Source organism: Oncorhynchus mykiss, chromosome 25 (assembly GCF_057628025.1).
Source record: "Oncorhynchus mykiss isolate SJ-2025 chromosome 25, ASM5762802v1, whole genome shotgun sequence".
Lineage (NCBI taxonomy): Eukaryota > Metazoa > Chordata > Actinopteri > Salmoniformes > Salmonidae > Oncorhynchus > Oncorhynchus mykiss.
Window position 1 is genome coordinate 42,373,460 of NC_143046.1, and position 144,179 is coordinate 42,517,638.

Below are 144,179 nucleotides of genomic sequence, written 5' to 3' on the forward strand. Positions count from 1 at the left end.
CCATTCCACTGCCGAGGATAGCTTTCCTCCTGGCTCAATATACAGTGCTGCTACCGACTACCTGTCGAGGATCAATTTTTTATTTTACCTTTATTTAACCAGGTAGGCTATTTGAGAACAAGTTCACATTTAGAACTGTGACCTGGCCAAGATAAAGCAAAGCAGTGCGACACAGACAACCACACAGAGGTACACATGGAATAGAGAAAGTTTATATACATTGTGTGCAAATGGCATGAGGTAAGGCAATAAATAGGCCATAGTAGCGAAATGATTACACTATGGCAAATTAAACACTTGGGTGATAGATGTGCAGAAGATGAGTGTGCGAGTAGCGGTACTGGGGTGCAAAGGAGAAAAATAAATAACAATATGGCGATGAGGTGGTTGGAAGGGCTATTTACAGATTGGCTATGTACAGGTGCACTGATCTGTGAGCTGCTTAAAGCTAGTGAGGGAGAAATGAGTCTCCAGCTTCAGTGATTTTTGCAGTTCGTTCAAATCATTGGCAGCAGAGAACTGGAAGGAAAGACGTCCGAAGGAGGAATTGGCTTTGGGGGGTGGCCAGTGAAAAATACCTGCTGGAGCGTGTGCTGCGTGTGGGTGCTCCTATGGTGCCCAGTGAGCTGAGATAAGGCGGGGCTTTACCTAGCAATGACTTATAGATGACCTGGAGCCAGTGGGTTTGGTGACGGATATGAAGCGAGGGCCAGCCAACGAGAACATACAGGTCGCAGTGGTGGGTAGTATATGGAGCTTTGGTGACAAAATGAATGGCACTGTGATAGACTGCATCCAATTTGTTGAGTAGAGTGTTGGAGACTATTTTGTAAATGACATCGCTGAAGTCAAGGATCGGTAGGATAGTCAGTTTTACTAGGGTATGTTTGGCAGCATGAGCGAAGGATGCTTTGTTGCGAAATAGGAAGCCGATTCTAGATTTAATTTTGGATTGGAGATGATTATTCTGAGTCTGGAAGGAGAGTTTACATTCTAACCAGACACCTAGGTATTTGTAGTAGTCCACATATTCTAAGTCAGAACTGTCCAGAGTAGTGATGTTTGACGGGTAGGTAGGTGTGGGCAGCGATCGGTTGAAGAGCATGCATTTAGTTTTGCTTGCATTTAAGAGCAGTTGGATGCCACAGAAGGAGAGTTGTAATGGCATTGAAGCTCGTCTGGAGGTTGGGGGCAGCATATGGAACTTTGGATGAAAAGTATGCCCAAACTAAACTGCCTTCTACTCAGGCCCAGAAGATAGGATATGCATATAATTGGTAGATGTGGATAGAAAACTCTAAAGTTGCCAAAACTGGTAAAATATTGTCTGTGAGTATAACAGAACTGATTTGGCAGGCACAAACCTGAGAAAAATCCATTTAGGAAGTAGGATTTTTTTGTTGTAGTTTTCTATTCAATGCCATTACATTATCCATTGACTTAAGACTCAAATTGTTCCTGTGCCTTCCACTAGATGTCAACAGTCTTTAGAAATTGTTTCAGCCTTGAATTCTGAAAAATGAGGGAGTAAGAGCAGTCTGAATGAGTGGACCCTGCCGTGTCACAAAGCTTTTTCATGTGCACGACCGAGCTTTTTGTCACAAAGCCTTTCTTGTTTACCTTTTCTATTGACGACGTTATTGTCCGGTTGAAAACAACCTGAGGATTGAATTTAAACATCGTTTGACATGTTTCTATGAACTTTACAGATACAATTTTAATTTTTTTGTCTTTCTGTTGTGACTGCGTTTGAGCCTGTGGATTACTGAAGAAAACGTGAGAACAAAACGGAGGCTTTTGGATATAAAAAGAGACTTTATTGAACAAAAGGAACATTTATTGAATAAATGAATGTCTTCTGAGTGCAACCATATGAAGACCATCAAAGGTAAGTGATTAATTCAATCTTTATTTCTGACTTGTGTAACTCTTCTACTTGGCTGGTTACTGTTTGTAATGATTTGTCTGCTGGGCTATGTTCTCAAATAATCGTATGGTATGCTTTCGCCTTAAAGCATTTTGGAAATCTAACACCGTGGTTGGATTCACAAGAAGTTGATCTTTAAACCTATGTAAAATAGTTGTATCTTTTCTGAATTTTTATAATGAGTATTTCTGTATTTGAATTTGGCATTCTGCAATCTCACTGGATGTTGGCCAGGTGGGACGCTAGCGTCCCACATACCCTAGGGAGGTTAACACAGTGTCCAAAGAAGGGCCAGAAGTATAGAGAATGGTGTCGTCTGTATCAGAGAGTCACCAGTAACATCATTGATGTATACAGAGAAAAGAGTCGGCCCAAGGATTGAACCCTGCGGCACCCCCATAGAGACTGCCAGAGGTCCGGACAACAGGCCCTACGATTTGACACACTGACCTCTGTCAGAGTAGTAGTTGGTGAACCAGGCGAGGCAGTCATTTGAGAAGCCAAGTCTGCCGATAAGAATGTGGTTATTGATAGAGTCGAAAGCCTTGGCCAGGTCGATGAATACAGTCTCTTATCGATGGCGGTTATGATGTCATTTAGGACCTTGAGCATGGCTGAGGTGCACCCATGACCAGCTCTGAAACAGGATTGCACAGCGGAGAAGGTACGGTGGGAATCGAAATGGTTAGAGATATGTTTGTTAACTTGGAAGTGTAGAATAGATAGGTCTGTAACAGTTTGGGTCTAGAGTGTCTCCCCTTAGAAGAGGGGGATGACCGTGGCAGCTTTCCAATCTTTGGGGATCTCAGACAATACGAAAGAGTTTGAACAAACTAGTAATCGGGGTTGCAACAATTTCGGTGGATAATTTTAGGAAAAAAGGGTCCAGATTGTCTAGCCCTGCTGATTTGTAGGGTTCCAGATTTTGCAGCTATTTCAGAACATCAGCTTTCTTGCTTTAGGTGAAGGAGAAATGGGGAGGCTTGGGCAGGTTGCAGTGAGGGGTGCAGGGCTGTTGACCGGGGTAGGGGTAGCCAGGTGGAAAGCATGGGCAGCCGTAGAAAAATGCTTATTGAAATTATCGCAGATTTATCGGTGGTGACAGTGGTTCCTAGCCTCAGTGCGGTGGGCAGCTGGGAGGAGGTGCTCTCATTCTCCATGGACTTTACAGTGTCCCAGAACTTTTTGGAGTTAGTGCTACAGAATGCAAATTTCTGATTGAAAAAGCTACTCTTTGCTATCCTAACTGCCTATGTATATTGGTTCCTAACTTTCCTGAAAAGTTGCATATCGCGACGCTATTCGATGCTAATGCAGTACACCACAGGATGTTTTTGTGCTGGTCAGGGGCAGTCAGGTCTGGAGTGAACCAAGGGCTATATCTGTACCTTGTTCTAGATACTTTTGAACGGGGCATGCTTATTTAAGATGGTGAGGAAAGCACATTTAAAGAATAACCAGGCACTATCATTCCAGAATACCCGGGCCAGGTCGATTAGAAAGGCTTGCTCGCTGAAGTGTTTTAGGGAGCGTTTGACAGTGGCGTGGGGTGGTCGCTTGACCACAGACCCATTACGGACGCGATTGCTGAGATCCTGGTTGAAGACAACAGAGGTGTATTTGGAGGGCAGTTTGGTTAGGTTGATATCTATGAGGGTGCCCATGTTTACGGATTTGGCGTTGTACCTGGTGGCTTCATTGATCATTTGTGTGTGATTGAGAGAATCATGCTTAGATTGTAGGACTGTCGGGGTGTTAAGCATGTCCCAGTTTAGGTCACCTAACAGCACGAGCTCTGGAGATAGATGGGGGGCAATCAATTTGCATATAGTGTCCAGGGCACAGCTGGTGGCAGAAGGTAGTCTATAGCAAGCGGCAAGAGACTTGTTTCTGAAGAGGTGGATTTTAAAAAGTAGAAGCTCAAATTGTTTGGGCACAGACCTGGATAGTAAGACAGAACTCTGCAGGCTATCCCTGCAGTAGATTGCATAGATTGTGAATAAAACACGTCGGCAGTCCAGTCGTGATGGGTCGGCGGGGGTCCAGGTATTGTAGCCCAGGTATTGTAGCTCAATGAGTGGCTGATGGGCCTCTACGGCTACCCGGGAGATGGGCCTAGCAATGGCTAACTGACTACTAACTAGTAGACAAAGAGTTTATTTCCAAGATGCTATATCCACCAATTTTTCACATTTGTATTATTTTCACTAAAAATCAATCCTAGTGGGTACGTTCATGTGTGTGTAATATATAACTGTTCTCAGATGTTTTTATTAATAGAGTTTAGACGTGTATTTAAATGTTAGTTTTTTTGCAAAACACTATATATCCATCGTCTAAATTCAGGAGAGAACACTAACTAGTTGCCTTGAATGCAGCTCCCTAGCAACTCAACAAGTACAAGCTGTTACTAATTGCCAATCATCCTCCACACCTGTTTGCAACACTTCAACTAGTTGTCTTGAATGCAGCTCCACAACAAGCATCAGCTGCAAGTTGTTGCTTGTAAGCCTCCACGCCTGTCCTCACTCTCCTGAGCACCACTGCCGCCCTACTTTAACCTGTCCAAATTAACATTCCTCCTCTTTGTTCTGCAATGCATGTTGCGTTGCATGGCACAGTGTGCTACGAGTCTTATCAAGGTTTGTAGCCCATCTTTTGTCATGTAGGTTCTTCCAAGCTTCTCCTGTGGGGATTGTCATCACCACAGAAGCCTAACAATCACAGCCTGACAATGATGTCTACTTGAGATTCCAAGCCAAACTCTACAAAATCAACCCCCTGGGCCCTTTATCTGCAGCCATCATTCGGTCTATCCTCATTCTCACATCCATTCCATTTCCTCAATAAATATTCTAAACCCATTTCAATGTCTAGTCCTTAAACATGGGAATGGTATATTTGATTGTGATATGTGGTTGTCTCAACTAGCTATCTCAATGCACTAACTGTAAGTTGCTCTGGATAAGAGCATCTTCTAAATGTTAAATGTAATGTTTACATACAGATCTCATATTACTATATTGATTCATTAACTCTTTTTTATGTCATAAATGTAGTTACATTTGACTGTAAAACCTAGCAGTACTACTTATTTCTCTGAGGCAGATATACAGTACCAGTTTGGACACACCTAATCATTCCAGGGTTTTTATTTTTACGATTGTCTTCACTATTATTCTACATGTAGAAATAAAAACTATGAAATAACACATATGGAATCATGTAGTAACTGTAAAACAAATCAAAATATATTATATGAGATTCTTCAAAGTGACCACCCTTTGCCTTGACAGCTTTGCACACTCTTGGCATTCTCTCAACCAGATTCATGAGGTACTCACCTGGAATGCATTTCAATTAACAGGTGTGTCTTGTTAGTTAATTTGTGGAATTTCTTTCCTTAACGCGTTTGAGCCAGTCAGTTGTGTTGTGACAAGGTAGGGGTGGCATACAGAAGATGGTCTTTTACCAAATAGGGCTAAGTCCATATTATGGTAAGAACAGCTCAAATAAGTAAAGAGAAATGACAGTCCATCATTACTTTAAGACATGAAGGTGAGTCAATGCGGAAAATTTCAAGAACATTTAAAGTTTCTTCGAGTACAGTCGCAAAAACCATCAAGCGCTCTGGGCCTCCCGGATGGCGCAGTGGTCTAAGACACTGCATCGCAGTGCTAGCTGTGCCAGCAGAGATTCTGGGTTCGTGCACAGGCTCTGTCGCAGCCGGCACCGACTGGGAGGCCCATGGGGCGGCACACAATTGGCCCAGCGTCATCCGTGTTAGGGAGGTTTTGGCCGGCAGGGATATCCTTGTCTCATCACGAACTAGCGACTCCTGTGGTTGGCCGGGTGCAGTGTACGCTGACCAGGTCGCCAGGTGTACGGTGTTTCCTCCGACACATTGGTGCGGCTCTCTTCCGGGTTGGAGGTGCATTGTGTCAAGAAGCAGTGCGGCTTGGTTGGGTTATGTTTCGGAGGACGCATCGCTCTCAACCTTCGCTTCTCCCGAGTCCGTATGGGATTTGCAGCGATGAGACAAGACTGTAACTACTACCAATTGGGGAGAAAAAAAAACTAAAAAACATCAAGAGCTATGATGAAACTGGCTCTCATGAGGACCGCCACAGGAAAACCCAGAGTTACCTTTGCTGCAGAGGATACGTCCAGTTACTGTACCAGCCCAAATAAATGCTTCATAGAGTTCAAGTAACAGAATCACCTCAACATCAACTGTTCAGAGGAGACTGCGTGAATCAGGTCTTCATGGTCGAATTGTTGCAAAGAAAACACTGCTAAAGGGCACCAATAATAAGAAGAGACTTGCATGGGCCAAGAAACAATCTGTCCTTTGGTTCCAACCACCATGCCTTCGTGAGATGCAGAGTAGGTGAACGGATGATCTCTGCATGTGTGGCTCCCACTGTGAAGCATGGAGGAGGAGATGTGATGGTGTGGGGGTGTTTTGCTGGTGACACTGTCTGTGATTTATTTAGAATTCAAGGCACACTTAACCATTATGGCAACAACAGCATTCTGCAGCGATACATCATCCCATCTGGTTTGCGCTTAGTGGGACTATCGTTTCTTTTTCAATAGGACAATGACCCAGCACACCTCCAGACTGTGTGATGGAAGGAGAATGATACATCAGATAACCTGACCTCAACCCAATTGCGATGGTTTGGGATGAGTTGGACTGCAGAGTGGAGGAAAAGCAGCAATCAAGTGCTCAGCATGTGGGAACTCCTTCAAGACTGTTTGAAAAGCATTCCAGGTGAAGCTGGTTGAGAGAATGCCAAGAGTGTGCAAAGCTGTCATCAAGGCAAAGGGTGGCTACTTTGAAAAATCTCAAATATAACACTTTTTTGGTTACTAAATGATTCCATATGTATTTTTTCATTGTTTTGAAATCTTCACTATTATTCTAAAATGTACAAAACAGTATAAATAAAGAAAAGCCCTTGAATGAGTTGGTGTGTCCAAACCTTTGACTGGTACTATATATAGCGTTAATATATATTAGTCTCTCTGAAATGAAACCATCAAGTGATGTCATTGAACAACCCCATGCCATGATTAGATAGTGAAAATACACACCAATCTCTGACAATAAAAGCTAATTTACCAACATTTCAAAAAAATTATACATAGCGTTTTGGAATTAAAATGAATGCTTATGTTCCTATCTCCAACAGTGCTGTTACGTGCCTCCTAAGAAGAGGTAGGTACAGGAGTCAGGAGCAGGAGAGCAAGGAAGTCCCAGTAGCACAATGTTTATTTGAAAGTCCTAACACAACAACAACAGGTGGGGAAACACACCCAACGAAGTCGTCACACACAGGGAAATAACGTAACACACGGAGGAGAAACCTCTACTCCTAATTACAGTCCAAACGGTACAACCACCTTGAGAAAAAAACCCTGTGGCGCAAACACGCACCCCTAACAGATCAAACAACAGCAAAATAATCCCGCACAAAGCATAGCAGGCAGCGAAGGTTAATAAACCCACCGAAATTAACTAATAGGACACAGGTGTAAACAAAACAGACATACACAAACGAAAAAAGAAAAATGGATCGGTGGCAGCTTGTATGCCGGCGACGATGACCGCCGAGCACCGCTCTAACAGGGAGAGGAGCCACCTTCGGTGGAAGTCGTGACAAGTGCAGTAATAACATACAAATCTCCAAAATGTACAGAAAGGAAGTAAGAAATATAGAAATATTAAAACGAGCAACGTCAGAGTCCAGAAAATGGGCATTATGTGAATAGAAAATGTGTGTACAGCGGTAGTTTTATAGTGTACAGGCCTCGACTGAAATACAGTATAGACATGAAGTGGGTAAAACAGTATGTAAACATTAGTAAATTGACCAGTGTTCAATGACTATGTACATAGGGCAACAGTCTCTAAGGTGCAGGGTTGAGTACCGCATGGTAGCCATCTAGAAACAGTGACTGAAGTTCAGGGAAGGGTACTGGGTGGAGTCCGGCTAGTGGTGACTGTTTAACCGTCTGATGGCCTGGAGATAGAAGTTGTTTTTCATTCCCAGCTTTGATGCACATGTACTGTACAACTGTACACTACCTTCTAGATGGTAGTGGGGATAGCAGCCCGTGGCTCGGGTGGCTGAGGTCCTTGATTATCTTCTTGGCCTTCCTGTGACACTGTAGAGCAGGCAGTGTGCCCCCGATGATGCTTTGGGCTGTATGCACCAGCCTCTGGAGAGCCTTGTGGTAGTGGGCGGTGCAGTTGCCCTACCAGGTGGTGATACTCGACAGGATGCTCTCAATGGTGCTTTAGAAGTTTGTGAGGGTCTTAGGGGCCAAGCCAAATTTCTTCAGCCTCCTGGGGTTGAACATGAGCTGTTGAGCCTTCTTCAATACACTGTCTGTGTGGCTGGATCATTTCAGGTTGCCGTCACTCTGCACGTCGAGGAACTTGACGCTTTTTACCCTCTCCACTGTCGCCCCGTCAACGTGGATGGGGCGTACTTCCTCTGCTGTTTCCTGAAGTCCACGATCTACTTCTTCATTTTGTTGACGTTGAGGGAGAGGATATTTTCCTGCCATCACTCTGCCAGAGCCCTCACTACCTCAGTGTAGTGGAGGAATTGTTGACTACCTTCACCACCTGGGGACGGCAGTCCAAGACCCAGTAATGGTGTAAAGTACCTCAGTAAAAGTACTACTGAAGTCGTTTTTTGGGGTATTTATATTTTAAAAAATCTATACTTTTACTTCACTACACATCTCTGCATTACTAAAGTAAATAATGTACTTTTTACTCCGTACATTTTACCTGACAAACAAAAGTACTCCTTAGATTTGAATGCTTAGCAGAACAGGAAAATGGTCCAATTCACACACTTAACCAGAGAACATCCCTGGTCATCCCTACTGACTCTGATCTGGCGGACTCACAAAAAAAGGCTTTGTTTGTAAATTATGTCTGAGTGTGCCCGTCTATCCGTAAAAAATTAAGAAAATTGTTTGATACTTAAGTATATTTAAAATCAAATACGTTTAGTCTTCTACTCAAGTAATATTTTACTGGTTGACTTTCCTATTTACTTGAGTCATTTTCTATCTTTACTTTTACTCAGGTTTGACAATTTGATACTTTTTTAACCTCAGACTCAGGGCCTGAGTTTAGTGATGAGCTTAGAGGCTACTATGGTGTTGAAGGCTGAGCTGTAGTTGATGAACAGCATTCTTACATGTCCAGACGGGATAGGGCCGTGTGTAGTATGATGGCAACTGCCCTATCGGTTAACGAGCCTCTCAAAGCACTCAAAGGGATAGGGAGAGATTTAATATGTCAGTAAACACTCCAGCCAGCTGGTCTGCACATGCTCTGAGGACATGAGTAGGGATGTCGTCTGGGCCGGCAGCCTTGCGAGGGTTAACACGCTTAAATGTCTTACTCACGTCGGCCACGGAGAACGAGAGCGTCGGCGGTACTGTGTTTTCCTCAGATAATGAAGCCAGTAGGAATGGGACCCAGCAATTTCCAGAGGGCCCAAAACCAGGGAGATGGTTATTAGTGAGTTTAGCCATTTAGAAAATGCCTCAAGGATGCCGAGCATCACACCGTGGGTGTACTAAAATGCGACTGGGAGAGAAAACGGGATAAAGAGGTAGAACAATCTAGCAGAGCAGTGTTGACTTTGTGGCATTCTGACCTATTGTTGAACTATTCATGCAAAAATGGGATGTTTGCCTCTTTTTAACATATCAAATACAGTCATTGTATCTGCTTTACCTCATCTGGCCTGGCCATATACATCCCCATGCAAACAGAAATTAGGTCAAGGATGCAATTGCAGTGCAGATAAAACTGTGTGGACCATATGAGTTCAGAGCGAAGCATACGTATATTAGAGCCCCGACACATCTAAAAAAAACAATGATGTAACATACAATCTGGCCACCCCAGACTTTTTCAATATACTGCATGTGCAATTAGGTTACACTAAACAGAATGCCATGCCTTTCATATGCTATTTCCTTAATCCCCCAGCACTTCAAGGGAGGAAAAATGGGTCTCCCAAGGAAAGCAATCTCCCCGTATCCTCCTGTTTTCTACACCTCAGATATCTGCAAAGGAAACTGCCACCTTCTCGGCTTGCTCCCTAAACCACCTTTTAATCGCCAGCTGCATTTCAGGGGGCAAATTTCCATACTAATTTCTTTCTTCTCTCCTCACTTACCTTAATTCCAGCGCCGGGTGCCAGGCTAGCAGACGTGTGTGTCTTTCTATCCAATGGCGGAAGACTAATTGCATTCTGGGATACACGCTCGGAATTCAGAATGTCAGGGAAACGCAGGCGGCATCTCTGCAGGCAGACGACATACAACATAGGGACAATTAATAACCCTCCTTCAGGGAAGACAAAATGGGACTGTCCAGCCCTCCCAAAGACTGCAGTGCTGCTGGGGCTAATGCTGTTACGAGGCCAAGTTAGCAGACCTGTGCCAATCATAGCAGCGCAAACAATCCCCACCAGCGCCACTGAATGCTAAGCCAGATCAGTCTCTGGGGATAAAATAAAATGACATTCTTTTCTGTGTGCGCACACACACACACACACACACACACACACATCTCCCATAACCAATACTCAGTGAACCATCCATTATTGCCACAGTGTGGGAGGTCTACATTGCTTAGAGCACCAATAGGCTCTTAGCAGAGAAGTGAAGATGCGTGGTTGGTTGATAAGGTGCTATAGAAATAAACAGGGGTTCCGATTAAACCTGCCTTACAGTGCCTGTCAGAAGTGTACATTCGAGCCCTGCTGGAGTCCGACGTCAAAGGTGATGAAGTGAAACATTTAAACCTGGCACAATCATAGCGCATTACCACCTAGCCCGGTGGCACATTACGGAAAGCAATAAATACGACGGCCTACTCGCGTCCGCATTTATCAAAAGTGCTAAACATATGTGTGGCCCAAAAGCGGGGGACGTGTTAACCACAGTGCTGTGGACAGTGGAACGGTGAAAGTTCATCATTCATCAGAGGTATTATGAGGCAAGAAAATATCAACAAAGCTTTTCCCTGGTTTCCACTCTCAATCCCCGGTGTCAAAGAGAGAGAGGGGAGGAGGGTTAACCCCTGTCACTATAACCTCTTGTCCTCCCGATAAGCCACACAATAGCCAACTGAGACTAGGGAGGGATTTAGAGTATTACTGTGGATGTAAATCAGCCACAGCAGCTGCTCATGAACTAGATATTTAGATATTAGATTAGATAGAGACAGATTTAGGGAGGAAAATAAACACAGTCAATATGTTTCTCAGACTTAAGTCCCCCGGTGCCGTAAATACATGTCAATTCACAAACACACTTACACATGCTGGCGGATATAGCCACTACACAGTATACTTTGCTCTTGTACTGTAGTTAGGCTCATGTCAATGACCTCTTTATCCTTCATTTCCTGTCTATGGCCTTTAACTTGTGTGGCCTTTAAATTAAGCATTAGCTCATGGATCAGTACAGATACATAGAGAGACTATAATAGTATCTACCTTCCATAGATTTAAAAATAATGCAATATTATGAAATATATCTCTATGCTAACAACATCCGCCTTTCTGCATCTAAGAGGAACACAATTGATAGCAGAGCGCTAATTTGTCTTGACTAGAAAAAAGCTGTAAAGACACCCGAGGGGATGCGGAGATAAGCGCTCCCGTGGTGGGTCGTGGAGATGCTATCAGACAGAGAGGCATGCCCCACCCAGGCCTGATTCTGTTTTAGGTGTTACCATGCTCCATGTTACCCAATTAATCAGGGAGGGTGACACTGAATATACACACAGAGCACAAAGCTAATTGAATTGTGCGTGCACCAGGTGTACAACGCACCCTATATGACTATAGAACCGGGTTGTTGTGCATTCAGGACGTTGTGTTTGTGTGGCTTTCTTTTCAGGTGCCATGTCCCTCACAACAAAGCCTACTGATTTTGCACATAGGGGTAATCTGATCAAAATCTACATCTCTGGGACTGCATTGTGTGTGTGATTGGGCCTATTGTGCTAAATGCTACGGAACCAGTTGGAGGAATGCAAAATATCAGGGTTCAAACACACAGGCAAAGCAATAACATGAGGTCTATTCAGGGCTAGCAGACATCAATAGGGCAAACTCATTCTGAGTTGGGTCCTTATTCATGGCATTATTGACGTGCACTGCAAACAATGAAATCTGAGCCAGACGAAATATCTTATATTGAGTGATATTTCACTTAAAATGTGTTCGTTGTTTTTTTTCTTACCAAGCTAAATTATCTAATGTCAAGGCAGATAAATGTTGGTTATTTTATCCTAATCGTCATCTAACGCATAAATATTCTGATGAATCATGCACAAATAGAACATATTTCTCTTAAACATGTTTAATTTCAGAAGCAAATAGATTTTTCGGTGACTAATTATTAACTGCTTACATATTGACAAACCAGATACAGTATTTAATCATGGAAGCGTTTGATGACCAGGAACCCTACCAACTCTCCTGGACATTTCAAACACACAGACTCAACAATATTTCTTTATCCATTTCCCAACTTTATCCAAATCCCATCTGCACATAATTCCCATCCAGTGCCAAAACAATAGGGGATAGAGGGGATAACATTTGGGTCATTAAACCTGTGAGAGCACGGTTCCAGAAATCCTTGACATATTTGATAAGAGAAACATCCAAATCAAACTGAAATGCAAATGTGCTGGTTGCCGTGCCAATGACAGGCAGAGAAAGCCACATTGTGTGTCAACGCCAGCCATTCACTGGGCATTAGACGTCCTTTCAACATATAGTTTTGATGTAAATTTAGCGGAGATGTCAACTAAGATGAGTTCAAAGTTAAAAATAATAATAATAATGTATTACATGGAAACAATGCTAATGCAACCAGTTTTTGCCCAGTGGGATGGGATGCTAACAAACACCTGGATAATAGGGAATAAGGTGCAAAGAGCAGAAAGGGATTGCATCACATACAGTAGGGCCAAAAAGTATTTAGTCAGCCACCAATTCTGCAAGTTCTCCCACTTAAAAAGATGAGATGCCTGTAATTTTCATCATAGGTGCACTTCAACTATGACAGACAAAATTAGAAAAAAAAATCCAGAAAATCACATTGTAGGATTTTTAATGAATTTATTTGCAAATCATGGTGGAAAATAAGTATTTAGTCAATAACAAAAGTTGATCAATACTTTGTTATATACCCTTTGTTGACAATGACAGAGGTCAAACGTTTTCTGTAAGTCTTCACAAGGTTTTCACACACTGTTGCTGGTATTTTGGCCCATTCCTCCATGCAGATCTCCTCTAGAGCAGTGATGTTTTGGGGCTGTTGCTGGGCAACACAGACTTTCAACTCCCTCCAAAGATTTTCTATGGGGTTGAGATCTGGAGACTGGCTATGCCACTCCAGGACCTTGAAATGCTTCTTACGAAGCCACTCCTTCGTTGCCCGGGCGGTGTGTTTGGGATCATTGTCATGCTACGTTTCATCTTCAATGCCCTTGCTGATGGAAGGAGGTTTTCACTCAAAATCTCACGATACATGGCCCCATTCATTCTTTCTTTTACACGGATCAGTCGTCCTGGTCCCTTTGCAGAAAAACAGCCCCAAAGCATGATGTTTCCACCCCCATGCTTCACAGCAGGTATGGTTTTCTTTGGATGCAACTCAGCATTCTTTGTCCTCCAAACACGACGAGTTGAGTTTTTACCAAAAAGTTATATTTTGGTTTCATCTGACCATATGACATTCTACCAATCTTCTTCTGGATCATCCAAATGCTCTCTAACAAACTTCAGACGGGCCTGGACATGTACTGGCTTAAGCAGGGAGATACGTCTGGCACTGCAGGATTTGAGTCCCTGGCGGCGTAGTGTGTTACTGATGGTAGGCTTTGTTACTTTGGTCCCAGCTCTCTGCCAGTCATTCACTAGGTACCCCCGTGTGTTTCTGGGATTTTTGCTCACCGTTCTTGTGATCATTTTGACCCCACGGGGTGAGATCTTGCGTTTCCTAATAATTGCTCCCACAGTTGATTTCTTCAAATCAAGCTGCTTACCTATTGCAGATTCAGTCTTCCCAGCGTGGTGCTGGTCTACAATTTTGATTCTGGTGTCCTTTGACAGCTCTTTGGTCTTGGCCATAGTGGAGTTTGGAGTGTGACTGTTTGAGGTTGTGGACAGGTGTCTTTTATACTGATAACAAGTTCAAACAGGTGCCATTAATACAGGTAACGAGTGGAGGACAGAGGAGCCTCTTAAAGAAGAAGTTACAGGTCTGTGAGAGCCAGAAATCTTGCTTGTTTGTAGGTGACCAAATACTTGTTTTCCACCATAATTTGCAAATAAATTGATAAAAAATCCTACAATGTGATTTTCTGGATTTTCTTTCTCATTTTGTCTGTCATAGTTGAACTGTACCTATGATGAAAATTACAGGCCTCTCTCATCTTTTTAAGTGGGAGAACTTGCACAATTGGTGGCTGACAAAATCATTTTTTGGCCCACTGTATACTACTACACTAATGTAATAGTCACATGTCATCAAACACAAATGCATCCACTTCATTCCCACCCTGAGTGCTACACAGAGAAGTCAGAGAAGGGTGGTATTACAGTGTGGTGAGGGACACCAAGCGAGGATGATCTCCCTGTGCCTTTCATCATCAACGAGCTTCCATCCAGACCATGGCTTATTATCAACCACATAACACAAAAAAAAAACATCATAAAATTGACAAAGGACAACATCCCAGTTATAGTGACATATTGAGAAGAAGAAAAACTATTTTGTTATCTAACTGGATTCTGTGGCAAAACAACATCACTGTTATGCTGACATACACTGAGTATACCTAACATTAGGAACACCTTCCTAATATTGAATTGCACCACCCCACCCCCATTTTGCCCTCAGAACAGGCTCAATTCTTCGGGGCGTGGACTGTTGAGTGAAAAACCGAGCAGCGTTTCAGTTCTTGACACAAATCGGTGCGCCTGGCACCTACTACCATAACCCGTTCAAAGGCACTTAAAATCTTTTGTCTTGCCCATTCACCCTCTGAATGGCACACATACACAATCTATGTCTTAATTGTCTCAAGTTTGAAAATCGTTTTTTAACCTGTCTCCTCCATTTCACCCACACTGATTGAAGTGGCTTTAATAAGTGACATCAATAAGGGATCATAGCTTTCACCTGGATTCACCTGGTCAGTCCATGTCATGGAAGACAGGTGTTCTTAATGTTTCGTGTATATAGTTTCTGACTGGAATCCACCTAGCAGTGCTTCTAAGACTGTGGAAAACCAACAACATGCTTGGTTATATTAGCATAAGAAAAAAAAAACATTGTTATGCAACTTATACCAGTGCTTTTAGGACTGTGCCCACTGATAAAAAGAGTAGAGGAGATATTAACGGATGTATCATCACAGTCGCCATAGCGTGGAGTGGAAGGCATAACATTATTCATGGACAGGGCCCGTAGACAGAATAAGCCTGTCACTTCCTTTGCCTTCAGCATCTGGCCAGGACAGTGAGGGGGAATACATTTCTCGCTATGCCGTGTGGTTGAAGACTAATAATAAGGTCGTTCTAAAAGCCAAAACAAGCTCGTTCCGAATCAACGCTCCATTGTCGGTCTCCGTCTTCCGCTAGCTACCTGTAAGGCGTGTGTCTGAGTGCAGGCCAAGCTTCAGCGGGCAGACCGGCATGGACAGGTGGGGTGGGCTGTGCAGCGAGGGGTGAGGATAGTGCCAACGCAACGTCAGAGGGACTCAGCTATTCCTTTCGAACCAAGCAGCAGGGACAGAGGAGTCCGACTACAGAAGCGTGTGCCATGCAGACATGCCTTGGTGGAGAGAAAAATATTGAGAGAGACAAAATCAATCATTCTCTCTGTACTTTGAACTGTGGAGGTTCAAGTCTTCTGGGCAAAAAAAAGTATAAATATGCTCCCCTTCACCCTAACTAGCCTAGCTTTTGCTACCATCTGTCCGTCGTCATACTCCTCCACAGTGCCGTACTTCACATAGGGTTAGAAAGAGGTGATAACAGTGCAGAGAGCAACAAACAAATGTCAGCAATGGTGGTACACTATAAAAGTACAAAGAAAAACTTCTGAGCTGCCTCAAACACTTCCAACCCTTTGAGAAGGACCGTAACAGCCTTTGTCATCTCTGATTAGCAACTTTTCTTCTCCCTGACTTCAAAGCATCTAGGTGCAGTCAAGTCTCTGCATTTTCTGACAGCGAGCCATCTCATCTCCCCACTTCAGTCTATCGTCACAGCAGAACCCATCTGACTGTCTCAGTCTCCGCACAACAGCAAGTGTGCCTCGCTCCCATTTCTGTTCCATTAAAAAGAATAGAGCCAAGATAGATTAAAAACCCAATTTCGTATGCATCACTACATATCGCAAGCTCAACAAAACCCTTGTCGTCTGTCTGTCAAAGGTAGAGCACATTTGTAAGTATGATAGAGAGAGTACACATTTCTAAATGTGTTTTTTAGTACAACAGAGAGAGACAAAGACCTATATCTATCTCTATGAAAGCCTGAATGGGACTCAAGGTATCTATTCCAATCTATTATTGGCACAAATTAATTAAATCTAGGTGTGCGTCATGACTCATAGGTAAACAGAACCCAGGACCATCAGATATGGTTCCTTTAACTGCAAACAAGTAACATCCCCCCCCCCCCACCTCCCACATGCACTGTAGGGGTGTGCCAACTGTGCTCCACATGTGGTCCAATATCTGTGGCTGTGGAGAAACATATTTTCATGGCCACTTTGTTCATGAGAGCTGGAGGTTTCTGGGTAATTATACTTTGAAACAATAAAAAGTCATACTTATAATGAAGGGAGACGTAGCCTAGTCAATCGCCATCATCTCCTCTTAGATGATAGAGAAGAATATACAGTAGATTAGTAGATTAGTGTCTGAAATCAAAATATTGCGTTGACCAAATTATACAGATGAAATGACAACGATACTTAGCATAGAAAATGTAAACAGTTATGTTTACAACCACTAAAAAAAAGCACTCAAATAATTTCAAATCAAAAGGACAAACAAATGAATGTAATTTGTCCAGTAATCTCCTCCCCTCTATAACTCATCACCTATGTTATATGCCACCACTTTCATGGAGACAGAGTGGCTAGCCTACTGAAATTATTGATTTGTTTCCCTTCCACTCTCCTATGACATAGCAACTTTGTTTATCAACCTGTGCACAATTTCAAATGGAATATTATACAGTATAAAATCCTCTGGCTGATTTGCAGACCTTTACTATGCCACATGTTTTAAATAAAAGCCTTGAGTAAAAAGCCCCACCATCACCGATGGTTGTTTTAATTCCCTGTCCATTAAAAAGGTATTGTTTCTAGCTTCAGAATCCACCCAGTGTCTTGTAAAAGCACCAGCAACTGGGTGGTTTGGGTGGTTTGAGCCCTGAATGCTGATTGGCTGACACCCATGGTATATCAGACCGTATACCACGGGTATGGCGAAACATTTATTTTTACTGCTCTAATTACGTTGGTAACCAGTTTATAATAGCAATAAGGCACCTTGGGGGGTTTTGGTATATGTCCAATATGCTACGACTAAGGACTATATCCAGGCACTCAGGGTTGCATCATTTCTAAGAACAGCCCTTAGCCATCATGGTCACAAAGAGTGTTTATTGGTCATCTTAATCAAATCTACTTTGAAACAAAAGTATACACCTGTCACAGGCCGGCTCATAGTCTGTGGCAAAAATGAGGGGACACGAACGACAGGCCAATCAAAAAGGTTCTTTATTATAAACCAAAAACTATCAACTTTAAACCAAGAAAAAGGAATGAGGTGTGAAAGTATCATAAAGTGGGGTGTATGTAAAGTGCAGGGATGCGTGAATCTGTGTGTGTGAATATGACTGAGTGAAAACTAACTAAAACTACAAAGGAACAAACAAAACAGGATCATACCTGGAGGAGCAGAGAGAGAGACAAGAGTGGTTAGTGAAGCAGTTTAAATACCCTAAGCCCAGGTGGCTACAATAATTAACGATCCTCCTCTGCCTGCAGGAGGAACCGCCCATGCAATGCCGTGACACACCTCACACAAAAGGTTATGGGCTTGAGAAAAGAAGACACCTGTAACATGTCAGCTATATGTATTGAAGTGTACTAAATTTAGAGTTTGCATCCCAAAATTACACTTTATATGCATCACAGAAGACTGAAATATAAAAAAATACTTTGACATAGAAATACTGGATTTTAGAGGAGAGGAAGAAATCGCTCAGGGATTTCACCATGAGGCCAACGGTGACTATAAAACATTTCAAGAGTTTAATGGCTGTGAGAGCAGAACATAGAGGATGGATCAACAACATTGTAGTTACACCACAATACTAACCCAATTGACAGAGTGAAATAAGGAAGCCTGTTCAGAATAAAACTATTACAAAACATGCATCCTGTTTGCAATAAGGAACAAAAGTAAAACTGCAAAAAATGTGGAAAATTAATTAACTTTATGTCCTGAATAGAAAGCGTTATGTTTTGGGCAAATCCAACACAATTCATCACTGAGTACCACTCTTCATATTTTCAAGCACGGGGGAGGCTGCATCATCGTATGGATATGCTTATCATTGGCAAGGACTAGGGAGTTTTGAGGATAAAAAGAAACGTAAAAGTGCTAAGCACAGACAAAATCCTAGAGAAAAACCTGGTTCAGTCCGCTTTCCTACAGGCGCTGGTAGACACATTCACCTTTCAGCAGGAAAATAACCTAAAACACAAGGCCAAGTATACAGTTGAAGTTTACATACACTTAGGTTTGAGTCATTAAAACTCGTTTTTCATCCACTCCACAAAATTCTTGTTAACAAACTATAGTTTTGGCAAGTCGGTTAGGACATCTACTTTGTGCACGACACAAGTAATTGTTCCAACAATTGTTTACAGAGAGATTATTTCACACTGTATCACAATTCCAGTGGGTCAGAAGTTCACATAGACTAAGTTGACTGTGCCTTTAAACAGCTTGGAAAATTCCAGGAAATTGTAAGGCTAATTGACATGATTTGAGTCAATAAGAGGTGTACCTGTGGATGTATTTCAAGGCCTACCTTCAAAGTCAGTGCCTCCTTGCGTGACATCATGGGAAAATCAAAATAAATCAGCCAAGACCTCAGAAAAAAATTGTGGACCTCCACAAGTCTGGTTCATCCTTGGGAGCAATTTCCAAATGCCTGAAGGTACCACGTTCATCTGTACAAACAATAGTACGAAAGTATAAACACCATGGTACGACGCAGCCGTCATACCGCTCAGGAAGGAGACGCGTTCTGTCTCCTAGAGATGAACGTACTTTTGGCACAGCCAAAAGAGGACTGGCCACTCCTCATAGCCTGCTTCCTCTTTAGGTTTCTTCCTAGGGTCTAGCCTTTCTAGGGAGTTTTTCCTAGCCACCGTGCTTCTACACCTGCATTGCTTGCTGTTTGGGGTTTTAGGCTGGGTTTCTGTACAGCACTTTGTGACATCAGCTGATGTAAGAAGGGCTTTATAAATACATTTGATTGATTTGGTTGACTTTGGTGCAAAAGGTGCAAATCAATCCCAGAATAACAGAAAAGGACTTTGTGAAGATGCTGGAGGAAACAGGTACAAAAGTATCTATATCCACAGTAAAAGGAGTCCTATATCGACATAACCTGAAAGGCCGCTCAGCAAGAAAGAAGCCACTGCTCAAAAACCGCTATAAAAAAGCCAGACTTCGGTTTACAACTGCACATGGGGACAAAGATCGTACTTTTTGGAGAAATGTCCTCTGGTCTGATGAAACAAAAATAGAACTGTTTGGCCATAATGACCATCGTTATGTTTGGAGGAAAAAGGGGGAGGCTTGCAAGCCGAAGAACACCATCCCATGTCACGAATCCCGTTTCCTGAGTCTGTTTTTTGCCTATGTTCTGTCCTGGAGAGTTTTTTCCGGCGTCCTGGAACGCACCCTGTCTGGTTGCCGGGCAATGTAGCCAGTTGGGGTTTCTGATTACCCGCACCTGTATCCCATCAGCTATCTGCACACCTGGTCCTGATCATCATCTCTCCTCTTCATAAGCCCGGACCTGACATCCATTCCCTGCCGGATCGTTAGCCATGAACAGTATGTTGTGCCAGAGTATCAGCCTCAAGTTTGTTAGAATTTGTTTTGTTGTTTGTTACGTATTGCTTGCCTTGAACTTACCGCCGTTTGTTCTGTCTTCAGTTACTCACCCGGATCATTTACCCCATTCCCGCCTGGTCGTCGGAGGATTCCGCTTCCCCATTGGATCCACCTATTTACTCCCATCAACTCACCACCGCTACCCGCTACGCCACCTGGATATATCTACCCATTCACATTCACTTGTAAATAAATACTCACCTTCTTCCTACTCTCCTTGTCCTGGTCTGCTTCTGGGTTCGATTTTGAAGAAACGTGACATCCCAACTGTAAAGCACAGGGGTGGCAGCATCATGTTGTGGGTTTGCTTTGCTGCAGGAGGGACTGGTGCACTTCACAAAATAAATGTCATCATGAGGAGGAAAATTATGTGGATATGTTGAAGCAACATCTCAAAACATCAGTCAGGAAGTTAAAGCTTGGTCCTCAAATGGGTCTTCCAAATGGCCAATTACCGCAAGTATACTTCCAAATTTGTGGCAAAATGGCTTAAGGACAACAAAGTCATGGTATTGGAGTGGCCATCACAAAGCCCTGACCTCAATCCTATAGAAAATTTGTGGGCAGAACTGAAAAAGCATGTGCGAGCAAGGAGGCCTACAAACCTGACTCAGTTACACCAGCTCTGTCAGGAGGAATGGGTCAAAATTCACCAAACTTATTGTGGGAAGCTTGTGGAAGGCTACCCGAAACGTTTAACCCAAGTAAAACAATTTAAAGGTAATGCTACCAAATACTAATCGAGTGTATGTAAACTTCTCATCCACTGGGAATGTGATGAAAGAAATAAAAGCTGAAATAAATCATTTTCTCTAATATTATTCTGACATTTCACATTCTTAAAATCAAGTGGTGATCCTAACTGACCTAAGACAGGCATTTTTTACGAGGATTAAATGTCTGGAATTGTGAAAAACTCAGTTTAAATGTATTTGGCAAAGGTGTATGTAAACTTCCGACATCAGCCGTACACTGCAGTTGCTTACCAAGACCACATGGAATGTTCCTGAGTGGCCTAGTTACAGTTGATTTAAATAGTCTAGAAAATCTATGGCAAGATTTGAAAATGGCTGTCTAGCAATGATCAACAACCAACTTGACAGAGGTTAAATCATTTTTTTCATAATAATGTTCAAATATTGTACAATTCAGGTGTGCAAAGCGCTTACAAACTTACCCAGGAAGACTAACAGCTGTAATCGCTGCAAAAGGTGATGCAAACATGTATTGGCCCAGGGGTGTGAATACTTATGTATATTACAGTAGATATTACCGTATTACATTTTTGAAAATAAATTTGCTAACTTTTCTAAAAATAAGTTTTCACTTTGTCATTGCGAGGTAATGTGTCTAGATGGGTGAGAAACTGTTTATTTAATCCATTTTGAATTCAGGCTGTAACACAACACATTGTTGGAATAAGTCAATGGGTCTGAATACTTTCTGAAGGTACTTTTTTCAGAAAGCTTGTTTTGCTTATCAAGACTAAAAGAGAATAGAGTAGCCCACAGTTGGCGGTTTTGTGTGTAAAATAATTCAAAATCAAAAATAAAATCTATCCATCAAGCACTTTCAATATACACATAATGTTACAGATCTATAGGGATTAGTGTGTTAGTAGAGCCTTTTTTTTCACATGGCATATGACTGTGAAAGGTACTGTGATTCGTACTGTGTTTCACATGCAACCAGTGTTTTGGCAACTTCCACAATGGAATGTACATCCTGTAATTCGAATATAACAGTTATCTCACTCTGGAATCGGATGGCTGTTTGAGGTTTGAAAATAATAAATATGAAAATAAATGTAAAATAGCCACAACTGTTAGGGTGTGTTATATTCCAGAAATATGGTAATAATCGTTTTTTGATGTTTGGCTATTTTTAATTTTCAGAACATCTCAAGTAAGATATGAGGAATACAAAACATGTCTTTTCAAGCATAACTTATGGACAAATATGGCGATGACGACAAAACAATAAACACCTGTAGGCCTAATACAAACAATAAATGAAACAAATTACCTCCAAACTGAATAAAACACTGAAAAGCAAAATAACCGCATATCTCAGAGCAAGTTGGTCTGCGACAATGAGAAAATTATGCAGCAATTTAACAATGGGCAAAATGATTGACATAAATGTAGTTGGGTCAATGTCAATAACTGAGCCAAGCAGCAAAAGGACGCTAGGTGTCACCCTTGTGACTTTGAAACCTGTTAGCACTCGATATGGTCTGCAACCATGTTTACTGGAGGGGAGGAGTGAGCTGAGGAGTGAGAAGGCAGCAAAACACACGAGGGACAAATATGCCTTACAACAGGCATGCTGGGCCTACCCCCCACCCTCGTATCCTCAAAATATAGACATGATGCAAACGAAAATATGTGTGCTTTCTGTGCTGTTAATACAACAATCAACTACATTTCCATGGAATGACGTGGGTAGTTATACTGCTGTTTGCACCCAAAGGCAGATCGAAGTAGCCTAGTCTTATCAGAGATAGACTGATGTGAAACATAAAAAGTGTTCCTTTCAGGAGACCGAATGACTGCAGTATCGTAAACAATAATTGCAAATTATTTTAATTAGAGCATGCCATGTTGCTACATCAAAGCAATCGCATTGTTTTGTTGGCCTAATTATACATTTTAGTGACCATGTCATTTTATTCACATCTAAGGAATGCAGTGTGTGTGTGTGCGCGCTCGCGTGCGTGCGTGTGGCGCCCGCTCTGACAGAGGGGGAGTTTGCAGGCTGCAACTAGAAGCACATTTGTTTCATTGTCCGGCAATACAGACACTATGTTCCACAAATAACATGCAACATGACACTTATCCTCATTATATTGTTAACAAATTGTCCTCGTTTTACATGGCAAACTACACTTACCTGATTCTCAAGAAAGGTTGGTGTTACATTTCGCGCATCTAACGCAGTCTGAAGCCGCCAAAAATGAACCGCTTTACAGCGTTTCATGATCAAATCTATCCACTTTAACAAAATAGGCTACAATAAGCTATATGCTACGTCCATTATGTAAATAAAGCTTATATCATCTTTATGTCATCAGCAATCACGTGTAGATCAAATATTATTTCGATACATAAAGCCATATCATCATTGAAGGATTGGACTCAGATCCCAATAGAAAATGCAGTTGCATTTTGGCAAAGCCTCAATACACACCGGTATTTCAAAAGAAAGCATGTAAACACTCCGATTGCATTGAAATGACAAGAAACACAAAGAGAACCTGAAATATTAAATATAGTAAACATACCAAGAGGTCTACCCGTTATATATATATGTGCGTGTCTGTGTTAGTTAATTAGAACTACGGTACTAGGTTTGGATCCTGTTCAATCTCTTTAAATACATAATAAACATCGAGTGATAAGTAAACAAATGTTGCCTATTTATATCAACCCTACTTAACCCATTCCATCTACAGCTGTACAAGTGTGCAGGTAGTCGGCCGAGTTTTCGTTGCTGTAGTTTGCCCCACCCACCAGCAAATCCAAACCTCCTGTGTAACCTCTGATTGGTTGAGGGGATTGCGGGTCCTGAGACTGAGCGCTCGGCGCTGAGCTGTGCATTGGGGCAGTGTGTACTGTTGATGCGAGCGGAGCCGGGAGCGCGTATTGGAGTCAACTAGCAGCCTACTGACAACGAGTGGTGCTTTTTAGCTCATTCAGGCCGGATATTTTCATGCATTTTGCTCTGCTGCGAGCTTGAAACGATCTGCTTCTTATTGTGACGGTATAACATCCTTTTATCTCTATATAGTTTCACAATGGATTTGATATGGACCATATCTCGCCGCGGAATGTGTTCGGTGTCTCCATGTGTGCGATCCAAGGAAATGAATTAGTAAAATAAGCTACACTACTTTGAGAGAGAGAGTAAAACCTCTAAATGCTTGCCTGGAAATAAAAAGGTAACTGTGGTCTTCACTAATAGCATTATAAGACTAGTGCCGACAACAGCATCCTTGGTCTACGTTCGATAACTGGACTTTGGCTATTCAGGGCTTTTCTCAATACGGATTCATTTTTACGTTTCAATCGGATATCTGGTGTGATATAATTGCCCAGTGAAGAGGAAAAGTCATTACAACTTGAAAAAATCGTCAATATGAATGAATGGAACGCATGCGTAAAATCCAGTTTGTCTAAAATGCGCCTTGTGGTTTTGGTACCGGAATCATGACGCTGGGAAGAATTTAACTGGAAAATGTTTTAGCCAATTATTTTATCTCCATTGAACGTTATCCTTTGATATACCTGTTCATCGGATTGTTCCTCCCTTTTGATTTTTAAATTATTATTTTTTTGCATGGTTTTTCACCCTGCATCGAAATGGTTGGGTTTATCGTGTCAATCGCTATAGTTGTTGCTTGATATGAACTGCTCAGATTTACATGGGTAAATCAGTGTTCTGAGATCAGTCAGAATGTTTTCCAAGCTCTATCCTCCCCAAAATCTCACGCGTTGCAGCAGATTGGAGAATGTGGTTTTTATCAGAAGAGTACAATGAAGTAGACCATATCGATATAATCAAGTAACATTTATGTCATATACGAGCCTTTTCTTTAATCGAAACGTATTCCCTGGATAACTTTTCGATGAGATAACTGGATGATTTTTCCCGTTATCTCTGACATGCAAAGGTGTGCGTGATCATACAAGGTCCCCATTAAATATAAGGAAAATCAACAGGTACAATGTACGCCAGGGAGATGGATTTTCTACAAATTATTTGGATAGTTATTTTATGCTGGACTGGCGCTGATTCTGTTATTAATTTGAAATACTCGATAAACGAAGAGCAGAAAGCTGGGTATATCATTGGAAACGTGACAAAGGACGCACAAACGCAAGGATTTGCCATTGCACCGCGAGCGCCGTACTTGCGGGTCATCTCGAATTCAGAGCCGCGATGGGTGGAACTCAGCCCGGCTGGACTTCTCCTCACACATCAGAAAATAGACCGGGACGTGGCTTGCCGACAGACGGCAAAGTGCACTGTCTCTCTGGAGGTGATGTCAAACTCTATGGAGATATGTGTCATTAAAGTTGAAATTGTGGATTTGAACGATAATGCGCCCAGATTCCCCACAAACCACATTGACATTGAAATCTCAGAGAACGCCTCCCCTGGTACCAGGTTCCCCCTAGAGGGGGCAAGCGATCCGGACTCGGGGATCTTCGGTGTGCAATCATATTCGATCACCCCGAATGAGCTCTTCGGGCTGGAGATTAAGACTAGGGGGGACGGGTCCAAGATTGCCGAGCTCGTAGTTCAAAAATCTTTAGATCGGGAGACTCAGTCTCACTATTCATACGAAATCAGTGCAGAAGACGGTGGAGACCCCCCAAAGATTGGCGCAGTCCAGCTCAATGTTAAAGTAATAGATTCAAATGATAATAATCCCGTTTTTGACCAGCCTGTGTATACAGTGAACGTGATGGAGAATTCTCCTATTAATACACTTGTAATTGACTTGAATGCAACGGACCCTGACGAGGGAACTAATGGTGAGGTTGTGTACTCGTTTAACAGTTACGTCACCGAGAAAACGAGAGACGTATTTAAAATTGACCCTAGAACCGGTATTATCACTGTAAATGGCCCTTTGGATTATGAAGTAACCCATATTTACGAGATTGATGTCCAAGCTAAAGATTTAGGTCCCAATTCTATTCCGGCTCATTGTAAAGTCACTGTCAATGTGATGGATGCGAACGATAACCCACCTGTCATTAGTTTATTGTCGGTGAACACGGAGCTTATTGAAGTTAGTGAGAACGCGCCTCGCGGATACGTTATTGCATTAGTGAGGGTCTCAGACAAGGACGCGGGCGCGAATGGTAAGGTGCAGTGTAGACTACAAGGCAACGTTCCTTTCAGGCTCCAGGAATACGAGAGCTTCTCAACCATCCTTGTTGATGGCAGGCTAGACAGAGAGCAGAGGGACACGTACAATCTAACTATCCAAGCAGAGGACAGTGGTACCCCCCCCTTACGCGCCACTAAATCGTTTGTAGTGAAAGTCACAGATGAAAATGATAACCCTCCCCACTTTCTAAAACCACATTACCAAGAGATGGTCCTAGAAAACAACCTTCCTGGCTCATGTTTGCTGGCTGTGTCAGCTATAGATCCTGATTTGGGCATGAATGGCACAGTTTCATACACCATCGTGCCCAGTGAGATTAAACACATGGACGTAAACACATATGTCAGCATAAATCCTTCAGGGCGTATTTATTCCATGAGATCATTCGACCACGAGTACACTAGGACATTTGACTTCAAAGTTTTGGCCAGGGACCAGGGGAATCCGTCCTTGTCCAGTAACGCAACGGTGCGCATTGTCGTTTTGGATGTGAATGACAATACACCTGTTATGACCACTCCATCCCTGGTAAATGGCACCGCGGAGGTATCCATTCCAAGAAATGCAGGAGTGGGTTACCTGGTTACCCAAGTCAAGGCCGACGACTATGACGAGGGGGAGAATGGAAGGCTGACCTATACCATCTCGGAGGGGGACAGGCTTTTCTTTGAGATAGACCAAGTGAATGGAGAGGTCCGGTCCACCAAGATGTTCGGAGAGCAGGTCAAGTCGACCTACGAGATCACAGTGGTGGCACGCGACCACGGGAAACCGTCGTTGTCGGCCTCGGCATACATTGTAGTTTACCTCTCACCGGACCTGAACGCTCAGGAATCTATTGGACCCGTAAACCTGTCGTTGATCTTCATCATTGCCCTGGGCTCTATTGCTGCTATCCTGTTTGTCACTATGATTTTTGTGGCAGTAAAGTGCAAAAGGGATAACAAGGAGATCCGAACGTACAACTGCAGGTACTGAAAACAACCCCTTCATATCCATCTCATTAGTTTGGTGTTTCAGTCGGTCATGGTTATAGGCCTGTTGTTTTATTTTATTCCTCCATATAGGCCTACATGTACGCATTTTGGTACCCATTCAGTGGTGCGCATAATTGTTGTGCGTGTGTGTGTGTGAGAGAGAGTGAGTGAGTTCAGGCTGGTACTGAGTGCACGTAGCTGTATATCTAGTGCATGTCCAGGGGCCTGAATGTTAGGCGCTACTAAGGAATGCAGGTGCTCCGAATTGGTAAAGCAAAAATGGCTTATGGACTCCTTGACCAAGCGTCCTTGGCTTACTCCTTTTTTTTTTTGCAAATCCTCACCATTACCTAGGACTAATAATCTTGGCTAGATTCTGACAATTATCTGAATTTTACAGCTATTTAATTTATGGCGCATGTTATTCCCAAGGGTTCAAATGGATGTTCTAAAGGAGACAGCATACCCTACCATTCTGTGAGAACGATTACATAATAATGATCATTATCAATAATACTGTTACTAATCACAATGATAAACTCAATAATGATAGCCTAATAATAATAATAATACAATTAATGCTAGAGGGATCTACTACTAAAACTAATGTCATCCACCTTTGAACCCACTATGCCTCTGAAGGAGACATACATTATTATGTAGCACATTATTATCTTGATCATCATAATAAACATATGATTTTCTTCTGTAAAGCATCAGCTTCCACTTTGATTTCCTAGTGATACATTACCACTTAAAATGTCCAAATTGCATTTGTGGATTTAACCTGAAGCTATTATCATATTTCATATTTTACTCTGAACAGCATTTTAGTTGTGCTGCTACATCAGGCCGTTTCAAACGTGTGGCAATTGGCTGACCTTGTATGGTTCTTCCATAAAGTAAGGCAAATGCACATATCTCAGTCAGCTCTAGCGGATAAAGGACTATTGACAAAAATGTTGGGTTGAGATCCATTAAACACACTGTGAAGCAGGGGTTCCCAACTCAGGGGGCATGCCCCCCAAACGTGGCGCCAACGTTTCATGGGATGCTCGGGACCTTCCTTGACCTTCCTTGATCTAAAACTACGCATAAATCTGCAATGCTTTAGGCTAGAAACAAGCTGTAAAATGCCAGACGAAGATGGGACTCTGATGCACATGGGAGTATTGGTTTGTCTCTATGACAATCAGAAGCTGAGCTATGACCTTCTAAAGTCCAGGAGTCAAAGAAATTGGACTTTGCTTGGTAAGTAATTTCATATAATGTGTGACTCTGTCACTATCAATTGATCAAATCACTTTCTGTCAAAGAGAATACATAAAATCAGGTTGAGAGTACATAAAAATTATAAAACACATCTGTTAATAGAATAATATTTGGGGAAATCGGGTCTATACTTTATTTTCCTTATTTGTTATTATTATAATCATTAAATAACCTTCCTAAAATATGTCACGGGTCATGTTAAACTATGTAGAATTGCAGGAAATGAGTTTCAAAACAACATTTTCCTAGGTTCCTCAAATTAAACCAAATTAGTGTTGTATTTAATATAGGCTATCTCAATTAACAATAATTATTGAGGGGACCCCTGGGGAAAAAAGGTTGGGAACCCCTGCTGTGAAGCATAGCCTACAAGAATGGACATTGTGTTGTACTTTATTTTCCTTTATTCACCTAGAAATACTTAAGGTGTGCAGACAACTTTATTTTTCAAAAAAAGTGTGGACTTTCTCAGGCACACATGATCATGGATTATGGTTCATATTGGTCAGTGTTGATTTAAAATCTAAAGCACTCATGGATTTGCATCATGTTTTTCCAATCCTTATTCTTCAGAGATGTAGATTTGATCAGGGGTTCACATAGTAGGAGATCCCTTTTACATTCAATATTCTATGTACGGTATGGATAGCACCCCTAGGGCCTCACTTGTTATGTCACATAGCTTCCTGTTTCAAAGTCACATTGTTGTCAACACAAACAGCACACAGACAGTAATTAATGACATTGGAATAAAAACATCTGTTTGTTTTCTGAAAAAACAATGCTCTTAGAGAGTGAAGCAAAGGACTCTGGACATAAGTAATTTTATTAAGCCAACTTTAAGGGGATTTAGGGCGTTTATATGTCTGTCATTGCCACATTGAAAAACATAGCCTACTACATTTCCCAGCACGCTCTTTCATTTGGATATGACCCACAAGGCTCTATTTCTGTAAGAAAAATACACAACCAACCAATCAAACAAAAAAACGAAGCTAAATAAAATAATATCTGCCCAACACTACCTAACCACCTTAAAAAATCCTGTTTTGTGGCATAAAAATCATTTTCCTGCTGGGTACTTTAATCTATATTGCTGTGCAGTGCTCCTGAGTAGCTAGCTACCACCTCAAACCTATGCAGTACTTATCTGCAATTTATTACTAATTTTCTTTGAGTCGGGGAGGATTTCTTCTGTCCATTTTTCGATTTTGGGCACAGGAGTACTAGAGAGAACAATGGCAGAACAACGCACTCTCTTTTTTGATCCTCACAGTCTCTTCTCTCCCCTACTCAGACGAGAGAGCACACACGTGCGCGAGAGAGAGAAATAACAGTTTTGAGATGCCCCGAAAACGATAGAGTCCAAGGCTGCTGCTATTGACATTTTATTTTCCAGAATGAAGGCAGGGAGGAACAGACCCGGAAAGCATCTTAAGTGAAAAGGAGAACCCATCCAGTAAATACTAAGGATGGGGGAGTCCTACATGTGCATAAGCAACCAGGGCCTCAAGTTTTATTAGATGCACGGTAGAAACAAGAGTAAACAATCTATCCAACCAGGGCTAAAAATAGATTATTGGAGAGTGGGAGTCCATGCAAATGTTTGACATGTTAAAAACTCAGAGGCATAGGCTTGGGTCAGGAGGGATTCAAGGGATTCTGCTTAAAATAAAACTTCCCCTCATAAGAATTTACAAGCCTGGATGGAGAATGGAAATTGTCTTCTTCCAGCCTGAGCATCAGCAGCATCCTTTCAATAAAGAATCTCCGGCTTTCTCATTTAGGCTGATTAGAATCAAAATGCTCTGCTCCAGTCAGGGAACAGCCACAGACACTAGTTTCTAAATGTATTTGATTTTACAGTTTTCCTGCACTCCATATTGCCAGTGGGCCTCGCTTGGTAATGAAAGAAAAAAGGGAATTAACGTTAGGGCTGTGCTTTAAATATGATTGCAAAATTTGGTTGGTGCTCTTCAGTATTGTCTGTTGTCTTGTTGTTGCTGTGTGTGTGTACGTGTGCTTTTGTGGTTTGGCATGTTTGCATTGTGTGTGCTTGTTGTTTGTGAGACATGTCAACTGTGCCGAGCATGCAAACGCAAACAAATGAGGGATGATGGCTCCATTGGTGGCATGGGGAAGGCGGTCAGGCTTGGGGTGACTTGAGCATGGCTCCTCTCTCTCTACCCTGAATGCCCACCAATGAGCTGGCCACCACCATGGGAACTTTTGGTCAGCACCCTGGCATGGCCGGGCGGGGCGCCTCTGACTGAATGGCGTTTGCCTGTGGGCAGATACAACAGAGCACTGCTTTATTGAGTCTGTTCAGTTTCTTCTACTTGCGCAGGGTGGCGGAGTACTCATATGGCAGCCAGAAGAAGTCGAGCAAGAAGAAGAAGCTGAGCAAGAACGACATCCGCCTCGTGCCGCGCGACGTGGAGGAGACGGACAAGATGAACGTGGTGAGTTGCTCATCTCTCACCTCCTCCCTCAACTACTTCGACTACCACCAGCAGAGCCTGCCGCTGGGCTGCAGGCGCTCCGAGAGCACCTTCATCAACGTGGACAACCAGAACTCACGCAATGCTGCACCCAACCACGGCAGTTATCAGCAGCACACCTTCGCCAGCGGGCAGGGCCCCCAGCAGCCTGACCTCATCATCAACGGCATGCCGCTGCCTGAGGTGAGACCACGCTTAGTTCGCTCTGATCTGTCCCTGCGTCTTGTTGCTGCTGTGCCAATCTGTGCCAATGCCCTTGGGAAGAGGGGGGGACAGAGGGTGGATGTACGGGGTTGGGTGTATGGGACAGGGGAGAGTGATGGTTAAGACATGTCCGGTCAACTCTTACATAGTCTCACTAGTCATTGTCATGACTGCGTTGTGCTTCAGCTTCCAGTGGGAGTATAGTCATTTTGGGGTATAAAATAGTAGTTGTAGGGAGTACAGTCGCTGTGGGTTCGCCTGGTGTATGTGAATGAATTGTCACGTTGACCAGGTATGTTCTCTCAACAGAAACGTACCAGATCATACTTCTATAACCTCAGTGTAACAGTACATTTCCTACTCGTTTGAAATAGAATCTGATCCGCCATGTGTGGTCTTGTGTGTTAGTAGCTGCATTTGAGAGAAATAAATCAAATGCATGTCAGAGGTTTACCCAGGTACAGGGATTGACCTGTGGATGAGAGCGAGCCGTGCCAAGCGCGAATTTGGAGGCCTGACAAAATGGATTATTTGGCTTCCACCTACCTGCCTTTTTTTTTTGTGAGCTGAGCTATTGCAAAAGAACAGGAGTTTGAACACCTGCCAGACGCATTGACCCTGCTAATCAGCTCCACCACATGTGGTAGAAGAAAGAATAATCATTGCTTAAATGCTCCATGTGCAAACAGTGCGAACGGCCCAATAGGCTCCAGTGTTAGTCATGCAGTCAAGGCCAAGGTTGCAGCTTTGCACCCCACGCAGCCAGCTATTATAGAGCTATAGTCAACTCACTATGCATAGGGTTGATTGTATTGACGTAGCGATGTATGGCTGATGACAGCAAAGGCCTCGCTCGAGTGGGCTATTTAAACTGACAAGAGTGTACACAGACTAGCTGGTCTTTAGAGTATAGATTTTTGCCTCTATGCCATAGTCTATTGGATTCCTTGGACATCCTCTCTAGCTTGACCTACTTCTATGGCCCTCAGTGGGGTAGGGGGTTCTCACAATCCTGTTCAGTCCCAAATAAAGCAACCCCAGCCATCACATATTTGATGACTCCAATCTTCGTTTGACATTCAGTGAGAAGAAGTGTGGAAAAGCCTAAAATCAAAACCAGAAACATAAGAACAGTTATTGAGCCATTGATTGGCTGATCCACTGAGGATCTGAGCTCCTATCGGATCCCGCGGGGTCGATGAGGCCCCACTTACAGCCACACTGATTTACTGCAGACTGTCTGGGACGGATGGAGCCAGATAGAGGGTGAGTGAGAGGAAGAAGGAGAGAAAGAGATGTCCTGGTAGGGTCGAACAAGTGCATGCCACCATGCCGTGCCCAGGCCTTTATGTACCCGCAGGTAGCATTCAGGTCACAGACCTCTCCATGAGCAAAACACAGGAAAAAACTTCAGTCCGGCAGGCACAAAGAAATGACTGTGTGGTTGTAAAATCCAGGTGGAGTAGCCTGTCTTGAAGGCTTAAAGCATCCAATAAAAAATCACATTTTCTGGGGGATTAGAGAGGCCTTTATTTGTTTATGTTAATGAAAAAGAGAAGAGAGGGAGACAAATAAAGGTCTGAGGTTCTGATATGCAAAGCTTGGAGGTGTCTGATAGGGATGGGTTAGGGGATGGAGGAAAGGAGGGAGGGAGAGTGTCTTAATGCCAGGTGTCTGGGCTCCACCACATTTTTACATTTTTTTTTTCCGTTTGTGATCGGCTTGATAAAGGCAGAAGGTTTGCTTAACATGCAAGCTCTGTCGCAGCTCCGCGTTCCACATGACGTTGACAAACATCCCTTTGACCGCGACCCTGTGCATATTTCCTGTGGACAGACGGAGAGAGGAGATGCTGATTGTTAGTCAATGGGAGAGCGGGAAAGAGGGAAAGAGGAAAAAGGATAGATGAGCTGGGTGAAGAAAGAGAGAGAGAGAGAGGCGGGAGGGAGTATGTTCATGTATCTGTGTGTGTTTGCATTCTCCCCCTCAAGCAGGCTGCAGCTAAAGCCAAATATTTATTCTCCATTCTGACATTTAGAAGACAGTAGCTAAATATTCACACATTGCTGTTAAATTACAAAAAGTGTTGTCAATTGCAATTGCATAGCCATTAATGTAGACCGCAAACAAACAGTGCATCTGTGAAATGACCAATAATAGCTCTGTCACGGTGAGCAAACCCACTTGACTCCACAAGTCCACATTTTCACGAGGTCTAGCTAGGACACAGGGGCACTTTTGTGATTAGTGAGGTTCATGCTTTATCCTCAAAAACGTTTGTCTTCACCCTGGCCTGAGGGCGCTCCTGTAATCATCTGTGAGTCAACCACCGTTTTACAGTTTTACACTAGGGCATCATATTTGTTTATTTCCAACTTATTGTATGAACTCTAAGCCGAGCCACATGGAATAATGGCATTAGGAATTGAATAAGATAAAAAAACGAATAATCGAAAACAGGAGAGTGAAAGACTTCATATGTAATAATGAGGATTTGATTTTATGAGATTCATTAATGTTATCGGATTTGTGTTATTGGTGTTCAGGTATATGGGTCTCATCAGCACCCAGTACATGTATTAGGTCGTTTTGTATTTTTCCACCTTTATTTAACCAGGTAGGCCAGTTGAGAACAAGTTCTCATTTACAACTGCCACCTGGCCAAGATAAAGCAAAGCAGTGCGACAAAAACAACGACACAGAGTTACACATGGGATAAACAAACGTACAGTCAATAACACAATAGTAAAATCTGTATACAGTGTGTGAAAATGAAGTAAGGAGGTAAGGCAATAAATAGGCCAATAGTGTTGAAGTAATTACAATTTAGCAATTTACACTGGAGTGATATATGTGCAGATGAAGATGTGAAAGAAGAAATACTGGTGTGCAGAAGAGCAGAAAAACAAAAACAAATATGGGGATGAGGTAGGTAGTTGATTGGATAAACTATTTACAGATGGGCTGTGTACAGCTGCAGTGATCGGTAAGCTGCTTTGACAGCTGACACTGAAAGTTAGTGAGGGAGATATTAGTCTCCAACTTCAGTGATTTTTGCAATTCGTTCCAGTCATTGACAGCAGAGAACTGGAAGGAAAGGCGGCCAAATTAGGTGTTGGCTTTGGGGATGTGAAATATACCTACTGGAGCACGTGCTAAGTGTGGGTATTGCTAAGTTGACCAGTGAGCTGAGATAAGTCGGAGCTATACCTAGCAAAGACTGATAGAGGACCTGGAGCCAGTGGGTTTGGTGACAAATATATAGCGAGGACCAGCCAACGTGAGAAAACAGGTCGCAGTGGTGGGTAGTATATGGGGCTTTGGTGACAAAACAGATGGCACTGTGATAGACTGCATCCAATTTGTTGAGTAGAGTGTTGGAGGCTAATTTGTAAATGACATCGCCGAAGTCAAGGATTGGTAGGATGGCAGCATGAGTGAAGGAGGCTTTGGATTGGAGATGCTTAATGTGAGTCTGGAAGGAGAGTTTACAGTCTAGCCAGACACCTAGGTATTTATTGCTGTTCACATATTCTAATTCAGAACTGTCCAGAGTGGTGATGCTGGGCAGGCAGCAATCGGTTGAAGAGCATGCATTTAAGAGCAGTTGGAGGTCACAGATGGAGTGTTGTATGACGTTGAAGCTCGTTTGGAGGTTAGTTAACACAGTGTCCAAAGAACGGCATCAGGGATCAAAGAATCACCCTCAGCAAGAGCGACATCATTGATATATACAGAGAAAAGAGTCAGCCAGAGAATTGAACCCTGTGGCATCCCCATAGAGGCTGCCAGAGTTCCGGACAACAGGCCCTCTCCGATTTGACACACTGAACTCTATCTGAGAAGTAGTTAGTGAACCAGGTCATTAGAGAAACTAAGGCTTGTTGACATTGGTTGTATTATCCTACTTCAGAGAGAGAGAGATTTTTAACAGTGCTTTATTTCAAGCTAGGTGTACTAAGAAACTACATGGTAAAATGGTAGTTAAACAGGAATAACCTATGTATTACCAGCTGAGAGATGGTTGACCTGCCTGTGGTTGTGGTTGCAGATTAAAAGACTATAGGTCGCTGGTTTAATTTCTTCTTCTTCCATGGCTTAATTGTAGCAGATCAGTTGGTGGGGGAGACAATTAGACAGTAAATTAGACAGTAAAGGAATGTCCTTTGGCTATAACGTGTTTTTGAATGGGTAATGTGTACTACTGTGGCTTTATTATATCTCCACCTGTGATTCCAGATAATGAATATGTTCAGGGAAAAAAATAACTTATCTCTGGTATTGATTCAGTTTACGCTCATCCTTATGCGGGAAACAGATTGCATATTTTTTATTTTATTGGGTTTCATTATGGTGTTCAATGAAATAGAAAAAAGGGAGGCAGTCTTTGTGCTGTTAAAGTGTGAGACTTTCTGTGGAGAAACTGTAAGCAGATATTTTTTGCCAAGTTTAGTTCATTGCCAATTGAGGTAAAATCACATCCAGATGCTCCCATTCTGTTACCTGAAAGATGGCTACATAACTAGCTATTGTAAGCAAATGGCACATGTCGTACAGTTCAATTTCGGGCTTTCTGCAGTGTGACGAGTTTAGGCACTTGGAGCATTTGGCAAAACCAAAGGCATTTCTGTTACTGTCTTGAATTTGTTCCTCTCACAGTCAACAGCAGATCTCCATGCTGTAAACAAAACCAAGGTTGCTAGCTACAGCAATTTGTTAATCACTAACTGTTTTCTAAGATAGCTTGAAATTGCCTACATGTTGATATTGCTGCAAGAGAGGTGATGGAGAGCGGTACTGGGTTCCATATTCTACATGCCTGAACATCATCCCACCCCCCCATGCAATCACTTCACATCAGGACAATATGCACAGAACACATTCCAACATGCCACATTGAGGATGCAAAGTAGATGTCGTGCTGTCAACACATACTTCACATCTGCTGTGCCTGCCAATCACCCCCCCCCCCCCATCCGTGCCTATACAGTGCACTACTTTTGACCAGAGGCCTATGTGCCCTGGTCAGAAGTTGTGAACTTTAAAGGAATTAGGGTGTCATTTGAGACACAGACAAAGACTGCAGCTCTGCCATAAAAAATATAATTACATTACCGATGAAAACCATAGAGGAATCAAGATAAAAAACTCAATTCCAAGCACATTGTCGTGTCTCTGGATATTCAGGCTTGGATGCTGGATCAAATGCTACTTAGTCAGTGTGCTAATTTCAGTTAGCAGTCTTGATCATAATCTTGAGCTATTGCTAATCAGATTGTGCCTGACCTATTGCCTTTTACTAGAGTGTTGGGTCTGGTTTGACTGGCACAACACAAACTCAGGCCGCTCTACATTTAGTCTTTGATCTTGTGATGTTTCTATTGTAATTGGACGATCCAAGCCCCCTGTTTCCCTCCTTCCATCTCACTTAGTTTTTTCTGAGAAAAATGTCTGTCTTCTCTAATCTGGTTGCCTTCCTCTTTAAGCCACTGACTAATACATGTGACAACACATATGGCGGGATAATATGTTGCGAACTACAGAATTGTACATTTTCTATGACTCACATCGAGGCAACAGACTAGGGCTTTTGTATTTCTCTAAATTTCATCAGGCTAATCCAATTAATCATCCCTAAATCCATACGATAAAGTAAAGGTCAAAGCATGCTGTCTCGTTGAGGGGCTTTATGCTGAGAAGAAATCTCAGTCAGGCTCCAGGAAAAAGCTCTGATGAGGGAGTACCATTTAAACAATTTCAAAAGGGGATTTTCGAAGCTCAGGAAGAAGAAAAGAGAATAATCAGGTGGTGAAAAAGCGAAACAAAGATTTTACAGAGTGGCAACTGACGGATTCTTGGCTGCTTGAACTTGAAATGTTGAAATGCTAGTGTGTTTTATCTGTTGAAGGAGTTGGGGGCGAACCTTTGCGTGCTTTAATGTCTCCTCTTCAGAGGGATACGAGAGAGTGAAGCATCTTATCTGAAGCCCCTGATTGAGTAACTGGCAGATGAGCGCAGGAATTATAGCGAGAAAGGTTTGATTTGTGAGTGAGCCATGGATTTGGGAACGCTCTTGCAAAACCATCAGTCAGTCTGACAGTCAGTTAGTCAGTCAGCGAAACAAACAAATGTTTCAACATTAATGCACAGTCATGTACAGTATGGACACACCTACTCATTCAAGGGTTTTTCTTTATTTTCACTATTTTATACATTGTAGAATAATAGTGAAGACATCAACACTTTGACGTAACCAAAAACGTGTTAAACAACTCAAAATATATTTGAGATTTTAGATTCTTCAAAGTAGCCACCCTTTGCCACGGTGACAGCTTAGCACGCGCTTGGTATTCTCTCAACCAGTTTCTGGAATGCTGGAATGCTGTTCGAATGCTTTTCGAACAGTCTTGAAGGAATTCCCACATATGCTGAGCAGTTGTTGGCTGTTTTTCCTTCACTCTGCGGCACAACTTATCCCAAACCATCTCAATTGGGTTGAGGTCGGGCGATTGTGGATTCCAGGTCATCTGATGCAGCACTCCATCACTCTCCTTTTGGTCAAATAGACCTTACACAGCATGGAGGTGTGTTTTGGGTCATTGTCTTGTTGAAAAACAAATTATAGTCCATTTAAGCACGAACCAGATGGGATGGCGTATCCCTGCAGAATGCTGTGGTAGCCATGCTGGGTAAGTGTGCCTTAAATTTTAAATAAATCACGACAGTGTCACCAGCAAAGCACCATCACACCACCTCCTCCATTCTTCACGTTGGGTAACACACATGCGGAGATCATCCGTTCACCTACTCTGCGTCTCAAAAAGAAATGGCGGTTGGAACCAATAATCTAAAATTTGGACTCATCAGACCAAAATGACAGATTTCCACCGGTCTAATGTTGATCGCTCGTGTTTCTTGGCCCAAGTAAGTCTCTTCTTCTTATTGGTGTCCTTTAGTAGTGGTTTCTTTGCAGAAATTTGACCTTGAAGGCCTGATTCAAGCAGTCTCCTCTGAACAGTTGATGTTGAGATGCAGTTAACTCTAATGAATGTATCCTCTCCAACAGAGGTACCTCTGGGTCTTCTTTTCCTGTGGTGGTCCTCATGAGAGCCAGTTTCATCACGCGCTTGATGGTTTTTGCTACTGCACGCAAATAAACGTTCAAAGTTCTTGAAATGTTCCTGATTGACCTGTCTCCGGATTACATCTTCAAACTAAGAGAAACCATAGCATCCGACAGGAGACACATCCATCCATGATGTATATGGGTAAGATAGTCTAGCTAGTTAAATTTTCAGATATTACACGCTTCTAATTTTGACAGAAAATGGTTTCATTTCAAGTTAAAGTGTACTGTTAGCTAGCTAACATTAGATGGCTGGCTCGCTAGCTAACGTTACATTTATGATCTTATTTTTCGCATCTCAGAGACATTTGCTTGACTATTTATAGCCTAATGTTAGCTAGCTAACATTAAGCAATGTAGAAAATAGTAAAAATAAAAAAAATCTTTTGAATGAGTAGGTGTGTCCAAACATTTGAGTGGTACTGTATATGTGTCAACCAATAGCCACGTCGGGCCATTTAATTTTCGGTGACTGAAATTATGCTCTGATGAACACTGAAATGGGTTGCACTTGAGCCTTTATGGATGAGTAACATTAACCCATGGGATGCTTTAATTCCCAGGGATAGGCCTACCCTGTTCCTACTACATAGCCAAGTTGACCTGTACTGGACTGGCCTGGTTGCGCATCCACCATAATTCCTGGCAACTTGCTGCAAATAACAATGTGAAAAGAAAACATCCATGCCAGCACAGTACGGTTCAGGTCAACATGATTGACAAGCCAATGCCAGTTCAGTGTATATATATATATATATATATATAGCCTTGCCCCTGAAACACTATTCCTTGCTTTGTATGTAGAGGATGTACAATAAATATGTAACATTAGCAGCCAATGGTAGCCTCCTCAAGCCCCAGGCTGCTGCCCTCTTCTCAGGATTGGGGGGTGCAGGCAACAGCTGAGGTGTCAAAACATACAGTACTTGAGTGAGAGGGCCTGTCATATGCATGTCACTGAAGCCCGCCTGTAACCACATGTGATGGCTGAGCAGCCCCTCTGTCGGGTGCATCAAGGCCAGGGAAACTGTGGACACGGAAAAAGGCTGGAATTATGATGAGAGGAGGGAGGAAAGAAGACAGAGAGAGCAACACAGTCTCCAAAGAGGGAGGGAGACAGAGAAAGAGAGAGAACCTCAGCTTTATCTGTAAGTCTATTTATAGGACCCCGAACGATTTTCCATAACCTGTATTAGTCTGACTCCAAAACACTCTTTCTCTTCTTCCCTCTGAAATGTAATTCTATTGTGAAGTACAGATACAGTTATTATACTGAAAGCCCCATCCTTTGTTCAAAATATAACCCAAATGAAACTATAGAGCAGGAGGGAAAGAAAATGGCTCCCTTTTAGTGTTGGTTCAGCATGCACTACGTCTGCTAAAGAAAATATCCATATCAAGCACCTCCATGAAGTTGTGCATTGTACATGAAAATACTGTAGTCATTCACCAAAATGTTTATTTTAGCACATGTACAATTTGCCTGGCAGCAATGGCAGTCCAAACTGTAAACCTTAGATGGTAGACAGTACGAAGAGGTAAGCACTAATGTGCTTTGAGCACCCCCCCCCCCCCCCTTGTAAAACAAAATAATATGCACTAATATAATGATACATCCTACCACACATTCCAAAATGCAATTCACCTATTGAATCACTTTCTCACTTTTCAATGCATCATCCAGCAGTCGTAACCCACAGAACAAAAACAACAACCTCACTTATAAATCCAAAGCAATGTGAAATATATTACACTTCTCAATTAAAGCTGAACTTATACTTACTGTGATCCAACCCGTGATCCATTGCTGACAACAAAGCACATTTTGTGCGCAAACCAAATTAGTTTCACAATGGAATCAGAGCATTACGAGCCGTACGTTAGCAACATAAACCAGCCAAGCTTTTTCATAGATCCCAGAAAGGCAATAAGGAGATAATGACCTTGGGTCTGGACTGAAGGTTGTAGAGGGGTAAATGAGAGGCGAGACCGAAACCACCACAAATAAATGGAGTGAGTGAAATGGACAGAGAGAAAGGGCGAGAGAAGGGTGAGGTTTATCCCCGGGGAAGGGGGGACATCATTATGCACCTTGTTAAGCCCTTCCAGCGATGCCGAGCCTCGGACGTAATTACCCATTTAAAGGACTTTCCTCCAACCACTGTTTTATTTTATTTTTTAAATTAAAGCCTGTGACACAAATATGCCACACTCGGTTTGCGTCCACCCTGGCCTATACCTCCAGCATTTGTACTTTACGTACGTTGTGGATTTATACCTTTGAGCATGTTTAGTCAGGGATCTGTACTACCACTAACTGTCAGTAATGTTAGCCGTTTTAAGGTACATTGATTTAGCAGATCCAACTCTATCATTTTCACTCTATTCTACTGTCTGTTATGGAACAATACATTTCAGCATATGTATTCTGCATCTGTAGGCCTACTGCATTCAATGTTGGTAATATTGGCAGTTTGAGGTACATTGATGTTGAAGGTCATTGAGGTACTATGTCAATAGTGGGCAATCAAAGATATACAGCCCACTATGTCTTGCATGGAACCGGGCAAGGTATTCCAACACAGTTTGCCACGGTTAGAAAAAAAGAAGATGATTTGCACAAATCCATATGCATTAAATATCTTAAATAATATAGACATGTTTATCTTCCTACAAGCATCGTTGTATCTTTTAAAACCTTTTACTGCAGTGGGCTAAATCAGGGTCACACAGAGTGTGTCTTGGTAATCTTAAACAAATCTACTTTGAAACAAAAGTATATACCTCAGACACATGGTTATGGCCTTAGAAGAAAGAAGACACCTGTAACATGTCATAGAGCTGAAATGTATTCAATTTTGAGTTCCCAATATTACACTTTATATACATCACAAGAGACTGAAATATATCAAAACCTTTATATGAAATATTAATAACATTCCACCCATGAGGCCACTGGGTCATTTGCCTGCAGGAAAGGGCTACTCTCATCTTAATCTTAGGTGAGATTTTAAGTGTAGCATCTCCTGTGGATGCCTGTCGGTATGAGAGAAGTCCAATAAACAGAAGGCTTCACATCTCCTCTAATTTTTAAGACAAGCCTTTGGAAACCATCCCTGAGGGTTGCAAGAAACATAACACACTTTTTTCATATCATACACAATTCATATGTGAGTTTTCTTACTGCCTTTGGTGGGAAATGATTCAAAGGAAGGTGGCTGCGGAAGAACACCTAATAAAATACCACTGGTCTCAGGGAAGAAGTGTTTGGTGTCTAACGCTGCAGGAGAGAGGGAGGAAAAAATAACTTCATTAAATTATTTTTGCCTCTCTTAGCCTCTTCTCTCATTAACACAGATTTGGCTGCCAGCTTCCTTTTTTACGCCTGCAGTTCAATTAATGGGATAGGAAAGGTCGGCCTACATTCTTCGACACAAGCTAAACCACTTGTTAATGCCATGGGTTAGGGAGGAAAGGCTATGGACTTTCACATAGTAGCTTACACTCAGTTGAAATCAAGGTATGTGGACACCTGCTCGTTGATCTCATTCCAAAATCATGGGCATTAATATGGAGTCGGTCCCCCATTTGCTGCTATAATAGCCTCCACTCTTTTGGGTAGGCTTTCCACTAGATGTGGGAACATAATTCCAGGGACTTGCTTCCATTCAGCCACAAGAGCATTAGTGAGGTCGGGCACTGATGTAGGGCAATTAGGCCTGGCTCAAAGTCAGTGTTCCAATTCATCCCAAAGGTATTTGATTGGGATGAGGTCAGGGATCCGTGCAGGCCAGTCAAGTTCTTCCACACCGATCTTGACAAACCATTTCTGTATGGACCTCGCTTTGTGCACGGGGCATTGTCATGTTGAAACAGGAAAGGGCCTTCCCCAAACAGTTGCCACAAATTTGGAAGCACAGAATCATCTAGAATGTCATTGTATTCTGTAGTATTAAGATTTCCCTTCACTGGAACCAAGGGGCCTTGCCCGAACCATGAAAAACAGCCCCAGACAATTATTCCTCCTCCACCAAACTTTAATAGTTGGCAATATGCATTAGGGCAAGTAGCGTTCTCCTGCCATCTGCCAAACCCTGATTTGTCCGTCGGACTGCTAGATGACGAAGCGTGATTCATCACTCCAGAAAATGTGTTTCCACTGCTCTATAGTTCAATGGCGGTGAGCTTTACACCACTCCAGCCAACGCTTTACACGCTACGTGCTTCAGCACTCAGCATTCCCCTTCTGTGTGCTTGTGTGGCTTACCACTTCGCAGCTTAACCGTTGTTGCTCCTAGACGTTTCCACGTATCAAAAACAGCACTTAAAGTTGACCCGGGGCAGCTCTAGCAGAGTAGAAATTTGACGAACTGACTTGTTGGTGGCATCCTATGACGGTGCCACGTTGAAAGTCACTGAGCTCATCAGTAAGGCCATTCTACTGCCAGTGTTTGTCTATGGATATTGCATGTATGTGTGCTCGATTAAACAGTGCATTCAGAAAGTATTCAGACCCCTTGACTTTTTCCACATTTTGTTACATTACAGCCTTATTCTATAATGGATTAAATTAAAAAAACATCCTCAGGTATATACACACAATAGCCCAAAATGACAAAGCGAAAACAGGCTTTTAGAAAGGTTTGGAAATGTATTAAACATAAAAAACAGAAATACCTTATTTACATAAGTATTCAGACCCTTTGTATGAGACTCGAAATTGAGCTCATGTCCATCCTGTTTCCATTGATCATCCTTGAGCTATTTCTACAACTTGATTGGAGTCCACCTGTGGTAAATTCAGTTGATTGGACATGATTTAGAGAGGCACCACAGTTGACAGTGCATGTCAGAGCAAAAACCAAGCCATGATGTCGAAGGAACTGTCCGTAGAGATCCTAGACAGGATTGTGTCGAGCCACAGATCTGGGGAAGTGTTCCAAAACATTTCTGCAGCATTGAAGGTCCCCAAGAACACAGTGGCTTCCATCATTCTTAAATGGAAGAAGTTTGGAACCACCAAGACTCATCCTAGAGCTGGCCACCCGGTCAAACTGAGCAATCGGGGGTGAAGGGCCTTGGTCAGGGAGGTGACCAAGAACCCAATGATCACTCTGACAGAGCTACAGAGTTCCTCTGTGGAGATGGGACAATCTTCCAGAAGGAACCCAATCTCTGCAGCACTCCACCAATCAGGTCTTTATGGTCGAAGGGTCAGACGAAGCCACTCCTTAGCCCGCTTGAAGTTTACCAAAAGTCGTCGAAAGACTAAGACCATGAGAAACAAAATTCTCTGGTCTGATGAAACCAATATTGAACTATTTGGCCTGAATTCCAAGCATCCGGTTTGGAGGAAACCTGGCACCATCCCTACGGTAAAGCATGGTGGTGGCAGCATCATGCTGTGAGGATGTTTTTCAGTGGCATAGACTGGGAGACTAGTCAGGATCGAGGCAAAGATGAACGGAGCAAAGTACAGAGAGATCCTTGATGAAAACCTGAGCCAGATCACTCAGGACCTCAGACTGGGGCGAAGGTTCTCTTTCCAACAGGACAACCCTAAGCACACAGCCAAGACAACATAGGAGTGGCTTCGGGACAAGTCTCACAGAATGTCGTTGAGTGGCACAGCCAGAGCCCGGACTTGAACCCGATCGAACATCTCTGGAGAGACCTGAAAATAGCTGTGCAGCAACGCTCCCCATCCAACATGACGGAGCTTGAGAGGATCTGCAGAGAAGAACACCCCAAATACAGGTGTGCCAAGCTTCATACCCAAGAAGGCTTCAACAAAGTACTGAGTAAAGGGTCTGGATACTTATGTACATGTGATATTTTGTTTTTTGCTTTGTCATTCTGGGTTATTGTGTGTAGATTGATGAGGGGAAAAAACAATTGAATCCATTTTAGAACAGGGCTCTAACGTAACAAAATGTGGGGTCTGAATACTTTCAGAATGCACTGTGTATACCTGTCAGTAATGGGTGTGGCTGAAATGGCTGAAACCACTAACTTGAATGGGTTTCCACATGTGTATATATAGTGTATGTATTATAGAACGCATGGGGTAGGAAGAGTGTAGCAATGGAGCTAGCTAAGATATCTTGCTAGCTAAACTGCCCCTCATAATATAGGCGGACAAATATTGAGTGATGGGTGTTTTGTTTGGGATTTGGGGACGTAGCCATCCCTCCAATATGTTTGTCCCTGTTAGTGATAAGACTGACAAGGGACTTACAGGCTCTGAGTCCTCTTTGGGGAAATCTTTGTAAATTCTCTACCAAAGTGTGAGGAACAACAAAACCTAACCGTTCCCATCGTGGAAAAGCGTAGTTAATTTAGACTTTATATAATGACCGCTATTATTCGAGTGCACAAAAAATGTATTTAGTCCAAAATGCAGGAGTAGGAAAGGTATTAATTAAAATGGATGCATAACTACATGTGGCTCTTCTTTCGGGGTCCCACACTCTTAGCTGAATTGCTAGTTACACCACCAGACTTCCCACTGCGCTGGCTGACAAGGTTTCTCACAACCTCAGCTTGAAGTGGTGATACTGTGTGGTGGCTAGAGTGATGGGGGAGGGCCGTGGTGAGAACACAACAATGCTCATTGTGAAGGAGGGTAATTGAAAACACTATTTTTCCAGGCATCCAACTCAGACAACTAGTAGAGAATGACCTAAAACAAAGAGGAAGTAGGGAGGAGGATGCTAGTTAGTTAGCATTTCCCACCATCCGATTAAATGTCAACTTCTGCATGCGTAATTGTTGGATGGTACAGGATAAAAAAAGAGAGAGAGATGAACCAATTTGCTGGTGAAATTGATTTTTTGTCTTGTTATTCTCGGCAGTGCTAGGAAAATAGCACTGTAGTGGATAACGTGATCAATTATCTGCATCGTTATATTATAGTCATGCACTTTAAGCATGACTGGGCCCATGTTAATGTCATTGAATCTGCATATAATAAGAGATAGATGTCATTTGGCTGTCCATTCCCTAAGTCAATTGAAAATAAAGGAATTAGGCTCACATTTACTCCTCACATGTCATCTTACTTTAATGCCTGAATTTGATATCTATTAAAGCTGAAATATGTAGCTTTTTGGGTGACCAGACCAAAATCACATAGAAATGGGAGTTTCTGTCATTCTCATTGAAAGCAAGTCTATGAAGCAGTAGATCTGTTCTATGTGCGCTATTTCCATGCTTCCCATTAGGCAAACTATTCGAATTTTGGCAACCAGGAAATGGCGGAGCAATTTCTGCATAGTGCATCTTTAAAGATCGAGCTGACCAAGAAAATTTAAAGAAATCATATGAAAAACCACATGATAAAACACAGCACATTCCTTGTTGTATTACTTTATTATCTATTTGAATGGTACACCATACTTCCCCTCGTTTCATAGTAAGCCATTTATACCTATTCATAGATTTAGCAATAGCATAGCTAGTAGCTATAGGGGTAGTTTAATGAACACAGAAGCCTGTTGGCATGCTACAGCCACAGCAGTAGCCTCAGAGGCAGACAGCGGTAGGGCTGTGGAAACAGCAGGCCGGCGTAATTGTGCATTGTTCATCCCCAGAACAGGAGTCAGAGCATGTAATGAGCTGTAGCACTCTCTCCCCGCGCCGGGTTAATGGGCTGTGACTGGCCATAGGACTCACAGGCCTTTCAGAGCTAACCCCCACATGCATCTCTTTACCCCACGTCACAATGCCTCTTTATCTTTGTGTCTCTGGGTCTCATCTCTTTCTTTTGTGTGTCTCTTATCTTCCCCTGCCCTACCCTCTCTTTCATTTCCTCCCCTTCCTCCTCCTACCCTCATTCCTCTCTTTACTCCCCTCTTTTCTCCATCCCATGTCGCCAATGCCTCTGTCTTTACTTCTCAGGGCTTTATCTCCCTTTCTCATCTTCCCCTTCCTCTTGCCCCTGCCCCTACCCACATTCCCTTCTTTTCTTTCCCCTTTCGCTCTCCTCCCCTCCTTTTGTCCCCCTGTCTAAAGAGATGGGGGGACCCCTAATGTGTCACAATGCCTCTAGTGCTTTTGTATTCATAATGCCTGGAAGGCCCCAGAGCAGGCAATCCTCTATTCTGCTGGCCATAAAGAGACTTCAGATAATAGATGTAGTACATTGACTGGTAGGGTCTGGGATACTATATTATACTACATTAAAAAAGCAGATGACTACGAAGTTTATGAAGATGAATGCAGATGTTATAGGTATAGGTATCTCCAGTGACTCAACTGTTTTGAATTTTGATTATCCGGTTTTCCCTGAAAACAATTCAGGTGGGATTGTTTCCCTCCGATTTGTTTTGCTTGGATTAGGCGACAGACAAGACAGGACAGGACAGGACAGGACAAGACAAGACAAGACAAGACAAGACAAGACAAGACAAGACAAGACAAGACAAGACAAGACAAGACAAGACAAGACAAGACAAGACAAGACAAGACAGGACAAGACAGGACAAGACAAGACAAGACAAGACAAGACAAGACAAGACAAGACAAGACAAGACAAGACAAGACAAGACAAGACAAGACAAGACAAGACAAGACAAGACAAGACAAGACAAGACAAGACAAGACAAGACAAGACAAGACAAGACAAGACAAGACAAGACAAGACTCCTGGGAGACGGAGGAGTCATTTCTTTGTTTGACTGATAGCAGTCAACTTGGAAAGACAAGAATGTCTGCCTGTAAATATATAGTATATACACATTTCATCTCAGAAAAAAAAATGTCTGTGGAACTTGTTCAGTTTATGTCTCAGTTGTCATGTTTATACAAATATTTACATATGTTAAGTTTGCTGAAAATAAACGCAGTTGACAATGAGAGGACGTTTATTTATTTGCTGAGTTTATAAAATATAATATAAATATATAAATGTATAAAAATATAAAATATAAACTCAGCAAAACAATAAATGTCCTCTGTGTCAATTTTCAGCAAATTTAACATGTGTAAATATTTGAATCGTAGTTTTCAGCTGTGCTAACATAATTGCAAAAGGGTTTTCTAATGATCAATTATCCTTTTAAAATGATAAACTTGGATTAGCTAACACATCGTGCCATTGGGACACAGGAGTGAAGGTTGCTGATAATGGGCCTCTGTACAGCTATGTAGATATTCCATAAAAATATCTGTAGTTTCCAGCTACAATAGTCATTTACAACATCAACAATGTCTACACTGTATTTCTGATCAATTTGGTGTTATTTTAATGGACAAAAAAGGGACCCCAAACCTTTGAACGGTGGTGTATATTAAATTGGGCTATATACCCTTAGCTGAACACTCAAAAGAAACAATTAATAATTATAGTAGCTATGGTTGTGAGTTCATCACTATACCACCATTTCTCAGTCAGAAAACGATGTTCGTGGGTCCAGCTGCCAGTGTTGGTGGAAACACAATAGAAGTAAAGCTTTTAGTTTCCTCTCATGTCCAAAGTTTGAAATCCCGCTGCACAAGTGGCCTAGTTAATGTATGAAAGCACCGGGGCTCTGACACGCTGGGTCATTCTGGGGTGTTCTGAGTGTAGTGCCTACAGCAGGAGCCTTAAGCTCACCTACTCCTATCTGATCGCCAGCTGTTGCCAGACCTGCCTTACGGGAGAAGGAGTGGGGGAAGATGTGGCGCCGCCATGGTGGAGGCAGCGGAAATTGGGACTTGTTTCGCTTGCTGTAATAACAACTGGGATTGAATATTCCTTATGGGAGAAGGGTCACCATGGAGTTGTGTTCAGGTGCTCTGATCACACCCACTAACACTGAAGGATCATTATCCTAAAGCAGCCTGACAGGGACATTAATAGCACACACAAACACACACACACACACACACACACACACACACACACACACACACACACACACACACACACACACACACACACACACACACACACACACACACACACACACACACACACACACACACAGAGCTGTAATGTATTTGAGGAGAAAGGGGGTTCATGTAGTTTTTCTCACAACTGTCTTAATCTGAGCCACATCAGATTCTAATAATTACATTTTGGGCATGTCATGACATGAGTCAAGACATTGTGTTCTCCAGGGTTTTTACAAGTTGCATGAGTAATGATTTTGCACATTGCTCTCACTTTTTTCCCCCAGCAGCGGGAAGAGATAAATTACAAATCATTGCTTTTTGCTGTTTTTCTACTGCACAGCCATGGTTGATGTACAGATGTTGGATCTTAATTTGATCACTCTTTTGTTCCTTAGAATTATCCTGGCCAGCGTCAGACAACAGAACAATATCATTTGAATATTCTTAATATTCTAATAATAGCCCTAACCCTAACCCTTTTTCCGATTTCCTTGTTGTGGTTGGTTGGTGGGACAAAGGCCATCAAGGGAAAGCAGCAACTTGCAAGAGCAATGGCTAGAAAGCTGATTTTTGGTTTAATTTGGAAGGACTAGACCTAATCCAGACTAAGTCTTTTAAAGCTGCAGTTTCCCCTCGGCTGGATTACCGGGTGGTGTCTCTAAACGGATAAGGGGCTGCTTATCACTGCCTCCCTCAACTCTTTGAATGCCTCCCAAATTACACCCTATTTAGTGCACTACTTTTACCAGGGCCCATAGAGCTCTGGTTAAAAGTAGTGCACTATATCGGTAATAGGGTACAAATTTGGGATGTAACATTCTAACAGTGACTTTTCAAATAGGGTGAGAGATAGCGACGTCATAGAATGTTGGCAGTTTTATTTGTTGTGTCTTCTCGAATATGCCACCTGACAAGTAATATGAACGATAATCGGGATATTCACAATTTTTTTTTGTATATATATTTTTTTTACCTGTGAAGTTTTTAAAAAGGTATATGGATTTTAATATAAGCACAATCATGTAAACACACGCGCGTGCACACAGACACGGCCACGCATGCTCACACCCAACTAACGCAGCAAGTCAAATCTGTTCCATTTTGCAGCAGAGTGGCGTGTCCAGCTGTTCTGTTTAAGCTGTATGGTTCATGCTTTTATAATCACATTCAGCGCATGCACTTTCGCAACTCAATTGGACACGATTGCCTGAGCGTTAATGAAAAGGCAAATATGGATGTATTAAGCCCAAATGGGAAGGCATAAATAGTTAAATGTCAGAGGCAAAAAGGGTAAAACAGCATTCAGAAATGAGCACATTTGCAGACAGTTTATCTTGTTATTTCTCTATATTTACACCCGCTGTTTTTTTTTTGTAAACACTTTGCATTTCCTTTCAGGAAATCAATTGATCTAGAAAAAATATATGATCATTTACTTTTTTTCCTTGTAGAAATGACTTTTCAATCAAAGTTTATTGGTCACATGCGCAGTTTAGCAGATGTTATAGCAGGTGCAGTGAAACGCTTATGTTACTGGCTCCTGACAATGCAGTAAAATGTCAGTCAAGTACACAAATTTAAAAATTATCAAGAAATGTTCGAACGAATCCAATTAACAACCCAAATAGGACTGTAACAGTAATCTAAATGCAATCTATACGTATGTACACGGATGTACACTAAGAATGGTACAGTATGTAGCAGTGGATACTGTACTGAGCGAGCTATGTCAAGAACTCAGTGTATGTGTGTAGTCTGTATAAACAGTGTAACTAAAATGCAATATACAGTAGTAGAAGTATTGGAATAAGCTATGTTGAGAATACATGATTTAAATAAACAGTGTGAAACAGGAAGTGTCCTGTGGTTTCACATCTCTCTAACATGGGACAGCAGCATTGGCTGTGTACAGCGTGTGTGCATGAGGTGTGTGTGTGATAGCTTGTGTGTGTGCATCACCTGGTAAACGGATAGTGTTGGCTATTCAACAGTCTGATGGCCCGGTAATAGAATCTGTTTTTTAGTCTCCCTGTCTTAGCTCTGATGCACCTGTACTGTCTCAGTCTGTCAAACGGTAGCCGAGTGAACAGTCTGTGGCTCGGGTAACTGAGGTCCTTGACTATCTTCTTCTTTGTTCATGGCTTTGAGGTTTTTCTTTTAATTGTTCTCCCCTATTTAAAAAAAGAGGGTGCCAGGTGGTGATGTGTTATTTTACGCCGCTAATAAGCACAGCAGTAAGAAAAACCTGTTAAATTTAGCAGCAGAATGGCGTGTCCAGCTGATCTGTTTAAGCTGTACGGTTTACGCCTTTATAATCACATTCAACATATGCACTTAGTTACTCGATTTGACATGACTGCCTGAGTGTTTATGTAAAGGAAAATGTGGATTTAAGCCAAATGGGAATGCGTAAATACTTCAATGTCAGAGGCAAAAAGATCAAAAAAGCATTCTGAAATTAGCACATTTGCAGAAAGTTTATCTTGTTATTTCTCTACTTTTACAGCCTACACTAATAAGCACAGCACATTCAGTGAACTATAGCTGCTGTGAAGTTGCTATCGCACAGATCTGGGTGTTATCTAGGAACAAAGAAGAGTTGTTTTAAGGAAATGGAGCAGGAATAGGAGTGATAGCAGTCTTCTTCCAATTTAAGCCTGTTTGTCTCACTACCTTGCTAATGAAGTGTTGTTTTTTGGTTGGCTGACTGGCTGTCACACAGTTACCAAGGGAATTGGCACCAATCTAGCACTTGCCACCTGATGTGTTATTTTAGATGCTCTGAAAGTGCGAAGCCATCATGCATCTCATTAGGGAGAAAGAGAGGGAGGGAAGGAGGTGCTGGACTGGATCCCTTGTGGGTACAGCCTGAGAGCCTCTGGGTCTTGGGTGAGGATAGAGGGAGGGATAGAAATAGAAGGTGCTCCTGTGTGTGGATACTTGTTTACGGTGTGACACCATTTCTGTCTCTCTTTCTCTCTCGTAAACCACACTGCTAATTAGGTTTGATCGAAGGGGCAATTCTGCGATTCCTCACCGGCTTTGTCATGGTCTAAGTCCAAAATGGCACCCTATTCCTTACATAGCCCTATCGGCACCCATCAAAAGTATTGCACTATAAAGGGAATAGGGTGCTATTTGGGACGGAACTGCCGTCAATGCGGGTGATCTACACCCCGGAATAGGTTAAGTTGGGTAATACAGCAACAGTAATTAGAGTTACAATCATTAACATGGGTAGTTAGAACAACAATAAGGATCATGCTATTAGCTATTAGTAATAGGGCCCGAATTAGCCTGGGTACACGAATTACAATACTAGATGCAAATGAGGGGAAAATGTACTGCCAAATAACGAGAGAGAGAGAGACAGACACAGAGAGGGAATGTGAAAACATTGTTTTGTAATGCTCATTCTAATGACCTTATTACTGAGTCAGATCGTTGTCTTTTTCATCTTTACTACCTCACCACCACGCCATAGATGTTTTAAGAACGGGATGGAATGAAAGAGGCATTTTCAAAGATTTGTGAAATTGCCCATCAACATAGGGTTAGAATAGCGCCTCCCGCAGGTGACAGATCTGTTGTATCTCACAGTGAGCAGGTTAGTGCAGGAAGCAGTATTTTCAAAGCGTCCCACATGAATGAACGGGGACAGTCGGAGCACTCTTTTGGCTGGCGTGCCACTCATGTAAAGAGTCTGAGGCCCAATTATTCTACTTGCGATCAAAAAAATAGAACCAGAATTCTTCTCTTCCCCTTTTTTTCTCTTTCTTTCTTTGACATTTCCCACCGTAATATCTTCCGATAGGAGCAGGGAAGGATGAAAAAGCATCTATTTTCTGAGTGCCGCTTGATAGTCTCGAATGAAGGAACTCCGACAGTGTTTTCTTTTCCTGTCAGAAGGACCCTCCAAATGCATTTGTAGCTCTCCCAAGGTTTTTCTCTCTTTCCTTTAATGTTGTTTAGATCTGCCTTGTAATAAAACAACTTTTCCCAGTGCATGGTACATTAGCTCGCTCTCATGGAGCCTGTCACCTGAGCGAGAAGACATAAAGGAGGCTTTTAGACCATCATGCCTTTGGGTTTTAACAGACTAGATGGCTACACAGCATTGGCATATTTTTCACAGCACACTATTGTAGATGGTCAGGCACTAGGATGTCTACTTATTCACTGGAATAGCCCACATACTCCGCCTACTCTCTGTTGTTACTCTCCGGCTGCTCGGTTTTCACTTTTCATTTTACTAGGCCTGCAGTTCAGCTCCACAGTATCATTTTTTCTCTCTCTTCTGCTTAACATTGTAAGTCATCGTCTGTCGACTTCGCCAGTTGTGGACAAAGGGGAATGTAAAATGATTATATTGTGTGCAGATTCCTACCTCCTTTTCATTTAATTAATTCCCAAGATTACAAATAAAAGCACATTAGATATCTACGGGGTAAACAGAATGTTTCTTCTATCCGCTATAGGATATCAAACTACATCAGCCTGCAGTGAATAAAATTGCCTGTTAATCAGAAGCCATGAATAAGGATAAGATGAATTACATTATCCTGCCATAGCTGCCGCATTGAGACAAAGACTAACTTCACCCAATCTGCATCAGAATGGATAAACATCAACCCCCAAGATATGTTTTCATCTGATAACCACTGAGAATGTTTGTGTGCAGTGTAAGTGCACACAAACGCACACACGCGCAATTACACACACACGCACAATGTCACTCACGCACACCTACACACAGACAGCTCAGCTGATAAGTCAACAACAATTACGACAAGTTGTTTACAATGGCAGAACAAAAGGGTTTGAGCTTTTCATTTCAAGGAAGTCAAGGTGTGTATTAAAGGCAGGCGAGCAATTTCATTATGTCAAAGAGGTAAAGCACAGGCAGCAGACCTATTCAAGCCGCAAACAAGATGCTATCCGGCATGCTAGGGGCATCAGAACATTGTGTCCTGGCGACTCCTGCCTCCCTGCAGTATGGAGCAGACCACGCGGCTCCAGGACTGCAGTATGGAGACATGGGGTTTGGGAGCACCGGAGAGACGGGCCTTCTGTTGTTGTTGTTGTTGTTGTTTTCAGTGGCCCTGGCGTTCCTCTCTCTGTAAAAACCTGTTTGCCCCCAAAGACAGGGCCTAATACAAATTAAATCAAGACAGTGCAGGCTAGGGTAATCCCTTTGTGTATCACCAGTTTGAACCCCCCCCCCCCCCCCCCCCCATTGAATTAGTGGGTCAAACCCGCTGTATCTGGCCTGCTCTCTGCCCTGGCCGCGCTCTCAAGCTGCTCACCGTTCACTCCCTGACTGGAGATGACAGCAGGCCCCTGCTGAACCCCCACCCCACCACTGAGAGTGTGTGTGTGTGCGGATGTGTGTGTGTTGGTGGTTGATTGTGTATGTGTGTTCTTCTATGTGCGTGTATGTTTCTCTCTACGTGCATGCATGTTCCTATGTATATATTTACAATATTTGCACTCCTATAGCCATGTTATTGGGCAACATTGGCAGACTCCTCTATTCTATCACTTACATTCCTTAGCTTCTCAGGGGGAAAAAATGACACTTGCTTATCGAAATAAGGTGGTTGAGCTAAACCAATATCACAGTGTGAATTACAATCACCGTAGAGTTGTGAGAAATAGAATGTTGTTGTTATGACTATGATGACCTGATGGCAGCCTGTCATGTCCCCTGTTGACCAAGCTGCTACTCCTGGCTGTACAGATGTGTGAGTGACGTGCTTGAGGTGGTAACGTGGCTCCCATCAATCCCACCGCTGGCTGACAGCTGCCTAGAAAGACCAATCCGAAAAACTTAGACCAGATGTGCCCCATCGGCAACAGGGGGGCTCAAAGCTAACTAGGGCCTTCCATTACTGGACGGGAGCCGTGATTGGAGCAGCCTTGCTGTGGTTAGCAGCCACCGATACATGCCCATCTGTCTATTAACCTCCCCCCAGTCTATGATTCACCAGTTAGTGAGCCTGCCCTATCATATCCACCCAGTGCTTTGAGCACATATATAGGCTTTCATTTCTGTGAAACGAAAGAGCATCCGTAGTGGTGTAGTACAGCTAGTGTATGCAGTGTGTGTGTGTGTGTGTGTGGTCTTTGGAATGGGAACTGTGTACTGTAGGTGCATACGTGTGTGTGTGTGAAGCTCTTAGCACCTGTATATATGCCTTAGATCAAATCCACCCCCGCCACCTCTCCTGTCACAGTGGCCAGCCCAAGCCCATTGTGTACATGTGGTTTGTTTAAGTGAGTATTCAGGGCTAGAAGGATTAATAAGCACTGATGAAGTTCCACCTGCATCCAAATCAGACGCAACCTCTAGAGAGAGAGAGAGAGAGAGAGAGAGAGAGAGAGAGAGAGAGAGAGAGAGAGAGAGAGAGAGAGAGAGAGAGAGAGAGAGAGAGAGAGAGAGAGAGAGAGAGAGAGAGAGAGAGAGAGAGAGAGAGAGAGAGAGAGAGAGAGAGAGAGAGAGAGAGAGAGAGAGAGAGAGAGAGAGAGAGAGAGAGAGAGAGAGAGAGAGAGAGAGAGAGAGAGAGAGAGAGAGAGAGAGAGAGAGAGAGAGAGAGAGAGAGAGAGAGAGAGAGAGAGTGTGTGTGGACTGTTACTCCCTTAACCAGTGTGTGTGAGACTCATCCTTCAGCAAGTGTCAGATTAACGCATGTCAATAACGAGACCCACTCAATCCATCTCAGAGTGAGTGCATCCTCTCACCGAGCCCCAGTCTGTAATGAGCTGCTGCAAATCTTAAAGGCACTGCATGGTCAATCCGACGTCTGCCATACATCATTTACCGTGATGCAGCCTCCGACAGAGGTCTGAGCAAACATACGTTTTGCGCTTCGCAGAGCAGCAAAGAGCCGTTGTGAAGGAAGTTGTTTGTGTTGATACAGAACCTCCCACCATCACCTACCGCATTGTTAAAAAATGGAGAGACGTACGACAATGCGGTACGGAGCTCAATTTGGCCTCTGTATGCCTCCGGAGGTTCCGCAATTGCGTGAAACCATCCATACGGTGCTTCAAACCACATTTTCGGATCAAGCATAAATTGGCTTCTAATCCAACAAAAATGTCTGGAAAGATGCCTTGTCAGTCTCCCGAGGACAGGAGAGCGAGTGAGAGAGGGGGTTGGAATCTGAAGAGACAACCCAACATGGCAGCCGCCTGCCTGCCTGCTAGATATTTTGGGGGGGGGGGGGGTATAGCCACCGATGAACCATTTCATTACTTCACTTTGTTGTGTCAAGCGATCACAACAGTGTTCACTGTCTTCGATTGATAGCTCTCCCTACGCTGATAGGACCCGGAGACGTCGAATGTTGTGTCATAGGGAAGTATTTAATGCACACAGCTTTTGCTCATTTGCATAGTTAATTGTTTAATTCCAGCATTCTAATCCATTTACAAACTCTCTCACATTTATTTATAAACTTTTCCTTGGCAGAATAATTATTCTCCTCTTCGACTGTGCATTTTCAGCAGTTCTTACTTCCACCACTAGAGGGCAATCTGACGATTTATAGGGGTCTGTACTTCCGAAGTTGTTGGCCGTTTTCATTCTTGCCAGTTAGCCAGCAGTTCTCAGCTGTTTCTTACTAGTGATAAAAAGTAATGATTAACATTTTTTGTTGTTGTCATTACTGAATTATTTCATGTAACAAATCAAACAATAAAACTTATTCATGCTAACTTCATAAACAATTCATTTAGTCCCAGTGTTTATTTGAAGCAGGCGTTTATTTGCTGAAATAATGATGTTATATATATATGCAGGCCTCAACCACTACCCCGAGAGCACTTGATTCAGTGTATCATGCAGCCCTCAGGTTCATTACAAATCAGAAACGTCTAACACATCATTGTGATCTCTACAGCGCTGTTGGCTGGTAGTCATTGACCTTGCATGGGCTTAAACACTATACTCTGATTTATAAGGCCACATTGGGTAAAATGCCATTTTATCTCTGCTCTTTTTTAGTCAGGTCGGTAAATAAATATCAATTACGGTCCCATTCTCATTTGCTTCTAACAGAACCAAAATATAGAACAGGTCGTGGTATAAATAGTTTGTTACTTAGCTCCGTGTTCCTGAAATTCTCTTCTGAACATTTTAAAATGTCATGATCTAGTTACGTTGGTGGAGTTTAAACACTTGATTGATGTATATATCATAGAAGAGTGTAATTGTTTTCAGTCAAGACTTTTTTTACGTACAATGTTTTGTTGTCCTGTATGTGTGTTTATACACTGCTCAAAAAAATAAAGGGAACACTTAAACAACACAATGTAACTCCAAGTCAATCACACTTCTGTGAAATCAAACTGTCCACTTAGGAAGCAACACTGATTGACAATACATTTCACATGCTGTTGTGCAAATGGAATAGACAACAGGTGGAAATTATAGGCAATTTAGCAAGACACCCCCAATATAGGAGTGGTTCTGCAGGTGTTGACCACAGACCACTTCTCAGTTCCTATGCTTCCTGGCTGATGTTTTGGTCACTTTTGAATACTGGCGGTGCTTTCACTCTAGTGGTAGCATGAGACGGAGTCTACAACCCACACAAGTGGCTCAGGTAGTGCAGCTCATCCAGGATGGCACATCAATGCGAGGTGTGGCGAGAAGGTTTGCTGTGTCTGTCAGCGTAGTGTGCAGAGCATGGAGGCACTACCAGGAGACAGGCCAGTACATCAGGAGACGTGGAGGAGGCTGTAGGAGGGCAACAACCCAGCAGCAGGACCGGTACCTCCGCCTTTGTGCAAGGAGGAGCAGGAGGAGCACTGCCAGAGCCCTGCAAAATGACCTCCAGCAGGCCACAAATGTGCATGTGTCTGCTCAAACGGTCAGAAACAGACTCCATGAGGGTGGTATGAGGGCCCGACGTCCACAGGTGGGGGTTGTACTTAAAGCCCAACACCGTGTAGGACGTTTGGCATTTGCCAGAGAACACCAAGATTGGCAAATTCGCCACTGGCGCCCTGTGCTCTTCACAGATGAAAGCAGGTTCACACTGAGCACATGTGACAGACGTGACAGAGTCTGGAGACGCCGTGGAGAACGTTCTGCTGCCTGCAACATCCACCAGCATGACCGGTATGGCGGTGGGTCAGTCATGGTGTGGGGTGGCATTTCTTTGGGGAGCCCTCCATGTGCTCGCCAGAGGTAGCCTGACTGCCATTGGGTACCGAGATGAGATCCTCAGACCCCAGACTCCTAATGCAAGACAATGCTAGACCTCATGTGGCTGGAGTGTGTCAGCAGTTCCTGCAAGAGGAAGGCATTTCCCAGTTCCCGAGACCTGAATCCAATTGAGCACATCTGGGACATCATGTCTCGCTCCATCCACCAATGCCACGTTGCAACACAGACTGTCCAGGAGTTGGCGGATGCTTTAGTCCAGGTCTGGGAGGAGATCCCTCAGGAGACCATCTGCAACCTCATCAGGAGCATGCCCAGCCATTGTAGGGAGGTCATACAGGCACGTGGAGGCCACACACACTACTGAGCCTCATTTTGACTTGTTTTAAGGACATTACTTCAAAGTTGGATCAGCCTGTAGTGTGGTTTTCCACTTTAATTTTGAGTGTGACTCCAGACCTCCATGGGTTGATAAATTTGATTTCCATTGATCATTTTTATGAGGCTTATGAGGCTATTTTTATATTATTTTCACATTATATATGCCATTTGATACTTGGTGTTTCATTGAAGTTTTACGGTAGTATTCTGTATTAGTACAACTGTATCCTACAATAGGTATTTTTCTACTCTACACTCTAATGTAAATATACAGTAAAGGAGCACAGTTTGAATGTCTTCTGACTGTGTTAATCATGAAAGCTCAGCCTACTTCCAGTGCCACTTTTAAGTATGTAGGATTATTAGACCTAAGAATGTGGGAGAGATACTGCAAAGGGGCTCCTATTTGAGACTTGGGATTAGTGACAGGGAAGTAATGTTCACCAAAAGCGGTGGGAATGATAAGAACATTAAATTACAGTCTCCCCTCTCCCCTTTTACATTGTTGAACAGAGAAAATCCACAATTGAGACGAAGCCCTCCGAAATCCTCACTAGGTTAATTAACTTGGAAAGCTAAAATGGTTAGTAACCACACCGGTTTCACGCCTACCACCGGACGAATGGAGAACTGAGGAAATCTGCGTGGATTCGACATTCTGATTAGATGTTCCGACTTCCTTTGAATGATCATTCTGGAATTCCAGGGCCTGTTCAGGGAATTTCGATGCAAATGTCCACCTGTCCCAGTTGACATCCGAGCAGACTTCCCCAGTTTGGGATGAGGGTGTAAAAGGTTGGGTTTTTTTTCTTCTTTTTTTATCCTGACATCCAAATTAAGGAAAATCCCCTGGGACTGCCTCAGGGGAAGTTCCTGCTATTTGAGTTTGATTAGGTTTCGCAGGCTTAAGAGGAAAGTAAGCCTATTTACCCCTTTGAAAAAGCTAGCATGTGATAGCCAAGAGTTTTCCCCTCCCCTTTTTAGTATGTAAAACCCCAAATCTTAATCTTGACACATTCCTTCAGGATTTCGCTCAAAACAGACGGGCAGATAGATAGCTTTAAAAAAAAAAAGGCACACACTGACATACACAAACAGGCACACACAGTTGTGAAATGTAACCACAGTTCCCCATACTCCCTTCTCTCTGTGTCAGTGGTGTGAATCTACTGAGCGGGATGTTACGCTGATAGCCTGCTACTCTCAGTGGATACATTGTCTCGGTCTCATTTGCATTTTACCACAAAGGCAGATACACTGACAAAGCACAATACAGGTGCTATTCCGATCCTTTCCGACTCTGACTGACACTTTAGAAACAGGGGAGCGGTGGGCTTGAACAATGCTCCTCTCTAGTAAGACAACAACAACAAGACCAGGCTAAAACCAACGCTCTCAGCCCCGTCCTCCAGAATGCAGCAACAGACATCTCGACGTGGGCATATTATTTTAAATATTTTAATCACACGGAAAAGGAGGGAAAGCAGCGTTAACGTTTGACGACCTCATGAATTATGAATGCTGTTGCTATTAATGTATGTATAATTAATCACATCTCCACTCACTCGCACACAAATGGAGCCGAAGGAGATGATGCCTATAAGGGATGTTATAGCCTGGGATTGGCTATTGAGGCTATTACATTATTGCTGGTTCAAAACTCAAGGGCATGAGAGCCTCCTCCTCTCGCTCTTTGTAGCTACAGATGCCAAGGCAGGAAAAAAGTACTCAAAAAAGTATCCACACACCGTTGTCTTTTCTTTTCCTCAGTTTATTAAAACAAGCAGATTGTTTCTGAACAGAATGGGCAAATGTTTGTTCCGTTTCACACGGGAAGGCGGAGAGAAAGAGACTGAACGAGAGAAAGACTGGAATCAGGAAGTAGGAGCATTGTGTTGACATATACTGTTTCATTGTGTTTCCTCCCTCGGCGGACGGGTTGTATAGTCGGGTTCAAACAATGCCGACGACACCAACACGTGGTCAAGGGCAGTGGTGTGATCGCGTTTGATTCACTCTGTCTGCTATTAATGTATCTGTGCTTGTGACCCAAATGGCAACCTATACCCTGCATAGTACATTACTTATGGCCAGAGCCCTATGGGCCCAGGTCAAAAATAGTGCACTGTATAGGGAATAGTGCCATTTGGGACACATACTCTGTGTGAACATAGTAGCACTACCACAGTGCCTGCAGACACAAAGAATGGGGAAAATGCATTTCTTAGCTCTGCTTTCAGAACGCCGTTACATACCTTCACTACTCGCAAAAAGTCACTCACTTTCATAATACGTTTGATTCCAAATTGGGGGCTGAATTGACAGGTGATAAAGTGAAATGATGCTGAGAACTTTACACGTGCCCACGGATCGGCCGTAATTAGTTTGCAGGGTGCCGATTGATATTAAATGGTAACAACTCCCTCGTATTCATCGTGGGGAGGGCTCCAGAAATGGAATGTGTAATCTCATCCACTAGTTCAATGGGTGTGGTACCTTGGGCGCTTTTTCACCCCTGTTTACTGGTTGAGCCTCCTGGCTGGGAAAAGGGACATTTATAATCTAGCAGATGTAGAGGATCTATAGGACATTCTATAGGTGTGTGTGTGTGTGTTGGGAAATAGGAGGAGAAGAGAGTGGTGAATGTGGGGATATTGTCTACAGGCTTGTTGAGCATTTCTACCCTCTCCCGTTGGTAAATGCTGCATAAATCTCACTCCTAGCAGGTACTGTGCTGATCTGGTGTGCTGTCATGGGTAGTGCCACACAGCGCGAAGCCGAGCTGGTTAGAGAAGTGGGTTATACAGTGGCAGGTCTGGTGTGGCGGCCGTGTTAGCAGTAGCAGTTGTGGTGGGGGCACCAGCACAGGCATGCAAATCAGAGTTTGTCAGAGCAGTATTTTTTGGAAAGAGAGAAAGATGTGCGTGACAGAGAGAGTGTGAGAGGCTTATGGGTGAGCGTTTCTATTCGCGATCGGAATGTGCAAGAGCGGGGTGTGGGATGATAGGCCACACACACACACACACAATCTCCTCTGCAGCTTCACTGAAGCATTATACAAGGAGGAATACATACGTGTGTAAACAGATGCTTCTTCAGACACTAAGCCTTCCCTCTGCTGTCCCCCCTTCCCTCCCTCTCGCTCACTGAGCCCTAATATCTGACCCCTTCCTGGGGAAGAGTATAGAAACAACATGGCTCATTATGGGTAACATTTCCTTCCCGGGACTCAAGGGACCGTATGAGTAAGCCCCGCTATGAGATGACTCAAGACTGCAGACTGAGAGTGTGAAAGACCAAATCAGGCATGAAAATACAGTCTGTTTTAATCGTGGGACTTTGTGCTTTTTTCTATGTTGATGATATTGTGGACTATTTTCATATTTAGTAGCCTACAGAGGGAATGGTGTAGCCAGAGGCTGTGTGGCTGACTTAATTGATACAGCCTCGGCTGAGTGTTTCTGCAGAACAACTTAACATGATTAGAGGCCTGCATCCACGACGGGCATTGAGTTCCTCTGTCCAGACCTTGTTTTTTCCCCAGTGCTTATTTTTCCAAACACGTTTTTGTCTACCACCACTAACTCACTTCTTCCATTCCAACTACATTTGTGGAAGGTTTTAGTCATTTAAATGAAGTGTTCCGCTCATCTTAAATTATTTAAAATGGCATACTTATAGGAGTTTTATCTTTGGAAACTGAAAACAAGGACACGGGCACGATAATTAATAATTTGAGTTTTTAGCGTGCCGCTTCAATTAGTCAATTACTTTTTTTGCATCCCTCATCTGTAAATGCAAGTTGATTTGTATTGGTTGATATATCAGGCCACGGCGGAGATTTTTTTTTAAAGAAACCAACATTGTGACTTTGTGTCAATATTTTCTTCTACTTTCTTTCTTATATTTTCCCGACAACTCCAGAACTTGCCTGGTGCTTGTGTTTGCTCCCAACCCGTCCTCTCCTACACACAAACAATCACACACTGGGTGCCCCTCTCCACTCCCATATACAATGAATACCTATTGTCACGCTAGGTAGGAAGGTAAATCAAATCTCATGGCAGAGACTAAGCGAGAAGATTGCTTTTCCTCTCTCTGCTGCGGCAGAAAGAGTGTCACCGAGGAGGATCCCACTAGTGCCCCTTTCATGGGAGAAAAAGAGGGAGGAAGAGAGAAGGGGAAAGGGGAGGCCTTAGGGCTGGGGCTAGAGGGTGAGTAGAAAGAGAAGTCTCACCTATCTCCCCCTCCCTTGTCCCCTCCCTTGTACCCTCCCTCGTTCACCACTTTCATTCGACCCATCTTCTTTTTTACTCCCCCAAGCGCTTTAACCCTCCTCTTCTCCAGATGAAACGGAACAATAATTATAGGGATAGAGTGACTCTGGCTGTCAAACTTGGGCCACTCAGATCACAACAACACATTGTCCAACTTGATTAAGTAGCCATTTGCAGTGGCCTAGCGATAGTTAAGTCCATCGGCCTGAAACTCGATCTCAGCGCAAGAAATATCGACATTTCCTCCTCCGCTTTTTAAAGTTGGTCAGATAGATAAAGGCGGACGTGGGCGGAGGGCATTTCTTTACAGGAAGCCGCCCTGCTAATTTATCTGGCCATATTCTCCCTCAGAAAAACCCTCTCCAGAGTGCCTCCTCATGAACGCAGTAGGCAAGTTTGTGCCCTTTTCTGATTTGTGTTTGCGCATTGCCATTGACTATGTGATAATTGAGAAAATGTGCTCGCTTTATTGCTGCTCTGATTTTACTGATGACTAGAGTCCCTTGGTGGAGCACAGGTCCATTGAAGCTACTCTACTGAACGGTTGAATAGTAGTTCAAATCATTATAAAGGGCAGAAAACCAAGAATATAAGGGGGCATTAGGGTGTCTTGAAGGGATTACAATAGGATTACCTGTGGTGAATACGGAGCAGTGCATTTGGAGAAATGCAGTCCTGATGACGTAGCCCAGTGTGTAGACTACTAAACCACTATAGTGCCTAAGCATCATCCCTCCCACCATCGCTACTCCCAGGGGGACTGACGACACTCAATGCTGAGCTTACTATTCCAAACCAATTACAGGGCTTGAGCCAAAGTGAGATTCATCAGGAAATGTATATTAAGTTTTCCCCTTGCTACTCTCGCCATGCACTTTCATTAGCCTCTCACTGAATGCCTGGGCTAGATGGAAATCCTGGCCATAGAAATATAATACATTCATTATATTTCTGTGATCCAGGCATTATAATGAGTGCTCACTGGGACCAAAGTGGAGCACAGGTGAACGCTCCACCAAAAAAACCACACAATACAATATATGTCTATGTACAGTGCATACACATCCAACCACAAAATAACTATCAACAATAATTACAGATGAGTTAAGGGCGGCTAATAAAATGTTAATTAAAATAGCTTTTCACGAATGATCTCCTTGATGACAATGAGTTAAGGTTTAATGAATTAAGATTGAAATTTGTGAGATGATGTAATTAGCCGGTGTGGAGGTGAGACGACAAACAATGGCCTTATTTGGTCAGTGATTGAGGTATTTTGGCGGGCCTAGTCTACTGGACAGAGGGGGTGGAGGAAACACCATATTTCAACCACAATAACAACTGTGACTTATATTGCTGTTGGGGAACGTGATATTTCAACCACAATTACGTCTCTGATTTACATTGGTCTCATTTTAATTTGTCAAAATGTTGACATTTAACCATTGCAGTATAGCTGGTATGTAAGTTGTTGGGGGGAACGTGATATTTCAACAATACTTCTTTAACCTATAGTACAGTACATTGCTAAAGCTGATGACATTATTATATATTTGATCGCATTGTGTTTGTCCTTGAAGCTAGGAGAGAAAATGGCAGGTCTACTAAAGAGTAAAACAAACACAGACATGCATTTCCCTAGCATTAATAAACAGTAAGCACACACCCATGTGCTGAATCCTGGACTTCCTGATGTGCCGCCTCCAGGCGGTGATGGTAGGCATCAACACATCTTCCACACTGTCCATCAACACAGGCCCCACAGGGGTGTGTGCTTAGTCCCCTCCTATACTCCCTGTTTACCCATGACTACCGCACAAGACTCCAATACCATCATCAAGTTTGCTGATGACACAACAGTGGTCAGAGACCTGCCAGTGTCAGAGACCTGGCACTGCTAGGACAACAACATCTCCCTCAACAACAGCAAGACAAAGAAACTAATCGTGGACTACAGGAAACGGAGTGGCGAGCATGCCCCAATCCACATCCATGGGGCTGTAGTGGAGTGGGTCAACAGTTTCAAGTTCTTTGGTGGGGCATGCAGTTCATCTTCGGTTCTTCACCAAGGAATGAATAACATGTTCCACACACACCCACACAGTTGTGAAGAGGGTGAAGAGAGCACCACTTCTCCCTCAAGAGAGGCATGGCCTCTCAGATCCTCAAAAATTGTCAGCTGCACCTTTGAGAATTCTTTATTGGCTGCATCAACGCTTGGTACAGCAACTGCAAGGCACCTGACAACAAGGCGCTACAGAGGGTGATGAGTACAACCCAGTACATCGCTGGGCCCATGCTCCTTGTCATCCAAGACCTCTAAACCATGCTATGAAGGCCGACTTTTTCCCACCAAAGCCATAGACTGTTCTCTCTGCTACTGCACAGCAAGCGGTACCAGTGTACCAATTCTGAAACCAACAGGACCCTAAACAGCTTCTACCCCCAAGCCATAAGAGTGCAAAACAAGACTGCTAAATAGCTAATCAAATGGCTACCCTCTGCTGCTACTGTGTACTACCTATCATGTTGCCTAGTCACTTTAACTCTACCTTTAACTCTGCATAGTTGAAAAAGTACCCGTAAGTAAGCATTTCACTGTTTTAAAATGTTGTTCCAAAGACCATAGCTGGGTGCTATTTGCCAGAGGTAAACACGACTCTGGAAGGCCGCATCAAGTCCGCATCAACCTGGTCTCAAAGCAAAACGTAATAATATTTGACCAAAATCCACACCACTTCATTTAGAAAGATATGTTACATAGGCCTACCGATTTAATACAGTGCCTTGCAAAAGTATTCATCCCCCTTGGCGTTTTTCATGTTTTGTTGCATTATATCCTGTAATTTAAATGGATTTGTCTTTAGATTTCATTAACGGACATGCACAAATAGTCCAAATTCAAGTGAAAAAAGAAAGAAAAGTTGTTAAAAAAAACCAAAAAAATTGGAAAAGTGGAATGTGCATACGTATTCACCCCCTTTGCTATGAAGACCCTAAATAAGATCTGGTGCAACCAATTACCTTCAGAAGTCACATAATTAGTTAAATAAAGTCCACCTGTGTGCATTCTAAGTGTCACATGATCTCAGTATATATACACAGTGCCTTGCGAAAGTATTCGGCCCCCTTGAACTTTGCGACCTTTTGCCACATTTCAGGCTTCAAACATAAAGATATAAAACTGTATTTTTTTGTGAAGAATCAACAACAAGTGGGACACAATCATGAAGTGGAACGACATTTATTGGATATTTCATACTTTTTTAACAAATCAAAAACTGAAAAATTGGGCGTGCAAAATTATTCAGCCTCTTTACTTTCAGTGCAGCAAACTCTCTCCAGAAGTTCAGTGAGGATCTCTGAATGATCCAATGTTGACCTAAATGACTAATGATGACTAATGATGATAAATACAATCCACCTGTGTGTAATCAAGTCTCCGTATAAATGCACCTGCACTGTGATTGTCTCAGAGGCCCGTTAAAAGCGCAGAGAGCATCATGAAGAACAAGGAACACACCAGGCAGGTCCGAGATACTGTTGTGAAGAAGTTTAAAGCCGGATTTGGATACAAAAAGATTTCCCAAGCTTTAAACATCCCAAGGAGCAATGTGCAAGTGATAATATTGAAATGGAAGGAGTATCAGACCACTGCAAATCTACCAAGACCTGGCCGTCCCTCTAAACTTTCAGCTCATACAAGGAGAAGACTGATCAGAGATGCAGCCAAGAGGCCCATGATCACTCTGGATGAACTGCAGAGATCTACAGCTGAGGTGGGAGACTCTGTCCATAGGACAACAATCAGTCGTATATTGCACAAATCTGGCCTTTATGGAAGAGTGGCAAGAAGAAAGCCATTTCTTAAAGATATCCATAAAAAGTGTCGTTTAAAGTTTGCCACAAGCCACCTGGGAGACACACCAAACATGTGGAAGAAGGTGCTCTGGTCAGATGAAACCAAAATGGAACTTTTTGGCAACAATGCAAAACGTTATGTTTGGCGTAAAAGCAACATAGCTGAACACACCATCCCCACTGTCAAACATGGTGGTGGCAGCATCATGGTTTGGGCCTGCTTTTCTTCAGCAGGGACAGGGAAGATTGTTAAATTTGATGTGAAGATGGATGGCGCCAAATACAGGACCATTCTGGAAGAAAACCTGATGGAGTCTGCAAAAGACCTGAGACTGGGACGGAGATTTGTCTTCCAACAAGACAATGATCCAAAACATAAAGCAACATCTACAATGGAATGGTTCAAAAATAAACATATCCAGGTGTTAGAATGGCCAAGTCAAAGTCCAGACCTGAATCCAATCGAGAATCTGTGGAAAGAACTGAAAACTGCTGTTCACAAATGCTCTCCATCCAACCTCACTGAGCTCGAACTGTTTTGCAAGGAGGAATGGGAAAAAAATGCAGTCTCTCGATGTGCAAAACTGATAGAGACATACCCCAAGCGACTTACAGCTGTAATCGCAGCAAAAGGTGACGCTACAAAGTATTAACTTAAGGGGGCTGAATAATTTTGCACGCCCAATTTTTCAGTTTTTGATTTGTTAAAAAAGTTTGAAATATCCAATAAATGTCGTTCCACTTCATGATTGTGTCCCACTTGTTGTTGATTCTTCACAAAAAACTACAGTTTTATATCTTTATGTTTGAAGCCTGAAATGTGGCAAAAGGTCGCAAAGTTCAAGGGGGCCGAATACTTTCGCAAGGCACTGTACACCTGTTCTGAACGGCCCCAGAGTCTGCAACACCACTAAGCAAGGGGTACCACCAATTAAGCGGCACCATGAAGACCAAGGAGCTCTCCAAACAGGTCAGAGACAAGCAAAGAGGGCAGCCCACCAATACTCACGGACCAGGCAAGGAGGGCATTAATCAGAAAGGCAACAAAGAGACCAAAGATGACCCTGAAGCAGCTGCAAAGCCCTACAACAGAGATTGGAGTATCTGTCCATAGGACCACTTTAGACATACACTCCACAGACCCGGGCTTTACAGAAGAGTGGCAAGAAAAAAGCCTTTGCTTAAAGAAAAAAATAAGCAAACATGTCCGGTGTTCGCCAAAAGGCATGTGGGAGACTCCCCAAACATATGGAAGAAGGTACTCTGGTCAGATGACACAAAAATTGAGCTTTTTGGCCATCAAGGACAACGCTAACTGGTCAGAATTGAAGGAATGATGGATGGCGCCTAATACAGGGAAATTCTTGAGGGAAACCTGTTTCAGTCTTCCAGAGATTTGAGACTGGGACGGAGGTTCACCTTCCAGCAGGACAATGACCCTAAGCATACTGATGAAGCAACACTTGAGTGGTTTAAAGGGAAACATTTAAATGTCTTGGAATGGCCTAGTCAAAGCCCAGACCTCAATCCAATTGAGAATCTGTAGTATGACTTAAAAATTGCTGTACACCAGCGGAACCCATCCAACTTGAAGGAGCTGGAGAAGTTTTTCCTTGAAGAATGGGCAAAAATCCCAGTGGCTAGATGTGCCAAGCTTACAGAGACCTACCCCAAGAGACTTGCAGCTGTAATTGCTGCAAAAGGTGGCTCTACAAAGTATTGACTTTGGGAGGGTGAACAGTTATGCGCTGTCAAGTTGTCAATTTTTTCTGTCTTATTTCATTTTTGTTTCCCAATAAAACAGATTTTGAAACTTCAAAGTGGTAGGCATGTTGTATAAATCAACTGATACAACCCCCCCCCCCCCCCCCAAAAAAAAAAACAACTGTATTTTAATTCCAGGTTCTAAGGCAACAAAGTAGGAAAAATGCCAAGGGGGGTGAATACTTTTGCAAGCCACTGTAGGTAGCCCGGTCACCCGCTTATTATGATATGCTATGTTCGACTGCTTTAGGATGATATGTTGCGTTGGACTGCTTTTGTAGGTCAGCAGTATGTTAGGGTTAAGGTAACGGGATGGCTTAGCTAACATGCAAAGTAGTTCAAATGTAAGTGGTTGCAAAGATGCTAATTACCTGAAATGCTAAAGTTGTCTGTGATGAGATTTAAACACACAACCTTTCGCTTGCTAGACATTCGCGACCAACCACCCTGCTTTCGCTTTTGCTCTAAATCAAATCCAAATAAAAGTTTGTTGGTGACATACACATAATTAACAGATGTTATTGTGGGTGTAGCAAAATGCTTGTATTCCTACCTCCAACAGTGCAGTAGTATCTAACAATTCACAGCACTACAGACAAATCTAAAAGTAAAAGATTGGAATTAAGAAATACATAAATATTAGATTGAGCAATGTCGGAGTGGCATTGACTAAAATACAGTAGAATAGAATACAGTGTATAAACATTATTAAAGTGACAACAATTCCATTATTAAAAGTGGCCAGGAATTCCAAGTCTATGTACAATATAGGGCAGCAGCCTCTAAGGTGCAGGATTGCGTAACCGGGTGGAAGCCGGCTAGTATTTTTATTTTTAATGTTGTTACTTCTTACATCGTTACCCCAGGAAATCTTAAGTCTTAATACATACAGCCGGGAGGAACTATTTCTTACATTGTTACCCCAGGAAATCTTAAGTCTTATTACATACAGCCTGGAGGAACTATTGGATATAAGAGCAATGTCAACTTACCAACATTATGACCAGGAATACGACTTTCCCGAAGCGGATCCTCTGTTTGGTCCACCAAACAGGACAACGGATCGGATCCCAACAGGCGACCCAAAGCAACGGCGCCTCAGAAGGAGCAGACGGAGCGGTCTTCTGGTCTGGCTCCATAGATGGGCACATCACCCACCTCTCCCAAGTATACTCCCAAGTATACTACTCGCCAATGTCCAGTCTCTTGACAAGGTAGACGAAATCCAAGCAAGGGTTGCCTTCCAGAGAAACAGAGATTGCAACATTCTCTGTTTCACGGAAACATGGCTCACTCGGGATATGTCATCAGAGTCGGTACAGCCACCTGGTGTCTTCACACATCGCGCCGACAGAAACAAAAATCTCTCTGGTAAGAAGAGGGCGGGGGTGTATGCCTTATGATTAATGAGTCATGGTGTGATCATAACAACATACAGGAACTCAAGTCATGTTGTTCACGTGACCTAGAATTCTTTACAATCAAATGCCAACCGCATTATCTACCAAGATAATTATCTTCGATTATAATCACGGTCGTGTATACCCCCCCCCCCCCAACCCCCCAAAGCAGACACCTCGAAGGCCCTGAAAGAACTTCCTTGGACTCTATATGAACTGGAAACCACATATCTTGAGCCTGCATTTATTGTAGCTGGGGATTAAACAAGGCTCCCTAAAGTTTATCAGCATATCGAATGCGCGACCCAGGCTGGTAGCATTCTGTATCATTGTTACTCTAACTTCCGCGAGGCATACACAGCCGTCACTCGCCCTCCTTTCGGCAAATCTGACCACGGCTCCATTTTGTTGCTCCCAGCCTATAGACAGGAACTAAAACAGGAAAAGTCTGTGCTAAAGTCTGTTCAACATTGATGTATACGCTGATTCGGTGAGCGAGTTTATTAGCAAGTGCATCGGTGATGTTGTACCCACGGCGACAATTAAAACCTTCCCCAATCGGAAACCGTGGATTGATGGCAGCATTCACGCAAAACTGAAATTGAAAAAAAAAATGAAATACTGCCAAGTTGCTTAGGAGCTAGAAGCAGAGCTTCCATATCAGCCGGTGCCATCTTACAAAAAAGTAACTCTGTCTCATGTAAACATACCAAATGTAACATATCATACTAAAGGAGTCAAATGTAATACTGTATATGTCATACTAAACAGGTCAAATAATGTAACTTAACGTATCATACTAATTGAACTACTAAAACAGATGAGTAAAATATAATACATTTTGCTCTGAGACCAGCCTGCCTCCTTGCTCTTGTGTAGTGCCTTTTAAAAGCCACATCAACATACAAGAACACAAGGGCTAGTGTTGCATCTACATTCCCGTCTCCTGCCTCTCCTTCCCCTCTCTCTCACACACTCTTGCCTTTTTAATGAGGGGGTAGGGGGTGTTTCATAAGATGTTTAAGTCAGGATGTCTCAATAAAAAGCATCAATAGCCTCTCTCTCTCTAACTTTTACATTGTGGTTTTGCATTTTGGTTTCTGCCTCGACCTACAGAGGTTGGAAAAAAATAGGGTGGGGATTGGGGAAGGGTTTCACTTTTCAAAAAAGCCAACCCCATCACCAGTTAACAAGCTACATTTTTTTATACAAATGCATTTGGTCACCCTGCCTCACTGCCTCACCGTCGCACACAGCTCCCCGCTCCCCCGAACAGCAGGACCGAGCTGGCAAATATTGTCCCTCATTTGATAATCAGTGAGTTCGTGCCACCGCCTGCATTAACGTCTCTTATCATAGGGGTGACTCTTTTGTCAGAGGAAACACTTCATCACCGGATGTGAGCCACTGACTATCCCTCTATCCTTTATCTGAGATAGCATATCATGAGTCTATGAGAGTGGAATTTAAGAGGAGTGATGTCCTTTTCTCCCTCTTCCCACAGGAAAACACCTGCATCAAAGTATGTTGAAAGGGTCGGATCATGGAGTTTTCATGGGCAGGCTGGGGAAGTCCTTTGAGAGTGCCTTTGATACCCTCTTGACATGTTATCTGGGCGTGAGTGGATGTTGGCCAGGCACAAGGGACTACCTGTTCAATGTCCCCTCTCTCCCCTGTCACTCTCCTGTCTAACTTACTATAACAGTCTTTCTAAAAATGTTGGGGGATTTTATTTTTTATGTTGAATACAGGATGCCTTTGACTGAGTAGATGCTCACCAGACACAAGGGGACGTCTCAATGTACCTTCTCTCCCCTGTCATAACACCCCTCTCCAAGAATGATGCACAATGCCTTTGAACTATGTGGGATAGAGATCCATCGTATGCAGATTCCTCCATGCTTGCTTTTAATCTGCAATTGCTAAAAGTTAAGATTCCCCCTGGTACGCTCTCAATTTCTTCTTCTCCTCTTACACTTTTATTTATTTCGAATTTATAGATTCAGATCTTCTCAAAAAGGTTGAGGAGAAAAGAGATTTGGAGAGGAGAAAAAGGAAAACTTTTCTTCCTTCCCTCCGTCATTTTATCTCTGCATGATGCACTGTCATCCCTAATGATCACATTTTTGTGACTTTGGTCTGATGGAGGGATGGAGAGGACTGAGGGAGGGATGGAGGAGTGTCTCCTCACTGCAGCACTCTCCTTAGTTCTCTCAGCTCCTAGCCGGCCCTCTCTCTCTTTCTCTCTCTCTCCTTGTCTCTGTGTAGGTACTTTGAAAGAGAATGGCTTCCACCTTTGAAAGCTGAGGCTCGCTCACTTTGTGTAAAATAACATTTCTATTGAAAGGCAATTACCGTTGTAACATTATTTGGTTCCCTACGAAATTAAATGCATCTCTTCTGTTTTTTTTCTCTACTTTCCTCCCCCTCTTCCCCCTCCTCCCCCAATCTTCTGTTACAGACGGATAATTATATCGACTCCAGCTATGTGAACAGCCGAGCACATCTTATCAAAAGGTATGTCTTGATTAGGCAATTTGATATTTTCCGCTGTCACCCGTTGTGATCCGTAATTGTCATATGCTATGGGCTGCAAATGCATGAGTGTGCATGTTGTGAAGACCCGTGTTTGTTCTGTGTATTCACTACAAATTCACACAGTCAATAATCTAATTTGGAATTAGACTCTAAAATGATCCCTCACTACTATATTAGGTACATTTTTTCAAGTCTGTGTCTTCAAAGCACATATTTTAACATTATCATGAATAATTCCATCCATTCCCATAAAAACATAAATCAAGACACGTTGAGCAATATGAAAAACTCCTGCTAAAACACGGCTCGTAAAACGACTTATACATCGTGAATAAGATTTAAAGAAATCAAATAGAATTTTGGCCAGGAACGTGATTTCAATATTGCAAGAGGTTCGTAGCACAGTTGGATCTCAGTGTGTTTTTTTTATTTTTACATCAGCTCAATGCTAATACCAAAGTACCAATAATTAAGTTCATTTGAGTTGCCCATTTTGAGAACATTGAGCAGGATATAAAGGTATGGGGTATGGGACTAATGGTGCATTCCTGATTCCACCTGAAGCAGGATATAAGGTGAGCTTGTGGTTCCGGCGGGGTAGTGTAGACAACTCTAATAACGCCCTGCAGCAATTTATTTTTTGTTGTTGTGGCCAGGCCTATAATTTCTCACTTTTTACCTGCAGCTGCGGAACATTCCAACCTCCCTTTGTTTGAGGCCGTCCCCGGCTTTTTGAAAAGGCATTATGGCAATTTTACTCCCCAAAAAATCCCTATGTTTATGTAAACAAAAGCACATTTAAGCGAGGGGCCTCTGCAGCACACTACAAAGCTATCCCCTAGGAGCCTGTGGGCCTGTAGTCTGGGACAGGTGCAATTATACTGATAACATCAGAGAGAGGTAAAGCCAGCATTACCGTCACTGCAGTACCTCTCTCTCTCCCCCTTTCCCAGGCAAACCTCTCAAAGGAAAGCTGGGAACTGCTGTTGCTACTGTTTTTTTCTTTCTTTATGTCTCTTCTCTTTCCTTCTCTTATATTTTTTCTCTTCTCCTCCATTCTCCTCTCTTCTCCTACGTGAGGTTCTTGATGTATACATTCGCCTCCTCCCTCAATAGCAGTCTTGTTTGTATAGCCCAATTTGTTCCAGTGGGGCGGCAATCAAATGAACAGAAATCATGCATACACTATGAAGCTGTTGATTGACTTTAAGCCCCAAACAAGACAGATTCAATCTGTGCACATACGTACATGCTCATAGCATTTTCTATATTCCTTTCCTTCCTGGAATGCTTGATTATCATCTGATTGTTGAACAGTAGAGTGTAATTGCAAGGCGTTTTAAAAGCCCACTCTGTTATTTGAAAAACGCAACGGCAGTCTCCAACTCTTGGTTTGCTATAAAGCTGAGGGACAGGGTTCATGAGGCATTTACGTCTGATATTCTTAATTAATCAATGGGTATATAATTACATACATTTAAATGATAAAAAAACAGGATTTAAATATCCGGACAGGCCCTTTATAGCCACAACGGTTCACACTAGAGATGCCCTTGAAGTCAGTGCATCGCCATCCACACGGTCCCTTTTAGAAACAGACTAAAACAGCCTGCAGCCTCTTTGCTCCACTATCAGCAGAGTTTGAAAATGGCCTCTTAATCCCAAAAATCCCCAACAGAGTTAATCTGTGCCTCCACCACCACAACCCGCCGATTACTACAGAAGTAGCAAGGTTCGTTTCCCTCCAGAAATAAAATGTGGAACGCTGTGAAGTCGTGTCCTTCTAGACAGCTGAGGCCAGAGTTAAGAGTCCTTCTGAAGATTCCCATCATCCCTCTCCTTGTCTCAAGATTCCGAATGCTGTGAGAAATGTGTGAGAGAGGAGGATGTGGAGAGAGACACATGTTAGAGAGTCAAGGATGAGATAGTGAAAGAGAGACAATATGAAGAAAATGTTTCGATTTTTTTAGAAGAGCGCTAAGAAGGAAATAGTGAAAAAGAGACCGACACAGGAGAGAAATGGATTGAGGGAGAGGTGATGAAGGAAAGAGGAGAGAATCTGATAGAAGTTGATGTGACAGTAAATCAACATTCTCTCCTTTCTCATCCCCCTCTCCCTCCCTCTGTAGCACATCAACATTCAAGGACCTGGAGGGCAATAGTCTGAAGGACAGCGGGCACGAAGAGAGCGACCAGACGGACAGTGAGCACGATGTCCAGAGAGGCCACTACATAGACACGGCTGTCAACGACGTGCTCAACATGACCGTACCCCCCAACGTCTGCCAGCTGCCTGACCAAGGTAGGAGAAAAGGTTTGTGGAAAGCTGTGTGTGTTACTCATCATTCATCCCTTAGTGTTAGAATTACCCCATCAGATACTTGGTCAAAGCTTGTGTATGTAAAACGAAGCTTGTTTACACCTCCAACTAGAGCAGCTTCAGCAGTCCATTATACCCACTCCTACATAAGGCCTCAGACCTGTGAGTGTGTGTGTGTCTCTCTGTATCTATAAAATTTGAATTAATTCCGTTCCTCTGTGTGTATTCCTGTGCTTACATCAAGCAGAACACATTTAGCGGTAGCATTGTGCCCACTCTCAGATAAGGCCCCTCAGATCTGTTTTTGTGAATAACAACTTAGTACTTTCCCTTTGATGTCTCGGTGCTAAGGCTGCTAATGTAGAGGGATCTCCCCCTACCAAGGCTTCCCTTTATATGATGCTCTGGTAACATTATTGACTGATTGTAGGCCTAGCCATGTCTGTCTGGAAGTATTTGGTGGCAGCCAACTTCTGATGCGCTTGAAAGGCTGACAAAGGTGGGTTGAAATCTACATATCACGTTGTAACCACTCTCATACATTATTCAGCAGGAACATTTAGCAGAGGAAATAATGTTGATGTTTCTTTGCCGACTTCCAACGTTTAAGAGGACATCCGATTCCCTGGCAGAGGAAGTGGAGGTGGTCATGTTAGTGTTTCCTGGTTCCATGGTTTTAGAGTAGTGGAGAGGGGGAGCTTATGTGAAGTGTCATAGAGAAAGGGAGGGTGAGGGGGAGAGAGAGAAAGAGAGGGTGTGTATTTGAGGAAAAGGTAGTGGGTAGAACTGGCACCGACCTGTGAAGAAATTGAATTGAATTGAGAGAGAAGGAGAATTAAAGATATGCCTGTAGACGGAGATAGAGCGAGTGAGAGAACAAGAATGGGTGAGAATTAGGTGGATAGAAACTGGCACAGACCTGTATGCTACCATTGTATGCACATGGGGGTGTTTATCCAGCTCAAAAGGAAACACACACAGGTGCTCAGACTTGGGAGAGCATAGAGCAGTGGATTCAGTGCATGAACTCAAAATGAACGGCAGCCATTTCACTGACTTGCCTCCTACTCCAGGTAACAATTGCTTTATTTTCTGAAGAGACAGGAAGCTGGTGAATTGCCTTGCTTTGTTCAGTCTTGATGACTAGGTCTCTCATCTTAGCAATTTGAAACAATCAAACAGCTCCATTGGTCAATAGGGAAAACTACATCTGCATATTACCCAGGAGGCTTCACGTCGCAGTGTCTATGTCTGGTTTGAATTCGCCTACTCCTTGGTCATTGGCTTCTGCTATAGAGGAAAATTTAGGACAGGTTTGGTGAAATATGTTGAAATTCTAGTCAAAGTGTGGCGTCTAGTGTTAGGCACTTTCTTAGCCATAACCCTAGCCTTTACCCCTCCCCCCCAAACAAACAAACACACACCTTACGCTAAACCTCTGTGATTTTTTTCCCTCCAATTTTCTCAAAACCCCTCTAGATCCTCTCTAGCTATATGTTCACATTTTCTGAGTCTTCCATTTTAATGCTCCCTGCTCACTCCTCTTAGCCTTGCTCCGAAAAAGGGAATCTAATGAATGAAGGACTAACAGATGAAGAAAAATTAAACAATCACACTTTAACCCAAATTATTTATGAGGGATTTGTTTCCTGGCAACATTTTCCATCGTGGGGAATTAGCAAATTAGAAAGTTAGCTCGGGATCACATGGACTCACGCACGGATGTTGAATTGAGCTAATTAGCCAGCCATTTTACCGCAAGGCATTATGGGTATGGGAAAGAGACATTATGATGTCATGATAGGAGGAGAATAGGTAAGTTCAGTCTCTTCTACTTCCGTTTTCATCTGGGAGCGGATGCTGCTGTAAAGGCATGTGGATTGAAGCGGATCTGGTTCAGTTGCTGGTGTTGAACTTGAACATGTCTTGTGATGTTGTGATGACTGCTTGGTTGGGGGTGGGGTGGGGGGGTTAACAGAGATTGGTAGGGAGTGTTTGCATGCGTGTCTATGTGTGTATCTGTATGTTAGCTGCATGGGGAGGTTAGCTGTGTCCCAATCCAAAGGCCTCAACCTTTAATAGGTAGCACTTTTCTAGTAGGTAACTGCCATTTGTGATGGGATTCGAAAGGGAGCATCACGTGACAATGCATTCGCATTCCACCGAGCACTAGACATTTGTTTACCTTCAGTGAACAACTATCCCAAAATGGAAATACTGTATCTGCCACGAATAGCAAGTAACAGAATCGATCTCCTCAGTACCTATTCATGTATGAAGTTAACACCAACTAGAATAGTTATCCTATGGTATAGGGTCCCCTTTCACATATTGCTTGGTCTGCAGCTCAACTGTGGACATGATAGGTAAGCTTGCATGCAGGATACAGGAATTTTTGAGATAGCTTTTATACTGACGGTTTAAGAATGATTAATAACAAGAATAGTGGTGTTTCACTGTGAAAGGTGATTTGAAGGCCTAGGCTACTTCATCCTAATGTAAGCTAAATGCATTGGATAAAAATACTGGCATATAATAAAGGAAAACAAAATGTCCAATATAATTATATACAGTAAATACAGTAAGCTTATTTAGTCATGACCGCCACAGTTTTTTTTATACACAATTTTTAGTTCCAGTCCTTTACTAACACCTCATTTCAACGAATTGTGGACTACATTGAAGACTTCCCCTCACGTCTGTATTTTAGAATGAGCTTCATAAGTTACAAATGTTCTGACAAATCTGCATGATAAACAACAACATGGGGGGAAATCTGGTTCTATTTAAGATTGTGATTTTGCCCATTTCAAAATGAAAACCCTGGGATATGGTGATTGTCCTGGTGGCTGGGGAAGTTCCCAACAAAGGCTGTCCCATCTTCTGGATGTCAGGGTGACGTCCTTAAAGCTGGAGCGAGTGGAGACAATGGAGGTTGAAATGAACCTCGCTGCTCAAATTTCAGTGCTGGATCAAGTCAATGAAGCTACAACTACCTTTATTAATGTGCAAATCATTTTGTCAACAGTTCAGCATTTTTTTAGGGCTTGTTTAGTTACTTACTGTAAGAGTTGAATAACTTAACCTCTAATTTTAAACCCAATCATGTAACACAATAGGGGAAGGAAAAGTGATAAGAGAAAGTTAGCTAACTTTAACGTAAGGTAAACCAAATGCACAATCAACTTCACTGGCTAGCAAGCCTAGAATGAACTTACTCGTTTGGAGGTAAGACATACTTTTTTTTTTCATCTAATCAAAATTGTAGAAAATGCAGCCAGGGTACTACATGAGGGAGGAGGATGTCTTCCCTGTAATGCACAGTGTTGAGATTGCCTGCAATGATAACAAGCTCAGTCCGATGGTTCTTTGACACACCGCCCCAGACCATGACGAACCCTCCACCTCCAAATCGATCCTGCTCCAGAGTACAGGCCTCGGTGTAACGCTCATTCCTTCGACGATAAACGCAAATCCAACCATCCCCCCTGGTGAGACAAAACCGCGACTCGTCAGTGAAGTGCACTTAATGTCAGTCCTGTCTGGTCTGGAAACGGTGGGTTTGTGCCCATAGACGACGTTGTTGCCGGTGATGTCTGGTGAGGACCTGCCTTACAACAGGCCTACAAGGCCAGCCTCTCTCAGTCTATTGCAGACAGTCTGATGGAGGGATTGTGGGTTCCTGGTGTTACTCAGGCAGTTGTTGTTGCCATCCTGTACCTCTCCCGCAAGTGTGATGTTCAGGTCCTGTGCAGGTGCTGTTACACGTGGTCTGCCACTGCGAGGGCGATCAGCTGTCCATCCCGTCTCCATGTAGTGCTGTCTTAGGCTTCTCACAGTACGGACATTGCAATTCATTGCCCTGGTCACATTTGCAGTCCTCATGCCTTCTTGCTGCATGCCTAAGGCATGTTCATGCAGATGAGCAGGGACCCTGGGCATCTTTCTTTTGGTATTTTTCAGAGAGTCAGTAGAAAGGCCTCTTTAGTGTCCTAAGTTTACATAACTGTGACCTTAATTGCCCACCGTCTGTCTCAACGACTGTTCCATAGGTGCATGTTCATTTATTGTTTATGTGTCATTGAGCAAGCATGGGAAACGGTGTTTAAACACAACAAATTATCTTTGAAAGACAGGGTCCTGAAAAACATTTATTTTTTGCTGAGTTTACTTACATTTCTCAGCTATTCCTTATTCTTCTGGAAAATGTTCTCCTATGCTGGGACTTGTGTCCTCTATTAATTCAGAATTGTTTCGAATTTTCGGTGCGCCGCAAGGTTTTTTGGTACAGCCTGCCCAGCAAAGGATAAATGGGATGCCAGCTTCAAAAATGCCCGAATGAAGGCACCTTAGGCAGCATTTTAAGGTTCGTTAGGATTGGGACATGCTAATTGTGACGTCCTGCAATGAAATGCTGCCTGAAAAGGCCTTGGACTGCTGCCTTGGCAGTGTCAGACAGTAATGAATAATGATTAGTGGGTTCACTGCCTATTTGGTTGGCTGGCCGTAATTATTTCACAACCCTCTTCAAAACATGCATACTGACAGGTCCAACAGTCTAGCAAAGTCATTATTTGAGACAATTAGAAAATATGTACATGAAGAATATTACAAGTGGAGAAAAAGGGATAGACAGAGAGGAGTGGGGGAGACAAAGAAAGAGAGAGAGAGGCTTTTTTGATTATCACTCGCGAGATGGATGCTAACTCCTGGAATGTATGTAAACAAATAAACGCTACTGGTAAACAGAACGACGGGGACCATTTACCGCTACCAGGCAGATGTCCACTGCTTGCTTTGACCATAGCAGCAATAGATAAGTACAAAATATCTATTTGGATTTGCAATTGGATCCTTGTTGCTATTGTTATTGCACTCCCCTTCTCCAGACCTAGTTATAATATGGTCTTTCAACAGGCCAATGTCTCCCTCTGTTGAAAAAGAAGCAGTGAGAAGCACTGAACAAAATGGCTTAATTTTTCTCTAAACTTGAATCCCAAATGGCACTTTATCCCCTATATAGTGGGTATATGGGCCCTGGACAAAATTAGTGCACTATGTAGGAAATAGGGGGCCATATGGAATGCAGGCAATGTCTGTCTTCTCTCCTGTCTTTAAAGGGAGTCTGTGGCAGTAAATCAGCATGAGGGTTCGTCAGTATTGAGGGCTTGTTCATAATTATTAAATGAATTGACCAAAAGACCCTTACACATGCATGAACGTAACGACATAGCCAAATAGAATTGTCCTTTCATTAACATCTCAGCATTCTAATTACACAGTTAACGAGTATGATGGGGCCGGGGCTGAGCTCGACAGAATCGGCACGGCCACATTATACTATACTTCCGATACCCCACAGACAAGGCCCTTGTTGCATCCTCCTACCTTTTTCAAGAGGATATTAGCTATGAATACTCATTTCTGATTGGCATGAAGGGCGTTCTAGAGTGTGCATTATTTACTTATAAAGCACCATGCGTTTCCCCGGTAGAATTCCATGGCAATGTTTCATTCTTACATGTTCCATGTTTGAGCTAAGTCGAATTGAAAACATTATTTTTATTGTTTGATTATATTGTCTTAATAGCAAGCTAGGACTGATGGTTTGGTTAGCTAAACTAGCAAGTTTGTTTGGTTACCAAGGCAACTACTATCGCCATCAAGTAAACTTGCTAGCTACTTTAGTGGATGTTGAATACATTTCTCGCGGCAAATGTGTTAAATTATAGTCGTAGTATGAAAGGGATATTTAATTTGCGGCTCTATGTGTTCTCTGGAAAACAATGCACTCCGTGGAAGGTTAGTTCCACTCCGCTAGCATCAACGAATAATGATTGTCCCTTACTTAGCTAGCTCGCTGAAATCGCTGCTATGTATTTGCCGAAGCTAATCGACTTGCAGGACAGAGACAAGTCAGACAATTGTGGCGGCCCTAAGAAAATATGAAAGGCAGAGAAGATACTTTGCTGAACCAATACTGTGTCTCAAAGAGCACCCTATTCCCTACATAATGCACTGCTTTTGACCAGAGTCTCCACAGGCCCTGGTCAAAAGTCATATAAAAACATTTTGGTGGATGCTTAAATTTGTCCCGTTTCAATGGAAATGTTTTTCTTGCATCGCTCTCGATGACCTCAGGGAGTACCGTTATCAATGGAGGCTCTGGAGCAATTAGGCTTAAGTGCCAAGGGCACATCAACACATTTTTTTCCCCTCCTTGTCGTCTCAGGGATTCAAACTAGTAACATTTTGGTTACTGGCTCAATGCTCTAACCACTAGGCTATTTGCTGGCCAAATTGCGCACTGGGAAATACGGTGCCATTTGGGATGCATCCTATATATTTACAGAAGTAGGAGCAGATCAGGATAGCTCAGTTACAGCTGCAACATATACTAGATGTGAGAGCCCCGATGGTTTGGAGTGAAGTAAAAATGTGGTTTGTTCGGACACATCCGTCTTAATTGAATGTGAGCGGGCACCGACCGGGCACCGACCATGCAGTAGCCCTGTTTGGCGAAGGGAACTGTGTGAACAAAACAAATAGTCTTGTTCGCAAAACACCCCGCCATTTAGATACTGTATGTTCTATAGGGAATAACTTAGATCTGCAGTTTGCCTCTCCTTCTGGTACTACAGCAAAAAAAAAAAAAAAAAACATAACACACAGCAATTGCCCCAAAGGACAGGCTCTGGATACAAAAGTGATTTTATTGTGATGTTTCCTTGTGTTCGGAAGCGAAACGCTAACAGGAAGGAATGGAGGGGGATAGATGGAGTACAGTAAACTCCCCTCATGTGGGTTCCCTAAGCTTTTTACAGTACAAATGTTTACCATTCTCATAGGGGCCATGTAAAGGTGGTGTTTGCACAGTGGGACGTGCCGTTACCTTTGACAAATAGGAAAACACACATCCCTCCCCCCCACCCCTCCTTAAAAGTCTCAGTGTGGGATTCCGCTCATATGAGACATGGAGCTCTCTGCGAGGCTCTGGGTTTCTCTCGCACAATACAAAGTTCTTCCTTTGTTACAGGCTTCCGTTTTGCACTTTTTGATTATGTTACCGACTTGTTTGTCCATTTCCTGCGTTTCTATTTATCCTTCTCAATTTGAAATGTGATACTCGATAATGGATTGTGTCTCTGGAATCCAGCAGTAGCTAAACTATTGGCTGACTTCGTGGAGAGGTATTTTGTCCATAATCAACAGAGTGACACTGAGACGAGACCAAACATTGTAAGAAGGTACTGTTCTTCCTAAGAATACCTTGGTCTGAAATCTACTCTGCCAATGGATTACACTAGGGAAATATATAAAATATCTTAAAAAGCACATTACATTAAATATATAGGCCCCATATCGTCAAATATCTTCAACTATTAATGCTTTCTCTTGTACAGTATCTGGCTATGGATTGACTATGGATGATATCGCCCAGCTATAAAATGGTTGAGGGAAGGGAGAGGAGCTGGAGAAAAATGTATAAAATTACCTCTATAGGCGTGACTGTGAATGTCAAGGGGATTTTGTTGAAAAAATATACAATGTGCTAGCTTTGGCTCTAGAGAACCATTAGTGTCTCACGGGAGAAGTGGGCGAACAGCCGCACAGGGCTCTGGTAACAAACAGAAGCGGCCATTTTTTTTACCCCCACATCCTTTGATTATCCAACCTCTTACTTAATTCCTTGCAGACACGGATGAGCCATGGGTTTTTTAAGGGCTCGAGATTCTCTAGTCAAGTGCAAAAATGATCAATGCACGGAAACTCAACTTTTCCATGTCCTTTTTTGCCTTTTTGTGTATTTTTCTTGGTGGCCATTTTGAGGGTTTAGTTTACCAGGGGTCTTTGGTTCTTGGATTATGACTCTAGGGGAAAAGTGTTGGTCAGAAAACCAATTTTTCCGGTCTTTAGCACCACAGGGACTCTTGTCAGCTACATTTGCAGTCGCAGGGCAATAGTCTCTCTCATTCCACACATATTCCATATCCTTCACCCCTGAGGGGGTTTTCCACTCATTAATCCCATCCACGCCTCGTGGGTGTGTTCCCGAAGCAGAAGCCCAGGAATGAAGCTCAGCCAATGGAGCACAGATCCACCAGGGTCCAACTGCTCTTAATTGATTAATTAATTGATTTCACGAGGCTTCCCCCATCTTAACTTCACTGCTCTCCTAGTCTCTCTCTCTCTCCATATATCTCAACACACAAAACCCTCATCTGCCAAGTCAACTTCCTGCCAGTCAAGCACTTCCATTCCCCTGTTGAATTAAAGAAACAGTAAAGCAGTGTTGCGTGTTTATGCCGCAAAACATGCCCTAAATTCAACACAGGGAACATTTTGAGTTTGCTACTCCTCTGATCTACTAATGAAAATGCTGACAGGTGTCAGAATCAGGACAGCAACAGGAACGGGGTTTGTGCTGACAACCTGAGAGAGGGGAGGGAGGGAGAGGAGTTGAGAGTCTAGTAAGCAGACTTGACGAGGGAAAATAAAAAATCTCTGACAGGTAGGAGTATTTTTTTCTCTCCTCTTTCTCGTCCTCTCTCTCCTTCTCAGAAGGCAAAATACCCCCATGAATGTGTCAGAGGATCCGACGGCTGCTCAACCAAATATTAACATTTGATTGAATTAAACATCAAACTCCAAAAACGTGCAGTTGTTTATGCCCGCCCATAGTCCGTCGTCTGTTATTATATTAACATACATAGACATGAATTGGGAACGTCCATTTTGATTTTCCTAGTCTGTGTATCTTTTTTGAAAAACTGTAGACAAAATGGCTGACAACAAGCCAACTGAATTAATATAAAAACTAGAATTACATAAATGTCAGAGGAAAGAAAGTCAGAAGAACATCCAATATTTGCACATTATTCTTTTGAAAAATTGTTCAAGCTCTGTCAAGTTGGTTGTTGATCATTGTTAGACAGTCTTGCCATAGTTTTTTGCCAAGTCAAAACTGTAGATAGGCCACTCAGGAACATTCAATATTGTCTTGGCAAGCAAGATTTGGTCTGGTGTTTTAGGTCTGGTCTGGTGTTTTAGGTTATTGTCCTGCTGATTGTCCTACATTTATCTCCCAGTGTCTGGTGGAAAGCAGACTGATCCAGGTTTTCCTCTAAAATTTTGCCTGTGCTTAGCTCCATTATGTTTCTTTTTTATCCTGAAAAACTACAGTCCATAACAATTACAAACATATCCATAACCCGATGCAACCACCACTATGCTTGAAAATATGGAGAGTGGTACTCAGTAATGTCTTGTATTGGATTTGTACCAAACATAACACTGTATTCAGGACAAAAAAAATGTAATTGCTTTGCCACATTGTTTGCAGGATGACTTTAGTGCCTCGTAAACAGGATACATGTTTTGGAATATTTTTATTCTGTACAGGTTTCCTTCTTTTCACTCTGTTAATTAGGATAGTATTGTGGAGTAACTACAGTGTTGTTGATCCATCCTCAGTTTTCTCCTATCACAGCCATTCAACTCTGTAACTGTTTTAAAGTCACCATTGGACGCCTGTATCACAGGAAGGATGCCTGCATCTTTGTAGTGACTGGGCGTATTGACACCATCCAAAGTGTAATTAATAACTTCACCATGCTCAAGGGGATATTCAATGTTTGCTTTCTTTATTTTTACCCCTCCCTGGTATTTTTGGTTGAATCTGTGTTTCAAATTCACTGCTCTACTGAGGGACTTTGCAGATAATTGTATGTGTGGGGTACAGAGATGAGGTAGTCACTCAAAAATCATGTTAAAAACAATTATTGCACAGAGTCCATGTACAGTAGCTTATCATGTGACTTGTTAAGCAAGTTTTACTCCTGAATATATTCAGTCTTGCCTTACAGGGGTTGAATACTTATTGACTCAAGACGTTTCAGCTATTCATTTTAAATTAATTTGTCAAATTTTCACAAATACATTTTTCCACTTTGACATTATGGGTATTGTGTGTAGGCCAGTGACACGCATTCTCAATTTAAAATCAATTTACAATTCAGGCTGTAACACAACAAAATGTGAAAAAAGCCAAGGGGTGTGAATACTTTCTGAAGTTACTGTAGCTGTTCTAAAATTGGTCTGAGGCAGGCATTAGATTACGAACATTTTCAAGTGCATTGTTAAAAACAAGGGTTTTGGGAAACAGCTTGGATATTTACAGATGCTGCTACGAAGGTTCGAACGATTAACTTAACCTTAAGATGCTTTTGGGAATCCAGGCCCTGGTGCGTTCGTGTTATTATCAGTATATGCCTCAAGCAGGCCCCTCAGTCAGTCAGTGTGCCATGTAGGTAATTACAGATTCCGTTGGGAAGAATAACGGCTTCCACTCAGGCTTGAGGCCCTCTCCTCTCTTTCTATACCCCTGACATAGCTACTCGCTCTGCACCACGCACACACACAAAATATTTCTCTCCGCCTCCCTTCCACTCCATCCTGTGACTCACAAGACATCGCTCTAATGTTGTATCAACTTCCCCTGAACCTTCGGCTTTACATTACCCTAACGTTCCAGCCCTCCTCAATAAACCTAATGTATTTAATCAGCTCGAGAGGGATGACTGCTTATCTCCCCTGCACTTGTCATGGATAGGAGCATATTGAACGTATGAGGGAGAAATGGTGGAGTCCTTCATTATTTCCTAGGGCTTCGCCAATGAGCCTGATGTATCTCCTCCACTGACAGCTCATTTTCCACACAATCCCTTGCATTCATTGGGAGCGGGGGAGAAAGAGAGAAAATACGGCTCTTGGATACTTCTTCCCATTGCTTATTCATGACCCCGCTGTAGCTACTAGGCATGCTAGGCTAGGTGTGTTAATAATCTCCTCAGAAACCAAGCAGAATCACAATTGTTTGTCAAACACACAGCTAGTAGCCAATGGAGGAGGGCACAGGGGGGATCAGGGCAGTGCTGAACAGAGGGGGAGAGATTAAGAACAGGTCATGTGACAAGTTGATAGGGAGGGAAAAAGAGAAAAGGAGAGTGTGTGTGTGTGTGTGTGAGTGAGAGAGAGAGGGCAATATGTCTGGAGGGAGAGTTTGCCTGTTTCTATGTGCACGCTGGTGTTTGTATGTGTCTGTTTGTGTCTGTGTGTTAGATCAAGCGAATGAGTGTGTGTGTTCAAAGGTTAATGAGAGAGAGAGAGTAGGGTAGAGCGATAAAGCGAGAGAGGAGATAACTGTGCTTGGAGGAAAGAGAAAACAGACTGAAATGTGAGTACCCCATCCCTGGCCTCGTGCTAGCTGTCTGCAGTCTACCGCTTGTGCAGGCTATTGTGGTTCGGAATGATTGTGTTTTTGGACTGTGGAAGCCTGTGACAGCACTAGGTACTCCCCTTTCCCCCTTACTCCTGTCCTAGTACCTCCAGAGTCCTTGCTTTGGCAAAGCGCCATTTCCATTCCAACACAGTCTCCACTGGTAACAAGGCTCAGGGGGTATAGCTAGAGGTCTGCAGGCTAGATCTCTGTAGTCTAAATCAGACACTAAATAATGGCCAGGAAACCATAGACTGGAACCAGGGGCTGAGCCCAGTAGAGATGACCTGACCATCTCTGCTCTGTCTGGGGGTAAATTCCAGACCCCTACTGGATGCTCTGTCCTGGATCACTAATCGAAACACATTGGAAATGGCATGATTATACAATGTACAAAACATTAAGAACACCTTCCTAATATTGCGATGTGCATCTCCCCCCTTTGTCCTCAGAACAGTCTCAATTCGTTGACTCTACAAGGTGGCGAAAGCGTTCCACAGGGATGCTGGCCCATGTTGACTCCAATGTTTCCCACAGTTGTGTCAAATTGGCTGGGTGTCCTTTGGGCGGTGGACCATTCTTGATACATGTGGGAAGCTGTTGAGTGTGAAAGACTGCGGCATTGCAATTCTTGACACTAACCAGTGCTCCTGGCACCTACTGCCATACCCCATTCAAAGGCACTACCATACCCCTTGCACTGAAATATTTTGCCTTGCCTATTCACCCTCATAAAGGCACACATACACAATCCATGTCTCAATTGTCTCAAGGCTTAAAAATCCTTCTTTAACCTGTGTCCTCCCCTTCATCTACATCTTTGCAACTTTGATGGGGTTGGGGGCTACAAAAGAACTGAACTTATCATGAGGGGCCACACAGTGCATCATGGGTCTGCGTACACACATCCATACCCCCCCCCCACACACACACACACACACACACACACACACACACACACACACACACACCTTGCGAGCAAAACATTTCAGCAGCTTCACTCGTGACAGCAAAGATACTTTTGGGGGTTTTAATGTTCAATTCCTGCGAGTCTACACATTTTTTCCATAGGGTGGAGGCAATTGTTTGCAGTTTTTTTTATGCGATAGCTGATCATCAATTGCCCCCACCCCGATCGGTAATTCGATCATGCTTACTACAAGTTTCTATACCTGTCCGCTAGACTAATTTACCAATACATTTTTTTAGCTGACATGGGCTAATTAAGTGACTTCACAACAAAAATGTATAAATTGCACCTAATGTATTCTATTTCTCAACAGTAAATTGAGACCCCGACTGAGTTCCCCCCAGATTGAAATTGGTCCGCGGGCCTACAAAAGGGGGGCGACCGGTTGGTCATCCTTGATCTACACTGATTGTGGATTTAACAAGTGACATCAATAAGGGATCATATCTTTCACTGAGATTCACCTGGTCAGTCTGTCATGTCCTTAATGTTTTGTACACTCAGTGTATATTGGCTTGATTGAAATACCATATAATCCCATTTTAGAATGACACAGAGAATTTTATTTTTGAATTGAGGATGATGATTTGGAACTATAATGGTGGGACCTGTGTGTGTGGCAATAACTGAGCAGACAGGACAGATATCTCTGGGAGAGGCTGTGTGTGTGGCAATAACTGAGCAGACAGGACAAATATCTCTGGGAGAGGCTGTGTGTGTGTATATGTGTGTGCTTGCTTGCTTGCGTATGCGTGTGTATGTGCGTGCGTTGCTGCCAAAGCAAAGCTGGGCCTCGTATTACAGGGATCCCTGGGTATCAGACACGAGCTTGTATGCGCTCGGTCTAGACCGGGCCAAGCCTGGCAGCTAGCCTGCAATGAGCCAGCTCTAATCAACTCTATTTGCTACACTGTAGACTCCCATGTAGGAATACTTTACAGTACTACAGTCAGAACGTCTCAATAGGCTATAGAGGCACAAAGATATGAACAGCCATGCAGTCGCAACACTGATTTAATATGCTACTCTCTCACACAGACATGCATGCACACACTCATGTGTGCATACAGGCAAGCCCATAATATGCTTACGCACGGATACATACACACTTACATGCGCACACCACACATGCACATGCACACACACACGCAATGAATGGGGTTCGATTTTCTGGGCATTCCAGTCCTTGGCAATAGGCGTTTGTTTTATTTCCTGCCTACACCAAAGGGAAAGATTAAGCATATACTGTGCTCTGTTTAAGGGAGAGAAAATGAGCTGTCTACTGACAAGTACATTGTAGCCCTGCAGTTTTCTGTCCAGAATACAAAGAGACATTTATCACTGCAGCAGGGGAGGAGAAGAGAAAAGAGGGAGAGGGAGCGAGAGAGAGGCACATCTCTCCACTGCTGCAATGTGTGCATCTCTGCTTTTAACTGGGTCTCACACTTCCTGACAGATAGGAGAAAGCTTTTCTCCTCCTCTAACTGTGTGAGATATCCCTCAGTCTCACCTTCTCTTGTGCTTCCCGTGTGTATCAAGAATGGTCCAACTTGACTCAACTGTGGGAAGCATTGGCGTCAAAATCATCCAGCATCCCTGTGGAATGCTTTCGACACCTTGTAGAGTCCATGCCCAGACAAATTGAGGCTTTTCTGTTTATCTAATTATTAGGAAGGTGTTCTTATTGTTTTGTACACTTAGTGTATTTAAAATATATGGAATTTGTTGTAGAAGCCACTTCCTTCTCCTTCTATGGTAATTAAGGTGGTTACAAAAGGTTACTACCCTGGGCAGCTGGCATTTCCTTTATCTCTCACTCTGCTTCATGTATATTCAGCAGCAAACTATTTATTCTTTAAACATTCAAACATTTGGAAAGCAGACCCCATTTTTCAATGAAGAAATACTAGCACACCAGCCCAGCCAACCCACCTATAAAACATGCATAATAGCAGGTGGTGTTTTCGCTTATCTCCTTTGTAGGGGCCACAGGTTGAGGAAACTGAAACAAACCTCTTTTCTCCCTCTTAGCCTCATTGATTAGTGTCTGAAGTCCACTTGGTTGTCCCCAATGATGACCTCGGCCGGATAAGCTCACAGTATTTAAATTAAACAGGATGAAAAAATGTAGGTAGAGGGAGTTGGGAGGGACTTTCCCTTGGTACAGAATGACCGCAGCTATAGCAAGCCTGTTGGCCAGCTGGGGTCCAGATTAATAGCTATTGATGAAAGATTAAAGGGACAGACAGAGGGAGGGGATCAGAAAATGGCCTGTGGACACCTGTAACCCCCCTCACCTCCCCAACCTTGCCAGAAGGCCTCTGGCCGCTACTGATAAACTAGTGGCCTGCTGAAACTGATGACTCCACCTCCACCACACACACACACAGCCCAGACCAACATTTGCACATGCCTCCCTCTCTCCAATCAAGATCCATTTGTCCACTCTGAATGCACGCAACCTCCATTCCTCCATGAGAAAACTAAGAAAACAAAAATCCCAAGAATGTTCAAGGTATGCCAATCAAATAGCTATCCCTTGGAAAGGAAGACATTCCATTTAATCAGTTAATTATCCTTGGTGAGCCAATTATGATTTTTCAGCCCTTACTCGTCTTCCACCCTTCCACCCCTTTAAAAAAGGAGGATAAAAAGTAATGGGAGAGGTTGGCTGTTAAGTTTAATGGCAGACAGGAAACCCACAAAATTGCTTTTTTTTATGATGCACCGTCCTGTTCTCATGCATTCCCCATTAAATCTCTGAGCCAGACTGCACATAGACAGCAGAGAGACTGATCGCCATACCCCAGACAACGAACAAGAGCCGCCGTATATAGGGGACTTAAGCCCCTTATTAATATGGCCTGGAGAAGACTGACACATATGACCATAATGGGAATCCTGTGTTTCCTTGGCTGCGTCTCAAATGGCACCCTATTGCCCATATAAGTGCACTACTTTTGACCAATGCCCATAGTGCTCTGGTCAAAAGTAGAGCGCTATGTAGAGAATATGGTGCCATTTGGGACGGACACCTTCTCCTAGTTTGGCTCTCATTAGCATCACAAAGAGATCTTAAACAACTTAATAAGTCTCAGATGACACTGATATCATTCAGCACTCACAGGTGACGTCTAATTTAATATCCCACCACACACGATTATGAGTTTAATGACATGGGTTTCCTTGAGGATATGAATGGGCCTATCCTAACCCAACCCCCATGCAACAAACCTTGTTGTGCGTGTGTGTGGCCCCATCCCTAAATGGGGCATTCTAAGTTGCATAGGGGGTGGCAGCGTGCCAAGCTAAGCGCATGCTTCTTTGCCACATATAGGCCATTTAATCATAATGAGTATGTTTACATGCACACTAATAATTCAATATTAAACTGATTATGGCAGTAGGAAGAGTATGGCATTAGTCATGTAAATAACTTACTCTGTTTAGCTTAATCGGAGTAAAGTCACAATCGAAGTAAGCATACACCGATTAAAACACCTGGATTTCTGATCTTCCAAATTATTAGGACATGTAAACACCTTAATCACAGTTCTAGCTGTGTATTTCATCTAGCACATGTGCTAGCCCCAGCCAAAGGATACCTCTTTTGCTTGAGTAAAGTGTTCATCATAGAAATAGTTTCACAATAAACTTTATATGTCCAAACCCAGAATCAAACTAGTCTTCCCAAAAATAACATGGTCGCTGTGGTAGAAAGTTTATTTTGATTGGCAATTTTCTGCATTTATCAAAGTCCCATCAAGTTGCCTGATTTTAGATCTGCCCATGTAAACAGGATTATTAGGCAAATCTTCTTGCATATCTTCTTGCACATGTAAACCAAACTAGTTTAATAATCGTTTTATTGTGTGCATGTAACCGTACCCAATGTACGATACACAAAGCATCCAGTAAGGAGCCCCCACCCCTCCTCCCCACCATCTACCTTATGCCATAGTCGAGAAAATACATAACTGTTGGTTCCCTCTTCCTTTCTTACTTCACTGGTTTTCTTTTCTTCAACCACTCTGTCTGCTGTGGGTGATACATGCCCACCGCAGTTCTCTGGGATTGCTGTACTGCTGACAATCCCCTCTCCGTCGTAGAGGCAATGGCTAGAGAAACAGAGTGGTGTGGAGATGGGCTCGGACTCAGTGCTATTAAGTGCCATCACAGCCAGCGCCCTCTCAGCTGTGAATAATGGAGACCCTCTGAGAGAAACAGCAGGCCCCCAGACACCAAACAAAAATGGCCTTTTTGTGACTGGAGAAAATCACAACAAGCCCCTGTGCAACATTAGCCTCAATGCGTCACCTGCACTTTACTTTGGCTAGGGGTTGCTCCGGTGACCTGCGCCAGGCCTCTTATCAAGCCTTTCTACTGGACCGCTAGGCTCTCCCCAGGGGGGCCATCCCCTGCTTCACTGTGTTCCTACATGCACAACCAACCTCACCCACATGGTTCTACTTCCATAGATTGTTCAAGCGAGCATGAAGAAAAAGGGACGTGAAAGAAATGGAGGACAATGAAAGAAATAATAACAGGAAGAAAGAGGGAAGGGTGAGAAAGAGAGTGAGATACAGGGAAGAAAGAGGGAACAGAGAGAGAGGGGGAGGGAGAGAATGAATGCTCTGGCGTCTTTTCTGCTGGGAGATAAAACGGAATATAAAACACATAGTCCCAGCAGACACAGAGTGAACATGACTGAATGAGAAGGCACATTACATTAATTATGTAAGGGGGCCTCTGTTCAAGCAGTGCCGAGTCTCACTGGGTAGAGACAGAGATGGCCTGAGTGCCAAATCGCACCCTATTCCCTATTTAGTGCACTACGTTTGACCATGGCTCATAGACCGAGCCATAGAGCTCTGGTCAAAAGTAGTACACTATGTAGGGAATGCCATGGAGTCTAGCGATGTTAGTATATTCAATGTCTCGGCATGCTGGGCCCAGCTGTTTAGAGGAAGACGCATTGATTTGTTGAACTCAGGCTGCCGGATGTCCAGGTGGGTTCGTGGTCAGATGGGAACTGAGCTATTGTGTTGTGTTTCCTGAGTGAATAAAACACCACACTTGGAAATAAAAATACAAAATGTAAGGGAAGTTGGTCTATGGTAGCACTGGGGTGAGAGTGGGGTGGCTTTTTTGAAGAAACCTTATTGTCATATATGGCAGAGCACCCAGCTGTTAAAGCGAGGTAGAGCATCTTTTACCCTTGCTACTCTTCTAATATTCTCAGACTCCAACTCTGATTCTACAAATTCCACAAATAGACTCATTTGAGAACTGTCCCATAAGGGACTCCTTAGCTAAGACTGCTTCCCTGGAGATGGGTAGAAAGCCTCAGCGATGATTATATCCTGCTTACCTCGTCAAAGGGACTTGCGTCTTCCTGCCTCTGCCTACTCCCCCCTCTCCATCCCTCAACCCCAAAAGCCCAGCTCGTCCCTGTCCCCCTATCACAGATGTAATTTACTGTCTGCGTTTGTCCCTCCTCGATCCCTTTCCCAGACTCAAGGGTTTTTGCAGAAGCAAATTAGCTCGCTAGCTCGGTCAAGCTTAAACACAGCAGAAATGCAGCATTTGTTACAATGTATTTAAAGATGCCATTACAAAAAGAGGAAATGAGAGAGCCAATGGCAGGTCAGGGATTGGGACTGTGGAGAAAATGGGGATTGAGTGTTCTGGGGGTGCGTGCCACTGTTGTTGTTGTGGCCCTGCAATGAGACAGGTTAATTTGAGGGTCTGCCAATAGGGTGAGCAGCACCCCTAGAATGGTATCCTTCATCTAATTAGCCGGTCGCCTAGGATGCAGTACAGATCCTACTCTTGTTGATATGTTGGCCTGAGCTGGCTGTGTGTGTGTGTGTGTGTGTGTGTGTGTGTGTGTGTGTGTGTGTGTGTGTGTGTGTGTGTGTGTGTGTGTGTGTGTGTGTGTGTGTGTGTGTGTGTGTGTGTGTGTGTGTGTGTGTGTGTGTGTGTGTGTGTGTGTGTCAGGCTGTCGTCAAATTAGAGTCTTGGGCGTGAGCCGACCCCAACCACCCCTGGAATTATTACGCTGTGATCCAAGTTGCCTACATCCTACATCCCAGTAGCTCACACAAGATCAGTCATGATCACTTTAAAATCTGCCCCTCTGAGCATTCCCTATCTCCCTATGCCATGTTCCCAGTAAAGGCTGAGCCCCTGGAGCCAGTGATGGCATTTTTAGAACCTTTAACCAGGCTTCTGTGACCTCTAGTTGCCATTGATGGTTATATATCCTATATAGAGCCACTGTTGGATAGGGTGCGGAAAGGTGCCTCCCAGCAAAATAGAATTAGTCGCCTGCCAGGGCACTTGGAAAAAACATCCCGCCAGCCCACTTGGGCGTATTTCATAATGACAACCAGCTCATGTTCGTTACCACTATATAAAGCAGTCCATTGGCTCACCACTTCTGCCTTTGTCATCGCTGCCTACTGCAGCGTTTTGGTCAAAGTGATTTATGAAAACAACATAGGAAAATATATTATATATATTTTCTTCTCCCCGTCGCAGTTACACAGCTGTTAAACATATGGTGTTTGTACCAATTTAGAAGCCATTGCATTGTTTGTCAACACCAGTTTGGAGATTCATTCTTTAAAAAAAGAGGAACCTGCGATGGAATGCACACACGCCAGGAGTTGATGGGGCAGTAAAACAGAGACTTGGGAGGAGGAGAAGGAGAACGTTCTCTGGAATTTGGCATGATTTATAGTTTAGCTTTTAAAATAATTAATGAAAGAGGTACTTGTAAAATAAACAGGCTGTAAGGGTAGTGGTTGGTGGTGTTGACCAGAGATATAAGATAACATGTCAGTTTACGTTAGCCGCCAACTAATCACACAGCCGGGGCCTTCACGGAAGAGACTGGCCTGTCAGACACACACCCGGCCGCTCGATGGACTAGATAGCAAATCACTTCCCTGATAAATTTACTGGTACTAATGCTCCGAAATGGAGGCAGCTTAGGGCCCCCCGCTCTCTCAGTTCCCCATCCGTATGACAGTCTTAACACGGCTTCCCAGCGACTCTAATTTCCTCCATAATTAATAATCTGACTGACGGTAAAGAGGATGAGAGGAAGAGAGGAGAAGGAAGTCTGGAGGGGTCGGATAACGACACCAAAAAAAGAGGTAGATTTAATAAAAGTGATGTGCTTTATGTAAGACGAGGGAAGACAAGAGACAAGTTGAGACGAAGGAAGAGGGAGGGAGAACAGTGGATGGGGAGGAGGGATAGACTCGCGGTTGGGAGGAGGAAGGGGGTTGAGTGAACCAGATGCTGTTGGGAGTAGGAGGCAGTGGATGGAGAGAAGGGAAAGGCCTCGGCTGCCGTGGCGGTGCTGGGAGAATGATGGGCTTGCACGGCACGGTAAGGATGCCTCCAATGTTTGTAAAAACAAGACCATCACACTCCATCTTGCACTCCCGCAGGAACCAGGGCTCACGGCTGATTAATGGCACCGGCCGACTGAATTGGCTGGCTGGGATGACAGCAGCGCTTGGACTCTCCCTGGTGGGTAGTAGTGGAGGAGGCTGCCTCACTGGCAGGCCCCGCTCAAGCCCAGTAATAGTGGATGGCAAATAGCATTAGCCCTAGAGCTAGCTAAAGCATGACCAGACTGTAAAGCCCCTGACCCACTGTGTCTGGGTAAGCCATGACCAAGTTAATCAGGGTTGTGTTCATTGGGGCACAGGGTTTAAACATTTTGCAAATGGAAAATGAAAAATTTGCATACATTATTGTTAAAGGTAGTGCCTCCCTGTTTCAGTCCCCTTTCTTTCACTTGGTGCCTAATATACACAACCCAGGTTTTCAGCAGAGTCCAGGGTTGCCTGAGAATTCAACTTAGCTCTAGCACCAAGCAACCACACAGACACTAAATTCCCCATTTCTGAAATGTCTCTCTCAGATTTTTCTGCTGAGGGAGCTTCTGCATCAGCAGTTGAGCATTGAGAGACTGTGGGACAAATTAGATGTAATCTTGGTAATTTAGTCTCTGGCTGGTAGAATGGAAAATTAATATGGAGAGCAATTACAAAACAGCAATTCCACTGTCACAGATAGGGACTGGCACCTCAAGTGCAGCAACGTGTGGACTTTGTTGTGGTGCATGAGGAGTGATGACAGACAGACATGGAGGAGGAGAGGCGGCCTGCCAACAGCCTTGTCCGTAGCCTTTTCCTGCAGTCAATGACCATAAGCCCCCTCTTTGGCCTCATGGGTGGAATGTTATCAATATTTTTTTCACAATTTCATCATTAATATGTCTATGTCTATGTCATATTTCAATCTTCTGTGATGTATATAGTGTAATATTGGGATATAAACGCAAAATGGAATACATTTCAACTCTATATCTGACATGGTACAGGTGACTTCTTCTTTAAGCCCATAACCATGTGTGTGAGGTGTATACTTTGTTTCAAAGTAGATTTGTTTAAGACTACAAAGAATCACACTGTGTTACCTTGATTTAGCCCACTGCAGTAAAAGGTTAAAGGGGTCAGTGGCTGGATAACTGTTCAGATTTCGTACCAGTCAGCTACAGGCAGCACCTCTCGAAGTGAAAGAGACAAAACAGAATATCAGCCATAACAGTTTGGTCTTTCGTTCTCCCAGAGCCAATCACTTTTTCTTCTCACACAAACAAGCTGTAAATTCATTGTTTCAGCCATTGGATACATAGACCAATACCGAAGATGACGGGGGGTGGGGGTGAAACAACAAACAGAGTTACAGTAGACAAGTAAAGCTTTTGGGGCAGTAAATGAAAATAAATAAATGAAAAGTTGAAAATCTCTCCAAATCATGTTTTTCCCAGTGTAGCGTCTGATGAATGATCTCAACATGGTATCGTCTGACAAGTTTCTTTATTTTGGGGCAGCACAGTGTTGTTACGGTATTATTGTGCTATCATAATCATTATCAATAGCACTAATCATTGCTAAATAAAGTGGAATAAAATGGTACATGGTCCTAACCATAGGGTATATGACTATATACAATTATCTTTAAGAATATATCCTCATCCACCTTTTTCTAATACTACTTTTTAAAGAGTCTTACTGCTCTAAATCATTTTTAGGGTTCATAGTTCAGAGAACCCAAACTGACTGAACGATGTCATACAGAGAATCTCACAGCCCCATGGCTGCAATTAAGCCCCCCAATAGAAACCGAGTGTGAGTCGTCTCCAGAATTTGGGCCTGCAGCGAGTCACCCCTGGCTTTCTAGTCAAAGCCGCCTTATTCGTTAAGACATTACTCTGCCTTCTTCCCCCTCATTTTATAGGATTACCTGGAGGTTCGCTTGTGGCACTTTTTAGATGGAAAACAGTGTTTGTTTTCCAAGTGAAAGCACATTTCCCTGCCAAACAAGGCAACAGATTTCTGGCGCGAGTTATGGGGGTAGAGTCTTTTCTACACATGAGCAAAATACTTCCCTTTTTGTGCTCACTGTGAGGAGATTTCATCCTCAACCATCTACTAGTTTAGCCGACTCTCTCACTTTTGCTACATTAGCCACAAACAAATAGCACCTCCAGGTGATCAACTAGGGTGGATCATTAAAGGTCTGCTAGCAACGGTACACTGAGGGATGGCTGTGAGAGGCTCAAAGAGCTACCCGCTGACTTCCTATCTGCCGTGACCTAAGGTTCTGGCACATTCCTGTGAATGAGGAAGGGGGCAGAAAGTGAGGTGGCAGAATAAGCGGAGCTCCAAGTGAATGAATACAGCAGAGAAAGCAGGAGCGAGGGGGAAACAGGTGGGCTCCCTTCTTCATGCTGATGTAAAACCAATGTTGTTCTATGCTTTTGCATTTGAAGTGCCAATATGTATTCTTCGCCTACACTATGTGTTACGTTTATAAGGGCATACATATTTAAAGTGCTCCCCAAAGCCTTTGCTATTCTGTTGACGCCCCAATGCTGAATTAAAGGCACAACATTTCTGAATTGTCAGCAGTACTGAGGGACTTGGATCGTTGTGATTTATTTTTCCCCCTTCTCTCCATTTAACTCGATTTCTATTTCAAATCTGGAATGACTGAAAAACACAGGCGAGCTTCCGACTCCCGACGGAGTGCCCTCAGTAATTAATAGGTATTAAATCCTAGATAGGAAATGATATAGAACGAACGGCTCTGTCTGTACTCTAAGTTTTTTTCATGGAACTGATTGGCAAGCTTATTTTCCTGATGACTTTCAATAGGCATTCACAGCAGGAGGGTGCCTCCTTCTTGCTCTTCCTCTCAGCTTGTGGTGTTTCAGATCCGGCTATAAAGAGCATTTAATTGCTTCATTTGTGAGCATTAGATTTAGCTTCTTTAGATCCCCCCCCCCACCCCAAGAGATTCGGCTTTGTCAGGGGTCGACCGAAGACCCGTCGTACATCTTAATTTTTCTTTATTTTCAATGTTGTTTTGTCGTCTTTGGGGGGGAACCGTTGAGAATGACATCTGCTTGTGTTGTGAACCTCTAAGCGGAGTCAGGATGTGAAAGTTTCGTTAATAGCGCTCAGGCTTTCAGAACCGCTCTCTCTCTCCGGAGGTCCCCTAAAGGAAGTGGGTGAGAAAGGGTATATTCACTGCATGTTGCATGGATGGCTCAGTATAAAGCATAGGCTTTAAATAGGTCTTCTTTGTGTTCTGAGATCTTTCAGTCAAATCTAGCTTCCCTGGAAAAGGAGGAAGATCCTCATAGGAGAGCAAAAGTTCTGAAGGGGAGATTGGGATTGTACAATATGCCAGGTGCTCTACAGCCAGTCTCTGCCACAGAGAGCAGTATGGATAATGGTAAAGCTCAACCACTCGTTTCCATGGTGATAACATTGACTTCAGGTGATTTGTGTGTGTTCACAGGCCCTGGTAATTACTTACTCTAGTTGATCCAGAGCTTTATTTTCTATTCCATTTTAATTTCGCCATGTTCCCCTGTGCAAATCAGAGTGTGTAGGCGGGAGTGTGTATGGACAAGCGTGTGAATAGAGGGAAGGAGAGAGGGTGTGTCTGTGTGTGGTGTCTGTGTGCATATTGCAGACACAGGCAATATGCGTCAGGGTACACAACCCCCCCCCCCCCCCCCCCCCCCCCCCACACACACACACACACACACACTGCAAAGCTCAAGGTAATCCTTCAGCACTTCCATGAAACATTCATGATGGAATTGACGTCGGTCACCCATGGTCATGGCTGCCCGCTTGGCCGCCCGCTTGGCCTCTTGAGCTCCAGTGTCCCTGGCCTTGAGCAAACCCACTTAATCCTCCACTGAGATCAGCCATAGCATGGTTTAAATGGCCCATGAACCTAGCCAGCCAGTTAGCCAGCCATTCAGTCATCTTTCAATCTCATAGGATCACAGTTTAAGAGGGAGACAGTTCCGGCAGCCTTGCCCCTGGAACGCGATCTTTAAATATCGATCTGATCGCCCAAAGCAGAGGTGTTCCTCAGAGTGCAGAAAAGAGGGGAAGGAAACAGTAATTAGTGATTTTAAATAGGTGATATGTAAATGTGTGGCTCGCTGCAATTTCTACCCAGAATCCCTTCTTGTCACCTTGGGCCTCTCGTGTGGGAGGAGGGCCCCTTGCCCTTAGGAGGCGAGGACCAATCGGGAGGCTTAGAAATGTGGTCACTGAACATCTGCGTGTCAGTTTCTTTTACAAGGCTGAGGCCAACAGAGAGAGCTCGGAGGCACAGCAGTGGCATACTGAATGGTTAAGATTAATGACTGTGTATATTTGGGCATTAACATGGTTTCTCTACTGTAGATGTTATTCAGTCTTTTTTCACGAGTGCGATTGTAGTGAGATGCTACATATCCACAAACATCCTTTTCATTCTCATAACAGAACTTGCCCTTCACTTGCGTTCAATATGTCAGTATAAAGCCATCCTTTGCCTGCTTAGTGATGGGTGTGTGATTTGGTGAGAGGCTCACACTCTTTTATAGTATTCGTAAACACGAGGGCATCCTGCATGTGCCCTTGTTAGGTTATTTGTCCAGATGGCCAATAATGAATGTATGGATTCAAAAGGCCTCAGCATCAAGAACTCACTCGACTGGCATATGGATAAAATAAAAAAAAAACATCTTAAAAAAGGGAATGTCAAAATGACAGACAATTTTCACTTAGATAACAAAAAGACAGAAAAAGAGGACGACAGCTCAAAACTAGAGCGCTTGGCTCTTTTATTGTTTTTATAATGATACAAAAATCGTCTTGAAAGCCCTTCCCTTCGACACAAAGGATATGTAGTTATGCAGACTCAGCCAAATATTATTTTCAGCATTTAAACATCATTATATATTTATAACTCGGTGCCAGATGACAGAGACTGGGCTAGATGAACTAGGCAACAATATGGCAACGTGGCTGCTGTCTCTCTTAGTGGGAATATCTGATTGCACTTTTTAAACCCTGGCATTCATCAAGTGTTGCTATAGAAAACCTGATGGTGCATGATCTGGAAATGGACTTTTGATTTAATAATACGTCCTTTAATTGGCGCATTAAAAGTGCCTCAAACGTGCAGATCTCGAGTCGTCTGGAAGCAACGGCAAGGCAGCAGGAGAAGAGTCTTGTGTAGATGGCAGAAACGCCATACATGAAAGAGAAAGCAAATTACCCACGAAAAATATAAACTGAGGCTGCCACAAACTTTTCTTCGTTTTTTTCACATTTCTGACACCTTTCAATAAGATGAAAGTACCAGAAACAAACCATGGTGAAATCCATGAAAGCAAAGCGTGAATGAGTTAAAAGCGCTGGAAAATAGGCCAGTTCAACAGACAAACCTAATGATTTCCCTCTCCCCTCCCCCCCCGCCTTCTTCCCCCTCTCTGCAGACTCAAGCGAAGGCTTCCACTGCCAGGATGAGTGTCGCATCCTGGGCCATTCGGACCGCTGCTGGATGCCCCGTGTGCCCGGCCCAGCCCGTGGCAAGTCTCCTGAGCATGGCCACCCACGTAATAACGTCATTGCCCTGTCCATCGAGGCCACCACCGTGGATGTGCCCCACTACGAGGACTGCGGCACCGGCACCATCAAACGGACTTTTGCCACCTTCGGCAAGGACGGCCCAGAGGACCCAGAGCGGGGCGAGCTAAAGGGCAACAAGCGGACAATGATGGAGTCACAGGCATACAGCCCCAAGGCCAACGGCGGCGCCGTGCGCGAGGCAGGCAACGGGCGCGAGGCAGCCAGCCCCATCACCTCCCCTGTGCACCTGAAAAGCCCGCTGGCCAAGGCGCCATCCGGCTACAACACGCTCAAGTGTCGCGACGCTGAGCGCATCGCCAACCACAGCATGCTGCGACAGCCCGAGGGAAAGGACAGCGAGCCGGCCGTCCGGGAGATCAACACGCTCCTCCACGACAGCGTCCATCTTGAGAAGGAGTCTCCCAGCAGCAAGCGCCTGAAGGACATTGTGCTCTAACAGGCCTCAGGGGAGTCTACACACACACACACACACACACACACACATACATACATACATATATATATATACATATATATACACATACACACACTCCGCCATAGCTGTGTGTACGCAGGAGAAACTCAAGCCGAGGAAAGAAAGAAAGAAAGAAAGAGACACCTTGAGCATAGTATACAGTACCTAACGACCAGGTCTGACAGCCCAGATATGGAACCGTACTGGAATATGCTGAGCTTTGTGTTGTGTTCCTCAATCAAAGTGAAGGCCTTGGATGTGGCTTTGTTGTAGTCGCAGTACTTTTCTTGTTTGCTTTTCCGTTTGTTTGCTGCTCACCCCGTCTGTAGCCAGTGGACAGGCAGGTTACTGTTGACTGTGTGACTCGCCCAATCGTGCCCCTTTGGCCGGATTCGGCCTCTTTCCCCGCCCGAGGCTGGCACCGTTCGGATTTTTGTGGATTGGACACCTACACTGACAGATATAAAAGTACAGTTATGCCTTTTGAACTTTTTTTGTATCACTAACTGAGATTGCCTTCTTTGGTTTGCAGTTTGGCTCGGCTGTCAAATCAACTTGTTGTTTCCTTTGTAGAGTGAGCTCACCACAGTTTAACAGATGGCACCAGACAGACATACATCTTCTTTGAACAATTGCCTCCATGCGCGTCTTGAACAGTGCTCAGTAGTAAAGACGGAGAAAGGAATGGAAGGGAGGGAACAGTATTTATGGCTTATCACTGATGGAGCTAAATGAACTCGCTATCTGCCCAGGCACTCCAAACACTGGGACTCGGGACAGACCGATTCCTTCCGTCACGACCGAGATGTATGGAAGAGGGGGAAAAAAACATTGCTGTAGAAATCTCCTGTGCCCAATCTTGATTGTAGCCAGTGGAGCACAATTAGAAACTTTGTGCTCTGGTCTTGTACTTTTTCTGAGTTTTGACTATGGGGCTAGAATAGAGGGATCGTCACTCACGTCTTGCTATGTGAAACTCTGTATAGGGTATACTAGTATCATTTTTAATAACCTGTTGTTATGTGACAATCCCTTTAATGTTTTGTTTCAAGAGTAAAAAATAATAATAATAAACATTGGTGTTCAACTGAAGCTACAGTAGCGTTTCTTACACAAACACAAAAATAAAAAAACATATGCCAAAATATATTTTATAAATAATTTAAAAATGTATAATGAGAATATTTAATGCTGTGTAGTTATTTTAGTTATTTTATCAGTAAGTTAAACTTGAAATTAACTGGCTTTTGTTGATTCATTTATTTTAGCTTTTTTATTGATCATGATTATTATAATTTTCTTTTCATTAAACTTGGATTATTTTGTTTACTGTGTTACCCCTGGCAACTGTTGACTTGCAGTCTACCTTGTTGTAAAGAGTTTCTTATTGGTCAGTTCTCGTGCCATGAAGTTTCTGTGTGGGCAAATAGAAAATGTAAAAACAAAAAAAGCAATTTCAGCAGCAACAGTAGTGTGCCAGTTGAGCTTAGAATGAGATAGCAAAATAAACCAAAAAGGACACAAACAAAACCTTTAAGATTGCTTAATTTATTTAAGTGAGATGAAGAGGTTTAAGATCTTTTTTTTTCAGCTATTGAGATGATTCCAACTATTTCTGTGTGTCTGTTTTTGGACGAAGTTACCCCTCCGTAAATTCCTCACCTCAGCACTGGTGAGAGCCCTGTTGACACTTCAAGTAAGAGACTAAGGATGAAGGAATGCTCAACTGTTGTGTCATCAGGTACCATCTCATTGGAATTGAGTTTGAAAATATAATTAAGAACAACAAGTCAAATCTTACAATCACAACCAAACAGATTTGGTGGAATTGTATGTTTTGGAGGAAATCAAGGTCTTGCAAATCAGCGATGCAGTTTTCAGATGCTTTGCAGTTAACCCATGTACAACATGGACAATTGTAAATGAAAAAAAGGACACATTTGCATACAACGAAATAGATCTTGTAGCTGAATGTTTTTTGCTGGTCTCACCCATGGCTTCTGGCATCATGAAAATCTGAATAATCACTGAATGTATACAGCAGCTTATTATTAAACTATTAAATGTTCTCCACTTTGTTTCCTTGTTTTTCCTGAATGTATAGTATGAGAAAGAAAGTCGTCTTTGATAACACTCCTCAAAATTACCATCAAATGAAATGTGTGTTGTAAACATGTGTGTGCGCATTGTTGTAAATTAATGAGCATGACAGCATCCCAGCATATTGCAATTATCCATTTTTTTAAATTATCTTTTGTCTTACCATAATTCATTAAAATGTATAAAGTGATCTGAATATCGTCTGGAAGCCTTTCTTGAAAATGGCATGCCAGTGCAGAGAGTGATGACTTATGTCTATCACGATGGAAATTCATAGTTTCTGTTCAGGCTCACTCTAGTCACAATTAAGCATTTCAGGCAGGTGCTGCTCTCGTTATAAGTGCTCTGTGACATTTTTTTGTTTGTTGATATTTTGATTGACTCATTTGAGGAAATAAATGAGGAAGGCCCACCAGTATAGGGCGACGGGCGGTAGATACACCTCAAGCTTGCAAAGCAAACCAGTCTTTTGGGACTGCTCCAGCCAAAGTGCCCATTTCTAATGGCAGAGCCCTTTTCATTTGCAGGAGTGGGTCACCCATGCCATTTTAGAGGCATTTCGCATTCACCAACTCCTCCTTAGATGTCACGAAACAGACTTTGAGGCATGTGAAGCCTTGCGTGGCCATTCCTTTTGCATTAGGTGAGTGAGTAATGCACATTCGTACCCAGCAACATAATATCCTTTTGACAGGATTTTCTCCTTACAAACCTTATTAATTGATTAGTTGCCTTTGATGCACTGAAGAGCCTGAAGCGATGAAATAAGTGAAAAGCTATGTCAGGACCTCACTCATCTACCACTCCTACTCTTTCTCTATCCTTGACATATTCACTCAATGGTGCTTCCACTCTTCACCTCCCCCATAGGTGCAGATGACTCCCTTGAGCGAGTTGTAATGGATTGATGCTCCAAATGAGAAAATGCAGGTTGACAAGGAGACATTCTACAACTAGAGCTTAATGGAAGAGGAGGAGGAGGAGGAGAAAAAAGACAAAGAAGAGAACCCCCAATGCATGGAGATAAAATTGATGCCACACAGCTGCCCTCGCAGATAAGTGTGGAGAGCGGGGTCATTTTTATATTCTCTAATTAATTTGCCATTGCCTGTCTACCCTCTGGTCAAGCCAACATGAAAGTAGTTTAAAACGTAGTCGCTTACAGTCCCATTAATCTATTAGGAGAATCTTGTTTCCTCCAGCTAACTTTTCCTCCCCTACGTCACTAGCAGTAGCCCTGCCCCCATTAATTTAGATGATTCATGCCGTTTTAATACTGTTTAGACCCCTGGGTTCTTCACATTTACAGTCCTACTCCAGTATCCTTTTCAGCTCATTCATCAACCGATTTACTTAACAAAAGACATCTACATTTTTTGTGTCCTCTGACAGCAGGGTGGGAGGCCTTTCTTCTTTGTTCTTTATTGTTCCTCAAGCATGGAGGAGGCTGATGACACCAGAGGTTACCAGGTTTTTATTTGTATTAACTAGGCAAGTCAGTTAAGAACAAATTCTTATTTATAATGACAGTCCGGATTTGGCCGAGGTAGGCTATGCTGGGTGTGATACAGCCTGCAACCGAACCAAGGACTGTAGTGACGCCTATTGCACTGAGATGCAGTGCCTTAGAGCGCTGCGCCATTCGGGACTTGTGTCTAAGGAAACTCAATTTTGCTCAAAACATATTTTTGTACCCGGCTTCACAGCCGTGTGTGTACATGTGTGTGTACATTACTGTGTTCATACATGGGATATTGTTTTTCAAAAGGAAAAGTTCAAAAATAGCTGGAGTGTGTCTTTAACCTGGAGCTAGCCTGGTTTTACTTTTACTGCAGTGGGCTGAATCAGGATCGAACTAAGTGTATCTTGGTAGTCTTAAACAAATCTACACCTCTCACACAAGATTATGGGCTTAAAAAAGAAGACACCTGTACCATGTCAGATATAGAGTTGAAATGTGTTCCATTTTGAGTTTGCATTCCAATACTACACTTTATATACATCACAGAAAACTGAATAATAACGAAACCATTTGACACAGGAACACAGGATTTTGGGTGGTAAAAAAAAGAAAAAACGTGTATTAATAATGAGGAATATTAATAACATTCCACCCATGAGGCCACTAGAGGGCACTTTGGTCATTTGACTGCAGGAAAGGGTTGTAACTACGGTCAAAGGCAGTGCATATTGTCATAATTGCCATTACAAACCAGCTAAAACCACAATACAGTAGCACACATACTGTATACACTAAATGCCTAATAGGGTCTACCCTGGGATCCCATAACAGTACCTTTAACTAGGAGCTAGCAGCTATTGTCTTTAAGGTCAAAGTAGGAACTTCACTGAGTGCACAAAACATTAGGAGCACCTTCCTAATATTGAGTTGCACCCCATTTTGCCCTCAGAACAGACGCAATTCATCTGGGCATGGTGTTGAAAGTGTACCGCAGAGATGCTGGCCCATGTTAACTCCAAGGCGTCCCACAGTTGTGTCAAGTTGGCTGGATGTCTTTTGGGTGGTGGACAATTCTTGATACACACAGGAAACTGCTGAGTGTGAAAAACCCAGCAGCATTGCAGTTCTTAACACACTCAAACCAGTGTGTCTGGCATCAACTACCATACCCCTTGCAGATAAATATTTTGTATTGCCCATTCACCCTCTGAATGGCACACCCACACAATCCATGTCTCAATTGTTTCAAGGTTTAAAAATAATTATTTAGCATGTCTCCTCCCCTTCATCTACACTGATTGAAGTGGATTTTACAGGTGACATCAATAAGGGATCAAATCAAATCACCTTTTATTAGTCTCATACTGTACACATGCTTAGCAGATGTTATTGCGCGTAGCGAAATGCTTGTGCTTCTAGTTCCAACAGCGCAGCAATATCTAACAATTCCACAACAGATACCTAATACACACACATCTAAGTAAAGGACTGGAATGAGAATATAAAAATATATGGATGAGCAATGACAGAACAGTATGTAATGCAACATATTCAAGCATTATTAAGAGGCATTATTAAAGTGACTAGTGCTGCATTTATTAAAGTGGCCAATGATTTCAAGTCTGTATGTAGGCAACAGCATCTCTGTGTTAGTGATGGCTGTTTAACAGTCTGATGGCTTTGAGATTGAAAAACAGATTCTGTCTCTCGTCCCAGCTTTGATGCACCTGTACTGACCTCGCCTTCTGGATGTTAGTAGGGTGAACAGGCAAAGGCTTGGGTGGTTGTTGTCTTTGACAATCTTTTTGTCCTTCCTGTGACATCAGGTGCTGTGGGTATCCTGGGGTGCTGTAGTTTGCCCCCACCACCCTCTGGAGAGCCCTGCGGTTGTGGGCAATGCAGTTGCCATACCAGGCGGTGATACAGCCCGGTATGATACTCTGAATTTTGCATCAGTATAAGTTTGTTAGGGTTTTAGGTGACAAGCCAAATTTCTTTAGCCTCCTGAGGTTGAAAAGGCGCTGATGCGTCTTCTTCACCACACTGTCTGTGTGGGTGGACCATTTCAGATTGTCAGTGATGTGTACGCCGAGAAACGAAAAAAAAAAGAAAAAAAAAAGAAAAAAAACTTTCCACCTTCTCCACTGCTGTCCCGTCGATGTGGTTAGGGGGGTGCTCCCTCTGCTGTTTCCTGAAGTCCACGATCATCTCCTTTGTTTTGTTGACGTTGAGTGAGAGGTTATTTTCCTGACACCCCACTCTGAGAGCCCTCACCTCTCGTCATTGTTGGTAATCAAGCCTACTACTGTTGTATCTTCTGTAAACTTGATGATCGAGTTGGAAGTGTGCATGGCCACGCCACCATGGGTGAACAGGGAGTACAGGAGGGGGCTGAGCACGCACCCTTGTGGGGTCCCAGTGTTGAGGGTCAGCGAAGTGGAGATGTTGTGTCCTACCTTCACAATCTGGGGGGCGTCCCGTCAGGAAGTCCAGGACCCAATTGCACAGGGTGGGGTTGAGACCCAGAGCCTCAAGCTTAATTATGAGATTGGAGGGTATTATGGTGCTGAATGCTGAGCTAGAGTCAAATGAACAGCATTCTTACATACAGTAGGTATTCCTCTTGTCCAGATGGGGTAGGGCAGTGTGCAGTGAGATGGCGAAATGCATCGTCTGTGGACCTATTGGGGGTCATAGCTTTCACCTGTATTCACCTGGTTAGTCTGTCATGGAAAGAGCAGGTTTTCCTAATATTTTGCACACTCAGCGCATATCATTACCATTACAAATAAGCTACAGTATGCAGCACAATACAATAACACACACACACATGCACACACACAGACTCACAGCCTTGTGTGAAAACCGTGCCCTTCTCTATCAAGCGAGTCCCGAGTTTATTAGCTGTATTTGCAAATCGTTAGCCGTATTTGTAATTTAAGCCATCCCCAAATGGCACTTGTCTCATATTTAATTACTTCTGATTCCCATTGGTCAGGGTGAATTGTCCCCCATTACGGCGCAGAGATTTATATCAAAGGTTACCGGGACACACGTCCTATTAATGTCCTATTAATGTTTCAATTATCATTTAGCGAAATTGCGAGAGGGGAAATCATTGAACAATTAAAATGATTTAATTCTGACACAGCCATGCACTGTAGAGGGGGGCACCACCTTCGACAGCCCAGAATTCCTCCAATACAAAACAGTTTGTCGCCTGTCCTTTTGAGTGCGCTAGCCCCCCCCTCCCTTCCCCAATCACGCCCACCGATCTCCATTTCTGCACCGACCTCATTCTTTCAAAAGGAAATGCAGCTGCTTCTCCTGCAGAGGGACAGGCCTTATTGTGGCCCCCTATTCCTATTAACTGGATCCTATGGGACCATGGGACCAGTTCAGGAACCCCACAACACTTTCACAGGGGGATTAATTTGGAAGCTAACAAAATGTCTGCCCAGAGAGTCCAGCACCATCAAATAGCAAAGGCTTGAGTTGCCACTAAAGCAACGTCAGATCTCAGTTCAGACACATGAATTATGGACTGAATTAGGGATCATGAATACAGTATACAGTGCCTTGCGAAAGTATTCGGCCCCCTTGAACTTTGCGACCTTTTGACACATTTCAGGCTTCAAACATAAAGATATAAAACTGTATTTTTTTGTGAAGAATCAACAACAAGTGGGACACAATCATGAAGTGGAACGACATTTATTGGATATTTCAAACTTTTTTAACAAATCAAAAACTGAAAAATTGGGCGTGCAAAATTATTCAGCCCCTTTACTTTCAGTGCATTAAACTCTCTCCAGAAGTTCAGTGAGGATCTCTGAATGATCCAATGTTGACCTAAATGACTAATGATGATAAATACAATCCACCTGTGTGTTATCAAGCCTCCGTATAAATGCACCTGCACTGTGATAGTCTCAGAGGTCCGTTAAAAGCGCAGAGAGCATCATGAAGAACAAGGAACACACCAGGCAGGTCCGAGAAACTGTTGTGAAGAAGTTTAAAGCTGGATTTGGATACAAAAAGATTTCCCAAGCTTTAAACATCCCAAGGAGCACTGTGCAAGCGATAATATTGAAATGGAAGGAGTATCAGACCACTGCAAATCTACCAAGATCTGGCCGTCCCTCTAAACTTTCAGCTCATACAAGGAGAAGACTGATCAGAGATGCAGCCAAGAGGCCCATGATCACTCTGGATGAACTGCAGAGATCTACAGCTGAGGTGGGAGACTCTGTCCATAGGACAACAATCAGTCGTATATTGCACAAATCTGGCCTTTATGGAAGAGTGGCAAGAAGAAAGCCATTTCTTAAAGATATCCATAAAAAGTGTCGTTTAAAGTTTGCCACAAGCCACCTGGGAGACACACCAAACATGTGGAAGAAGGTGCTCTGGTCAGATGAAACCAAAATTGAACTTTTTGGCAACAATGCAAAACGTTATGTTTGGCGTAAAAGCAACACAGCTCACACCATCCCCACTGTCAAACATGGTGGTGGCAGCATCATGGTTTGGGCCTGCTTTTCTTCAGCAGGGACAGGGAAGATGGTTAAAATTGATGGGAAGATGGATGGAGCCAAATACAGGACCATTCTGGAAGAAAACCTGATGGAGTCTGCAAAAGACCTGAGACTTGGACGGAGATTTGTCTTCCAACAAGACAACGATCCAAAACATAAAGCAAAATCTACAATGGAATGGTTCAATAATAAACATATCCAGGTGTTAGAATGGCCAAGTCAAAGTCCAGACCTGAATCCAATCGAGAATCTGTGGAAAGAACTGAAAACTGCTGTTCACAAATGCTCTCCATCCAACCTCACTGAGCTCAAGCTGTTTTACAAGGAGGAATGGGAAAAAATGTCAGTCTCTCGATGTGCAAAACTGATAGAGACATACCCCAAGCGACTTACAGCTGTAATCGCAGCAAAAGGTGGCGCTACAAAGTATTAATTTAAGGGGGCTGAATAATTTTGCACGCCCAATTTTTCAGTTTTTGATTTGTTAAAGTTTGAAATATCCAATAAATGTCGTTCCACTTCATGATTGTGTCCCACTTGTTGTTGATTCTTCACAAAAAAATACAGTTTTATATCTTTATGTTTGAAGCCTGAAATGTGGCAAAAGGTCGCAAAGTTCAAGGGGGCCGAATACTTTCGCAAGGCACTGTATATGCTTTTGTAGAGACAAAAATGGATGTAGACCTCACGTTTGGTCTTAAGCTCTGGACAATGGAGGCATTTAGTCCATTGAAATGCATACACTATTCAAGCTGACTTGAAGGCCCAAGCTGTTGCCAGTCAACAGTGGACTACCAGTGGCACCATAAGTTGTTATGGGGAGGTGTCTGGCCCATAAATATCAAAGGTCTAATGTGCTTTTTTCTCCACTTCTCTACTTATCAATTGCCAAACTCATTCAGTCTAATGGATGCAAATGAGGTGTTGCTCCGGCTTAACTTCAGGCGCTTCCCATCCCACATCTCTTATTTAACTCTCCAGTCACATCTCAGCTGGAGCTCCACCAACCACGACCAGGAGAAAAAGGTACTCAGCCATCACCAAAAGAAGGACAGTAGATGTTGGTCCATATGAAGGACAAAGAAAAACAACACCACGTTCCCGCTCTTTTTTGGCAACCATTCTATTACACAAAAATGATCACAGATCTAAAGCTAATGCGATGAATCACAAACCAGCCCCTTGCCCCAACAAACTCGTTTGGAGGGCCCTCTGTTGTCACGTGTAACTTACAAAACTCAGAGGGTGACTTTGAGAGTGGCGAGGGGATTAAATAAACCCAACAACTTCGGGATACACTCTTGATTTGAATGATGCAATTCATGTTCCATAGTCCAGCAATAAAACAGGGATTAAATTCAAAGTAACATATTCCCCATGTTGTTTTAGAGGATATTAACAATTAAACATTTAAATTGGGAGGTATTTCATTTAATGCATTTGTCACGCCTCAAGATAAGATACAAACAAATGTGCACTGTCACGCCCTGACCTTAGATAGCTTTTTATGTCTCTTTTGGTTTTGGTTTGGTCAGGATGGGCATTCTATGTTTTACATTTCTTTGTTTTGGCCGGGTAGGGTTCTCAATCAGGGACAGCTGTCTATAGTTGTCTCTGATTGGGAACGATACTTAGGTAGCTTTTTCCCACCTGTGTTTTGTGGGTAGTTGTTTTCTGTTTAGCGTTCTGCACCTGACAGGACTGTTTCGTTTCTCACTTTATTTTGTTCTAGTGTTCAGTGTTAATAAAAATCATGAACACATACCATGCTGCGCTTTGGTCCGATCCTTCTTCATCAGACAACCGTTACGTACACATTGCATAAAACGCCTCTCCTGTCATTTGTGTGACCAAAGAAATAGCGGTGCTTGGTGGATACCACTTCGCTGTGAAGCCGGAAGATTAGCTGGCTCGGAGGGTCTAATTATTCCCTACTGTCACGTTCTGACCTTAGTTCCTTTGTGATGTTTTAGTATGGTCAGGGCGTGAGTTGGGTGGGTAGTCTATGTTCTTTTTTCTATGATTTGGTATTTCTGTTTGGCCTGGTATGGTTCTCAAATCGGAGGCAGCTGTCAATTGTTGTCCCTGATTGAGAACCGTACTTAGGCAGCCTGTTTTCATGCTTGAGTTGTGGGTGATTATTTTCTGTTTCGTTTTATTTCGTTCTCTTGTTGGTTTTGTATTTTAGTGTTCTGAGTTCTATTAAAGAATATGAACACTTACCACGTTGCGCATTGGTCCTCACCTTCTTCCACCACCAACGGCCATTACACCTACACCCTCAATGATTTGGAACGCTTGTGATTGTGGTAGAGGAGCAAGTGAACGCACAAATGGTAATGGTACCGGAAGGGATAGCTGCTGTATTACGGGCTCCTAACCAACTGTGCTATTTTGTTTGTTTTTAACTTATTTTGTAGATAACATTGCTGCTGCCGAGCTTCTGGTCATCAGAACAGCGATTATTGACCTCAAACTGGACAAATATTTTTCTTTAACCAGTCCTACGCTAAGGATATACTGCTTTCTCGAGACCAGGCCCAAATCCCTTCATTTACGTGAAGAGAAAAAGGGGGAAGAGGTTGGGGTGCCTTGTGATATTTCAGAGGCAAGTGAGTACCATACATCTTTTGGCCAACGTGCAATTATTATAAAATCAACTGGGAGATCTACGATTAAGACTATCTTACCAATGGGACATTAAAAACTAACATCTTATGTTTCACCTAGTCGTGGCTGAACAACGACACGGTTAATATAGTGTTGGCTGGATTTTCCATTCATCGGCAGGACAGAGCAGCTCCGTCTGGTAAGAAAAGGGGCGGGGGTGTGTGTCTGTCAAAAACAGCTGGTGCGAGATAATATAACTAATATTAAAGAAGTCTCGAAGTATTGGTCGCCTGAGGTGGAGTACCTCATGATAAGCTATACACAACACTATCTACCAAGAGATTTCCCATCTATATTAGTCATAGCCATCTATTTACCACCACAAACCAAAGCTGGCACTAAGACCGCACTCAACAAGCTTTATAAGGCCATAAGCAAACAAGAACACGCTCTTCCAGAAGTGGCGCTCCTAGTGGCCGGGGATGTTAATGCAGGCAAACTTAAATCCGTTTTACCTCATTTCTACCAGCATGTAACATGTGCAACCAGAGGGAGAAAAAACACTCTAGATCACTACTCCACACACAGAGATGCATACAAAGCTCTCCCTCGCCCTCCATTTGGCAAATCTGACCATAATTCTGTCCTCCTGATTCCTGCTACAAGCAAAAACTAAAGCAGGAAGTACAAGTGACTCACTCAATACAGAAGTGGTCAGATGAGGCGGATGCTACTCAACAGGACTGTTTTGCTAGCACAGACTGGAATATGTTCCGGGATTCATCCAAGTGCATTGAGGAGTATACTACCTCAGTCACCGGCTTCATCACCGGCATTGACGATATCGTCCCCACAGCGAGGGTACATACAGTGCCTTGTGAAAGTATTCGGCCCCCTTCAACTTTGTGACCTTTTGCCACATTTCAGGCTTCAAACATAAAGATATAAAACTGTATTTTTTTGTGAAGAATCAACAACAAGTGGGACACAATCATGAAGTGGAACGACATTTATTGGATATTTCAAACTTTAACAAATCAAAAACTGAAAAATTGGGCGTGCAAAATTATTCAGCCCCTTTACTTTCAGTGCAGCAAACTCTCTCCAGAAGTTCAGTGAGGATCTCTGAATGATCCAATGTTGACCTAAATGACTAATGATGATAAATACAATCCACCTGTGTGTAATCAAGTCTCCGTATAAATGCACCTACACTGTGATAGTCTCAGAGGTCCGTTAAAAGCGCAGAGAGCATCATGAAGAACAAGGAACACACCAGGCAGGTCCGAGATAATGTTGTGAAGAAGTTCAAAGCCGGATTTGGATACAAAAAGATTTCCCAAGCTTTAAACTTCCCAAGGAGCACTGTGCAAGCGATAATATTGAAATGGAAGGAGTATCAGACCACTGCAAATCTACCAAGATCTGGCCGTCCCTCTAAACTTTCAGCTCATACAAGGAGAAGACTGATCAGAGATGCAGCCAAGAGGCCCATGATCACTCTGGATGAACTGCAGAGATCTACAGCTGAGGTGGGAGACTCTGTCCATAGGACAACAAAGTCGTATATTGCACAAATCTGGCCTTTATGGAAGAGTGGCAAGAAGAAAGCCATTTCTTAAAGATATCCATAAAATGTGTTGTTTAAAGTTTGCCACAAGCCACCTGGGAGACACACCAAACATGTGGAAGAAGGTGCTCTGGTCAGATGAAACCAAAATTGAACTTTTTGCCAACAATGCAAAACGTTATGTTTGGCGTACAAGCAACACAGCTCATCACCCTGAACACACCATCCCCACTGTCAAACATGGTGGTGGCAGCATCATGGTTTGGGCCTGCTTTTCTTCAGCAGGGACAGGGAAGATGGTTAAAATTGATGGGAAGATGGATGGAGCCAAATACAGGACCATTCTGGAAGAAAACCTGATGGAGTCTGCAGAAGACCTGAGACTGGGACGGAGATTTGTCTTCCAACAAGACAATGATCCAAAACATAAAGCAAAATCTACAATGGAATGGTTCAAAAATAAACATATCCAGGTGTTAGAATGGCCAAGTCAAAGTCCAGACCTGAATCCAACCGAGAATCTGTGGAAAGAACTGAAAACTGCTGTTCACAAATGCTCTCCATCCAACCTCACTGAGCTCGAGCTATTTTGCAAGGAGGAATGGGAAAAAAATTCAGTCTCTCGATGTGCAAAACTGATAGAGACATACCCCAAGCGACTTACAGCTGTAATCGCAGCAAAAGGTGACGCTACAAAGTATTAACTTAAGGGGGCTGAATAATTTTGCACGCCCAATTTTTCAGTTTTTGATTTGTTAAGTTTGAAATATCCAATAAATGTCGTTCCACTTTATGATTGTGTCCCACTTGTTGTTGATTCTTCACAAAAAATACAGTTTTATATCTTTATGTTTGAAGCCTGAAATGTGTCAAAAGGTCGCAAAGTTGAAGGGGGCCGAATACTTTCGCAAGGCACTGTACATATCCTAACCAGAAGCCATAGATTAGAGGCAACATCCACAGCAAGCTACAGGCTATAGCCTCTGCTTTCGCCCCTTAGCACTCACGTCGGTAGCCATGAAGTGCTTTGAAAGGCTGGTCATGGCTCACATCAGCAACATCATCCTGGAAACCCTAGGCCCACTCCAATTCACATATAGCCCCAACAGATGATGCAATCTCAATTGGACAAAAGGAACACCTACGTGTAAATGCTGTTCATTGACTACAGCTCAGCGTTCAACACCATAGTGCCCACAAAGCTCATCACTAAGCCCAGGACCCTATGACTAAAACACCTTCCTCGGCAACTGAATCCTGGACTTCCTGATGGGCCGCCCCCAGGTGGTAAGGGTAGGCAACAACACATCTGCCACGCTGATCCTCAACACTGGGACCCCTCGGGGGTGTGTGCTTAGTCCCCTCCTGTACACCCTGTTCACCCACAACTGCGTGGCTAAACACGACTCCAACACCATCATTAAGTTTGCTGATGAAACAATAGTGGTAGGCCTGATCACCAACAACGACAAGACAGCCTATAGGGAGAAGCTCAGAGACCTGGCAATGTGGTGCCAGGACAAGAACCTCTCTCTCAATGTGAGCAAGACAAAGGAGCTGATTCTGGACTATAGGAAAAGGAAGCCCGAACAGGCACCCATTAACATCAACCGGATTGAAATGGAGCGGGTTGAAAGTTTCAAGTTCTTTGATGTCCACGGCACCAACAAACGGTTATGGTCCATACACACAAAGACACACCTTTTCCCCCTCAGGAGACTGAAAAGACTTGGCATGGGTCCCCAGATACTCAAAAAGATCTACAGCTGCAGCATCAAGAGCATCCTGACCAGTTACATCACCGCCTGGTATGGCAAATGCTCGGCATCTGACCGCATGGCGCTATAGAGGGTAGTGTGTACTGCTCAGTACATCTTTGTGGCCAAGATTCCTGTCATGCAGGACCTATATACTAGGCAGTGTCAGAGGAAGGCCAAAGACATTGTCAAAGACTCCAGTCACCTAAGTCACAGACTGTTCTCTCTTCTGCAGCACGGGAAGCAGTACCAGAGCCCCAAGTCGAGGACCAATAGGCTCCTTAACAGCTTCTACCCCAAGTTATAAGACTGCTGAACAATTAATGAAACGGCCAGCCGGACAATTTACATTGACACTGCTGCTACTTGCTGTTTATTATATATGCATCGTCACTTTACCCTGCCTACGTGTACAAATTACCTTGACTAACCTGTACCCCCCCCCCGTATATACCTTCGTTATTGTTATTTTGTCGTGTTAGTTTTTTATTTTGTAAATATTTTCTTAAATCTACTTCTTGAACTGCATTGTTGGTTAAGGGCTTGTAACTAAGCATTTCATGGTAAGGTCTACAACACCGGTTGTATTCGGCGCATGTGACAAATACATTTTTATTTTATTTGAAATGGAGGGCCGAAGGGGCGTGGGAAGGGACTGATTTGCGAGGACAAACGGGAGGTGTTTTATTTATTCTTCCTGGACTCTCCATGTTTTGCATTAGCACTATTTAGCTTCAACCTAGTGTCAGGACCTAAGGACCTCAGATTGGGGATAGAAAGGTGCAAGGACGAAGAGGTGGGGGGTGTCAGGCAGATAATGGTCTTGGTCTGAAGATCCACACCTTTAAAAAGAAACCATTATCCTCACGGCAGGAGAGTTATCAGATCGACCCAGCGCCGGGGCTCTGCACACCTGCATGCGGCCCACACACAGCCCATCTACATTGGACTCAGACTTGGCTCAGCGTGGGGCCTGGATGAGGCCTGTGGAGCTCAGAAGCACCACACAGGAGTAATGGATAAGGAATCTCCAGTACCGCTGTTACATGGTCACATTTATGGAGGTGACGGGGCCAAAGAATGGCAGATTATCTGACAAGAGACATTCATTTTAAGAGAGTGTTCTGCTCTAGAGGAGGGTTACTATTACTTTCCGACAAACTGCTAAGATTTGAGCCTGTAATTGTGGAAATACAATGTCAAAGAAAGGGATGTGCATTTTGCTTGTAATACAGCAAAGAGGTGGGCTGGTCATTGCTATCAGTGAGATTGTGAAAAACTCATTACCCTTTCCATCTCCCGGCCACCATTACATATCTAATAGACCCAGCCGCTTCCTTTTGTGGTGAGCACAATCAAACTTTGATCGCCCTTCTGAAATGAAGAGGACAAACAATGCCTTGCATTCATGGTGCGTTGCTGCATCCTCAAGAACCAGATACCCTCCACCCCCTGTAATTGGCATTGATGCTAGACAGATGATATCCTAACCATTGGAGATTCCCGGATAACGCTGACCTGGGAACAGGGCTCTTTGAGGATCCTCTGTCTGGACACGAGCCCCCTTGCCCTCAATCTGCTATCTCCAGCAGCAATCAGACACTGACCCCCAGGCATCTCTCGCAGCCCTCAAAGCCCCAAAACGAGGTTCTGGGGCTGGGGAACAGATGCTATTGACCCTCCTCTCTCTGGAGGATAAAAGCGCTAAACGCTGGGACTAGAAATTAAAGAGTGTGGGGTTTCAAAGCCTCCATTACGGTCAACGCTAGCACGGCAATGAATCTCCCCGGGCCTCTCCATGGACGTGCATTATCGGAGGGATGATTTGTTGACCTTAACTCCTTGCCCGCCAATGATTTATTTTACGCTGGCACAGATAAGCTCCCTGACCTCTCAGATCCCGATGAAGTTTTAACCTGTTAAACTCTGAGCGGTTGTTTTGGGTCCCTGTACAGGGCCTGCAAATTTTGGGTAAACAAAAACAAAAGCAGTACATTTCAGCTTTGTTTTGAGCTCTGCAGTAAGTCACATTGTTTCTGATACCTTTATAACAGTACGAAGCACGTGTGTTTGTAGGACGTATAGTTTTGAAACCGAAATGCACTTTGAGGGTAGAAAGGAAAGTTGTACAACTGAATGCCTTCAACTGAAATGTGTCTTCCACATCAGAGAGGTGCGGGGAGGGCTGCCTTAATAGACATCCACGTATTCAGCGCCTGGGGAACAGTGGGTTAAACTGCCTTGCTCAGGGGCAGAACGACAGATTTGTACCGTTTCAGCTCAGGGATTCGATCCAGCAACCTTTCGGTTACTGGCCCAATGCTCTAACGACTAGGCTACTTGCCGGGTAGTATACAATGTCATGTGTCATTTAGAAAATGCCACCATAACGGAGTCACAGTTTAAGTGGTTTAAGAAGAGCGACAATAGAAGGCCAGTTGATGTATGATACAAACAATCAAAAGTAGTTCCTTCAACAAGGACTACTTAATGAGATCTACTTTTTTAATCCGTCTTTGGATCAAACTCAAATGTTTCCCTGTCTTGTGCAAAGCCTTTTAGTGGAATATACTAGGGGATTTAAAATGATCGGATCAATTGTTCCGGTACTACAGTAATTCGGAAAGATGGATCACAGTCCAAAGTGAGACCCAAAATGCGCTGTGGATAGTTAAAATCAGAGGAGCATGTCACTTTAAATGTCAGTTCCCATGGATACTGAAGGTATGCTCTGTAACATGGGGGTAGAATTTTATGGAATATCAGTTCATTCCACTCTTTCTCTATAACAGCAGTGATTTGAGTTGTTTTGACATTGGCCCCATAGCCAGTTAATTGCAACATTTTATTGTGTAAATGCCAATATTAAGCCCATTACTCAAAACTTTAATGACTCAATAATTATGCAATGAACACTTGTGTTATGGATAGCACTGTCTTCCATCCATGCATGTTATGTAGGTGCTCCGTCTTTCTATCAAGCAGTGTTGTGTGCTGTATCATAGTACACAATGCATGCAACAGTGCCAACATAATTGACCCTGATAAAGTAGGGCCCATATATTTGAGTTATTTAGCGTCGCTCTTATCCAGTGAGTGCATACATATCCGTACTGGTCCCTTTAGGAATCGAACACACAGCTGAGCCACTCACCAGTGGTGACCTGGAGACAAAACACCCAAGGTGAGCTCGAACTGAGGGTATTATTCTCATTGTGTGTCGGAGAGCCGAATGTCACCCACACGTTGAACAAAAAAAACTTGGATTGTTGACAGTGGTTTTGGCCAGGTACTTGAGCACTTTACTGAGAGCTGAACACATGACAACGAATGCAGAGTAGCTCTTATGTTGAATAACGGCTGTCATAAATCTGAGGGATGAGGAGGTGGAGACGTAGGCGTGGAGGTGCGTAGGAAAAGTGGTTATACTCTCTGATCAGTTGGCATATAAATTGAACCCGAGGGTGTCAGCGAGAAAGCTGCTACTACCTTCTCGAAAATGGCTGGATAGGGGCCTATGAGAACATACAAAATTCTCACAGCTTTTCTCTACTTAATGTTTTTGCTGTATGTACAGTGACTAGTTCAAGTCTCCACACCCTTTACATGTTGCTGCCTTTAAATTAAATTGGACAAAATTGGATTAGAAAGAATCACATATTAACAATACACACACATTGACAGCTTTCTCCTTCCATGACCTTGTTTACCCCTAAGGCGAGCTCAGTTACTTTCCCCAACCCTAGAGCCACTTATCGATAGGCACAGTGGGAAAGTTCTCTAAATAATTCAACCCCCCCCGTTTTCCTATTTCCATAACAATTCCAAAAAGGAAAATTAGCTCCAAAAGAGATCAAGAGGCGCAGGAAGCTACAAGGACACATATTTTTACACCAGCAAGAGAAAGCGTTAAACCAGTGGGAAGATGACACACAGGCTGCAACAATAACACTCCTCTGTTTAATCCTGCTTTTCTGTGTTGTCCAAAACAATATTTGTTTATTTTATTAGTGAAAATCTGTTCTATTTAGTGTAGGGAAGTTGTCCTTTCGCCTCAGGAACAAACAAAAATCGTCTAATGCCGAGGAACTTGAAAGATGACAGTGATCTATGCTAACTCTCCCTGAAGATAAACAGGTGGCTCTGATTCACAAGAACAAGGTATGAACGGAGGAGTGTGATTTAACAATAAAGGAGGGAGATCTCCAAATATTACATAAGGCTTTACTATAACGTTTCCTTGACACTGTGTGCCATGATTCATGGTGAAATGTGACAACGTAACTTGCAGTTGTCCATCAACTCCCGTGCAGCCATCTTTTACTGTGGTATGGCAACAAGAGATGGCGAGTGAATACAAGGTCTTGTCTCATAACGAGCAAACTTGCAGATCTATTGAACAAATATGATTGACAACACCACTCTAGCGCTAGCATACTTACTCTGACTGGCTACATGTGCATACACTGTGCAGTTGGACCATCAAACACACAGAGCCCCATCAAAAATTACAACAAACCTGGCAATTTCCATCCAGTCACCCTATTCGAGCCAAGTAGAGTGATCCAAACACTAGTCAAATCCCATTCACACACCATTACATTTTCTCCCTGTAATGCAAATAATTAGAGCTTTCCAATCAATTGAAAGGCTGACGAAGGGGCTGCAGATGTGGATGGGGAGTGTAGAGTGCATGCTTCTGCATCTGTCGGACAGACATTAGTGAGCTTACTCACAGAGAGCCATTGTTGTGTAGAGGGGTCAATTTGGAACCACGCGGATAGATTTTACCCTATTTCTGAAGAGTTCAACAAAGTGGATAGTTGACCAAGCATATCTAGCTTCATTTAGGACGACAGGCGTAAATTTGCTCTATTGCTAACTCTGGCAGATTTCTGTGGATGTGAAGTAATATTTCTGGAGGTGCGTATAATATAGTTGTCCTGTTATACACAAATGTGTTTCTTACATATCCCATCTCCCCCTGAGACACCCGCAGGGAGCTGGGTGACAGCCACCGCCCCTGGAGCAATCAGGGTTAAGTGCATTGCTCAAGGGCACAGCTACCAATTTTTCACTTTGTTAATTCTGGTATTCAAACCAGCGACCTTTCATTTACTGGCCCAACACTAACCTCGAGGCTACCTGTCGCCCCAAACAATTTGATTAATGTGCACTGTCCCTGTCAAATTAATTCCATAAATAAATACAACTGGATAGTTCCAACCACGCAATCTGATTGGTCAATGAGCTTTCACAATTGTGTTATATTCCTTAAAAACACCTATAATGCATTTTCCAGTACAAGCACTGTGCAAACATTTGTTTAGTGTGCTTTTACAGTTTGCTTTCTAAGGAAGTGTTCCTCAGTGTGTTCCTCAGAATGACGTCACAAATGTACGAGACTGGTTCAGCGTGAAGGAATGTGTCACTATGAAACATAAATCTGCACATACATGAACACTTTATGTTGTGCAGATCTGCACATCACAATGGCACAGGCTATGCATACATGCATTAATGTACTGTATTAAACATGCGTGTCCACACATGTACTGTATATGAAGAACATGCAAATGCATGTTCATTTTTGCTTCATTCTTCCATATAATGAAAAGTTAATGTGTTTGAGTGTTACGAGTGGTATAGAGAGGCTTTTCTACAGGCTCTTAGATTTGAACAGGTTGACTATCAAGATTTTGAAGGAGTATGTGTTTGTGTACCTGTGTGTTTACGTGTATGACTGAGCGTGTGTGTTTTGTCACCACCTTTATTTCTCTGATGTTAATTAAATCTTCCAACAAACGCAATGGAGAGCTTGCCAGGAACTTTGAGGACAGGTGTCTCGAGCTTCCAGTGCAGCAGGTGGAGGAAATTGGATTTGGTTTCTCCTGAGCCTAACTTTCTGGAGATTGCCGAAGACAGATTTCCCCACAACGGAAAAAAAAACATTAAAAAGCCACCTAAAACAAAACAAACATTAAAAGTGCAAAAAGCTAGGTGTGGTGAATTGTGAATATATCAGAACCATAGAACGGTATCTCTGAGGGTTTGATTTTTGATTCCTTGGTTTCCTTTTTAAACTATAGCACCTAATGTATAGGCCTACTGCAGATGTGGCTGAGCCTAGCAATACAGCTATTGTTGGAAGTACTAGATGGAACTGATATAGAAAAACCCTGGGGATGAGCGCCATTGTTTGATGTGGCCTTGAAAACAATACTGGTGGCCTGGATGATACCAACGACACGGGTGAGGAAGAACCACACAGAGACCCGACAAAGCCTGGATCCACACAGATGGAAAGAACCACAACCCTTCCAACAGCGCTTCCTGTGGCCTCTACCACCACTCCACTGGGGAGCCCACTCTCCAACAGAATGGCAGCTATTGAACCTGTACCTCCATTCCGAAAACAAACTAGCCTTTTTATAGAACATCGGGCTAGCCATTAGGGAGGGGGGATTATTGAGGGAGTTCATGGAGCCGTACTGCAGTTAGCTACTGAGTTACTCAGATTGAGGAGAAAGTAGTGGTAGTGCAGGACAATGGGGAATGGCCAATGGAGGGGCAATAGATTAGGGAAGATGGCTATGTCTCTGCATATGCAGAGGTAAGAGGTTCTATGTAATGTTAAATTGTCTTTCTCTTGCATGATTTCTCAAAAATAGGACAAGTTGTAACAGTTTTGACTTGAGGTTATTATTTATAGGGGTGCCAGGTAGGTTGTGCCTACCAGAGAAAACATTGGTTTCTCCTTTTGGTTTGGGAGGGAATGAGTCCCATCTGGTCCATCAAGTCTACACCAATACAAAAGGACTTATGTAAAAGTCAGGATGGAAATACAATTTTCATAAACCCTTAAAACATTGGAAAGAACTTCAAAAACAACTATATTATTTTGCGTGGGTTGTATTAGCAACATCAATGATTACACACACATCTAATAATATCACAATGAGTTCTGGTTCTTCTAGAAATGTCCTGTACCTCGGGCCTAAAAAGAGTCCAGCCCGGTAAAGGAGTTCAGGGAACTCCCGTGACCTTAGTCACGCAATGTTTGTCCGTTCATTCAAGTGTAGCGTAAACTCAGTATTAATCATACAATCAATATAACAATTATTTTACCACAGAACTTTAAAGCGTATCAACTCTTACTAAGTCAACTACATAAATCATCACAGTTTACCTCACATCAAAACAAATGAAATACCGTATACAAAAACGGTTGTAGTCAGTCAGACAATCCAATCAGCCAACATATCTCCATCGGAGAAAGGCCACGAAGAACGGAGAGGTGTAGTCCACGGACGCAAAGAGTGGATCCGATCCTGGGTAAACTCTATTAGGCTACAAAACACACGTTTAACGGCAACAAAACAAACGGAATAGATAGTCTCCATCACAACGCCACTTTTGCGCAGCTAATGCTGGCTATTTAATTGGGAATTAAAGGGAAAGCGCCCAATTGGAAGGAGCTGCACTGAGACGTTCAGAAAAATTCAGGGCCGTCACAAAGTATTAGGACCAAATTCCATACATTCTACAAAAGGGATGCACTTCCTATTACACAGCAAGCTAAAATGACAAATTATGTTACAAAGCAGAGCAAAGTTGTATTTATGTAACGGAGACGCTGAGAATCGAGAAGCAGGTGAAACGTTGAATAAAACTGCAAACATGAAACAAGACAACATAACAGTAGTGTCTACACTAAACACAGGAACAATACTGACTGAGGAAAGAACCAATGGGAGTGACAGATACAGGGGAGGTAATCAGGAAGGTGATGGAGTCCAGGTGAGTATCATGATGACTTGTAGGTGCAAGTAATGATTGATGCCAGGTGTGCGTAATGATGAATCCCAGGACCGGTGGTTAGTATAAAGGCGACGTCGAATGCCGGAGGGGAGGAGCGAGAGTCGACGTGACAATTTAGGTTCAAAAAGGTTTTCGAGACGCTATTGTAGCAGTGGTTACGTTATGGTCTTGCCTTCCTCGATGGAATGTAAAATCACAATAGGAATGTCTGTTTGAAATCTACATTGAAAACTAACTTTGAAAACTAACTTAAGTGTCTGTGCTTTCTCTGGGGTGAGGCAGACAACAGCTCACAAACCAAATTTCAAAGAAGGGACTAGATCAAGTAGATCAAGTATTCAAAATAACACCTATAACACCACTGAACAAAAATATAAAAGGCAACATGCAACGGTTTTACTGAGTTTCCGTTCGTAAAAGGAAATCAGTCAATTGAAATAAATTCATTGGCCCCAATCTATAGATTTCACATGACAGGGCAAGGGCACAGCCATGGGTGGACCTGGGAGAGTATAGGCCCACCCACTTGCGATCAATGCCCAAACACTGAGGAGCCAGGCCCAGCCACTCAGAATGAGTATTTTCGCACAAAAGGGCTTTATCAAATACAGAAATACTCCTCAGTTTCATCAGCTGTCCGGATGGCTTGTCTCAGATGAACCAGCAGGTGAGCCAGATGTGGGGGTCATGGGCTGGCGTGGTTACACGTGGTCTGCGGTTTTGAGGCAGGTTTGACATACTGCCAAATTCTCTATAACTACATTGGAGGCAGCTTATGGTAGAGTAATGAACATTCAATCCTCTTGCAACAGCTCTGATGGACATTCCTGCAGTCAGCATGCCAATTTCATGCTCCCTCACAAGGTATACTTGTGTAATGATCATGCTGTTTAATCAGATTCTTTATTATGCCACACCTGTCAGGTATATGGATTCTCTTGTCAAATGAGAACATGTTCACTAACAGGGATATATGCACATTTGTGCAAAGAAATTGCAGAAAAGCTTTTTGTACATATGGAACATTTCTAGGATCTTCTATTTCAGCTCATGAAACATGGGACCAACACGTTACATGTTGCGTTTATATTTCTCTTCATTATATCTGAAATTGTCATTGTTAAAATAATGTTAAAACACAATCAAAACTATTGAAAAGTATGGAAATCCACACAAAAACATCTGAAAAAGTGTAAACAAATGCAGAAAGTTACCTTAGTCTGTTGTGAAATTAATATAAGGTCTAGCTGCATTTACATTGAGTTATTCCCCCTGAGTTTAGACTTGAAATAACCATGGGAGCAAGCAAACTTTGCACTTTTTATAATGAGGGTAAATGGTGTTAGCGATGCTTGGTCACATACATTAAATGTTTTTCAAGTCACCTCCAACACAGATAAGTCATGCAAAGTGTAACGTGATTCTTCTGTTGAAGGAGAGGCGGACCAAAACGCAGCATGATTATTTTGATACATCTTTAATAAAGATGAAAATAGAACAATATACAAAAACAAGAAACGTGAAAAACCAAAAACAGCCCTATCTGGTGTAACAAAGACAGGAACAATCACCCACATACCCCAACACCAAACAGGCTACCTAAATATGGTTCCCAATCAGAGACAATGACTAACACCTGCCTCTGATTGAGAACCATATCAGGCCACACACAGAAACAGACAAACTAGACAGACAACATAGAATGCCCACTCAGATCACACAAAGGTACAATTCCAAAGAGCGAGGAGACCGGGAACTTTGGGAATGAGTAAGCAACTAAAATGAAACCTTTTGTGGGCTCTTTCTTGGATAATACCACACATTTTAGAAATCATAGGTCCATTACACAGATTTTAGTGAGAAGAGGTCTTGATAAGTCTACTGGAACCTGCTCACTGACTACATCCACTGTTCCATTTCATAAGACATTGTCCCATGCAAGACAAATATTATGCTAATTTCAATCTGCTTCATTCTTCATACTGCAGAACACTAACTGAATCTTTCTAGTACATGGATCGTGACCAAGACTGCTTCTGTTATTCACAAGCTTTTGTAACCCCCGAAACACGCTTACCTGCCCTGTGTATTCATGTATTCATGTATTTGTACAGCACTCCCCCATGGACTGGGCATCCAGCTGATTGGATTATAAAGAAAATCCAAACACAAAATATATCACAACCCTGGTCCATATTTATAACTTGAAGTGTTACAGAGGTGAAAGCAGGACTATTCATTTTTATACATCATGGCTCTGACCCGTGTCTCTTTGGAATTTCAGATAGAGAAAACCGACCGCCACGGCTTGAGTGATTCCTCCTATTCTCTGCCTGATTTGGTTGCTGTCGAAGGCCAGACCAACTGCCTAAGTCACTATCTATCACCGAGCAACGGGGAGACAGGAGTCCTGCTGAAGTTGCCATAGCAATATGATCTCTTTAATGATGGCAGATCAACCAGTAGAGCGTATCCTTAACGGCGTCCCTGTGGTCACCGTGCTGCTCATCACCCGGGTGACAAATGCAATATATATTTAGATAAGACAGCCCTGGCTTCCGACATAACAAACCTCCCCTCACACCACGATTGTACATTGTCATAGCATTCCATCTTTGACATTCAACTTATTGTAATTGCGTTTTGCTGAAAAGAAACTGAAACTAAGGCTGTCACCATGATAATACCAACAATAATAATAACGGTCATTATTAGAATCAATATTATAGAGACATCAATCCACTGAATTACACACCCCAGTCTTGCCGTAGAGCTCCATACTTTGTTTGGGAAACAAAGAGGAGCTCCGCCAGGCTGATGAGAGCCTTCGTTAAAACTGTAATTGGTATTTGGTGTGATTAATGGATACCTGCAACTCACTATAGGAAAAAAGTTACCTGCAGAGGAATCTTGCGAAGAAACTTTTGCCTCACGAGTCGTGTTCGGGCACGGGGGTGCCATGTCATGTCGCATTGTGTGCCCGCATTGTCTCTTTGGGTTTGGCCAGCTCTTTGGGAACGAGATGGGGAGTCATTTAACTATTTCCATTGTCAAGTAGTCGCTTAAATTTTTTTCCTCTCGTCGCCAGATCATTATTTTCCCATTTCGCATCCATTTAATCTGAGATAATGTATCTCTGCCCGCTTTAATGAAGTGATAATTCCATGATAATTAACATAACCTTGCACCAAAGCAAATTTGCCTAATGACTGTTGTTTTGATAGTCAGTTGGTGGAGGGGAGGATGGGATGCTGCGATGGGAGGAACTGAGGCAAAGCGCCAGACAGAGAGAAGGAAGAAACAGAGAGGAGAAGTGCCTGGGTGGCGAGGGGTGGAGAAAATATGCTTTGTGACCTGGTGGATTGGAGATTGGAGGAGCCCCTGGTATGTTCCATTCAGCAGTTCAAATAATGGGGTCCTGACGGGTCAAACGGATGCCCATTTCCATGCCTGGGAGAGTGCCCATTACTGTGCCCTCGCATTGCCTAACTAAAAATATGACTGGCTGGGAATGATGAGGCCAAGTGAGAGGGGCCACAGACCTAGGAATTGTCCCTGACATTGTATTTGTGCGAGGTATCATCTTTGACATTTCATTTGTTTGATATTTGTGTGACTCACACCTCGCTCCTATTCTGAGACCTCAGTTTAATTTGCCTGAAACCTGCATTTAAACATCCACAATCCCCATCTTGTCAATCAAACCCGATCGGGTCACACACACATGCGCACACACATTTTTGTATTCCCAGCTTTGCTGTACGAAAGCGGTAAATGTATAACCCAGTCTGAATGAACGTTTGCGACATCCATTTTTGCCCCACACAGCAAAGCTCTTCCAGGACTCAGGAGATTAGTAATGCCATTCAGAGCAGGACGCTTTCATCGGTAGCACACAGGTCAGCGGCCATACCTGATCTCGGTTTTCTGATAGCTTTAGTCAGGGTTTATCACCACCACATTCATTGGTTGAAAGTATTCAGCTCTGTGGAGGATGTCAGAGCATTTGTGTCCGTGCCGGGCCCTGCCGTCGGCAAAAAACTCCATCTGACTTGATCTTGAGTAGTTTACTGTGACTTTACTTAAGGTCAAAATACATTTCCTACTATCACGGCACCATTACAAAATATCACACACGTCACATAAGAAACTGTCTACTTGTGGAACAGAGCATGAAAGAGAGGAGTAACTTGATATAACCTCTGGGGTTGTTGACTTATCAGTGCATTATGTCTGTCCGAGTGATTACATAGCGTTTAGAATTAACATAGCCAATCAGACTGCAGTAACAAAGTACTGTATTACTGAATATGCCTGCTATACACAAATCAGAACTTAATAGTAGTACATGGAGATGTATTAGTGTCTGAAGTCCCACCCAGGTGACTACTTCAAATTGGTGAAATCTGTACATTGCGCTGTCCATGCTAAAACAGGTTTTGGGACAAGTTTTATCAGTAGGCAAAGTGTGCTATTAAATGCTTCTAATTTCACTGGCAATCACATTGAGGATGTGGCTTCATAAGTGTTGATAAAGAATAGTGTTGTTTTCTCCAGGAACTGTTTCTAATATCTACCTACAGCTACTGCTAAAATACACATTGGCTGTAGGTTTTACACCTCTCCTTGAAGGCTCTGCCCATCAAACCAGATAAACAGCTCAGAAGACCTGACAGCCAAGTCCATTTTTTTATGTTTTAGTCCATGTTGTATTTTGAGGTATGGTATCAGAGCAATTGGGGCCATAAAGATTTTCGAAATTTTTCTATAATGTTGTTACATATGCACCATGGAGTTGATCAATTACATTGTACTCACATCTTGGCTTGCCCATCTTCACAGTGCAACATCAAATAAAATAGTATTTGTCATGTGCGTTGAATACAACAGGTGTTGTACCAAAAACTGATTACTTACAGGCCCTTAACCAACAATACAGTTCAAGAAATAGAGCTAACAAAATATCTACCAAATAAACTAAAGTAAAAAAATATATTTTCATTCAAAAAGTAACAATACATTTACATTACAATAACGAAGCAATATACAGGGGGTACCGGTACCGAGTCAATGTGCGGGGGTACAGGTAAGTCGAGGTAATTTGTAAAGTGACAATGCTTAGATATTAAACAGCGAGTAGCAGCAGTGTAAAAACAAAAAGGGGGTGGGGGGGTCAATGCAAATAGTCCGGGTGGATTAATTGTTCAGCGGTCCTATGGCAGAAGCGGTTAAGGAGCCTTTTAGTCCTAGACTTGGCACTCTGGTACCGCTTTCCTTGCGGTAGCAGAGAGGGGTAGCAAAAAGGGGGTGGGGGGGTCAATGCAAATAGTCCGGGTGGATTAATTGTTCAGCGGTCCTATGGCAGAAGCGGTTAAGGAGCCTTTTAGTCCTAGACTTGGCACTCTGGTACCGCTTTCCTTGCGGTAGCCAAAGTCTATGACTTTGGTGACTGAAGTCTGACAATTGTTTTGGCCTTCCTCTGACACTGCCGAGTATATAGGTCCTGGATGACAGAGAGCTTGGCCCCAGTGATGTACTGGGCCGTACGCACTGCCCTCTGTAAGCGCCTTACGGTCAGATGACAAGCAGTTGCCATACCAGACGGAGATGCAACCGGTCAAGATGCTCTCGATGGTGCAGCTGTATAACTTTTTGAGGAACTGGGGACCCATGCAAAATCTTTTCAGTCTCCTGAGGGGCAAAATGTGTTATTGTGCCCTGTCACAACTCTCTTGGTGTGTTTGGACCATGATAGTTTGTTGGTGCTGTGGACACCAAAGAACTTGAAACTCTCGACCCGCTCCACTTCAATCCCGTTGATGTTAATGGGCGCCTGTTCGGCCTTCCTTTTCCTATAGTCCACAATCAGCTCCTTTGTCTTGTTCACATTGAGAGAGAGTTTGTTGTCCTGGCACCACACTGCCAGGTCTCTGACCTCCTCCCTATAGGCTGCCTCATCATTGTCAACGATCAGGCCTACCACTGTTGTGTCGTCAGCAAACTTAATGATTGTGTTGGAGTTGTGTTTGGCCACGCAGTCGTGGGTGAACAGGGAGTAAAGGAGGGGACTAAGCACGCACCCCTGCCACATCCAATGAGCATCAGAGCCGGTATAGTAGGATTCAATATTAGAAGTGTATTGACACGTTGCCTGATTGATGGTTCATCTGAGGGCATAACGGGATTTGTTGAAAGTGTCCTGATTAGTGGTCCTGCTCCTTGAAAGCGGCAGTTCTAGCCTGTAGCTCGCTGCAGCTGTTGCCTGTAATCCATGTCTTCTTGTGGGAAATGTACGCACGGTCACTGTGGGGACGACGTCGTCAACTGACTTATTGATAAAGCCCGTGACTGAGGTGTTATACTCCCCAATGCACTTGGATGAATCCCGGTTACATATTCCAGTTTGTGCTAGAAAAACAGTCCTGTAGTGTAGCGTCATCAGATCACTTCTGTATTGAGCGAGTCACTGGTACATCGCGCTTTAGTTTTTGCTTGTAAGCAGGAATCAGGAGAATATAATGATGATAAGATTTTCCAAATGAAGGGCGAGGTAGAGCTTTTGTATGCATCTCTGTGTGTGGAGTAAAGGTGGTCTAGAGTGTTTTTTTCTCTCTGGTTGCACATGTAAAAATGAGGTAAAACGGATTTAAATTTGCCTGCATTAAAGTTCCCGGCCACTGGGTGCACTGCTTCTGGTTGAGCATTTTCTTGTTTGCTTATGGCCTTATACAGCTCTTTGAGTGCGGTCTTAGTGCCAGCATCGGATTGTGGTGGTAAATAGACGGCTATAATTTTGATGATCTCTCTTGGTAGATTGTGTGGTCTACAGTTTATCATGAGGCAAGCAATACCTTGCGACTTTAATATCAGACATTGTGGACCAGCTGTTATTGACACACCCGCCCCTCCTCTTACCAGACGTAGCTGCTCTGTCATGCCAAAACGCAGAGAAGCCAGCCAGATCTATATTAACTGTGTCGTCGTTCACCAAAGTGTCAGTGAAACATAAGGTATTATAGTTTTTATCCCATTGGTATAATCGTCTTAATCGTAAATCTTCCAGTTTGTTTTCAAATGATTGCACTTTGACCAATAATACTGACGGTAGTGATGGTTTACCTACTTGTCGTCTAATTCTTTTCTTTTTTTTCTTACCCATTTTTCTCCCCAATTTCGCGGTATCCAATTGGTAGTTACAGTCTTGTCTCATTGCCGAGACTCCAGTACGGACTCGAGAGAAGTGAAGGTCGAGAGCCGTGTGTCCTCCGAAACACAACCCAACTGTTTCTTGACACAATGCCCACTTAACCCGGAAGCGACCCACACCAATGTCTCGGAGGAAACATAGTACACCTGGCGACCATGTCAGCATGCCAGGCCCGCCACAGGAGTCACTAGTGCGCGATGGGACAAGGACATCCCTGCAGGCCAAACCCTTGCCTAAACCAGATGATGCTGGGCCAATTGTGCGCCGTCCCATGGGTCTCCTGGTCGCGGCTGAGACAGAGCCTGGACAGAGCCTGGACTCGAACCCAGTATCTCTAGTGGCACTGCGATGCAGTGCCTTAGACCACTGCGCCACTCGGGATGTCCCTTGTTGGCAAATTCTTACAAGTTACCACCCTCCTCTACTTTTTCTCTATCTATTCTTCATGCTGATGATGTGGATTTGGGCCTCGTCTCGATGAAGCAGTATATCCTCCAATTCAGACTCATTAAAGGAAAAATCTTTGTCCAGTTTGAGATGAGTAGTCGCTGTTCTGAAGCTCTTTTTGGTCATAATGGTAGCAGCAACATTACGTCCAAAATCAGTTATAAACAATGCGAAAAAAACTAACAAAATAGCACAGTTGGTTAGGAGCCAGTAAAACGACAGCCCCCCCCCCTCCGGAGCAATTATTATATACTGAAACAAAAAAAATGTCCGCAATGTGAAAAGATCAGATAAGCCCAAAGCCCCTGAGGGAGAGGGAGAATATAATTAATAGCATCAGGTTTGAGGAAAACAAAATTGATGTTTTCTTGTGGAGAGAAATTATTTCCCTCATTGCTATAAGTTTGTGGCTGGGCTGTGGACTTGGTGATTGGACCAATTTCCCAAGCAGAGGAACTATATTGTAATTTCCTTTCTTTGTTATTAAAAGAAATACAGATCCTACATGTGCACAACAAATTATTGGTCTCAAATGTAGTTTAAGTTACAATACAACAATGCAGACTTTGTATACCAAAGAAAAAAAGACTGACAGGAAAAACAAAACAAGAACAGAAACACAGCAAGACAGAAAAAAAGAGGAGAGAGTTACAGCAACATGAAAAAAATAGTTTTGCAAAAGGTTTCCTGTCGACCAAAGGGCTGAAAAAAACAACAACGTTACAGCTCATCCCATTTAAGTCAGAGAAACATCTTTCAGCCCCTTCGGTCCAACTGTGGCTGATTGTGCCGAAGACAATAGTGTGAGACATGGTGGTCACTCATTAAAAAACTCCAATTTGCAGGAAGAAAACAATGGACATTGGGCCCAAACATCGTTACAAAGCGCAGGCAGCCGCAGGTCCCTTTCACTCAGGGTTTTGTATTAATTAAAGAGCTTATCCGTTTTTTCCTTTAAAAAGGGACTGAATAATTTAAACATCTGGGGGTCAGATCCCATTAACCAAGGTGACATCATCAGGTCTCTCATATGGTGGCCATTTTATAGAGTTTCGGCCAGCCGCTTGGGGAGTTCAAGGGGGCATTTCAGGAATGGGGAGAGTGTGTAGAGTATAGTTTACCATGGGAAACATAATATTAAAGGGCATGCCCTGGTAATGTACTGTAAGAGCATTTTTTTCAGTACAGTGACTGCCTTTATCCACAAGGCACCAGCAAATACGGTAACTACTTAAAATATAGCTATTTACTTTGTATCACAACTGAATAATTAATAAAAGTAGTAAATTAGTAGTACTCAAATATTCGAGTCCAGGACTCGTGACTTGACTCGGATTCAAATATAAAACACTAGGGACTTGACTTGGATTCGAGGTTTAGTGACTTGACTACATCACTGCTTCCAGGTACCTCCTACTGATTTCAGCACAACCTTTATCAGAGGAAGATGATCAAAGATTGGACCCCTGATGGTTAATTGAAGACTTATTAACTTTGCTCAAAGACGATTGCGAGAAATGCTAATTTGTCCGTGGGGCAAGTATGGGTCCTTCACATGTCCTTCAATGTTTTAAACCAATTATGGGCATTTTCCCTGTCTTTATCATTAAATAGATCCTGTTGAAACCTATTTAATTTGACCTGCGCCTCCCCTGCGTGATTCTTCTCCGTGGATACAGCGAAGCGCTGCTGTGGGAATTCCAGTGTATTCCGACATATTTTATAATTAATGATTAACTGATGTCTAGTGTTGGGTAAAACAAAGTGGAAGTGACACAGTTTTGGTTGGAGCACTTCCTCCATCTCAATCCTAATGAGTTTTTCACGTCGGATTATGTAACATAACCAGATTCTTCTTCTATTGCATGTATAGAGGCAACCGCTACAGCTATATTTTTATGCCATCGTTTTTGTAACTTAAAATGCAGCGTTCTCATCATGACTACATTCTCACCATCTGCATTTATCGCCACAATCTTTAATTCAGCTTGATGGTTACTCACAAATTCTTCAGTATTATCTATATCATAACATTGTACTCAGATATTGATTATTGTTACAATCCTCTTCATCATGACCCAGGAAAAAGAGAAATACCACTTTAAAATGTAAAGGCTTTCATAATTGATTGCTAGACTGACATAATTTCTCATATTGCACGAGTCAGACAAAGATGGAATGACTTTGTTTTCTGCTCATGTAAAGTGTTGTATACTTCATTCTTATTGCTAGAAAAGATAAAGAAAACAAAATGCTACTCTATGAAAACATTCATATATTTCAAAAGTTAATCATTTTTGATAATAATTTTGTCATGTACTAAAATAATCCTGTACAAGATTAATCGAAACTACTTCTTTCCAAGGGACTGAGGATTGGCGATATGGCAAAAAGCTGTTAAGTAAAATTTTGTTCGGAAGAAGTCCAATTTAAATTACAGTATGTAGTATAATGGAGGAAGGATTTGCCTGATTTGCAAGCCTTTGTGGAACACATTTTCATTACTGGGACAACACAACCGGTAAAGTAAAGTTAAAATAACGGTAATGGCTACTGAGAAGACCTTGCTGACTGGGCCTTCATGCAGGGGAAAGTTGCATGGTCTTAATGCAGATCTGATAGCCAATGAGTGTTCAGGATGTGCTCTCTAGCAATTGTTGGAGTGTCCATTAGATAGCATACAGTACACACTCTCTTACAATATGTATAGGCCTGGGTCAAATTATATAAAAATGCTTGAGCTACGCTTGAGTAACCAAGTGGAACCAATGGATCCAATGGAATAGTCCCAAAAGGGAAAACTCAGTGAAGTATACCTCAAACACCTTTTGGCCCATGTCTGGTATGACTATAGGACTATAATCTATTATGCATGCCCAAAGTCTTTTGAGTTACTTTTAATCCCTCTTCAAGCATTCACGGATGCATGTACTTTAACCAAGGTCTGGTTCTGTGCTCCATCTTAACAACCAGAGACTCTCCAGACAGGCGAATTAGGGAGGCAACCCTCTTCAAATCGCTTTGCATGTTGATAGAGGCCAAGTAGACACTGCCGGATTGGAGCATCCATCTATTGGACCCCTGAAAGCATGACAAGAAAGCTCAGTAACAGGCCAGGACTGAGCTGACGACCCCCCCCCCCCCCCTGCCTCTCTGTTTGACTTGTGGTATTAATAATTTTTTGGGGGGTTGCTAAAGAAGCAAGGCTGCAAGGAGGCAAAGCAGCAACAGGCATGGGGCACCCCGGGTGTGCAGCGTTTAGCAGCAATGACTACGCCGTCAAACAGTCCAACACAGGGGAGGAAGCTGGCGGTCTCCATCCCCTGGGCTCCATATTGATGAGACGGCACCACACGGCAGCCAATTACAGCCACTCTCAGACAGATGCCTTCGGTCCACCACAACCTCCCACCGTAGAGTCATTCACCCCCCTCCATCCCTCCATCTATTAGTCTCAATTCCCATCTCTCCTCAACCAGTATCCATTCATAATTTCCTGTTGACAAAATCTATACTATAAACATTAGCTTGTGTGTATGTCTCAAAGTTCAACCATTACAGAATAGGCATAGATAGACCCACTCAGAAGTGTGAATCTAATGCATGTCTGCCGTACACGCAACAAATTGCTATTGCTGCCACCCTCAAGTGCTGCAATTTCAATCTGTTTGTCCACCCCAATCAGGCCTCTGTTTTATTGCCTGGTTTCTTTTTCAAATGCAACACAACGACAACTCATTTATTTTCAGTTGACCCATTGTCAATGGGCAAACAGAACCCCGGCGGGTTGGGGTCAGGGCTTCCACTAAACATGGTGTGATAGATCCCTAAAGAGAGTGTGTCTGATGCATCAGCAAAGGGCCAGCTTATTGCCAAAAAAGGTAGCAAATGAATCCAGTCAGCAGTGTCCAAATGCATTTTTTTTTTTAAATAACACTCGATTGAAAGGGTAGACAAAGACCGTAGAGGGACTTTCAAAATAGCCACTAATTTCCAAATGTGTCACCAATTGTAGTGCCCTTTACTTGAATTTGAAATGATAGCATGTTGGAATTTGCTTCCGACTGCAGTGCCCTTCACTTTGATAAATGACAGCATTGCTTTTTGCTACAAATAGAAAATACAGTTTTTAACAACAGTGGAAAGTAATGGCAGTTTTCCAAGATTAAATTGTCTGATGCCATCCAGTTGTATTGCAGTTATTGTGAATGAAGTTGTGGGGCATCTGCTGTTCTAGCTCGAACACTGTGGAGCTCAGCGACAGGAGACCTTGAGGAAATGGACGTACAAACCGACATACAATTACAGTTTTTATGACTGACTGAGATGTATCAGACAAAGGCTTCAAAATGTTTCACATGGATTCTTGCAGAAGAAGAATCAAATTGAGAGAAATTATAGAGACCAACCACATTCCACATGCTCCTCTTGTGCCCTATGGAACACAACATTGTAAGTCATGTGTCATGCAACGTGGCTGAATGAAAGTCCGAATTTTTACTAAGATGCATGTGAAACCACATGTTGCCTTCAGAGACTATTCCTCAACTGACGTTCTCATCTTCAACCTTACCATCTCTGGTAACACACAGGCAAATGAATAACTGAAAAAACAAAGGAAAAAACTACAGGTAATAAATGTCAATGCACCAAAAATTGAATAGATGGCAGAGCAATACAAATATATTATGATGGAGCATACAAACATACAGATTATAGGAGTCAGATAAGAAACAAGGATAACCCATTCCTTTTAGAACAGTCAAATGTCCTATCCAACCACTACCCGGTTCATCCCTTTGTCTCTTACATCTCTGCACTATTGAAAGCAGACACAATATTCAGAATGCCTTGCTGCTGTATGCGATGGCTCATTAATTGTCCATAACAAAGAAAGAGGCAGAGAGGGCTACCTGCCGGGCATCAAAGCAGCTACTTTATTGGAGGTCCTGAAAACAAGGCCTTTAAAAGGGGAAGCTTGCTCTTAGTGCTGAGGCTGTATTCAACACACTCTGAGTGGGCTGTCTTTGTTCGCCCGCTGTGGCCTGAATGTACAATGAGCCTCTGGAGTAGTGACCTGAGATCCCTGAGTGTCGGCCCTTATTGGTAGTCCGACAGCAAACTACAGACGCACCAGCTCATGTATATATACACACAGACAGACAGGCAGACAGGCACGCACAATCACTAAGGTGTACGCATGATCACATGCTCATGCATAGGGACTGAGTGACAGAATGCTCTCACCAATCCGATTTGGCAAAAAAAATAAAGTTTTTCTCAACATGATCGGCGGCTGGGTGGAAAAAAAATGTTTCTACATTGACATTTTAGTTATTTAGCGAACAATGTTATCCAGAGCAACTTGAAGTAGTGAGTGCATTCATTTTTCGTACTGGTCCCCCATGGGAATCAAACCCACAACCCTGGCATTGCAAGCGCCATTCTCTACAACTGAGCCACACGGGACCCAGTTTTCATGATCTGGCAGCTAAAACCGGTGGGCAGACAAAGAAGTGGCCCAGTTTGAGAGAGAGAGAGCAAACAGGTGCCGATGGGGGTCTGGGGACCTGGGAATCGTTGTGGCTTAGCTGGTATTCAGGGTGCATCAGGGTTGGGTAGTACAATGCATTGGCCGATACAACGGGGGCCGTGACTAGAATTAATTGGCTGTTATTGAGCCTATTGCCAAGGTTACTGCCTAGAATCAAATAGAGGAATGTCACAGGAAGTGTTCCATTCAAAGCACAGTATCCTAGGTCGCTTGTTATACCAAGGAAATGCTAATGACGGTGTTACCTTGCAGAACTTTGAGAAGCACCACACAGAACAGAACTTCCGCTGATCCAGGTATCAAGGAGCTAAAGAAGGAATGACCTGACAGAACTGGTAGTGTGTGAATTGCTTGAATTATAAAATATCTTTCCTACTACATTCCAGCAGATTACCAATTAGTCCTGTCAACAACAAAATAAAATATAATAACTACTGAACCATTATGGAACTACAGCATATTGCTTACACAGGTCACAGTGGGAAAAACATTTCTGATCATTAAATAGATTAAATAGATGCGTAATGAACTAACTAATAAACTCCTTTCATTTTAAGTCACATGCGAGGCTTATCAATATGAATATGAGGTTGGATCCAAGTAATTATGAATATGTCTCAAATGAGTGGTTTTGAAAATGAAATTAAGAGCGAAATGAGATGAACACATGCTGAAAAACAGAATGAAGAGGAAGGGTTGCTGCTGGGGTATCAGTGAGAGAGGTTGTGAATAAGGTGCACGTGTGTGTGTGTGTATGTGAGTGACATTGTGTAGTACCGGTATGTGCAGTCAGCGAACTAAACGCTTTACACAATTTAAAGAGACAGATGATTCTCCAGAGTGTTTGTGATCACCGGGCAGCTCTCGGATGAAAGTGTTTACCGAACCTCCGAGTAATGAAATCCTCTCTAGTGAGAGACCGCTCAGGTGCTGGCTAACCGAGTGCGTCCTACTCAACAAGGATGTTAGTCAATGCTCCCTACCCTCAGTGTGTGAGAGTGGCCTCCCTTGCTCTGCCTCACCCTTCCTCCCTGACTCAATCAAGTCATTGTGCCTTACTGCATTCAGAGATCGGGTTGCAAACCTACCGATAATTTACCAAAGTTCAGACTTCAGTAATTTTGGTAATTAGCAGAAAATCCATGGCAGTCTATTGTAACTTTAGTCATTTATACTTGAATAACTTTAATACACATTATACATGTTTTAAATATATCTCTGTCCATGAGTTTCTAGTAGATAGAACATATGGTTGAAGAGAAAGTAGTCTAATTAATGAAAAAAAGCATCTGATCAACAATACCATGGCATTATATGCAATACTTCCAACTGTTGACTTTTTTCACAACTGCCACCAGTTTGACACCAAAACATTGACAACAAATACATACAAAAAATGTATGGAAAGTATATGTTACGCTGAAACCCTAATATTAAACACCAATGAATGGTATTCACTAGGTCAATGGTTTGTATTTAGGGTAACATTTCACAAAATAATTTTTTTAAATCATATTATTTAATTATTTCATATATTTGTAATGTGATAAGGCCACAGAGGGCCAGAGATAATGTGACAATAATGTGACAATAATGTGACAATCTGAAGTTCCCTAAAGGGCCACTAGACATCTTGTGTTAGATTACATAAAATCATTGAAAGATACCCAACATCTGGTAGTTTACTGATTACCTTTGAAAGTTTACAGTAATATACGCTCCCTTTGCAACCCTATTCAGAGCTCACCGGGTCACTAGACTTTATAGAGCATGGCTACACACCGTAGCAATATTATTCATTGAGTTGGGCTCAATTCAAAATCCTATGGCCCTCTGTTAATAAACAAATGTATAAGCTTATTGATAGATTACCTTGAGCTCTTTAGTGAGCACCCGACCAAAAAATGAGTTGAGCTAGTTTACATCAAAAGAGGAGTGTGTGTGTAACGAGAAAAGAATGCCACGTGCCCCTGAAACTTCGCTTTCATTGATGCGTGTTTATATCTATGCTCGCTATCATATGAAGTGCTTTATTCATTTTGGAGAAAGGTTAGGTAGTTGAACGGCGGTAATTGCAACAACGTAGCTACACATTGAACTACGATAGGGCCTTGGCATGTTTTGATGCAGAGTGCTTGGAAAAATACCTGAAGGGATAATCAATTATTTTCATTTTTCCCAATTTTTTTAAAATTTTTCCCAATTTAAAATGTGTTGATTGTATTCTGAAAATGTCATGACTCTAGAACCAGGAAAATGGATTCAAAATAGCTTTTCTGAGGTTTTCATCAGTCAGCTATGATATGCTAAAATTGCCAGCACAAATTAGCAAGCAATGTTTTTCAGCTGACTGTAGCTCTAGACAGACCAGACATTTCCATCAGTTGGGGTTATGCTGCAATTAAACTGGTGTGCTTTCCAAAAAATTAGAGCCGCCACGTGCAATAGGCCCTAATTGCAGAGTATGTACTGCCACCTGGGAACGGCTGGGTGACGAGCCTTGCCGGGATAGTACTTCGCATTCAGAGCACAGTCCATGTGATCAGAGAGAAATAACATGGAAGGTGCAGCATTGTGATTACCTCGCTTTACGTAGTAGAATGGGTTATCCTGGATCAGTGATGCACATTTACCAGCATGGTTGCATTTAGACAGGCAGCCCAATTCGGATCTTTTTTCCACTGTTGGTCTTTTGACCAATCACATCAGATCTGATTAGATGATTAGCAGGATGTGTGAGCAGAACCGGTCAGCTTAAATCAGTGTTTCCCAAACTCGGTCATCGGGACCTTAAAGGGTACACTACACAGCTGATTCAAAGCTTGATGATTGGATGGTTATTTTAATCAGCTCTGTAGTGCTAGGGGAAAAAACAAAAAGTGCACCCTTTGGGGTCCTGAGGACCAAGTTTGGGAAACCCTGGCCTAAAAAACAAAATCACCAAACTAGGTATGCATGATTATTACTAGCATCTAATTGGTGCAATTTCAGGGGATGTGGCTTTCGGGTTCCCTTTCTGAGCTGGCTTTGCTATATTTGTCAATTTAAATGATAAAGAGTCTAATCCAGTTCATTTGTGGACTCCAGGAAGAGTAGCTGCTGCTTCAACAACAGCTCACGATCCCCAAAAAACACTAATCATAGGAGTCTAACCATCTTAAATCCATGGCCTGGTTGTTCTAGGAGATTAGCAAGGAACTCTATAGTGTCTTTATACCCCCCTTGGCAGTGGGTCTCCAACCTCACCGAGGTCATTCTCCCCGCCATCCTCAAGCCATCTCCCTACGGACGAGGTGTGCTCCACAGTGACAATTTGCCATTAAGTAGGGAGTCTGGGTAGGCAGAGCTGCTTCCCGCAAGGCGAGGGGAGGCTCCTGCCTTGTCCAGGTCGACCTCAGTTTCAAACGGAGCACGTATCAAACTGCCGAGACAGCGATCACCTAGCTGTCGCCCGTGTGCCTCGAAGAGAGCCTTGCTCTCGCCCTTGCCCTCCCTCAATTACTGCTGAGAAGATTTAATGGTTGTAGTGTGTACTGCTCCCCAATTGTAGATCACAAAGTGATCTACAATTGGCTGTCTGGAGAGTCGAATGCATGTCTAAGGTCTTGAAATTGAAACATCATTAAAGTGCAGCTAAAATCTCATTCTCAGTGTCCACCACTCAATTCTGAGGTAATCAATGATTCTCCTTTTCTTCATGGATTCTGAATAACTTCATCCGTCATTGATTGTCTGCATATCGGTGATTTCTTCCCACACTTTATTATAAGGCAAGGTGTGGAGGGTGTTATAAAATTGGTGAAGTGATATTTATTTACAACCATATCAATTATTTTCCTCTTGGTTGGCTCTAAATTAACCATTGTTGACTTAGTGAGGTCACTCGTCCACATAAAATACGGCAACTAAGGCCAAGGCAGCTTCTCACTACTTTCTCTTTTTTTTCCACTTTCTCCGTCAGTTCTATATTAACAATCTAAGGCGACAGCCATGTAATAATGGTTTCTTGGTGGAAAGGAATCAGGCTAAGGCCGGGATGATTTCATCATGGCCACATGTTGGCTTGACACCTCACATTGCTGCAATCGGATCAAAGTGAATGTCCAGTACAGATGACACATGATGTCATAGCCTGACAGAGTATCCGACGGTCCTTGGAATTGAAGCATCGGCAGAGGAATGTCTATTACCAGGACGTCAAGGTCAAAATAAACTTGTTTCATAGATTCTGGTCAAAATAATATCGGAAGGCCTACAGTAGCTGGAAAAACACAACATTTTGATCTTCTATGACAGAGATTATCAATTAGATTCAGCCGCGGGCAGATTTTCTCTCTTGAGTGAATGGTTGGGAGCCGGAACAAAATTACAAATAATTTGTAGATTGCAAATTGACCACAAGAAGACCGAACAGATAAAACGTTTGACTGAAATATAATAATTTTAAACCTTCCTTACATTTGTATAAGATCACGTCACTCTATAAAGTGTGGGAATACTTGGGAACAGATTTCTGAAATTAAAATCACTTGGAGCTGATTTCCTGGTGTTTTTAAAGTTGTTATTATTTGTATACTTTTTTCTCAGAAAACATGGGAGCCAAATAAGACCAGTTGGTGAACCCTGTTCTATGATATGGCATGTCTTGAAAATTCCTCAGTTAGACTAATGAAGTGTAATGTATTCAAAATGCCTCAGTCAGACTCATAGAGAGTAATGTATTCAAAATGCCTCAGTTTGACTCATGAAGTGTAATGTATTCAAAATGCCTCAGTCAGACTCATGGAGAGTAATGCATAGTTAGTTATTCCTTTGAATTTCGGGTGATTTTAGTTGTTAAACACCTGAAAGAAACAGTTGGATGTGAAAAGGCACTAAATAGAACTGTTTTTACTTAAATGTTACACTTCAAACCATTACATATAGTTTACAAAAGTAAATTAGAGTGAAAACGCCACTTATTGCTTTGAGAGCATACCATAGTCATACTGTTGTCATTTGAAAGACAGTCCAAAGATAAAGGATCAACAGGAAGATGGTTAACTGAAGTCAGAGTAGAAATCCCTTTAACGCTACCCCTCACAGTTCATGTCATACCTCCCATGTCAGAGGTTCCCAAAGTAGAGAACACGACCCCATGTGGGGCCGGCTGATATGAAAATGGGGTCACATTTCCAACCCCCCCCCCCCAAAAAAAAACATGTACAGTACCAGTCAAAAGTTTGGACACACCTACTAATTCAAAGATGTTTCTTTATTTTACTATTCTCTACATTGTAGAATAATAGTGAAGACATCAAAACTGTGAAATAGCACACATGGAATCATGTAGTAACCAAAAAAGTATAATTAAAATGAAAATATAATTTATATTTGAGATCCTTCAAAATAGCCACCCTTTGCCTTAATGACATGGCATTCTCTCCAGCTTCTCCTGGAATGCTTTTCCAACAGTCTTGAAGTAGTTCCCACATATGCTGAGCCCTGCTTTTCCTTCAGTCTGTGGTCCAAGTCATCCCAAACAATCAAAATTGGGTTAATGGTGGGGTGATTGTGGAGGCCAGGTCATCTGATGCAGCACTCATCACTCTTCTTATTGGTCAAATAACTCTTACCCAGACTGGAGGTGTGTTTTGGGTCATTGTCCTGTTGAAAACAAATGATAGTTCCACTGTGGGAACCACACATGCAGAGATCATCCATTCACCTACTCTGCGTCTCACAAAGACAGGGCGGCAGGAACCAAAAATCGCAAATTTGAAGTGCTGCATCAGATGACCTGGCCTCCACAATCACCCGATCTCAATCCAATTTAGATGGTTTGGGATGAGTTGGACTGCAGAGTGAAGGAAAAGCAACCAACAAGTGGTCAGCATATGTGGAAACTCCTTCAAGACTGTTGGAAAAGCAATCCAGGTGATGCTGGTTGAGAGAATACCAAGAGTGTGCAAAGCTGTCATCAAGGCACCAACTGGTTCACCAACTACTTCTCTGATAGAGTTCAGTGTGTCAAATCGGAGGGCCTGTTGTCTGGACCTCTGGCAGTCTATGGGGGTGCCACAGGGTTCAATTCTCGGGCCGACTCTCTTCTCTGTATACATCAATGATGTCGCTCTTGTTGCTGGTGATTCTCTGATCCACCTCTATGCAGACGACACCATTCTGTATACTTCTGGCCCTTCTTTGGATAGAGTGTTAACTAACCTCCAGATGAGCATCAATGCCATACAACTCTCCTTCCGTTGCCTCCAACTGCTCTTAAATGCAAGTAAAACTAAATGCATGCTCTTCAACCGATCACTGCCCGCACCCACCCGCCCATCCAGCATCACTACTCTGGACGGATCTGGCTTAGAATATGTGGACAACTACAAATACCTAGGTGTCTGATTAGACTGTAAACTCTCCTTCCAGACTTACATTAATCCAAAATTAAATCTAGAATCGGCTTCCTATTTCGCAACAAAGCATCCTTCACTCATGCTGTAAAACTGACCATCCTATCCATCCTCGAACTCGGCGATGTCATTGACAAAATGCTCTCCAACACTCTACTTAACCTCTCTTTGGGTAGGGGGCAGTATTTTCACGTCCAAATGAAAAGCGTCCCCAAAGTAAACTGCCTGTTGCTCAGGCCCAGAAGCTAGGATATGCATATAATGATATATTTGGATAGAAAACAATCTAAAGTTTCTAAAACTGTTAAGATTATGTCTGTGAGTATAACAGAACTGATATGGCAGGCGAAACCCAGAGGACAAACCATCCCCCCAGCCTACCACTGTTTTCAATGGCTGTCACTTTTATTATAAGGCGAAATCCTCCCCGATTGCAGTTCCTAGGGCTTCCACTAGGAACAGTCAGAAAGAGTTAAAAAGAGTTTCATGCTGGTTTTTGGAAAAATGAGCTAGAAATTGTAGTTTTTCTAGTTGGCTCCCATTTTGGCAGTAGCGTTATTTGGTATTTTTCTCAAGGTACAGACAATAACGATTCTCCGTCCTAAATTGTATTGTTTATTTACGTGTTAGGTACCCTAAGGTTTGATTGTAAACGTTGTTTGACTTGTTTGGAAAAGTTTATTAATATCGTTTGGGATTCATTTTGTATGTATTTTAATGGAGGGAAACTGGGTGGATTAATGACTGAAGCGCGCCAGCTAAACTGAGTTTTTATGGATATGAAGAAGGACATTATCGAACAAAAATACCATTTGTGATTTATCTGGGACCTTTTGGAGTGCAGAAGAACAGAAGAAAATCATCAAAGGTAAGGCGTATATAATATTTCGTTATTTCTGACTTTGACTTATTAACACTTTGTTCTAGCTAGCTATTTGTGTAAGTAGTTATCAAGTAAACCCAATGGCACCTGCCTGGTTAAAATATGTTTTTCATGCTTTTGTATGTGGGGCGCTGTCCTCAGATAATCGCATGGTGAACTTTCGCTGTCAAGTATTTTTGAAATCTGACACAGCGGCTGGATTAACAAGAAGTTAAGCTTTATTTTTAATTCTGTAGTCTGAATTTCGCGCTCTGCAATTTCACCGGATGTTGGCCAGGTGGGATGGTAGCATCCCACCTGCCCATAAGAAGTTAACAAATTGGATGCAGTCTATCACTGTGTCATCCATTTTTGTCACCAAAGCCCCATATACAGTCGTTGCCAAAAGTTTTGAGAATGACTCAAATATTAATTTTCACAAAGTCTGCTGCCTCAGCTTGTATGATGGCAATTTGCATATACTCCAGAATGTTATAAAGAGTGATCAGGTGAATTGCAAATTAACTGAATCCCAAAAAGACATTTCCACTGCATTTCCCCCCTGCCACAAATGGACCAGCTGACATCATGTCAGTGATTCTCTTGTTAACACAGGTATGTGTGTTGACGAGGACAGGGCTGGAGATCACTCTGTCATGCTGATTGAGTTCAAATAACAGACGGGAAGCTTCCAAAGGAGGGTGGTGCTTGGAATCATTGTCGGATCATCAAGATCTTCAAGGAGAGCGGTTCAATTGTTGTGAAGAAGACTTCAGGGCACCCAAGAAAGTCCAGCAAGCGCCAGGACCATCTCCTAAATTTGATTCAGCTGCGGGATTGGGGCACCACCAGTACAGAGCTTTTTCAGGAATGACACAGGCAGGTGTGGGTGCATCTGCACGCACAGTGACCTTTGGAGGATGGCCTGGTGTCAAGAAGGGCAGCAAAGAAGCCAATTAACTCCAGGAAAAACATCAGGGACAGACTGATATTCTGCAAAAGGTACAGGGATTGGACTGCTGAGGACTGGGGTAAAGTAATTCTCTCTGATGAGTCCCCTTTCCGATTGTTTGGGGCATCCGGAAAAAAAGCTTGTCCGGAGAAGACAAGGCGATCGTCCTTGTCATGCCAACAGTAAAGCATCCTGAGACCATTCATGTGTGGGGTTGCTTCTCAGCCAAGGGAGTGGGCTCACTCACAATTTTGCCTAAGAACACAGCCATCAATAAAGAATGGTACCAACACATCAACCGAAAAAAACAACTTCTCCCAACCATCCAGGAACAGTTTGGTGACGAACAATGCCTTTTCCAGCATGATGGAGCACCTTGCCATGAGGTAAAATTGATAACTATGTGGCTAGGGGAACAAAACATCAATATTTGGGTCCATGGCCAGGAAACTCCCCAGACCTTAATACCATTGAGAACTTGTGGTCAATCCTCAAGAGGTGGGTGGACAAACAAAACCCCACAAATTCTGACAAACTCCAAGCATTGATTATGCAAGAATGGGCTGCCATCAGTCAGGATGTGGCCCAGAAGTTAATTGACAGCATGCCAGGGCGGATTGCAGAGGTCTTGAAGAAGATGGATCAACACTGCAAATATTGACTTCTTGCATCAACTTCATGTAATCCTCAATAAAAGCCTTTGACACGTATGACATGTTTGTAATTATACTTCAGTATTCCATAGTAACATCTGAAAGAAATATCTAAAGCCACTGAAGCAGCAAACTTTGTGAAAACTAATATTTGTTTAATTCTCAAAACTTTTGGCCACGACTGTAGGCTAAGGAGGAAAGCTTGTTTGGTCTTGATCATGGAATTGAACAAATAACTCCATTGGCCGGATTGGAGGCGGAGATTGCATGCACGGGAGATTAAAAAGAGTGTGTTCTCATGCTGAATAGCCGTGCACAATGAGTGATAAAGAAAAAACAGGACCTCAATCCACTACCAGCGAGGTTGAGTGATGCTAACTCAAACAGATCACAGAGACAATCAGTAATGTGGCAGGAATTTTGGAGCCAGTATGAGACTGCTATTCACAACACTGATTTACTGTGCAATAAAGAGAAGTTTACATACCTGAAAACATATCTCACTGGACCAGCTGCAATGGTAGTAGAAGGACTGCTGTTAATAGACAATAACTATGTTGATGCAATCACTCTGCTCAAGAGCATATTTGGAAGGATCTTGTGTTTAGTGCTCACATGTCAAAAGCTGCTGAATCTCACTCCTGTAAAGAAATCCTCTGACATAAATGCATTTAGACGGCTATATGATGAATGTGAAATTCAGATTAGGAGCTTGGAATCATCGGGTG

At 42.9% G+C, this 144,179-nt stretch overlaps 1 protein-coding gene and 1 long non-coding RNA gene across 11 annotated transcripts; both read left to right on the forward strand.

Annotated features, from left to right (window-relative positions):
- The first annotated feature begins 20,057 nt into the window (after positions 1-20,057).
- Positions 20,058-20,424, forward strand: LOC149972000 (uncharacterized). The gene is made up of 2 exons (XR_016491830.1): positions 20,058-20,153; positions 20,256-20,424. It is a non-coding gene; the product is annotated as an uncharacterized LOC149972000 (long non-coding RNA).
- Positions 20,425-23,759: 3,335 nt separating this feature from the next.
- Positions 23,760-101,593, forward strand: LOC110505190 (protocadherin-19). 10 transcript variants are annotated; one of them, XM_021584230.3, is made up of 5 exons: positions 23,766-27,086; positions 30,694-31,048; positions 71,388-71,443; positions 73,594-73,778; positions 98,913-101,593. In XM_021584230.3, exons 1-5 carry the CDS (start codon positions 24,940-24,942, stop codon positions 99,500-99,502), a joined length of 3,333 nt encoding a protein of 1,110 aa, XP_021439905.3. In that variant the 5' UTR covers positions 23,766-24,939; the 3' UTR covers positions 99,503-101,593. The 10 variants fall into 10 exon arrangements, with proteins under 10 accessions (XP_090076074.1, XP_021439905.3, XP_021439906.3 ...); XM_021584231.3 differs by having other exon boundaries at positions 73,594-73,766; XM_021584235.3 differs by having other exon boundaries at positions 30,694-30,826.
- Positions 101,594-144,179: the final 42,586 nt, after the last annotated feature.

Coding starts and splice junctions, on each gene's coding strand:
- LOC110505190 (XM_021584230.3), top strand. CDS start 24,940: ATGTACGCCAGGGAGATGGATTTTCTACAAATTATTTGGATAGTTATT. Junction 27,087..30,693: donor ATCCGAACGTACAACTGCAG/GTACTGAAAACA, acceptor GAGTCTGTTCAG/TTTCTTCTACTTGCGCAGGG. Junction 71,444..73,593: donor CGAGCACATCTTATCAAAAG/GTATGTCTTGAT, acceptor CTCCCTCTGTAG/CACATCAACATTCAAGGACC.